The 121,896-nt window shown below is 36.8% G+C and overlaps 3 protein-coding genes across 16 annotated transcripts in view; 2 read left to right on the forward strand and 1 right to left on the reverse strand.

The window, feature by feature from the left end:
• The window catches only part of LOC149793895 (neogenin-like), a 253,342-nt gene extending 229,528 nt beyond the window's left edge, over positions 1 to 23,814 (forward strand). For 6 of the 10 annotated variants that reach the window (XM_089967829.1, XM_089967833.1, XM_089967831.1 and 3 more), the window contains 3 exons: positions 7,592 to 7,828; positions 12,517 to 12,665; positions 14,352 to 23,814. In XM_089967829.1, the coding sequence (XP_089823955.1) occupies positions 7,592 to 7,828; positions 12,517 to 12,665; positions 14,352 to 14,450 (485 nt within the window). In that variant the 3' untranslated portion in view covers positions 14,451 to 23,814. The remainder of the gene's footprint in view (positions 1 to 7,591; positions 7,829 to 12,516; positions 12,666 to 14,351) is intronic. The other 4 variants (XM_089967835.1, XM_089967838.1, XM_089967837.1 and 1 more) reach the window with 1 other exon arrangement.
• Positions 23,815 to 58,983: 35,169 nt separating this feature from the next.
• On the forward strand, positions 58,984 to 106,195 carry LOC149793896 (uncharacterized). Of its 5 annotated transcripts, XR_016422889.1 has the most exons (4): positions 58,984 to 59,597; positions 93,659 to 93,760; positions 104,574 to 104,775; positions 105,837 to 106,195. XR_016422889.1 is itself a non-coding variant. In XM_089967841.1 (3 exons), the coding sequence occupies exon 3, from the start codon at positions 66,186 to 66,188 to the stop codon at positions 69,789 to 69,791; it is 3,606 nt and encodes a 1,201-aa protein (XP_089823967.1). In that variant the 5' UTR covers positions 59,378 to 59,597; positions 63,578 to 63,798; positions 66,125 to 66,185; the 3' UTR covers positions 69,792 to 71,805. The 5 variants fall into 5 exon arrangements, 3 of the variants coding, with proteins under 3 accessions (XP_089823967.1, XP_089823966.1, XP_089823968.1); XR_016422888.1 differs by lacking the exon at positions 105,837 to 106,195 and having other exon boundaries at positions 104,574 to 105,130; XM_089967841.1 differs by lacking the exons at positions 93,659 to 93,760; positions 104,574 to 104,775; positions 105,837 to 106,195 and adding exons at positions 63,578 to 63,798; positions 66,125 to 71,805 and having other exon boundaries at positions 59,378 to 59,597.
• On the reverse strand, positions 73,185 to 121,586 carry LOC149793897 (mitochondrial coenzyme A transporter SLC25A42-like). The gene is made up of 8 exons (XM_089967843.1): positions 121,509 to 121,586; positions 118,030 to 118,233; positions 102,043 to 102,151; positions 101,428 to 101,614; positions 92,087 to 92,203; positions 86,105 to 86,256; positions 83,532 to 83,654; positions 73,185 to 81,215 (listed from the first exon to the last, which is right to left on the reverse strand). Exons 2-8 carry the CDS (start codon positions 118,192 to 118,194, stop codon positions 81,010 to 81,012), a joined length of 1,059 nt encoding a protein of 352 aa, XP_089823969.1. The 5' UTR covers positions 118,195 to 118,233; positions 121,509 to 121,586; the 3' UTR covers positions 73,185 to 81,009.
• Between the last annotated feature and the right edge of the window lie 310 nt (positions 121,587 to 121,896).

Raw genomic sequence — 121,896 nt, forward strand, 5'->3', positions numbered from 1 at the left:
CTACTGTTACAGAAACTTTCTGCATAGTTTGCACTTGGGGTAAGGAAGAACGCTATCGATTGTGGACTCCAGTTGTTGAGGTCACTCTAATTGAAAGAAAGAAAAACGGTTTCTGTACTGTAACTGCAGCTGTTCATTTGCTGTGGTCACCATTATTCGTGGATGATTTGCACTCAGTGTGAGGAAGAACCCAGTTGATCATGTAGTCGAAAACTCCATTCATCAACCAAACTCTGTTCAGGAAGAATGCTATTGATTTGTGGATCAAACTGTTGAAGGGCAAGAGAACTGAATGAAAGAGGAAAAATGGTTTCTGCACAGTAACATCAGTTCTGCATCCCAGACTTTTTTGGATGGCTTGCATTTAGGATAAGGAAGGCTCCTACTGATTTGGATCAAAAGGGCAAATGTCAAGGTCACTTTGAAATAAGATTTTGTTTTTTATTGCAAATATTGTGGTTATCAACATACAGGACTGTTAAACATTGGGCTGGCATATAATATGCCTTGATGATAATCTTCTGTTTTATTTTCATAAAAGAGTTCTGTGTTCATAACTTATTTAATTTTTTTAGTTATAATGGCCCTTGAATGCAACAATCAAACATATAGAAAGTATGGATTTTAATCAAACTTAGCATACAGGTATATCTTTTCAATAGCTGAGATGAATTCTGTGAATCATTTTTCTATGACATAGGTTCACTGTCGAAGCTCACAACTTATTTTTAGACAGTTTTTGCCTTTCAGCATGTTTACTCAAGCATAGGAAAAGTGTATTCTTTAAAAACTAATTGTTTCAATGTTAAATTAAAAAAAAATATCTTGGCTGATTTATGTATTCAACTTTTAAAATAGGAATTGTTGAAATAAGTCTCATGGTTAAAGCCTACAACTTCTTTTTGACAGCTCCTGTGAGAGTCACTTCCTGTTTTATTTTTAAGATGCTTTTGTTGTTTTCTTTTTTCTCTTTTTCTCTCACAGGATAACCCAATTTGTTATTATAGTGCCCCAAGAAACTAGTACAACAAATGACAAAATGTACAGTTTGCTGGTTAGACTTTACAATAGTGGTCTGAAACATATATCCCATAAGGAATCGGTTAAACACTGCCATTGTAAACTTCTCTTTATACATGAATTTTTGAAGAAATATTTCCCATTTAATAATATATTGCAATACTTGGATCTGTTCATTTTACAAAATTGTTTTACCCATTTTCTATTATCATTGACAAGGTTCAAATAGTGAAGTTGTCATTTTGCTCTACCAAGCATTTCAACATTAAATCAGAATGGTATATACATCTGTATACTGATTCAGCAACAAGCAATACAAGATTTTACCATTCTTTTTGTTCTCTTGCCAGCCTAACAAAATTGAAAGACAATTGGTGCCAAGCTTCTGTTAGTGGTGACATCAACATTGAGATTCTGTGTTAAAGTTTGTTGTTCCTGTTGTATTTTTGTAGTTTTTTGTTAACTTTATTCTCTTGTTCACCCAGTAAAGGCCTTTACAAATGCTGGGCCCAAGTTTGATCATTTTGGCGGGGTCCCTGCTCCTAACACATGGGGACTCCTGTGAGCATGACATTTGGAAATAAACTTTTAAACAAGTTTTATTTGATATTGAACTTTAAAAAAATTCTTCCATCGCTTTAAAATTACTTTCTATCTTTAGATATATTTTTCAAAATTAGTAACTCACAGAACCTCTGTGAGTGCAGGACTTGATAGGTCCACATCAACCCAATTGGCCTAAGGCTGGCCCTCTGTACACCCATGGTAGATGTAAGTCGTGGAACCATCCTTTGATCTCATTTACAACCAGGACATTTTGAATTAAAAACATTTGTGTACAAGTGTGATGTATGGAGAACAGGAAAGATGGAGGTAGCTCATTATATTATTTGCATATTTACAAATATCAATGAAAAAGTCTCCTGGTTATAGAGTGGAAGAGCTGAAGTGATGACCTGTCATCCGTATGGCACATATCCATTAGCACTAGTTAACGCTGCTCATACTGGGAGGATAGTTATGGAATGTGTCACATAGTTGTCTAATGGTCTGGGTGGTCCTAAATGAAAACGATGCCCTTCATACTTTCAGTATAGTCATCATTATTATTTTCAAAAAGTGTTCTTGTTTCTCCTCTTAAATGGACAATCGTATTGACATTGGGTTTTCACCGAAAGACTTATGATGTCCGGTTGGTCTTAAACAAAAATGGTCCCACTCAGACATCCAAAATGCTCACCATATTGAAACTCTTACAACAGCTCCTCCAAATGGATGGTTATATTGAGATGAGTTTTCACTAAAGGACTCCTTAAGATATCCAGGTCGTCATAACGAAAATGGTGCTATCATCTAATACGGCTGAGCAACAGCTAGTTGTATCAACATAGAAATTTGCTTGAAGACTTAAAGTGATCTGTAGTTGGTCCTGAATGAAAATGGTGCCAGTCAGATCTCCAACATTAAATTTCCTGAATGGAAGGTAGCAAGATGGGGTTTTCACTTAAAACACTGTAGCAGTTTGTATCTGGTTTTGAATGAAAGTGGTACTCACCTTATATTGGAGGTATTTATTATTATAGTGCCCCTAGACATGGCACAGTATTGTCCATCTATAAGATCTTTGTGATCACTTCTCTTGAATAAACGGTGGTCATTTGGGATTTTCACTAAAACACTTATTTAATATGTAATTGGTTCAGAATGAAAAGATGCATGGGTGACTGAGCGGTCTAAGGTATTCACCTTTACAGATCACTCACACATCTCACCTCTATCCACTTGAATTTTGAGTCTCAGCTCAACCAATGTGGATATGTGCTACCCAGTAGCTTCTTGTGGGTTGGTGGTTCTTTTGTGGGTTTTTTCACCAGCAAAATCTCCTGACAGGCACATATAGCCTATCATGCAATGAAATGTGAAGTTAAACCCACAAAACCAAACCAGAATCTGAAAGGAAATGGTGCAGATCTGAATACCAGCATACTTGCAGAAGTGAAGGAGTTTCGAAAATCAGGCCAAATTCACATAGCATCAAGTTAAAGGTCAAAAATTAACTTGTACAGGTGGATATTGACCAGACATCATATCTTTAAACCATTGATGATCAGTACTCTGATAAGGGTTTCATGGTTAGTGGACTGTACCTTTTTTTTTCTTGCTGTAATAGCTTGTGCATATGATAAATCCAATAAATATGAATGTTTTTTTTAATCAAACCTAGAATGACCACTCTGGTGGCCTACCAATAAGTGGTTAGAGTGCCTGACTCGGATGTGGGAGGTAGCAGGTTTGAACCCCAACTCAGTCATAGATACAAAGAGCTATTTATGGTTGGTTTGTTGCCTAATACTTGCCAAGATAAATTCATTTATTGAGCTAGAAACCTTATCTAAGCTAAATTATTTTCTTAAAGTCAGTAGTTGGGGTATGACATCACATACAGATGAAACTTCAATTTTTGTGGAATTCTTGTTAGAAAATACTGAATGTGGCTTGTTCAGTTCAAGTTTTCCAGAATTAATATTTTCAGAAACATTAGCATGGTTCAGATAAGTAGTTCCCCTTCTGCCGATATGGTAGCAATGATGAACACCATAAGATTTTTCCATTTACATCTCCCTTGATAAATGGATCCATTTTTAAAAACTAGAAAAGGGCAAAAAAGTGACCCCCTTCTTGTTGAACACAAATAAAATTGTGATTGAAGTTGGTACATGTAAATGAATTCCGGTTATATTGTTCATTTTATCATTCAAAACAGCTGTTAGTATGCGGAAATTTTAATCAACATCATGAATTTCTCGGCTTTAAATAAGAAGTTGTACACTTTCTAAATAATGTTCTCAGCACATTCATATCTATCAGATGATAAATCTATCAAAATGTTACCAATGCTTACTGGTGCCAATACTTTTAGAAATAAATACCCATTAAATAAATTTTTGATATGTGAAATTTGTTTTAGTTATATGTTTTAATTCAGTTTCAGTGTCACGATCATAAATTTCATATTCTCCCTTGTATTCAAGCATGAAAAATATCATCCACCATCACAGCTATATCTGCCAGCAATTCTGTGATTGATTCACAAAATAAATATCACCATCAGTTTAATTCATCCAGCCCCAGCACTGTTATCAGTATCACTGCTGCTATGCCCCAGAATCACTAAGCTGTGTCTAGCTGTTTGTGCCCCAGAGAGTTTTTTCCTGTTTGTAAAATTTTATAAACATCATGCACATGCATTTACTCTTACCTTAATTTCTCTTCTTATATCCAATAAAAACCCACAAAATTATCACCAATTATTCCAAATGAATTTGTCTACACAGTGATATAATTTTTTCCTATTTGTCCAGGACTTTCACAACCTATTTATACATTATTTACAAAGTTATGTGCAGTGTTTTTAGAAATATCATGTCATCAGCCCTTTTTAATCTGTGATATGGTTTGAAACATTTTACACACAAATTTACTTGGCATTGTTCACATACAGTTGTTGGTTCAGATCGAACTTTGTTCAGTGAACGCATTTTGCAGGTTTTTATCTGTGGTATGACCACTGACCAATGTTGACCTTGCTGAATCTGGGATTAAACTTCTACTTTTTCTTTTACCTACAGATTTTCCAAGTAGTTAATGTGCAAGAAAGATTCATTCTAAACTCCAACTGTGTTCTAGCTCTTTCCCTCTTGTTTTTGGTGGCAGTATTATGGTTCCACGATTCTTTCATCAGCAAATATGAATTTACTATTGAAATATTGAAAAGGAAAAAATCCCAGATACTTCCACCATTTCAAGGACTTTCTACCAGTGATGTAAGTTGCTTGCATTTGATCCGCATGGTCTACTCCATTCATGTACATGTTGTACAGTTTGACTGGGAGTGGACATGGAATATCCTTGATGGAACCATCTTTCTGCTTCCGGCTGACAGATGTGGCCTAACCATAAGAGTTGGTACACAGTATTGTGATCTTCTTGTAATTCTTATGTCTCCTTTCTGTTTGATTATGCTTTGGCCCTGCTCTTTCAGCTTTACTTTTTGTCATCCAGATGGAAAACCCTTTCGATTTGATCTAACTGTTCCACAGCCATACATAGCTTTTTTGTTGAAACTGAAGAAATATGCCTAGAGCTGTATAAAAAATAGCTGTCAATGTAGACATGGTGTTCAAGACGAAACAAAGGTTCCATCAAATAAAGAACAACCCTTTGTCTAAGGTTCAATTCTGGTATTGTTGTCAGTCCTTTCTGTATAAACCTGAAAGTCCCCAATCTATCCATTATGAGGATCCGCTTGCACCCATACTTCGATGCCTGTCTTGGTTGGTTTTAAAGGCACATACTGCTTAGAGCCCAGTCATCCTGAAAATGCAGTCATTGCTTCATTAATGGACACCCACAATATGGATTGTATTCTCTAGTGCATGTGTTGCGAATACACGCCAATATTGGTTGAATCTGGGCCAGTTTGTCGTGACCAGTTGTTCTTCAAGGTGGGTTATTGCTGGTGTCAGTCACATGAAAATATATTTATGTATATTTTCAAATCTTGCATGCCTAAATTTCAGGTCAATGCAGGAAGGATGGAAAAGTTTGTCCTTATACCAATACATATCTTGGGTTGGTGCTAGAAGGACTCCCATAACAACATGAGTTCCAATCAGAGCTTTTATCTCGTCTGGTGTTGTTAGATACCACATTTTGTTTGGTGATACCAAGATGCTTTTTTGGGCATATGCATTGGTTTTGTTTGCAATGTCAGAGTATAGTTCCTCTGGAAATAACAAATGAAAAAAGTCAGTTTCTCTTTTTTCCTTGTCTGTGTTCATTGTAGGTCCAGGATTTGGTCCACTAAAATCATCGATTTGGACAAGCCAGAGATGATTGCCCCAATCTGCTAGATCCACACGAACTCTATCATCATGACTATCAGCATCCTCTTCTTCTGACAGTTCAGTCTCAGCAACTTCTTTGTTCGAATCTAAATCTCGCAAAATTTCCAATTGTCGAACATATCTTTCCTCTGATTGCTCAATATTTTCTAGATCAAACCCAAGAAACTCCTCATTTTTGCTCTCATCGTCATCAAAAATCACTCTTATGTCCACCATCATTTACAATTGTTCATGAACAGAACACGTGTAGTGAAACTGCTCAGTAACCCTTGCCTTCTGAACAATTCAAATTTGCACAAATGAAAGTAAAATCATTTCTGATTGGTTTAATATTGGTCTAATTCTTGGAAAAAACCCATTTGTAACCAATCAGACGGGATCGGCCATTGATTGCAATAGACAAACCATGACTACAGGAGGGATCAGCCATTGAATGCAGAAACCAGATCATGCATACAGACGGGATCAGGGCCGACTGAGTTAATCAAAAGAAATCTTGTTTTGTTGTCAAAAATAACAAAAGCATTGACATAATAGATGAGAATGTTTTTGCATACGCGTGGTGGTTGTTGAAGACTCGTGGAGCACGTTTTTATACAAAAAAGTGAACAAGTTCATTAGCAAAAGCTCTTTATTGACATTTATTCCCAATTCAAATGTTAAACAAGTATTGAACCTTTAAACGGATCCATTACTCACACCCACCCACACCCACACACATACTCCCCTCCATCCCTGTTGTCTTGGTGTCTAGCAGGGATGGCATGCCCTTTATTTTTTTCTTAGTTTCTTGGGGAACTCGTTATCTAGCTTATAGTTCAGTCTTTGTTTTTCATCCTTACTGTGTGAGACGTGAGAATTGTCAAGGAAATGTCTTTTGAAAATGGGATTCAAATTCTTGTAACTTTTATGTGCTTCATACATAAGTGTTCCATATGGGAACCATATGTAAGAGGGCGTATAAATCTTTGTCTCCTACCTTGGGATCCCTTGTAGAGAGGTCACACATAAAACTGAAATTTCAAATGATAGCATGGTTATGTATAGTTGTCACTTTGGTGGCAGAGTTTGGATTTCAGTTTTGAACTATTGTTATCATAGTTAATATAGTTGTAGCAGGAACCCGTTTAATGTATATACCAAATTTTGTGCTGTGGTGTTTAGGTCACAGTTTGGCAGTTGGGAGGATGCATGGGGTAGAGTTGTAAAGGTGCATGTTGATAATGTTTCAAGTTTGGCATGGAGATTTGAGATGGTGAGCTATCAAGGTTACTGTTAATCAATATTTCAGCCAAAGAAAATAAACTTTTTTAATTGAGCCCCTTCTGCAAAACATGTTTACCTCTCTTTTTGTATCAAACTTGAGATGTATGATAACTGTTACTACTTTTTTAAGTTCCCAATCATTTTTTAAATAGTACAGGTCTTTTTTATAAAAACATAAAATCATTCCTTGTACCAAATGCAACCATCTAACTCACTAACCAATATACCATTCAAACTAACCACCACTTAGTTATAACTGAAGCATGTTCATATCACTTAGTATTACCTACCATAACCTTACCTGTTAAACTAAGCTTCTGCAGTCACTTGTCTTTACTTGGTTTACTAACCCACTAGCACAGCAGCATTTGACTTTTACCTGTTTTCTACACTTCCAGGTCTAAGACCACAAGAGATACCCCACAATCCTATGTTTACCCCTGAGAAAGTTGGCTTTAGGGATCGTGAGGCACAAAGCCCTCCCTATTCACCTGAAAAAGCCCAAGTTATGGGTATTGCCAGCCCTCTCATGTCATCTGATGCCTGCAATAGCTTAACTAGACGCAACCCACTGCGAAGCTTTTCTGTTCCGACACCCCCTTCATCCAGATGTCCAGATACCCCAAAACATATTGGTAATCATCTCATTTTAGTTTTTAGTGTGCTTGGTTTGGGAGTGGTAGTATTTAGATAATCTGGTGGTGGTGGAACTTTGCTCTTGCTGTGATGTCAACAGAATTAAACCAGTCTGTATTGTGGCCATTGTTATTGATAATGGATTGTGATTGTCATCAGAATTTGAGGGTTTTCATTTTCTTGTTTGCGCAGAAGGAGTCTAAAGTTTCACATTTTTTTAATGTAAAGGTATTATCAAAGACTAAATAAATTTTGTTCAGTCAGAAAAATGTACTTTTGTAAATGGAGGTAATAGATAATGATATAATTTTAAACAAATGAACTTCAAATAAATTGGTCTATATGATAAAAAAAAATGAAATTGCTGTTGCAAGAAGAAGCCTAGACATCCCATATTCTTTTAGTATCGTTATCTTTATAGTAGAAGCAGACTTGATACAGGAAAAAGATTTCCAAAAATGTCAAAACTGTTAAGACTAGGGAATGGATCATCATGTGTGGAGTTATGGTAGGAACTTTACATTCTCACACTCTTATTACATTCCACTTTATCACAATTGTAGCCTTGTATCATCCTGTCCGGTTCTACAAACATTGTTGATTAAATAAACATTTGCTGTTGTGATAATGTGTAGATTTTTAAGTTTTGCTTTTTTAAATAATGCTTGAGAATTATATACAGTGAGTGGCAGTTTACTGTGAAAGAGCACAACTGAACTCAATCATAATATCAAAACACAGGGGCAAGTATTGGAATGTCACCTCCGTTAAATATGAACTATCATATATTCTCGCTTATAAGTCGAGTCCAACTGCATAATGCACTGGCAGATCTGGGTCGGTCTAGTTTGTTATGAGTAATCTATGGAACAAACAACATGGACCCTGATCTGCAGGTGCTTTATGCTACGACAGATCAGGACCTTTGTTATTTGCAGTTTGACTCCACTTAAAAGCAAGTATATACAGTATGTAGCAACTTTGAAAATATACTCGTGACTGATTCCCGATATGTAGAAAGTCACTTTTGGCTTGCATTCCTATATATTTAGAAGAGTGGGAATAATTGTACTAAAGTCTTGTCCTTAATTTTGTCTTGTAAAATCAGAAACAGAAATTGTAGTTAGTCCTTTCAAAGACCAGCAGTCAGTTATTGTATAAAATGAACTACATCGGGTCTTCACTGAGTGTTTGAATCTCAGTCAACAGCCAGCATTTTGATATTTTGATTGTATAATGCATCTCTTGTTTGCAGTAAGTCACCATTTACAGTATGTATCTTTCTCACCAATTCCATACAAACTGTTTTACTTTTCTGTTTCGGTTCCTTCATTTGCATATTCATTGTGCTAGCTGTTGTTTCTGCTTATTGCTAGCTTCTTAGAATAAATAATTCTTTTCAGCTTTCTAATTTAGTAATTCTATTTATACACTAAATAAATGTCAGTTTAGTTTTATTGACCCCCCCCCAAAAAATATTGACATTTATAGATACAATAGTTAAGACAGTTTACATAAATAAGTGCTTAACTTGTTTAGTTTTACTTCTCCTTTCTTGTTCCAAAACTTCATTTATTTATATGGGTATTAATTTTTGTTGTTTTTCACAAAGTTACATTTTCATCAGTATTTAAATCCACAGAACGACCATTATCTGCTGGGTCTTAACTCCATGGTTTTGTAGTAATCATGGCATCCATGAAAAATTGTGAATTTGTGTTAAACCTGAATATTAATCCTTTCCTACAGAGAAAGTAATTACATGGTTACTTCCCTTTTTAGTGTGCTCATAAAACTTGCTGATCAACTTACAGTATGGAGGCATGTGTGGATCATATTTTTTCCTTTGAAAAAGGCAAAATGTAGGCTTTTTTTTCTGCCTAACATTTACAAATATTAAACAAAATTGCTTAATGAAAACCCAGTAAATAGCTAATTTTATCTTTGAAAACAGCATTTAGTGTGCAATAATTTGGAAACAACACTGAAACTGGATTAAAAGATAAAATTACTTATCAAAATTTCATTTGACAAGACTTACTTAAACAGATTTATTTCTTGCAGTATTGCCTCTAGTAGGCATTACTAGTATTTTAATTCATCAATATTTCATCATATATTATTTACAGTGGGATTTTATACAATGAAATTGAACACATTATGTGACTTACTAACAGTTGTGAATTTCATGATGTCGATTTAAAATTCCTGGCATAAACCACTGTTTTTTATTACAAAACTAGTGATATATCAAAGTTTCATTTACCATTGTTTGTCATGATTGTCAGTAAACAGGGGCTTATTTTGTTAGTATTTTTTTAATTTGAAAATATTGATCTACATCTATCGTGTTATTAGTAAATTCACAAATGATTAAAGGGGAGCAGTGTATAAAGAATTTGCTTGAAGACAAATTACAGGTGAGGTGATTATGAACTTCCTTAAATATAATTGACTTTTTGGGGCAGCTTTTGCATGGTTGGTGTTGCAGGGTACCTTCCAAATGATTCAGATCTTTTAATACAAAATTTGACCTTTTGAACAAGTCTGATTAAACTAATAAATTATATGGTGGATATGCATTGGGCATGCATAGTGGGTATGTTCTAATAAAATTTTCTTGGAGGTTTTTAGCAGCTACTTTCCTTTTGAAGGAATGTCAAGATTGAGAAATTTGTGCTCAGTAAAGGATATTGTTGTGGAGTTTTTACCAAAAAGAGAAACATGCAATATTTTAAGTATTTTTGCTAGTAATTTAAGTCACTGTATTTAAGCATCATTAATTTTTAGTGAATCTTTCATTTCTCCATGTTAACAATATCAAAATTAAGCAAATGCCTGATTTAAAAGATGTATAGATTTCATGTAATATATAATTTTTGTGGTGGTTTTACTCCACAAAAGCAAAAGCTTGGAAAAATATGGAAACAAATGAAAATTGGATGTGACATCTTTAGGCCAACATGGTGTGTTATTGATCCACACATAATACAATAACTATTCATAGTGAGCATAAAATTGTAGCAAAAATGAGTGTGCTTGCTAAAGTTTAATGCTTGCTGAAACTTACTTGCTCACTGAAATTGAATGCTTGGCTGAAATTTATTGCTTACTACAAATTTGATTCAGTTTTACAGCAAGCATGGCACATTCACTATTTTGTGATTGTTTCCATCATATCTCAGTTGTAAAGCAGAATGTTTTATAGAACTTTCAGTACTCTTTGTTCAGTCAAACAAAGGAAAGCAGATGGATAAGACTACATAAAAATGAATCGTGTCCTATCATTTCTATTGAAATATTTGATTTGATCTTTACTCATTAATGCAAATTTTGATGACAGCTATGGCATATTGTGTTGCTGTTGGTAACAAATGGTGGTGGCAGCAATAATCAGTGTTACAGTTCTGTATTTTTTCTTAAGTACATTGGTATCAATTTTCCAATAGAACTGTCCTTATTGTTTTGTTGACAAAGATGTTGATGAAAGGACTTTTTTGGGGCATTTAGCTCAATTTCTCTGACACTGTTGAATGTACATTCATGAAACGTATTGCACGTATTCATCATGGAGGGTACTGCTGAACACAGGCAAAAGAAGGTCACAGTGACTTTTCATGCTCCACTGATTATCTAAGTTTTTGTATTGGACGAGTTTCTCTGACACTGTTGAATGCAGTCTTGAAACTTGTGTGCATTGGCCTTGAATGATACTTGTCAATAATAGCAAACATAGAGACAGTGACCTACTTTTCTTGCTTAAGTGGCATTACAAGGTTTGTAGATTATTGTCACATTGAAGTAGATGAGACACAGAATCCCATATAATTCTTTTTGCAAGTCTGATACAGTTTGGGGATGCATCATAACAAGGTCACTGTGTCTGTTTTCACAGTGAATCTGTACCTCATGTCCAGTTATTTCAGTACAATCAGTTGTTCAAAATTTTTCTCTTTGCCCCTAGCTGTTGCTTATTCATATACATAAAATCTTGTATGATATGTTACACATTTTAGTAAATAATCTTCCCATGTTTTTAATCAGCTAACAGTAAGGTAAGTACATTGTACCAAATTTGAGGAAAGCTCAACAGTATTATTTGTCTTGGGTTAGTGCGTTGTTTTATTATACTTGGCAGATTTTAGACCAGTTTTGTGGAACTTGATCCACAGGCTGGCTTATATCATATGGGTCATTGTGGGTCTTTGTCACCATGTTTGCCTACATTATGTAAGTCATTGTGGGACTTGGTCCACAAGCATGCCTACATTATATAGGTCATTGTGGGACTTGGTTTACAGGTTGATCCACGTTAGGTAATGGTCATTTGGGACTTAGTCATTGTGTGAGCTAGTCTATATTATGCAAGTCATTGTGGAATTTCATTCACAAGTTTTTCTGTGTGTTGTAGGTCATTGTGGGACTGCATTTATTAACTGGCCTGCATTATTTAGGTCATTGATCTATATTATTAAATAATCTACTTTTGAGGATTTCTTTTTTTAATTGTAATTTAATTCAAGCCAAAGTATCTAAATTAATCTTCTAGCACCCTTGTGGTAAGCTGTGCATTATGAACTTTTTCTGAGGTCTTTAAATAAAGATTTTAAAATAAAATGTTTCTGTCTCTTTAGTTTTAATTTTTATTGTAAACATACCATAATGTTTTTGAATCTGCCCTTTATAGTGAAACCTCAGCAGAGTGCTAGTCCATACAAGAAGCCAACACCTCCTATATCTAGTGGACCAATCAAACCTCGTACTCCCATGTCAATCATTACCCATAAAGCCCCTGATGTAACACTTGATCCAGGGAAGGAGGTCCCAGATATTCAGGTAATTGCATTTGTAATATTTATTCCCACATATTTTTGAAAAAGAGCAGTGAGCATTTTTTGAAGCACTTCACCCATTGAATCTGTGTCTATCATTGGTCCATCCAACCGTAAGTCCACCAGTCCATATGTTATTGCATCTGTTAGACTGCATGGTGGAAATTCACAAAACTTAAGTTATATTTCTGCAATGGTGACCATTTATGAGAAGAATGTCATCCTTGGATTCCATATCAAGGTGTCTAAGAGGGGCTGAAAGGTCAAACATGCAAGACTTTCACTTTCAGATATTTTCTAACCAGACCTCTAATATGCTGTTATAGCAAGAATGAATTTTGACTGTGATCCCCAAGGTCACTATCTGGGTTGGGTACATAGGGGATGGTGACCAGGATGAGGAGTTTAAATGAGAGAAAAAAGTTTATGAGAAGTGAAAAACTTCATCAGGGGTGTACAGGAAACAACACCCTTTACATGAAGTATGGGGTGGAAAAAATCCAGAAGATGAAATGTTGTGGTTGTATAAATTTTGGGTTAGTCTTTCTTTGATGGGGGAATGTGAAATATGTTTGAAAACTGTTTATCATTTCCGATTTTTGTTTAAAATTCATATTGATGATTTATATCTCATCATATTTTATCATGATTCCATCCTACTGAAAGGAAGAATATGTATCATAAAATATTATCTAGTTAGGATGTTGATGTTGAACCATTCCAATATATTTATGTTTAATTGAATCAATATTTCCTGTCTACTTACCTGATTTAAAGAAATCAGGAGAAATCAGAAAAGAGAAGTATGGGAAAGCAAAACTTGCCAAGTGTTTGAATAATAAGGCAAGAATGAACAATTGAGAATTTATAATAATGCATAAACAGAATATCAGCAAGAAAAAGAGAACATCATGGCAGATTTTGTCTATTTATTGTTGTGTTGGCAAAGGCCTAAGAAGAATGTTATGTATTTTATAATATATTTTATAAACTGTTATGTTGCATATTAATAAGTTTTTCATTCGTTTCTAAAAGAAGTGGATGATATGAGCTCACTTTGTTTAATGTATCTCATTGTATATCAAAATCATATTTTATTTTATGCTCAACATACTTTTGTCTTGCATTTATATCAGAGAGTAAATGAAATATTTGACATGTCAATTGTCAATGGTTTCGTAACCATTCACTTACCCGTCTTATTTTGTTTATGTCACTTCCACTCCTCCATATAGTGTAATTATAGAACTGGGTCAGTTTGCTACAAACTACATTTTTATTTTTTATTTTGTTTAAATCATTTTGTGCTACTGGCATGTGATCACCACTCCTGATTGTAATTTGGCACAAAAGGAAAGAGACTGCACATTTATGGTTCTCTTTGATGGAGACAATGGTATTAATATGTTCCTGATGACAAATGTATACTTTTTTGTTTCTTTATAATAATATCTACATTATACAAAGACATTCAATATAAAATTATCTACATTACGCAAACCCATTCAATATAAAATTATCTACATTACGCAAACACATTAGATTTGATGCATTTTTGAACAGATATCACTATAAGATCAATGTTTTAAATAGAATGAAAATTGAAACAATTAAACGTCTTTGTAATGTATGTGGAGTCTACAAGCATAATGAGCAAATGTTGTTCATGTATTCTGCTGTTCTTTTCCAGAAATCACTCAGTACAGAAGAATTGACAGCTGAAATGGCAAATTTAGAAGGGCTTATGAAGGACTTAAATGCAATCACACAACAAAACTTTGAATGCTAGTGAAGCACATCTTGCTACCATCATTGAAATACTCCTGAAAAAGTTACACTGCACCCTTCTGGGGATTAGCTCTGCAATGGATGGGGTTCACAGAAAAAACATTGTACACGTTTTCAATGTAGTAAGGAATGGAGAGTTATTTAAAGACACAGAAAAAAAAACCATTGTCCATGTTTTCAATGTAGTAAGGAATGGAGAGTTATTTAAAGAAGATGGACCACTTACAGTAAAAAGCTCACTTCACTTTTTTAAAACAAGTTACTAAACTGGATCCCAGACCTTATTAACAAAATAAAAATATGGTGATGATATATAATTTGTTATGGAGACAGTGATTTAGCTGGGACATACAATTTCTTACAAGGAAAGGAAAGGAATCGGTATAGTAAATCTTGCATTATATCCGTGTCAAATTAAATTATATCCTTGGAGAAAGAATACAAGCTTTGGTGTGAATTCATGGTTGTGTCAGTTGTAAGCATTCTGATATGTAACGGATGAGCGAAACAAAGAGGAGTAAAAAAAACCCCGCCTAAATCTTTTGTTTGTGGAAAGAATAGATTCATATTTACGTTGAACAGTAAGCACTATAGCAGAATTGATTAACATGTTTTGTTTGGCTTGAAGATTATGTATGTAAATTCTTTTATTGCTTAAATGCCCAGCTCTTGGAATTACACAAAGAAATGGACAGAAATGAAAGGAATTTTATGTAATGTACAAAGGTTTGGTGCATGTTTATAGATATACAAATATCTTGGATTGGTGAGTATGTAAGTTTGCAAGGTCACATTTGAGTAAAGTTTTGTGAAATGATGCAGCAGAATTTGATGCCATAACTCCATTTTTCTTCTCAAAATACTGTCATTTGAATTTGTACTTGCAGTTATAACACATGAAACATGTCAACACTTGGTCAGACATGTAGAGTTGAATAAAGCCAATTTTCTATACATGTATTAAAATAAAGTTTTTAACTTTTGTCTCAGATACACCACTATTTCAGTCATACCCTTATTTATCTTTAAAAGAAATAGTTTATACTAAGGTATGAGGATCTGTCATTTTAAATTTTTAGTGCCGTATCTCGAATCTTTTCACAGAAAAAAGGGTTATTCTTTTCCTTTTTAAAATTCAAACTAATTTGCATGTAATTACATGATATTGTTTAAAGTAAGAAAGGAATTAGCTTGAATACCATTTCAAATTGATACAGAAAGAGCCATATTTTAACACTAATGTGAAGAAATCAAGAAGGACTCTGATTTTTGGAAAAGTGACCACTCGCTCCTATCAAAATTAGGTGAAGTGATGGGAGCAGAGAGAGGAGTTAGAAGTCAGATATTGTAATGACAAAATAAGTTAGCAAAAAAGCTAATGTTTTACTGACTCTGCAAGTTAAACGTTATTAAAATACACAAAATTGTAATTTGTGAAAATAAAATATTAGATAAAACCATTAATCTTAGCAAAGTTTTTGGCCTCAAATTTTCTATTACTGTACACCATTAGGTTTTGGTTTTTAAAAAGCTTGTTGGGTTCTGGTAATATCATCAAACCATGTTTGTTCAGCTGTATGCCTATAGACGTCAATTTTAAAACTAAAAACAACACATTATTCACGTTTTAGGCAGAATACTTATGTCCTGAATTGGGAAGGGGGGGGGGCAATTTGTAGCAAGGTAAAATCAGCTTCACTTTTCGCAGTAAAATTTTCATTGACGAGGGTGACCTGTTCACTCGAAATGCCTTCTGATATGATTACTGATACATGGTGTTATGTTCTGGTGAAGTTATTTCTAGTGATGGCAGGATGGCATGTAGGATAAGAATCTGTACATTCAAAAAGGAAGTGGAATTTTGCCTATATTAGTTCATTTACATACATGACATACATTGACTGCCAAAAATGTTCAAAGGGTGAACCTAAAAATGGGTGCTTGTTTTGTGGATTCAGACTTCATAATTTGTTAAATATTATGAAAAGTACTTATGAAAATATTTTAATATTTTCAGATAATACAATAAATGGTCATTATTACAAATAATTTATATTTTGATACTACTTGTACTAATATTTTAAATTCTTGGACATTTTGTAATTTCATTCATACATGTAGCAAATGTAAGCCATGATCTAGTTTCATTTGTAAATTTTCACCTTCACATAAAACTGAAATTACAAGTAATTTATTACCACATTAGTGGCAAGCAACACATCAGTAGCATTTACAGTTTGTTAAGTTGTGGTTCAAGGTGGTTTTCAGTTTTCCTAAATCCCTTATTTCTCTTCACAGTTCTCATGAATGACTATGAAGCTAACACCATTTCTATGTCTTGCTCACTTGCCCCTTTTACCTTGTGGGCAAGGTAAGTTTGTATAAAATTGCACTTAAGTTTTGATAACAGTTTATTCATTTGCTAATATTTCCAGTACCCCTTGATAGGATCTTATCGTACTTGTATTAATGATTATGAAGCTAAGATAATTTAGTCTATAGCATACTTTCTTATTGCAAGGAACTTGGGGTCAAGGTCAGTCAGAGAAAATTTGCATTACAGTTTGGTTAAATTTGATGGATTTGGACAAATCGGTATAAAACCAAGACAATTCATTCAGTGATGTGCTTGCTGAATCATTTCATATTGGAGTGAAGGTCACATGTTTTACACCAGTGCTTTGATTGTGTGTTTGATGTGCAGTCCTAGATTATTGTTGTCGTCTTCTTGGAGCTTCACATGCAGCTGAATGTCAGAATCTTTTCTCTTGTATAAATTTTAAACAGTGATAATGTAAGGATAAATGTTAGCTTTTACAGTAATGATCGTTAGAAATACAAGTTTTTATTTGCACCAAATGTAATGTTAAAATATCTGGACATGGAAGAATTTTTATAGTATTTCCACAGCTTTTGACTTGGAGGATATGACAGAATTACATCAGTAAATTTTGTCCAAGTCAGAGAGAGGACCATATGAGTGTCCAGATTTTACAGTATGTTTTTTGCTCAGTAACAGAATTGTTCTCTGGTGAAATGTTTATGCCATTGTCATTAACCTGTGTTGCATCACACACATATCAGCAAGTGTCTTGAATGCTGCATGTGCAGTTTCTTTGTATCATTTTGTAGAAGGTTATTTTGTGTATCAGTGTGCATTAAACTTTTTGACAGGTTCAAAGAAAAAGCAAAGATGGTATAAGAAAATGTTGAAAATGTTTCAAATATCTTGCATATATGCTTACGTCATAATGATTTTCAATGAATCTGATAATGAACAAGGTCCCTTTGTGCTACTGAGGTGAGTCAGATGGGCTGAGTTTGTTATGTCTCTGGAAGCCTCTTATATGATTTTGAGCACATTTGAAGTATGGGTTTATTTGATCCAAATGTTTGTGCATTCAGTAATGAGTGAGATCATTGCATAATAATGAGACAAAGTGATGACGATTCCGATCATCTAAGCTTGTTGCCACATGGGAGACCAAACTTATGATGCCATTTTGATCAAAATTGAAAAGTACATTTATATCATCAAGATGATGTACAAGTTCATTAACAAGCAAGAGACATGCATATTAATGATTGATGATGCATCAGATTAGCAGAGCTCGTTGGCCGTCTGGAGACCATATTTCTGATTCTATTTAGTCTAAATTAAAATAGGGCGTTGTATCATCAGGATCTTGGATGGCTTCAGTAACAAGTGAGAGCTGCACATAGTAATGATTTTATCTTGATTTGATTTCCTGAGCTTGATACCACTCATGGAGGCATATTGTGTTGTCCAGTTTTGATCCAATTTGAAATGTATGCTTCTATCACCAAGATCCTGAAGTGTAAGTAATGAGCAAAAAAATCATTGCATGTTTAGGAGGTGATCTTGCTTGTGATTGGCTTGGTGTATTGCCACTATGTAAATCTAAATTCTCGTCTGAAATTGATTAAAATTTGAATGTGGCCTTTTGTCATCAAAATCTTGGCCAGTTTTGAAAGTGCGTAGGATCGATGGATATTAATGAGGTGATCTTGCATCAGATTGGATGACCTTGTTAGCACTTGTCAAGCCATATTGTTGATCTGTTGGGTTCATCATTAAGATCTAGGTGACTCTGGTTTAGAGATGGTGCATATTTATTATGCCTTTATTTTTGGAAAGAATTTTTATCCAGGGTATAGTAGCATGGGCTAAGTCAGCATGTTACAAAGGGAGATAATTTATATAGAATGTGTTGTTACTGTACTTCAGAACTTGGTTTGATAAATTGGCAATTGTTATGTAAGCCAGGTGAACCCGATCGTGACAGTATTTTTCATTCTTTTGTTATCAACAAGGAATTAATCTCTTCTACATTCATCACAATGTCTTGTCTTTTTTTTAAGTATAAGGCTGAATTTTTATAGTAATCCTGGAGATACACTCCAAAATGGATGCTTCATAAAATACTGCAAAGCCCAGATCTTGTATAATTAGGTTCAGATATGGTTATGAGAAAAGAAAATATTTGCACATTAAGAGAGTGTTTATATATGAGAGAGAGAGAGAGAGAGAGAAAGAGAGATATGTCACAAACAAATGTAGCTTCATCAGTATTTATTCATTTAGACTGCTTACATGTAATTTTTTCTTTTTTAGGGCCCTGCTTTAAGATGTGGGAGCCCAATAATAATTTTTTCCATCTGTTTGTCAGTCCATCTCTTTGTCCTTTCACACTTCTTATTTGTAATATAACTCGTGTAACCATTTCACATAATTGGACGCCACATGGTTGTTGAAATGCCTGTTGCCATCATATATACTTGCTTGTAAGTCAAGTCCAACTGCATATTGCATAGACCCAGAACTGCAGCCACATAATGTGCTGGCAGATTTGAGTTGACATAGTTGGAAGTAATCAGAGGAATAAACAATATAGACTCTAATCTGGTGGCACTTCTTTATGCAGCAGCAGATGGGAATCTACATTGTTTGCACGTGTTATAAGTGAGTATATATAGTATATGTACATGTGTCTCTTCAAAGGTTTCTTCTATTCAGGTCCTGTTTTGATGTAGTGTTTGTATCTTTGCCATTAATATTTCAAATCCACGTCAACACATTTTGGTATCTAACATAACAAACATTCAACATCTGCTAATGCAATTTGGTGTGTACATTGCCTCATGGACCTTGATGTGTCTTTTATGTTTTTTCTTACACCATCTCAGTGTTTGACAAAGTTACAGTCAAGATCATACCTTCACACGGAATGCTGCATGTAACCTGTGTAAATTGGGAACCCTGTACACATAATTGGATGCCATTTTATTGGTTAATTGTCTGTTTATTGCATTTGGATATGCCTTGTAAAAGTTTTGTCTTTTCAGGTCAAATTTTGTTCTTTCTTCCATCAATGTTACATCTTCACTTCAGCAAGCCCTTGGAACTAGCATAGCTTGGAAATCATTCAACATATTTTTGATCTAAGTTTGGTTTGTACATTATCTCATAGCCTCAGATGTGCCATAATGGGTTGTGTCATGTCAACTTTGTTTTAAATACAGTTTTGGCCTATGACAGATAATGTCACAACTTAACATGGGATATTCTTGAAACCAGCATTGCTTAAGAACCAGTCGAAGTATTCTTATTCAATTTGGTAGGATCTTTGCATGTGCCTTTTTTAGGTTTAGTCTTGTTTACAAAAGTTATAGTCCTTGATTTCTTGTCCACGTGATTTGGTGGGGGTTTGCGAGACAACTTCACCAAAGTTTTTTTATTATTTCAACTAAATTTGGCATGTGGATTAAGACAAGTGAGTGAGCCTGACTTCCAGCATTCCACAATATCGTTTTTGAAGAAGTTAAGACCCCTTGTTGACCATCCACCTGACTTTGTTGGATTTAAACATAATTTGAAATGCAGCTTTATGCTGATGAGACCATGAATGAATTTCTGTGTTGAGAAGAGTGATGGCCCCTGATTGCAACTTCTCATAGCATTGCTTTCCATAGCACCTATTGCATTTCAAATGAACATGTCTTGAGCATTATATTGAAAAGATTTTGAACTAAATGGATTCATTCCATATCATCATTTACTTAGAACCACTGCCTTTTTGCAACAGAAATTGGTCCATTTAAGACCCTGCAGAACAGTTTGGGGCCGACCGCTATGTCACATATCTCTGCTAATGGACTTTAACTTTGCAAGTTAAATGTTTGCTAAGGTATAGAGAGTTTAATTTGATTGGTCAGATTTATCTTTTTGTTGTTTTTGACCAGGGTTGGTATTGTTCTTTTATCTAGAACACTATTTCCAATTTTTATCTATTTTGGAGTTCTTAATAAACGGTTACATCATGGTCCAATCTAGGATGTATGATTGCGAGAACTATGCAGTTTGTTAATGCTTATGCAAGAAGTTCAGCCGATTGTGCTAAAATTGAAAACAATGGTCATGAAACCTGCTTTTGTTTGCTTTATTAAATCCCCCATATTTGGAAAATCCCTCCTTTTAAATGGATGGAGGACTTTTCTTGAATATATCCTGTTTTTCTTTATAATTATATCTGATTTGACAAATGACTACTTTGATGACATAACTTTGCCATGACAGCGAAGTGAAGAAATGAATGGATCATTCTTTGTTTATCATCAAGTCAATGAAAATTTTCATCTGAGTCGAGCTAAAGTTAGAGGTACTATCTATATATTCCATTTGAGCATGGCATAGGCTGCATTTGTCTGCTTTCAATGACCTTTGCCATCCATTTGGTAACTCGGGGAATTTCAGCATTGGCAGAATTTTTAAAAGTCAAGACTGATCACAACTCTTGGCTACATACGCCTTTATTAAAAATTATCTGAAGAGTTCACATGTACATATACATTGGCTGTTGCTGCTGAATTACAGCTATATGGGGACATGCTAGTACTCTCAGCGTTGGGAGTAATCTTGACTGAAAAGAGGAGTACAGCCTAACGTATGCTGTATTTCACACGGATCAAACACAGACTATAGAATTTAGTCTCTGAAACAGACTATAGTATTCAGATGCTTTCTAATGTCTGTGGGAAGGTTGTGTTTTTCCTCTGTGCAGACTGGATGTGCTGGTCATAGTGTAAATTTATAGGAATATACAGGTTGGCTTTTTTCATATGGGCAAAAGATGTGAAAAAGTTTATAGAGTAATGGAATCATGTACATTGGCAGCTTGTTTGCATTTCATTTCAATTTGATAAAAATATACAAGTACTTATATAAAACTAGAACATTGTTTCTTTAAATGGAAGACTTTCAGTGTTGCTTTTGTGGAAATATTTTCAGGTGTTGTGCTTAAGTATGTTTGTACACATCAGATATATGTAGTATGTATGTTCCATTTGTACATATATTTATCAAGGTTTATTGGATGGTCATACACATGCATGTACAGTGTACATAAAACGCTAATAGGGATATCAATATTACATTGATTTTGCTTAGTTACCTCTTATGTTCTGAAGCTTGATTTTAATGTTTCTTCCAATACCTCCTATTTAGTGGGATGAAGAAAATGGCAAAATTGTATGGGTATCAACATTATTGTGAAAATAATAATTTGGAGGGACTAGTAATACATGTAGTACCATATATAATTGCCTGTAAGCAGAATCCAACTACAAACTGCTCAGACCCAGATCTGCTGGTGTATCATGCAGATAATACAACAGCAGATCAGGATCAGTGTTGTTAGCTGTCGAATTCAACTTGCAGTTTGGTATAGTAGTACAAATGCTTCACATGGTGCAGAGAGATTTGTTTTGTTGTCTTCAATGAACCACTGTATAAAGAAAAGAAAATGCATTGAACAGTATGAGAGTATTCTTTGACTACTAAATTAAATATCATATCATTAATATTATGACTTATTAATTTTTTTATTATTTTGTTTAACAATTTTCACTGTAAACTGGCACCAGATAAGGAAAAATAATAATTTTTATGTATATGAAGGCATTTTTTTAAAATTATACCCATACATTGAGCTGACTTGAAAAGTTTATTTTGTAAACAAAAATCTATTCAGGTTTTTAACCATTGTGAATATAGAATATTAAAGAAAAGTAAAAGTAATTACCGTATGTAGTCACCTATAGGTCAAGTCCAACTGCAAATTGCACAGCTTCGGATCAAACCAATCTAGAATATACTGACAGGTCTTTGTCTGTGCTGTTTGTTGTAGCAATATTAAGTACAACAAAAACAGAGACCCTGATCTTCCAGTGCATTATGCAGTGGTAGATCAGGATCTGTGATTATTGTAGCTGGACTCTACTTGTTAAGGAGTATTGATGGTAACCTAAGCAAAACTTGAACATTATCCATTATTGGTATACATCTTAAAGGTTATGGGGTAGTTTGAATTGTGTTAAGCTGATAATGGGCTGCTTTCTTCTTTTCTTTGTAAGAGAACAAAGATAGTATTCTTTGCTTAAAAGATTTCTAATTTTATAATTTTTTGTCTTAAATTTTTAAGATTTCATTTTACAAGAAATATTTTTTTAAAATCTAATTTTAGGTATTCACTAAAAGGAATGAACAGTCCATGATATTACATCTTTCTTGGTTGTGAGGCGTGAACAAATTATTCATATTATTATTTTATTTTGTTTTCTTTATCATTATTATGAATTGTAAAAGTAGATTTCTACTCTTTGCAGCAAAATACAGGTTTACTTTTAACTGGATATACCATTTATTCTTGCTTGTAAGTCAAGTCCAATTGTAGTCTGCACAGATCCAGATCCGCCTTCACGTAATGTGCTGGCAGATCTTCCAGGTCTGTGTTTGCTGTTGGAAGTGAGCTTATACAGTAAGCTTTTAAATCTTCATTACAAGTTTGCATGGTCAGAAAATCATAAATAATCCATTTGTTATATGTTGAACATCAGAACTATCTTTAATACATGTGAATCTTGCTGAATTAAAATCAAAATTGAGTCAATACCTCTTAGATATCATTTCTTGGATTATGCTGTTTTATATTATTTACCTATTAACTTCAATAACTATTTACATTTTATAACAGAAATGTCTGATATATAGAAACCTTCTCTCATATTATACATATCGTTTTTAGTTTCACAGCTTAAAAAAGGTTATCTTTTGCAGCACTTATATGGCAGGCGGTGACTTGTTTCGTTTAATATCTCCAGACAAACATAGTATTCATTTAAGGTTCATGTAGCTATAATATTGACTGTGCCCGGCATTTTGAAGTATGGAATTTTGTAACCGTTTCATGATTCACTATACATTACATTTGCGCATGATATTTTGTATAATTCATCATAAGAAAAGGACTTTCCATAAATTATGATAAATAAAGACTAATATTGGACCTTTTTTTAGTTTTGTCTCACCCATGTACACATAAGGAGATAGGTATCAGTTTTATGGTGGTGTTAGTCTTGTCAGCTTATTATTGTAAGATTCTGAATCAAAGGTTTGTATTATTATCTTTTTGAATGTTAGAGATTGGCAGAGTATGCTGAAGAATGTATAAGCTTTGTATTAAATCATTTCTTAAAAAATGGGGTGATATATAACAAAGCATGGTCACAAGAGAGAATTTGTATTCTCTTGAGTCCGTACTAATTTTAGACTTCCTTGCTCAGAATCTGAGAAGTAACTAATGGAGGCAGCATGTTTGCTGTGGGAGGCATCCAAAGATAATGTTCCAACTGAGAAGCTATTTTCACAGTTTATCATTTAAGAGCTCACTCGGTCCATCTTACCCAATGAATTGTACACAAGTTTTGAAAGCCACCAAATTTTGTCTTCCGCTCACCCCATCCCCCATTTTCATTGTTTATAAAATACCTTAAGATATGACTTAGCCAGTAGATTCATAAGCATTTTCTGTCTTTTTTTGTGCACAAAAAATCTTTATTATTCATATGACAGTTTGAGCTGTGTGATGCAGCTTTTTTGGATCTATGCATTTTTCCCAACAGCTGTAAAGCATGTATACGTTTATGGTATTTGCTACGTTTTAATTTTTTCTTAACCAATGACCATGCTTAAATTATAAATATAAATTAACTTTTTAACCTTAAATATGTATAGATGACAGGTGCAGACTAAATGCAATATCATATTCCTACAGAGAATGATTGTGCTATTTACAATTCACGTTCTCGGTTGCATACTACTGATTATGATATGGTTAATAAATATATCTTCAAGGGTTATGAGTTAGTACCTCAGGCATATTGACAAAGGTTTAAGAATTGCAGAAAATTAACTGAGCAGACCTATTTTGAATTCGCATGGTAAAGGCCAATTATTTGATAGGTGGTGTTTAGCCAAGAAAGTTGGTCAAGATAAAATCTCAGACAGCTCATATTAGTTGATGAGTTCGAGAATTATAATCAATAGTGACATTAAGACTGGCCTTGATAAGCACAAGGTCAGAACTTTAGAAAAAGCTGCTCATTCAGATGATGTGTATACCTTAGCTCATACATTTTCTTTTGGGGGCCCCGAGTGGTCTAAACCGCTCTCCGTTACGCATCACTGCCATCTCACCTCTGTCTGCGTGGGTTCGAGTCTCGGATTCAGCCAGTGTGGGTATGTGAGAAAGCTTGCCAGTAGCTTCACGTGCGTTGGTGGTTCTTTCTGGGGTTTTCCAGGGTTCTTCCTCTACCATTAATACTGGCCGTCATGTACAGCCTATCGTGTGCTGAAAAATGATGTTAAACCTACAACAGCAGGAACAACAATAAATTTTATTTCGTCACTAAGTCTTTCACTCTGCAATCTTGTGGTCAAAAACTATTTCAGTCTAATACAAGCACTTCCAGATCTCAGTCTGGCTCAAGTTTTAACAATCAAGTTTCTTATCAGACTTATCAGAAATCATTATCTCATCCTACATGCACTTTTTGCAAGACGAAAAGGCACATTAGGACTCCTACAAACTGAAAAAAAAATAAGCAACAAAATCAAGACATACCTGTTCAGAATGATGTTATTTCTAAGAGGTCAAGGTAAGTCGTGTAGTGAAAGCAATACATTTGTTGGGTCAATAAACCCATGATTTTATTTTGCAGAGTTATAAACTATTCATGTCAGTGGGTTCTATATCACTCGTACATGATTCTGCCAATCATATCCCTATTACAATTTTGAGGGACACAGGAACTTCTCAGTCTTTTATTATCGGGCACTTTGCCTTTCTTCGAGAAGTCTTCTAATGAAGGTTCTTATTCAGGGAGTAAAGTGCGGCTTTCTCAATGTTCTTCTCCACTGTGTAAATTTGTCATCAGACTTAGTCTTAGGACCTGTGACAATCGTACAGTGTCATTCATTACCTATCGAGGGTATTTATTTATTAGTAGGCAATGACCTAGCTGGATATAAGGTTGTGGTTAATCCACTTGTAACTGACAAGCCTTGTTTGGATCAGAAAGTCGATCCTATTTAAATGAAATCTCTGATTCATATTCACCGCATGCAGTTACTAGAGCTATGGCAAGTACAGCTCTTGAGAATGACGTTGATGAAGGTCACGGTCATGTAGTGATTTATTCTAATCAGGGCGACAAACGACAATCATTTATCATCGAACCGAAAATTATCCAGAGATCTCGTTTTGTTTCAGAGGGGTGTTAGCGAAACTGAAGCCACGTAAGTACCTGTTTGTTATTTTGTTCAAAATGTGGTTCTTGTTAGAAAATGGAGACCGCCTGAGGTAGCTATTGGTAACGAGTGGTCGGTGAGCTATTATATTGTTGTTCCAAAGTCGTATAGACAGGAAATTCTTAGTTTAGCCCACGAAACTCCTTTGGCTGGTCATCAGGGAATACTAGAACTGTAGTGACTTTGGTTTTAGCAATCTTAGGAATTCAGAAATTATTAATAATCTGGAACAGTAACTTTCACATCTGTCATCATCTACAATGACACCTGGAAAGATTACTTTGAGACGAGTCGGAAATTATTTGATAGCCTCAGTGATGTACATTTGGCAATTAATTTAACCAAACGTGAGTTTTTCCGCGCATGTGTTTTTTTTCTGGACATATGTCAGGACATGGATAAGTTAAACCGATGGATGTTGCTGTCAATGCTATTTCGGAATTCCCCGTGCCTAAAAGAAAAAGCAACTGGTGCGATTGTGGGTATGGCGAAAATTTTACTCCAATTTTCCATAATTGTTGAAGCCCTGGCAAATTTGTTACGCAAGAAAACCAAGTTTCAATGGTCTGAAAAATGGCAGAAGACTTTTGACAAGTTAAAGACCATACTCAGTTCTTTGAGCTCCAAATTTCAGTCAATCGTTTAAAATGTCGGCTGATGCAAGCGATATTTGGGTTGGTGCAATATTGATTAAAGAAGCCAAAAATGGCGTAGATCATCCAGTGTGCTACTTTTCTAAGACACTGAATAAGCATTACAGAAATTAAACCACAATCGAGAAGAAGAAGAAGAAAAAAAAACCCGTTTGTCTTTGATACTGGTTTTGCAACACTTTGAAGTGTATATATTAGTTCGACTCCTCCGATTATTTTATTTAGTGATCACATCTCCTTTACTTTCATTGGCAAGAAGAAATACAAATATCAAAGATTATTAAGGTAGAGTTTGATGTTGCAGGAATTAAATATTGACATCAGGCACGTCAAGGGAAAATGCAGTCTAAGAGCAGATGCACTTTCACGTGTATAGAAATATATTGTTTCATATGTACTTTGTGTCATTCATAAGATTCCATCTTATATAAATTGTATCACATGTATATTTAATTAATAGAAGAAAGAAAGATTTATTGCATTAATCGTTCGTATGTATGTATGTATGTATGTATGTATGTATGTATGTATGTATGTATGTATGTATGTACTTGAAGACAGGATTCCTAATAAACTGCTTAATTTTACTATTACAAAATGACCGCTCCGGTGGCCTAGTGGTTAGAGCGTCCGCCTCGGATGCAGGAGGTCGCGGGTTCGAACCCGAACTGAGTCATACCAAAGACTTATAATAATGGTACTAACAGCTCCATCGTTAGTGTTATGACTGATCGGCCTGGTGTCACGATAATGGGACTGGGTGGGGCATGATATTACATGTCTGCTAGACATCACTATAAACTGCCACACCGCAGACATCGTAGCGATATGACTGAACAATTGTTAAAGCTACGTTAAAAATCCAAATAACACACACAATCCAAAATGTTTGAAGAGTACAGGTGTGTCTAAATGGAAGATCATATTTATATAGAGACTGATACAATAACAACCATGTTGCACCTAAAATTACTGAATGCAGTTATTGTGAAAAGCAGCACTGAGGACTATAGCCCCATCTCAATAAATCTTTTAACATCTCACCTCATATCTCGATTAAACGTGATTATGCTAATGATACGACATTTAAACTTATGTATTTTCAAGAGGACCTGATGGAAGATTGCGATTTGATGCGCACATTTTGATATCTTGGAATTATTATTATTATTTATAGTTGTAGTAGTAGCAGTAGTAGTAGTAGTATTCAGCATTGATAACTGTTCTGTAAGAAATTAAATATTACCAACTGACCATTAAGAAATATATGCAATAAATCCCTATTTCGAAGAAGGCAATTTAAAAATGTGACAATCTAATGTGATCGGTATATACTGATCTTGTCCACACGTTCGGTGCTTCTTATCGGCAAAGGAATTTGTGTAAACACATGAAAGGTATTATGACAGCAATCTCAAATAAAACTATTCTCTGATACGTGTCTCTCTATAACAGTTCTTTTCATAAAATTGTTGGAATTTAGTGATAAGACTGGTATGTAAATATTTTAATTTAAACAATGTGAAACAGTCAGAGGCATTCATTCGATACACACACACACACACACACACACACATGCATGCATACACACACATGCATGCATACACACACATACATACATACATACATACATGCATACATACAAGCATGCATGCATGCATGCTTGTATACATACATACATACATACATACATACATACATGCACGCACGCAGGGGTGTATTAACCATTAAGCAGACTAAGCACGTGCTTAGGGCACCAGGGCCAAAGGGGACACCACAAAGTTGAAAAAAGGGTGAAAAAAAAAAACGAATGAAGATTTGTAAAAAAAAAGTTAATAAAACTAGTGCAAATTGATCATAATGTTCTGTTTCTTGATCATGATGCACCCTAGGGTTATCTTCCCAGGTGTACGTGGAAAGGAGGGGGGCACCAAGATTTGTCAGTGCTTAGGGCACCAGTGAGCCTTAATCCGCCCCTGCATACATACACACACACACATACAAGAGAGATAATATATATTTTATAGGTACTACAATCGTTGCATTTGTTTAAGTCTTAAGTAAAGGTCATCGACCTTTCATGCAACATTTAGTGTTGACACATGAAATTTTAAATTTCCATGTTTCAGCAAATGATGATTTATATTAAGCGATACATTCCGCAGTTGTTTTCTTTTTGCATAGAACTGTATTAAGTGTATAATTACAGATTTAAATTTGCCAGTCGGACAAAACGCTACTTATATACTTATATCCGTTGGCAGATATGCATTGGTCAGTAAATATTCATGTCAGCTAAAATCATGAATTCGCTCCGGAACAGGGTGTACAGCTGGCATGCAGTGGGTTTCACTCTCGCGATCAGCCTATGTGTATATGTGAGAAAGCTTGTCATTCGATTCCTGTAGGTCGGTGGTTTCTATCGGGGTTTTAGCAGGTTTTCCCTTCTGCCGTTATACTGATCGTGAGAAATGGCATTCAGCACACAACCTATTCATATTTTAAGATGCATCGGTAATAAAAATGCGCTCTGACCATTTAAGGTTCTCCAAGGGCAGCGGCGTAGCAAGAAATTCTGCACACACACACCCGCCCCTAATTATGGTGCCCCTTCTCAGTGGAAAAGGTTGTTCGGTCGGAATTAGGGACTTTGCATAAGCATTTACTACGCTACCGTCCAATGGTCTTTAAATAGGCGTGTATCAAAATGCGCTGGTTTTAGTAGCGGCAAATCTTCGTATAAACTGATACTCATCATTTACATAAACTGCACATATGAAGACTGTTTCTTACTCTGGACATTTTTCTACATCACTAGAATAACAAAATGGGCTACACAGTGTTTAGTGGTACGAGATTTTTTCACATGAATATTTAGGTTTTGCAGTCCTATCTGTTTTACATGTTCCCAGCCGGAGCCCCTCCCCCGATATATTCCTGTTATAGATTTTGGATAAACCTCTGTCTGCCCAATAACAACATATTTTGGACAGAGTGCACGAATGGAATCTTGTGTTCGTGACTGAGACTTTATGTATATGTTTCGTCTACAGTCAGCCTGTTGTTGATATTTAAATTATCTAATATAAATTGTTAACTGACATGACCATCAATAAACTGACAATGTTCAGTGCGAAACTAGTATCTAGCTAGCCTGAGCGCTTTCGAGTCTTTTTCAAAGGGAAATACAAAACATAGACAAGACAAACAAATAAAACAGAGAAACGGTTATGTTTGCGAAACTTTACATTGCTGTTTCTACAGAAATTCAACCGTTTAACTTTATTATTTTTCAACTAGTGTATTTCAGCTTGTTGCTGATACTGGAAAATATTTGTATTGACCTAGAAATTGACGAGACATAACGACATCTGTTATTGTAAGGACCACTTCGGTGGCCTATTGGTTAGAGCGTCCGCCTCGGATGCGGGAGGCCGTGGGTTCGATCACCGGCCGAGTCATACCAGAGACTTACACAAATGGAACTAACAGCTGCCTCGCTTGGCGCTCAGCATTAAGAGGTTAGTGTTAGGACTGGTCGGCCTGGTGTCAGGATAATGTGACTGGGTGGGACATCATGCTACATGTCTGCGGCATGATGCCCCAGTGATTGACATCACTATAACTGGCACACTGCAGACATCGTAGCGATATGACTGAAACATTATTAAAGCTACGTTAAAAATCAAAATCACATCACATCACGAGCAGCAGAGGGGGCGAATCCCACAACTTTTAGAAGCCTCCAAACGCCGAAATAAGCCCTTTATAAAAACGCGTTGACGCTTCATTGTAAACGCAATTGTCGCTGCGTTTTTGTTGTCGTCGTCGTCAGAAGGGGCACTGCCTACAACTTTTTAGAAGCCTCCAAACGCCGAAATAAAACCGCGAGGGCGCTTTGTTGTAAACATAATTGTCGCCGTTGTTGCTGCGTGCTGTTGTCGTCGCCCCCTCTGCTGCTCTCTATCTGAAAATCGTATCTAATCCGACTCAAGGATATAAATTAAAAATTACTTATACCAAATAATGGTACACTCAGAATCTTATACAGCCAGGCTGTCTAGGGAGCGAGAAGAAGCACTTAAAAATATATCCTGGTGAAGGAAAAGTTTAAAAAAGATGTGCAGTTACAACAACAAGCACAAGTTGAGTATGCAGCTGAAGCAAAGGAGTTATTTCAACCCGTCACTGCGGCCACTGAAAAGGTTTTAACTGCTATTAGGGACCCCGAAGAAAAAAGAAGTCTTGTTCAAGTATTGCGAGAAGAATCCGCGCTGCAACCTGCTAGACGAAAAATAATTGATCTCAAATCGAGATTTACTCCGGAGGATACAAAACAAATCGAGGAATTTAAATTAACAGATGCCCACAGTAGGTATAATTTTGGTAAATTTGCTGCCGAAAATTATCAGCGTAGAGATCAATATTTAAAACCCGAGTATGTCAAGGGTATAAAGAAAAGTACTTGGGGGGACTGGTTGTATAAAATAGCTACAAACGATTACACCATAGATAGAGAAGATATTGGCCACTCGCTTTTTTTGCTAATGGGGAACTAGACTATAATAGAGAACAACAAACAGCGCATCAGCAGCAACTGGCGGAAAAACAAGAACGGCAAAAAATAATACAAGAGCAAAAAGAACGAGAAAAACAAGAAAAACAAAAATTAGCACAAGAGAAAAAACAACAGGGAAAAAAACGTCAACCTCCCCACCCCACCCCCCACCCCCCCGCGACAAAAAGACCTTTCACTTCCTGCGCCGTTGCAACAACAGAAAACGAAACGAAAAAGACCTCCCAAGAAAGCACCAGAGGAAATAGTGGTACCACATGTAGATGTACCTAATCCATCTTCGCCGTCAGCAATTCCTGATTTGTCGCTGGCAGATTATAATTTGTTGCCTGCTCCACGACACTACTCTGAACGGGAAGCTACTTTATCTGATCCATATGATGTATTGTTTGGTCTGCCACCCCGGGTTCCGTCACCACCATCGTCATAAATTACACTACCGCCTGCTACCCTCCAGAAACAACTAAATTGGAAATCGGATCAACCGCCTACTGGCAGTGGTTTTGGAATTCCTTGCCCTGATAATATTTTCAGTTATGTGTCTCGGCCAGAAGTTCTTATCGGAGGAAGACGTGCCGGAAACAACTCGCCGGAAATAATTAATGAAGCCGCTGATATTTGCTGAAGTTTATTTCAAGGTGGTGTTATGGATGCTCACATATATCAAGAACTTGTCGATGAGCTTGTTGATAGTGATTAAAGCGATTAGATACATGACAGCAAATATAACATGGTCATATATAACAGACATACACCTGTGCAGGTCAGAGAAGTAAACTCGCGATTACCAATTTATAGAGCAACTTACGGAGACGGACTTGGCGATACCGCTCAGCGATTATTTGCAGGATTAGCACCAAAATTAGGCCCTCTTGCAAAACAACTATCGATGAAAGCCATTAATATTGTTGGTGAAAAAGCTCCTGGTACAATTGTTGGTGCTGCTGGCAAAGTACTCTCAGCAATCAAAGAAAGAATAGCGCGACTAATGAGACGCAAACCGGTGAAATTACCAACCACCGAAACCATGCCGGCGGAGGTTAGTAAAATAATAAATCATGCCGCAAATTAATATTACAGCAAATTTAATAGCAGGATCATCCATTTGAAATTACACGCAGTAGTATAAAATGTGCAAAACGATATCCGATACAACATTCAATATAGATGAGCCGGTCGAGCGAGACAGATCGGTGCGTGATTATCAGTTTTATTCCTACGATGCACGAGATCCAAATCAGCGAGGGCGTATTGAACTTCAAGTTCACGATACAAGTAGATATTTCTTGCCATCTGAGGCGTTTATTGAAGTAGAAGGTAACCTTACAAAGGCGGATGGTACTAACTACGGCGCTGATGATCGAGTTGGTTTTGTCAACAACGGAATCATGGCGTTGTTTGATAGCGCCGCATATATGGTTGATGGGAAAAATATCGAAATAATTCAGAACGATGTCGATGTTGCCACAACAATAATTGGTCTGGCGAGATATTCTGACAACTTTACAAGATCATCCGGTCCATCAATGATGTTTACAAAGGATATCACCGACCGTGCTGAACACATTCAGTATGTTATAGGAACACCAAAAAAAACCTCTGACGCTAACGCTATCGCAGATATGGGGCCGGTAGTTATGAATATTAACGCGACTTACAACCTGAGATTTGCAACACGCCGAACAGCGCTGTCAGGAGATACCAGAAATTTTTCATGCGCGATTCCACTCACTCACATCTTTGGATTTTGCAGAGATTTCCGAAAGGTCATCTTTGGAGCTAAACATACAGTTATGCTTCATAGAAAACCCCACCACAATGATGCGATCTGGCGAGGAGCTGGTGCTGCTAATGCTGGTATGGTAACAATAACGAAACTTTCACTGTGGATGGCAGTGCTAACTCCATCGGTCACAGAAGAGCCGCGATTGCTTTCTTTTATGAATCAAGGTGGTAAATCATTGCTATCATGGTTTGCAGTGACCACAGACACCGTCTCAAGTCGAGTCAGGGATGTGTTTACTTGGCATATAGCATCACAACAGGGAGTTTCTGCGCCACGACATATCTTTATTGCGCTGAAGGATGTTTCCCGGACAAATAATCAACTAAAATCTCATATGATATTTGACAAACTTGACGTTACTGAGGTTTCGCTGAGAATAAACGGTCAACAAGAACCATCCGAAGATATATCACTAAGTTATACAAATAACCATGTGGCGCGCGCATATCATCGCTGGCTGACATTCTCGGCGCGTAACCTAAATATAGATACTGGCACTCAAATATCACAGCTTGATTTTACAAATTTGTATCCGATTTATTACTTTTCTCTGGAGCATCTTGACTTATCCAAGCAGTCTGTTGTTGATATTCACTTCCGAGCTCGCGTCGGCGCGTTACCAGTCCCCGATCCTGCTCATGCAGCTGTTCACGGGGATTACAGAGCAATCGCGGTCATACTCTCCGACAAAGCAATGTTGCTTGAAGGTATTAGTGGCCGAATGAGATTCGTTGATGCACCAGTAGAAAACATGTAATATTTTCAAAAACATGTAAAAAGCAGCGTGTAGGACAATTAGATCGATCACGTTAATTATAAAAATGTCATACAGTCACGTTAATGTCACTCTGACTCCTGGTCAGGCCAAGAAATTACAATCGAAGAACGCGAGCACATGTGGGACAAAAATAACACTAAAACATGATCAAATCGCTAATGGTGGCCAAAACAAACTGTCATTAACTAAAACACAACTTAATCATTTCAATAAGGCGAAGCAAGCGAAAACTGGGACTCAGCTTGATTTCTCTCCTGCAGTTGTCAAAAATATGGTTAAAACTGGCGGTATATTTCCTCTTCTCGCGGAAATACCAGCGTTGATAGCTGCTGCCGCCCCAGCTGTTGCCAAAGCCGCCGCGCTAGGAGCTGTTGGAACCGCTGCTGGAATGGCACTGTAAAAGGCGACAGGGAAAGGATACAAAAAAAAGGGACGCGGGCTAAGACTTCCAGGAACTCCACCATCATGGTACCCAAAACGGTTCTGAAAGCCGCTGCTTTTCTACCGATGTCCAATTTTGATTTACTCGATGCTGTTAAACAATTAAATATAAAAAAATTCAGAGGCGTCTTTATGAGAGATCAACTACCACGACAACCGAATAATCCAGAAATTATTAATCTTGATAACAGCGATGGTCCAGGAACTCACTGGGTTGCTTACGCGATTGATCCACGTGGAATCATCTATTTTGATTCTTATGGGTTAGCACCGCCAGTTGAATTCCTCAAATATATAAAAGACATCCCCGCGTCAGGGACAAAAGTGTGGTACTCAACGCTACCAACACAAACACTGACCGATCCTCCGATATGTGGTCAACAAGTATTGAATGTTCTCGATGCGATATCAGTGTCAACCAAACCACCTCACAAAGTCGTGCACGAGTATACCACGGGTCGATTTAAACAGGTTCCTATTAAATAATGGTTGATATTTACGGAAGATCTCTTCTTAACAGAAAAGTGAAGTGCACCGACGTGGATTTATCAAAATATGCGACCAAAGACGAAATCGATAATCTTTTAAGTCTGACCGGGATAGACCCAGATGAGGTTCTTATTTTTCAGTACCGACATGGAAAACTAAAAACCAGTGATATCAAATGGCATGAAATAATTCGTAGGGTTATTGGAGGTACTCCGGGTAACATCCCTGTGTTCATTGATAGCGGAAAAATCAGAGATTCGCTGATATCAATTGCGGCGCTTCGAGATGATATGCAGAAAGTTGCAGTAAAAAAGACCGGTGATACAATGCAGGTGAACTTAGCATGAACGGTAACAAAATAACTGTGTTAAGAGATCCAACATCCCCGGAAGATTACGCGACAAAAAATTATGTTGACGCCATTGGCGGTAAACTATCCACGTTGTGGGGCGCGTATGACAAGCACATAGAAGCATTTACAAAACTTCGTAGAAACTTTCAAAAAACCGATGAGACCACGGATGAGTTCTTTGGAACTCCTCCCGTCATCGACATGAAGCTTTCTGATATCAAGACCAACATTGACACGATCAAACAAACACAGCAAGATATCGTAACGGGGATTCCTGAGATCGTTAACAAAACCAGTTTGATTAAAGTCCCCACTGGAGTTACTCCCGGGCATATTGCCAACATAGTATACACGATATCATCTGGATTTGCAACATGGTCGAAACAAAATAATACTATCAACTATACAGCAACAGTCACTGGAGTATACAGGCTGTCTGTGTTCAGTGCCGCTAAATTTAAAATCTTCACAACATATCCCTGGAGATATTCCACTGACAAGTATTCCGGGGTTGTGACTATCATATTAAACAAGGGAGCCGAAGAAACATTTATACTGGAATCCGCCGACAAGAAATTAATCGCAACATCTTACTGGTGGTGTTTGGAATTCGTAGCTGAAACGCCTCAATTGGTTACTGCGTAAAATAATAAAATGGCATTAATGAAGTCAACAATGGCAGCATCAACGACTACACTGGATGCGCAACAATACAGATATGATCAAGTACGCGAATGGCAATCAGAGTTAAAAAAAATACCATCAACGAATACACAGCAAAGGTAAAAAAATACAAACGCCGTGTAACCATGTTAGACACAATAGTGTATTCAGTGTCAGCTTTAGTTGCATCTACGGGAGTATTATTATCAGCGTTAACACCAGTGACAACTGCAATCGCGGTCACAATTACAGTTTCAACATCAACGACAATTGCAGGAGTTGCTAATATTATCGCGAAAAAAATATCCTCGTGTGCGCTAACAAAATTGCACGAGTATGAAAAGTTAAACAGCGCGGCCACGAGCACCTACTCGAAATTGTCGTCGTTGATATCATCCAGTCTTGACGATACAACAATATCAGATTCCGAATTCGCGCAAATGGCAAAGATGTATGAAGACTACACTCAAATTACAAAGTACTTCGATTTGAAACAACAAAAGATAAATAATGACGGAATTACTTAAACAGATAGTCGCAAATACAAGCCCAGCGCGAACTTCTTTAATAACAGTAACCTCAACTAAACCAGAATTCAATATTAATTTTCCAACTGCGATTCCAGTAAGCGAGATCGCGTTAGCACAATTACGAGTATATCACAGTTGGCCCAATATCAGATCAAAGTCGTTTGGTGGATTGCCAGCGAATAATTCGTTTGTGTTTGCATATAAAAATAAACCCGATTGCACGCCAGACTGGAACGTCATTGGGTTACCAACCGGGTCTTATCAAATCGAAGAAATCAATGAGGAATTACAACGTCGAATAAAAAATATTACAACAAAGGAATCGAAGATAACAATAACTGTTCATGAGTCAACGCTGTCTTCTGCCATCGAAATAAGCACCCCAGACTACGCCGTGGATATATACAATAGTTCAATCAGAACAGTGTTAGGATGGCCTGAAGTCGCTCCAGCGACACCACCAACACCACCAACGCCTAAAAAGTCTGATTATGTCACGGACGCGCAGTCATACCACGAAGTTGAACCATCATACAAAAATCTTTTACTTGGAATAAAAAATGAAACTTTGGGTAGTAATCTTGAATTCATTAATGGGGCTTTTATTTGGAATTTTCCCTTAAAACAAGAGATCATAAACCCAGAAGGACGTAGAACTGTAGCTTTCTATTTTTTCAAAGGGATATTCCCAAGTTCTTTACAGTCATTAATCAAGAACATAAAACACAACTAGAGCGACTACGGCAGCGCTTCCAAGAACATCTTTTTGATATAACAAGTTCACGCAGCGAAATCATTACACGGATTGAAATATTAAATCAGCTTGTATCCGACATGAAATATATTAACCAGCGAGCAATTCAGACAATAATTAACGATAAAACCGGTTCTAAACAACAATTTCTAACCGATCACTCGCTGATGGAAGCCACATTGCCGAATTATAAATTTCCCGGATATAACGTGCCCAAGCTGAAGAAATCCGTCAATAATCTAATCAATGAGTCCTTTGATGACATACTTGCACAACACAGACGAACACTACCGGAGCCAACTAAATTAGTCCATGGTGTTTAAACTTTACTCATTTGACGTTTTGCTATCAAGATGAAACGATCCAATTCATTTGAGAATAAAGAAGAAGAAAGTAAGAGGCAGAAACGTGATCTATCGCCTCGTACCAGGGCTGAAGTTTTGGCACAAATTCATGCCAGTGATTTTGAAGAGGACATGAGTGAACCAGAATCCAAACCCTCTAAACAAAGTTCATCACCCTTAGTCAACCCTGAAAAATACTATTCCATTCGAGAGACGGAAAAGCGTCCCTCTAGAAAATTTAGAACCACGGCTTACAAATACACGGTGAAGTTTAAAGATTTCAAGTCCGAAGTACCGTTGGAGAAAGCAGAAGGGTTCATCACCGAAATGTGGGATTCTTTGCTCACCACACTCAAGCGACAATGTCAACCCAAAGAAGACGATCGCTTGAGACTTTCCATACAACACGACGGCTTGAAATCCCCGGTTTGGATCGAGTTTAGCAGCCCTGCAGAATTAACCGCTTCCAAAGTCATGGACAAGATTCAACACGTACAACAATCCAATGACCAGTTTGACATCACCGATGGAAAAGCCACACTGGACATGACCCACGTCTCTCCTCCTCAAGGGACTGGACACAGTAAGGTGTTATTGGTAGACAACCTTCGCAACACCAAAACAAGTCTAGTCCGAATTCACAACCCTCAAGACCAGATGTGTTTAGCCAGGGCTATCGTGGTGGGACGAACCTATGCCAACAAGAACGACACGGTAGAATGGAAAAGAGCCTGGAAAACTATTCGACAATCGGACCGAGCCAAACAACGAAGTGAAGCAGAACTCCTGTTACAACAAGCCGGCTTGCCCAAAGACACACCCTGTGGCATTCCTGAGATGCAAACATTGCAAGATATTTTAGCTCCACGCTACACCTTGAAAGTGCACCCTCAAGAAATGCGTGGGCCTCTGTTGTTTCGAGGGAAAGACTTTAAGGATGGAAAATACATTCATGTCTATCATCACGATGACCATTTCAATACCATTACCACTATCACCGAATTCCTGGGATACAGATGTTACTGTGAGAAATGTGACTATGGCTATAACAATAGAGAGCAACACAAGCATTGTGGATCGAAATGCTCAGGATGTTTGGCCTCTCCACCCTGTCTGAACGAAGGGCAAGAACCAGTGCATTGTTCAACTTGTCAGCGCACGTTTGTCAGCCCTATCTGTTACCAACAACATTTGAAGACGCAAGGTTCACAGCAGAAATGTGCTTGTCAACTCCTGGGATTGTGCCCTACGTGTTGCCAAGGCATACGTACCAATAATGCCAAGGTACACGTATGTTCAGGAAAGAACAAATGTCACATTTGTCACCACATCGTGGACTTGGAAAATCATTGCTACGTGCACAAAAACCAGCCCCAACCAAAGAAAGAGGACGGTCACAAGAAGAAAGGCAATTTCATCTTTTTCGATTTCGAATGCATGCAAGAGACCGGTATTCACATTCCTAATTTCTGCGTGGCTGATCGAGCGTGCGAAAAGTGCATTCAAGAACCTATCTTGAGTTATTGCCCTCAGTGCAGTAAGGTTCCTGGAGGACGTGAAAAAATATTTCGAGGGCCGAACACGCTAGCCGATTTCGCTCAAAGGGTCTTAGACCCCATCGACAAGAAGTGGAGCCAAGAGGACATCGAACGTTACGGAGATTGTCATCGTCATGCCACAGTGATGGCTCACAATTTCTCCGGATACGATGGACAGTTTCTTCTCAGATACTATACGGAACATGGCACCGAACGTCCTAAAGTGACTTTGAACGGAGCCAAAATCATTTTCATGCAAGTGGGACAAGTACAGTTTAAAGATTCGATGAGCTATTTGGCCATGCCTTTGAGTCGAATGCCTAAAACGTTTGGAATGACAGAAATGGCTAAAGGGTACTTTCCACACTTTTCCAATACGGAAGCCAATCAACACGCCGTTCTACCCCATTTACCTGAGGCTCACTATTACGACCCCGACAACATGCGTACCGCACAACGAGAAACTTTCTACACTTGGTACCAGGCTCACGCCTCGGACCCTTTCGACTTTCAGGAAGAAATGCTAAAATATTGTCGTTCCGATGTGGACATTTTACGGCGTTGCTGTGGAAAATTTCAAGAACTGTTCATGGAACACGGAGGGATCGATCCTTTGAAAGAAGCTTGCACCATTGCCAAAGCGTGTTCCTTAGTGTACCGCCGACGATTCATGCCTGAAAACACCGTGGCTGTCATCAGTCCTCAAACGACCAACTATGTCAAACGTCAATACTCGGTCAAAGCCCTACGCTGGTTACATTACTTGTGCGACAAGGAAGACAAGTGGATTCAGCATGCCCGCAAAGGAGGGGGCGAAAAGACCAACGGAACGCATTCGGTGGATGGATGGGACTTAGAAAACCCCAAGATCGTGTACGAGTTTAACGGTTGCTTATTTCACGGATGTCCCGTCTGTTACCCTGACCGTGACACTAAAAATCAGTTTTTACAACGAACCATGGAAGACTTGTACCAGGTCACTTGTCAGCGACGCCTAAAGTTAGAACAGGAAGGATACCAAGTGGTGGAAATGTGGGAACACGAATACGATCACCGTTTGAAAACCGATCCCGAGTTTAAACGCCTCGTGGAAAGTTACCAGTTCATGGACCCTCTGAACCCGAGGGATAGTTTGTACGGAGGAAGGACCAATGCCACCTGTTTGCTGTACCAAGCCGACGAAGAGAAAGGAGAAGAAATCAAATACTTGTACGTGTGTTCGCTGTATCCCTACGTGTGCAAATATTGTCGCTTTCCTGCAGGTCACCCACAATTGTTCACCGAACACATCGACCTGACAAACATTCGACAATACGAAGGCTAGATCAAGTGCAAAGTTTTGCCTCCCACGAACCTATACCATCCCGTCTTACCTCACCATTGCCAAGGCAAACTGATGTTTCCTTTGAGCCGTACTTGTGAGGAAACGTGCAACCAAGATCAACCTTGTCATCACACCCAGGAAGAACGGGCCTTGACGGGGACGTGGGTCAGCGTAGAATTGTTCAAAGCTTTGGACATGGGATACCAACTTTTAGAAGTGTACGAAATTTGCCACTTTTCCAAGACACAACAATACCACAAGGGTGACCCCACGCAGAAAGGCATTTTGGCTGACTACGTGGATGCCTTTTTGAAACTGAAGCAAGAAGCCAGTGTCTATCCTTCCTGGTGCAACACTCCCGAAGACCAAATACATTTCAAAGAGAAATACTGGGCACAAGGAGGCATCACTTTAGATCACATCGAGAAAAACGAAGGCAGGCGATCGTTTGCCAAAGTGATGTTAAATTGCTTGTAGGGCAAAATGGCACAACGACCGTGTTTACCCAAGACGGAATATTTGACAGAACCTTCCCGCTACTTCCAGATGATTCACGACAAAACCAAATTCATCAAACACGTGGACGTCGTTCGCGAAAAGTTGATCTTAGTGAATTACGAAGAAGATCTGGACTTTGTACAAGACGACCCTTTTGGAAATGTCATCATTGCGGCTTACATGACAGCTCATGCTCGCTTAAAATTGTACGAAGCTTTAGAACTGTTAGGGGAATGCGTCCTGTACTTTGACACGGACAGTTGCATTTACATCGATCACCCGAGTCAACAGCACCCTGACATCGAAGGAGACCGTTTAGAAGCCTGGACAGACGAGCATCCCGACGACAAGATTTTAAGTTTCGTCAGTGGCGGTCCAAAAAATTACGGCTATGAATACCGGGACAAACAAGGAGAAGTGCACACGACGTGTAAAGTGAAAGGATTGACTCTGAATTATCGTACCAGTCGAGTGGTGAACTTTGGGGTATTGAAAGAAGCCTTGCAGTGTAGAGAAGATGAACACTTTAAAGTGATCACCTATCAACCGAACAAGATTGTACGTTTACCCACTCACCACATCGTCAGTCGACCCTTGGAAAAAGTCTATCAAATCGTGTACCAGAAGCGAGTGCGACTTCCCAATCATTTTACCTTGCCGTATGGACATGTCGGTATAAAACATTGGCTGTAAGAGGATAGCCACCAGAAGGATGACTTCACCACAGCAAGAATCCAGTGAGAACTCCAAGTTCAAACCCTACCATTTTCCGGTCTTAATACCTGACTATTGTGATTGTGCCCGTCGATTGGACACGTTTCAAGCATGGCCTACGGATAGGGAAGGATTACCTTCTTCGCATGTTTTAGCTAGAACAAGATTTGTCTACTTGGGACCTAAGTCTGGATTGGGATACGAAGTACAGTGTTTCGCTTGCGGACTGAAGTTACTAATGGATCTATGTATCTATAAAGATTCAGCTATTCTGGAACATACTCGATGGTCTCCGCACTGCCCTTACCTTTCTATGGCCTTTTCATCCATGACATTACGGTACAATGATGACGGCACCTTAGAGACGGTACCTTCCAAAACAAGACATAAAAAAGGAACGATGTACAAGTTTGAGACAGCATTGCGACTAGTATAAAAAAGGGCTATGGTCAAGATCGATAGTTCATTGTGACTACCAAGACCAAGCGAACAAGATGAATACAGAGAAACACAAAACAAGTTCAGACAGGCACAATTCAAGTTTGGGGGCTCTGAAGTGGAATGCAATAGTGAACCTTGCGATGATAACGATGCTGCACGTTGTGACCTTAGCGATGCCGTAAAGCATCATGGGAACTTTGTTCTCACTATCCCTATCATGGAAAGTGATGCTGTGCATATCAAACCTGGGGGATGCGAAAGCGATGCCGCTCGTCCTCTTGGATACTTTACTAGGTTTCGTTTTAAAGGTGAATGTCCACCTTCACGTCTAACTCCCTACGGATGTCATCCAGCCCTGAGCAAACTCCTGTCCATGTCACCCTACCCTCATCGAAACGAACCTGTGAAAGACGAATATTCGTTCCCTGTACGTTTGTCGGAATACTGCGACTTTGAAAATCGTCTTCAATCGTTCAAAGGAAAATGGCCTAAGTATCTGGGAGGACCGACCCCCGAAGAATTAGCCAGAGCCGGATTTTTCTACTTGGGCGAAGGGGATAAAGTCAAGTGCTTCAGTTGCGGTGTGTCACTTCACCACTGGGAACCGCAAGATTCGGCCTACGTAGAGCATGCTCGATGGTCACCGAATTGTCATTACTTACCCTTAATGGGACCGAGACATTGAAGTAACTTACCATGTCGTTGACGAAGAAGAAACCAGATTGGCTAGGAATCAAATGTTGGACATCACCGAGACCAGTATTTAAACTTCATTTCAAAAACGATATTGAATCATTACCTAAAGAACTGCAAGAGAAGATTTACAAGGAAGTTTGGCAGGGGTTTGCCAGAGTGAAATCTCAATGGGTGACAGTAGAACCTTTGTGCCGAGAAATTCACAACAGGAAAGTGAAAAAAATCAACCAGTGTGTTAGATTTCTCTGGGTCAAGTGTGCATTCGTCCTATTATATTACTCTAGACCGTTTACATCAAAAGAGTTCAGTGACATTCTTGGACGTTACCCTGAATGGCAGTGGTCAGAAATTATTCACTATGTGGATTACTTTTGCTGTAGGAGAAGATTGTGAATTGTACGGACTGACCTATTCATGGATACTTTACAAGAGAACATTCGTGCTTTGCCTGTGGAGTTGAGAGAACGCATTTACCGAGAGCTGGTCAAAATACAAGTCAAACGTAAAGAACAGCTGCATCCGTTACGTCACCAGATCTGTAACCACTGGTACCTGAATGGTATAAGAGGACTGATTCGTCAGAAATTGTTTCAGTGGTCAGACCTTGTTCAACACTTTCAGTTAGTGAATGAACTAAATGTTCGTAATTTTGGTTACTTCGAGATTCACCTAGAGCAACGTATTGAGGAAGACGAGTTAAAGGATTACCAACATATTTTACGTGGAATCTGCTTAGCGGAAGACGAAACATCTAGACAAACTCTGAAGTTTAGGTTACAGTTAGGAGCACTTAGATTCCCTGCTGGAGAACAAAGATGTCTAGTTAGAAAGTACCTTTATTGCTTCCGAAACAAAGAGACTATAAAATCAGGAATCCATGCCACGGCTTATGTCACAAGTGATTGAACAGATTCCGTGGAAGGAACTCAATGACCATATTCAAACCGTGGATCATTACCATCAATTATTACAAGAACTGTATCCATTCAATTTGGGACGACGCATAGTGTGTGTCTTAGTGGCTTGTTTTCTGGGATTTCGTTTACCAGCCGATTATTTGTGGGCTCTTTACGATCAGTACTTACCACCCCAATGGCCTTAAATGGTCACGAAAGACTCCTTTTGCTTAAAGCCTTGCGTTTTCATCTGGATACTTCTCGACCTCAACAGCAAAAAAAGATTCGTCAACTTTTAGCTACCGAAGAGGTGTATGACGATGTGTGTGTAGCTTGTGACTTACACCCCCACTGGACAGATGTTCGTGACTGGAAAAAGGGGGGTCTTGAGGCTTGGACCCAAGAAGTAGCCCAGTATGCACAAGAGTTGTTCAAGGAAAAAAGTTACTTTTCAGCCTGTGTTAGTGACAGTGCCAGAAGAGCCCGTCACCGAGAACAACCACTGGTTTCAGGACAGGACTGTCAAGGATGTTCCTGAAAGGTCATTCCGGGAGGACACTTGTGTGACAATACCTCATGTAGAGACTGTAAGAAGATTACACACTGTCCCTAGGACATCTTGGTTACCCAAAACATGTTGTACAGAGACTTGTTTATATTCCACTTTGATTGTTTTGATGTGTTTTTTATTCCTGTACATAACTATTAGGCTTTTATGTATTTTTGTCTTTCGTGTTGTTCATATTTGAAACATTCAATAAACGTGTCCTGAAAAAAGTATATAAACTCTTGTCTTGTCTGTTTTCGTGTCACAAGTGACATTCCTAACACTATGGCTACCTCTGCTGTCTCTGCTCCCTCTTCCTTCACTGTCAAAGTCATCGACGAACACTTAGATCGTGCCAGTTGGGAGGCTTTGTATCTTCGCCATCCCTTTAATATGCTCATTGCTGGACCTAGCGGTTCAGGCAAAACCGAATTCGTCAAACGTTTGATCGAACATAAACATCATATGATCGATCATCCACCTCAAGGCATCGTGTGGTGTCACAAAGAGTGGCAATCGGCGTACAGCCTCTTGCGAGACATTCAAGGCGATTCCATCGTGTTTGTGGAAGGCATTCCCAAAGAAGACGACGGCATCATCTCTGACTCCCGTCCAACCCATTTGGTCATTTTCGACGACATGTTAGGAGAAGACGAAGAAGAAATTAAACTGTGGTTCACGCGCAAAGGACATCATCGTAATGCCAGTGTCGTTTACATCACTCAAAATTTGTTTCAACAAAGTAAAGCCCATCACACCATCAGTCTCAATGCACATTACGTGGTCTTGTTTAAAAGCCCTCGAGATAAATCGCAAGTGCAAGTCTTAGCCAAACAGTTAGGAACGCCTTGGCTGACTCAGGCGTACGACGATGCCACTCAAACGCCACACGCCTATTTACTCGTCGATTTGAAACCTACGACCCCCGATGATTTGCGATTTCGTACCCACTTGTTTCACCACTGGTGCCAAGACGGAGGGTCTGTCCTGTACACGTCTCCGTCCTCGACTTAACTTCACTCCACAAAAAAATCTATAAAAACCTCAGACACTTTTCGTCTGTCTCACACACAGTTTGAACATGACGTCCCTTCAGTCGCATCTTCCCGTCAAATTAATTCGTGCCTTGTATGGCATCAGTCGAGAAAAAAATCCACAAATACGGGCTCGTGTCTTAGAAGCTAGTCTCAAAGAAGTCTTACGATGGTTCACGGTGACAGCACGTCAATTACTACAAGGGATCATTCAGATTCCTCATCAAACCAAACGCTTTTTTGATCGAAACAAAGTCGCTTTGACCCAACTGGCCGATCCTCGCATCGACACTCAAACCAAAAAACAAATCATTTTGAAACCTGGAGGGAGCGGTACTCTAGGAGGGGTCATCATTCGCTCTCTCTTAATCCTAATGCCCCCAAAGTTCTCCCCAAGAAAAAAGTCAAACGAAGCTCCAAGAAGAAGAAAAAGACCAGGTCCCCAAGGAGACCTGTGTCTCCAAAAACTTCTCCAGTGGCGGGACCCTCCTCTTACCAGTCACCACCCCGGGAAAAAAAAGAAGCCCCCAGAAAAAGAAACAGAGAAAAAGTCCCCAGAAAAAGAAAAGTCCACAGAAGAAAACTAGTCGTACGAGAGGCACTTCGGCCAGGACGCAACCTTACACTCGCAAACCACGACTAGCAACGGCATTAACCGCGTCTCCGGTAGCCTCAGGTTGATTCACTTCTACGTTGATGTCACCAAGAACTGAAGAGTACTTGGAGACGTTGATCACACCAAGAACATCTCCGTTGATAACCCCAAGAACTTTCCCAGTGGCAGATCCCTCCAATTTAGCGGCAGTGGCCGCTGCCCACAAAGTACCTGCTCCCAAAATCAAAGTCCAAGAAAGATCGGGTATGTTACAAAGTTTACTGGATTTGTCCAAGCAAGAACTGGCTCGATTTAGTCCGTTGCGTACCCTTGCACGACGTGTCATGCCTGTCCTGAAGTTGACACGACGTAAAGACAATCAGTGGCGACGCGTTTCAGTATAAAAAGGTGTGTGTGTGACCAAGTCGGGGTATCAGTGTGTTTTGGTGCTCCTGAAGACTCAAAGATGTCACCCTCCAGAAAACATCCCTCTTCTAAAACCCAAGGAAAGAAAAGGAAAGGACTGCCACCAAGCTTAGTCAAACATGGGGACATGTTATCTGTCCTGTCCAAAGCTTCTCCACCCCTACGAAAAAAACTCATTCAATCAGCCTCCAAAGAGGTCATCGATACCGTGTGCGAATGTTGTTTGAACGTCTTGAAAGGTACGATCCTTTTGTCCAAACACCAGAAACAATGCTTAGGCAAACATCGTCACGTTCTTCGCCAAATGGTTCAAAAGAAAATTCCCATTCGTCAAAAGAAGAAGATGTTGGTCCAACGTGGAGGAATTTTACCCCTCTTGCTAGGCCCATTGCTGAAAGGAGTCTTGGGAACCATGTTGGGAGGACTGGTGGGAGCAAGATAAAAAGGCCCTCTGAAGTCCCAAGATCTCAGAATCGACCCCTGACATCCCATGGAAGGACGAAAACTAGCTTTAGTGCCTTACAAACGATGGATGGAATACCATCGTTGGCAAGAACAACGCACCCCGCATTTACCTCTCAATCCCCATTTGAGCGAAATGTCCCAGTTACAACACGAATTGCAGTCCTTGATGGATCGCCAAGATTTGTCCGAAACAGAAAAATCGCAAAAGTACGGTCAACTCTTGCAACGACTGCAACTCTTTCACCAGAAAGCCTCAGACGAAACAGTTCTTCCCACTCTGAAAGATTTTAAGACCTTGATGAAAAGTCCAGCACCATCACCAGTAACACTACCAGTGACCAAGACAGAAAAAGGAGAAGAAGAAGAAGGGTTTCAAACTCCTCCAGAAAAAGTACGCAAGTTAACAACACCACCTATCTCCAGAATTCAATGGATTAAAAAGATGATGACCACTCCTTGTTCATCACAAGAGAAAAAGAAAGTGAAGACAGAAGTGAAGACAGAAGTGAAACAAGAACCGATATCCCCTGTTCAGACATCCTCCTCTGCGACACGTATTGCCGGTCGCACACGCAAAGCATTACAATCCAAGAAAGTACCCCAAGAGAAAAAGAGTAGCATCTTCCAAGAGTGGGTGCCTTATTAACATACAAACACACAAAAAAAATGGAAAAAGTGTTAGCCAGCATTTACTACGATCCCTCGCATCCTGCAGGTTACGCAGGAGTTCAAAAATTATATCGTGTTGCCAAAACGCGACTGAAAAGTCTCCGTTTACCTCAAGTGCAACGATGGTTACAAGAACAAGCTACTTACACTTTACACAAACCCATTCGACGAAAGTTTTCCAGAAGTCGCACCCGAGTGGAAGGCATCGATCATCAATGGCAAGCCAATTTAGCCGATGTCTCTCATTTGGCCAGCTACAATCGCGGCTTCAAATATTTGTTTTGTGTCATCGACGTCTTTTCCAAATTTGCCTGGGTCGTGCCCTTGACTTCCAAATCGAGCAGTGAGTTAGTGCGAGCCCTGCAACGAGTGTTGAAACAAAGCGGTCGTCACCCTCTTCGATGGCAAACGGACAAAGGCACCGAATTTCTGAACCAAGCTTTCCAAAAAGAATTAAAGAAACGTGACATTCATTTTTTTACCACCGAGAATCCTGAAACCAAAGCCAGCATCGTGGAACGTTTTCAACGCACTTTGAAAGAACGCATGTGGAAATATTTTACGCATCACCATACTCTGAAGTGCATCGACATCTTACCGCACCTGGTGCAAGCGTACAACCAATCTTACCATCGAAGCATCGGACGTGCCTCGCAAGAAGTGACTCCCGAGAACGAAGTGTTGGTGTTTGAGCGCCTGTTTGTTACGTCCCGGACGAGGGCTGTCCCCAAGAAAAGTGGAGTGTTGACCGTAGGAGATTGGGTACGCATTGGCAAAACCAAACGCACTTCCGACAAAGGTTACTTACCTAACTGGACGACCGAATTGTTTCGTGTCACTGGACGAGTGCATGGCCGTCATCCTGCCGTCTATAAATTGGAAGACATGAAAGGAGAAGTGCTCAAAGGAACGTTTTACTTACCCGAGTTACAACGTGTCACCAAAAAAGAAGACGACGTGTACGACATCGAAAGCATTCTCGAACGCAGAACCCGTAAAGTGGGTAAACGACGTGTCAAAGAAGTCAAAGTACGTTGGAAAGGATATCCACCCAGTTTTGATTCTTGGATCGACGCTTCGCAAGTCATCGACTATAAAAAGAAGTGACCATCATGCCCTTTCACACAGACGCAGCTACGCCGACCACTCCTTCACCTAGTTCTTCTCTGCAAGATTTACGAAAACAACCTTTGTGGGTGTGGTGTGGAGAACGTGTGCCTAAAACGCAAATCGTCTTTTTCTGCCAAATCTTCGTGGTGTATTGTGTCATCGGGGCAGCCATCGCCAATTTAAGTTTGCAACAAGGAGACAAACAATTGTGGACCATTTTATTGAGCAGCTGCATCGGTTACTTGCTTCCCAATCCCTCCCTGAAATTCTCTTTCAACGGGAACAACGGGAACCTTGTGTCCAGTGCCAGTGTCAGTCACCACTCCAATAACAACAACAACAACCCTATTTTGAGCGGAGACACGCCTCTGACGTCCAGTAACCCCTCGGACAGCCACAGAACTCAGGAATTATGAGTCACCAAAACCAATTTTACTTAACCTTACCCAATGACAGTTCCATGGAGGTGTTTCCCAAGAACACGCTGTGCTGTTACACGGCCAAATTACCTCAAACCATCCCATTAGATCACGAAGCCCATTGGGAAGTGGCTTTAGTAGAAATCATTCACCCGACCCAAGTCCTCAATGTCCTTCCCAATCAAAATTCTTTTGATGTGGAAGTTTATGACGAGCAAATGCAACAGTACTTGGATACCCATGGCAAATATAACATCAAAACCCCTGGCACACAAAATCAAAAGTACACTACCCATCACTTGTTCGTTCCCCCAGGCTATTATTTTAGTGGTCAACATTTGGTGAGGACCATAGCCTCCAGGTTTAATGTCGTGTTTCTGAAAGCTTTGGAAAGTGTCCAAAAACGTGTCACCATGGAATACCACAAAGCAGCTCGTCGCTTCTTGATGAAATTTGACGGGAATAAAATCATGTCCATTTTATTTTGTCCTGAATTGTTTTACATGTTGGGCGGAGACATGGACATGAGAATGGTCATGCTCAAGAAAAACGAATTACCAATCATTTACGACGACGAGGCTTTTAGCAAGTTATTTCGTACCCCGGTAGAACTGAACCAAGGACTGAATTTGATGTTTGTGTACTCCGATGTGGTGGAGTACAACGTGGTGGGACACATCTCTGTGCCGTTACTGCGTGTCATTCCGTTCAAAGTGGATTCTGCCTCGGTCACTGACGAGGAAGGTGGAAACACTTACCACGTTCACCGCGAATTTGTACATCTTCACTATTTGCCTGTCAGCAAGTCGTATTTAGACACGGTGAATATTACTATAAAAGGAGATCTGGGACAAAATATTCCATTCACCAAAGGAAAAGTCACGGTGAAACTCCATTTTCGAAAACGGTTCTCTCACGACTCGTAAGTCATGTATCCAGTGTACCGAGGGGTTGCTCGACAGCGAGGACACGGTTTAGGAGATATGTTAAAATCGGCCTTTCGTTCGGTGGCCCCGGTGTTGAAACCGATGGTGACACGCGGATTGCACGCCTTGAAAGATGCAGCACTGACACAAGGCAAAGAATTTCTCCAAAATGTCATCATCGACAAACAAAATCCTAAAGAAGCCTTCATGACGGCAGGCAAAAATGTCTTCCTGCAAACGGGCAAAGACATTTTGGGCCGACGAGAAACACCTATAAATGCCCTGCACGCTACCGAGTCAGGCATTCAGCAAGGACAAGGCAGAAAGAGACGACGAAGAAAACACCCTTTCACCAGACTTCACACGTCTAAAGCTAGAAAGGCAAAGAAAAGAAGAACCGTCCGAGACTTAAACGTTTTCGAGTATTGAGACACAGAGAAAAATGATGCACCTAGAGTCTTGCGCTTTTTCCAAGTCGGAACTGGATCTGTTTGCCATGCCCCCCACCATGATGACCATGCAAGAATCCCAAGTGGGTGGAATTTCACCCCGTCTCCTCTTTGACGGATTCCACTCCCATCGAGTTTGAAATCAAAGGTCAGCCCGAAGATTACATCGATCTGAATAGCAGTTACCTGTATTTGAAAGTCAAAGTGATCAAAACGGACAACACCAATCCAGGAGGCGATGCTAGAGTAGCTCCTGTCAACAATTTCATGCATTCCTTGTTCAGCGAAGTGGACTTGTACTTGAATAACAAACTGGTCAGCAGCAGCATGGATACTTACCCGTATCGTGCATACCTGGAAAATCTCTTGACGTACGGAAAAGAAGCCAAGAATACTCATCTGGATGCTTGCGTGGTATGGAAACCTGACACGGCAGGTGTAGCCACGTTTAGCGACACAGTCCTGACACAAGATGACAATCTTCGCAATGTGGGGTTTAACGACCGTCGTAAGAAAATTCTGCAAGGGCGAAGTTTAGAACTGATGGATCGTTTGCATTTGGACATGTGGTTACAAGAAAAGTATTTGCTGAACGGGGTGGATATCCGTCTGAGACTGAATCGTAGCAGTGCCGCTTTCCATTTGATGGCCCATGCCAATTAATACAAAACTATCATTCAAGAAGCCCGACTTTACGTGCGTCGTGTGGAAGTGTTACCTAAAGTGGGAAACGACGTCAGTCAGACGTTGAGCAGAACGACCGCCAGGTATCCGATACGACGCGTAGAAGTGAAAACGTTCACCATTCCCGCTGGACAGCGATCTATGATCGAAGATCATCTGTTCCAAGGACAGTTACCCAAGCGTTTGATTGTTGGTATCGTCAGGAATTCAGCCTTCAACGGAACCCACGTTCAAAATCCTTTTGAGTTTCAACCTTACAATGTGTCCAAGATCGAAGTTAGTCGTTACGGCAAGACCTTGTGTACCCGACCCTTTAAGCCCAACTTTGGTGTCGCGAAGAATTATTTGAGATCGTACTTGTCCCTGTACGAAGCCACGGGACAGTTAGGAACCAACACCAGTCACGGTATTTCGTACGACGATTATGCAGGAGGCTATGCTTTGTGGGGTTTTGATTTCACTCCAGACCAAGTCAGCGACGAGGGACATTTCCACCCTATAAAATCGGGTCAGATTCGTGTGGAACTTCAGTTTGCAAATCCACCTCCAGATCACACAGTGATCGTCCTCCTGTATGCAGAATTTGACAATACCATAGAAATCAACAGTTTGAGAGACGTCATTCTAGACTATTAGAAGCCATGGAAGACTGTTATCCTTCTTTATCTAGTGGAGAAACTTTGGAGATGGAATGTGAGGAGACCGGAGAAGAGAAGAAAAATCCCAAGACGAAGAACTTATCATGATGAAGTCAAGATGGCCAGAACAAGAAGCCCATTTAGTTTCCTGTTTTGCTACATTCCTGGCAGATATAATGAAAGAATTGATCAAGGAAGAGTGCTATGGATGTCACAACGATCATCCCAGTCAAATTCAACACGACAAAATGTCTGATGTTGAGTCAAGAAGAAAAATTGGACGAATATCTGGACAAAGCTTGGGATCACATCGAGATAGAATTCGTGTTGAACGAGTGGTATAAAGGCTTGGATAAACATTCTTCTCCTCCATTAACGTCTCTGGAGTGCCGTCGCATCGAATCTCTCTTGGACCAGAGTAAGAAGTCGGAGCTAAATGCCTTTTACTTGTCAGACATTTTCAAGCAAAAGGTCAGGATCGAATTGATCACTTATCATTACCTGTGAAGAAAAAACCCCACACAAAACATGGATACCTGGGAACTTTATTACCTTTTGAACCACATTTCGTACACGGCTTCTTGGAATCCTGTCGTCTGTGCTAAAGATGAACTCCCTCATCGCAAACCTCAAGACCATCAAGCTTATGTGATCAACACGGACGACAGTCATCTCCCAGGAACCCACTGGGTAGCTGTCTACTTTCCTCAAGAAGGATGTGTGGAATATTTCGATTCGTATGGATTGCCTCCTTTGGAAGACGATATCATAGACTTTATGAGAAGAAATGCTCAGACCACCTGATTCAATAATGTGAAATTACAAGGCACAGATTCCTTGGTGTGTGGACAATATTGTGTGTATTTTCTGCATCATCGCAGCCTGGGTTATTCCTTAGAACATTTAGTGACTCATTTTGATCCTCGTTCTTTCTTCTAGAAACGATGTGAAAGTAGATCGATGGTTTTGTGACCATTATGCTTATCTTTTGTCTCAAGCTAGGAAACGTAGTGTCCATCAATGGCCTAATGACTTCCAACAGTGGAAATCACAATTTCATTCACAACGTTATCACCCCTGTCCAAAATAATGTGTGAGTTGCAAAAAAAAAATGTTTGTCATTTGAAAGAAAATGTTTGATGTTATATTGTTAAATTATTATTAAAAATGTTATAGTTGTTTGTTAGTGTTAAGTGATTTTAAATACAAAATGTTGTGTTTCGAAAAAAAAATACCTTTGTCTTTTGTTTGGCTATATGAATTTTGATTCATGCTCTTTGACTTCTTACTATCCCTCTCATGACACTCATTGAACGTTGCGGCTCGAAAACCGTGTAGGGATGTTTTCCTTCACGTCCGCGCTTTGACTTTAAAGCCGGGAGTAGCCTTCAGTCTAACCATCCATTGTCGACTCATCCTCCTACGAAGATGTGCTCCAAACTAGCTAAGCTAAACGAAGCCTACGTGAATTTGCATAGGGTCAGACACAGTCTGATACCGAAGCCAGAAGAGATAGAGAATGTGAGAATCTTAAAAGTCACTGAAGACCTGATAGAAGAGCTCTTCAGAGAAGAAGTGAACAGGGAGAAAGAAGAATGGACAGAGAAGTACAGACTTCAGAAACAGCAGAGAGCAGCAACAGCAACAACAGCAGCAACCTGAACCTGACAGAGGCTTTGTCGATTGTCGTATCGACACCAAAGAGTTCTTCTTCTCTTTCCGAAGAAGCAGACCTATCGTCAGAAAGTCTATCGTCAGAGGACATCGCATTCTTAGAAACTAAACGATCGCCCTAGCTTCAACTTCGCACACAAAAAAAAAACAGCCCTTTTCAGGGCTACCCCAATCTCTAGAAAATAAATAACAATCAATTTGCCAATGTATGTATGTAGAGTAGTGTGAATATAAACACTGACTCTTTTGTGGTGTGAGTGTATGTGTTGGTGTGGATAGTAGATAATGATCGTGTTTTTTTGCTGTTTGAGGTGCGTGGAGAGTAGATTTAGGGTTTGATTGGATTTCTTTGCGTATGTGGATAGTATATTGAAGTGATTAATGAAAATTTTTAAATTAGTAATGGATAGTAAAAAAGTGAGTGAGTGTTTCTTTTAGGTCCGCGCGTTGTTTGGTCATGATCTAGGTAATATAACTTTTGTTTTAGGGGATGTTTTCCTTCACGTCCGCGCATTCACTATAAATTGAAAATCGCTAGGCAGTCTAGCTACCCTTGTTGATTGATCAACACCAGAATGAACACCAGACTAGCTAAACTTCTAGAACTCCAGATGCACCTGGAATATGCCAGGCGCATACTAAATGAACTGGCCGCGGAGGCCATCGTCGAAGAGGGAAGGATGAAAGAGGAGGAAAGAAGAAAAAAAGAAGAGGAGGAAAGGGAGAGAGGAAATTTCAGAATCCCGGAGACAGAAGATTGGGATTCTGAAGCCACTTATCCTGCCTCTGCACTCCCAACAAAAAAAGTAATAGGAGACTGGGGAAGAAGATGTGTGTGTGGTGCCAGGCCTGGAAGGTGCCATCATTAACCAGGTGTGACTGGAGTTACAAACAAACAGCCCTTTTCAGGGCTACCCAAACCTTTAGAAAAGAAATAGTAATCAATTTGCCAATGTGTGTATGTAGAGTAGTGTGAATATAAACACTGACTCTTTCTTTCCTTGTGTGTGTGTGTGTGTGTGTGTGTGTGTGTGTGTGTGTGTTTGTAAGCGCTCACGTACGTTTGTGTGGATAGTAGATTATTGGGTTTCATTATAATGCTTTGCGTGTGTGGATAGTAGATTTGGGGTTTGTTAATTGCTGCTTCACTTATGTGGATAGTAGATAATATGAAATGAGAAAAGTAGGGGATGTTTTCCATCACGTCCGCACGTTTTAAGTGATGATCTAGGTAATATAACTTTTGGTCCTAACCGTCTTCTTGTCTCTAAAACAACATCTGGCTGAACTTTTAAATCAAGCTTCCACAGCTATTTCTACTAACATACTCAGCCAAATCCAGGCAATGTTGGCAGACGACCCTGAAGAATTTGAAACTTCCACGCTGGCAGCGGCCCTGTAAGTATCATCATCCAGCGGCGATGAAGCTGATGAACCTGCACCACCTAAACAGAGTGGAAAAAAGGAAGGCTCTGTCTACCGGAATATGGGACTGGGAAAGGCAATTGATGATATCAAAAAAGCGGGCCACTTCGTCAATGCCACAAGACCAGGTGTCCTAATGTGACGTCATCGCTGCCGACCAATCGTAGCGGGAGTCACATACTGCTTGGTTTGACACCTGGGGCATTTCAATCCAACTAACAAACACGAGTGTGTGGTGTGACTATTCCCACTCATGTTTATTAGCCTTTCAGTCAGGTTGTTAAGGACTAGTTAGTCCTACACCTGAGTGGCTAAATTAAAAAGTACTCTTTGAGTACATAAAAGCCTGGGGGATGAGGCTCCTTTTCCTTCCCCCAGGAGTAATTAAAAATCACGTAGTGCGTGAATAAACAAGTGGCACATGTTCAAAAGAACGAAAACCACTATAATCCAACTAACTAACTAACTAACTTTTGGGCTTTAGGGGGATGTTTTCCATCACGTCCGCGCTCTTCGTATAAGAACCCACACTATTCGTCGTTCAAACCATTCTACAGAGAATAAAAAAGAAGATGGCTTCAAACCAACTTGACAAAATGAAAACATTGCAAGACGTCCTGGACAATTTGGGTATGATGGAGCAAATGTTAGTTAGGCTAAACGAGGATCATCTATTCTTATAGTCCCCATCGAGTGACGATGGAGATCAACAATTTAAGAAAAGTAAAGGACATGATCAGTGCTCTGATGAAAGAAATAAAGGAGGAGAAGGAGGATGAAGAGGAAAGGATAAGGATGAGAGAATGGAACGAAAAAATTGAAAAAGAAGAAGAAAATGAGAAGAGGAAGAAAGAAGAGGAGGAGAAGCAGAAAGAAGAGAAAAAGAAGAAAAAGGAGGAAGAAAAGAAGAGAAAAAGTGTAGGACAGAAAATAAGAAGCTGGTGGAGAAATAGAAGAAATTAGAAGAAGAAGAAAACCAAAGGCCCTTTTCAGGGCCACCCACATCTCTCGAAACGAGATAGACTTTCAATTGCCTAGCCCCATTTTTTTATTTTATATACGTGTGTGTGTGTGTGTGTGTGTGTGTGTGTTCTATCCCTCTCCCCTGTTCCATTTCCAAAGACCCATCAGGTCGGGACCATATTAAAATAGGGTCCCGACCCTGTTCCATTTTCCCTTGTCGCTCAACAGTCCCAAGATTTTTTTTTCCATGTTAAATTCCCCTTGAGGCTAGAGTGGCCCAAGACTTTTCCCCATGTTAAATTCCCCTTGAGGCTAGAGTGGCCCAAGACTTTTTCCCCATGTTAAATTCCCCTTGAGGCTAGAGTGGTCAAGGGGTTTCCGTAATGTTAAATTTCCCGTTGAGGCTAGAGTGGCCCCGTGGTGTTTTTAATGCTAATTTCCCTTGAGGCTAGGGTGGCCCACTTCACTACTTATGTTTTGTTTTCTACAGTACGACACGGGTCTGCTTAGTGAAATGGTAAACTTTTAAGCCAGGTGAGTGATGTCAGACTCACATGAGACTCTTGAATTAAACCGTGTTCTTTGTACAGTTCGCACATGACAGTAAACGGTAGGTACATTTTAGATTCGGACAGACTGACGACAAGAACTGTAGTGTGTTCAATGATAAGGTATCGGCATATAATTACATATTTCATGAGCTCAATCATAACGCTCAGCGTAATATAGAAACGGTTATAAAGCGTATATAATTTTTTTGTCTGCCGAGATGACCATTGCCATTACACAACATATATACATGCGTATGTACACTTATACATAAATACGTGCCCATTTATTTGCAAGTATATTGACTTCTACGGCGAGAGAGAGAGAGAGAGAGAGAGAGAGTTGTTGTTGTGGGGTGTAACGCCATTTTTCAGCACGATAGGCTATACATGGCGGCCAGTATTAATGGTGGAGGAAGAACCCGGAAAATCCCGGAAAGAACCACCGACCCACGAGAAGCTACTGGCAAGCTTTCTCACATGCCCACATTGGCTGAATCTTAGACTCGAACCGCCGCAGACAGAGGTGAGATGGCAGTGATCCGTAACGAAGAGCGCTTTAGACCACTCGGGGCCCAGAGAGAGAGAGAGAGAGAGAGAGAGAGAGAGAGAGAAGAGAGAGAGAGAGAGAGATTTTACTCGGTGAAAGAGTCTGATAATACTTATTGAGTCGCAGATTTGTATACGAAATATGTGGTCTGGTGAGAATATAGAGAATAATAAAAAAAATATCGATCATGATTAGTCGTCTTGGCATTTTCGAGTTACGATCTGAACACTCGCTAGCATATGGAAACAGATCACAATTAGTACTTCCAGTTCAAATGTAGTTCTAGTCTATTTTTAGAACACTTTCCTGTCTCATTTTGGTAGTGATATAAGAGTTATATTTATGCATTTTTGGTAGGGATTTAAAGGTAATTGTTTATCACTGAGAATATGAGCTCAGGGTGTGATTTTCCGTGTGTATTTCGGCTACAGTGAACAGTGAGTAATAAGGTCTTAGTGATGATCCGGAAGTGAAATTTGTGTTCTGTTTACATGCTGCTCTGTTGACAGTCCAGCCTCTCAAAAAAATGCAGGTCAACCTTTGACAAGAACTTCACAGTGAATTCATCTTTGAAAGTATTTTATATTAATATAAGATTTGCATTGATTGTCACATAGTGGAAAGGCCAGTATTGAGAAACAAATGTAGAGACAATATGGTAAAATTAATTGTGTTCTATGTCCATATGGTATGACGGTACCAACTGTTCAAGCCCATGTGGGCGGAGCTCAAGGTGTAGGAACATTGTATTCAGAAATAAACACTACATGTGATTGGTGCATCATGTACGAGTTGAACTTTCTGTAGACAAAAACAGTTCATCCTCTTGGTAACATGTGAGATTATGATAATTCATATCTAGATCATATTTTGTATTTTTTATGATTTTTTTTAAAGGTTGTACACATGGCTGAATATGTCTGTTGTGACTAGCTAACTCTTACCCTTGTCTAGTTACAGCAGAGTTATCTCTCTTAAATGCAATGGAGTACCTGGTTTTGTCCTTGTCAAATTGACAATCTAACATTGATCTCTATGACAGTGCATCACATGCATGCTGAGGTAGGACAGAAAGTATATTTATTTCATAAAACATTAGCTTTGAGGTCAATGGAAAAGACAATTGGTACCGTGATACATCGTAGCAAGCACTAATGTAAATCTGGTGTACACCCAGTCTTGTTTCCAGATTATAGGCACACGTGATGTATAGGTATTGACCAACAAGGCTTTCGTGTCATTCTGAACATTCATCTTCACAAGGCGAACAACAATGACCTGTCGATTTGACCTTTCATTAACATAGGTAATAGAGAACATTAACATAGGTAATAGAGAATGAACTACTGGAGAAAAAGGTGTTTAATGAAACATGACTGCTGAATATTAATGATATACTTATTTCAAATCATGCACTGCACTACAATGCGTACAGTTATAGCGGATTGCCCAGTTGAATGCACCACAGAGATAAATTGGTAAGGCCCTTCGTTCTTGTCGGCTGATACAAATGGCGAGGTCAAGGTCCTGGTAAATGAGTCAATTCTTTGTGTATCCAGGTGTGTAGTTTGGCGGTGTGATCAGAAAATCTTGTACCTTAAACTTGTTCCTGAGGTGTGTTAATTTATCTTTGTTATGATTAAATAAAACGGATATGTTGTGAACTTGGCGGAGCCAAGGGCGCTGAAAACTAGACTTTGAAAAGAATTAAATTTATCTGCATTTAGCCGATTGGCCATCGGCAAGGATATACATTTAGATTTGACACAACAGTTGATAGTGGTATAAACGTGAATCACTTCCCAAATATTATTTAGAAATACATACATACAATCATACATACATACATACATACAAACATACATACGAATGCACGCGCGCGCACACACACATACTCACACAAAAGAATATTGGGTGTGCATGGGCAGCCCCCCCACCCTTCCCTTCTTAATCCGGCCTGATCATAGGAACAATATAGATGAAATATGATAGGCTAGACATTCTTTCTGTTCACAATCACAGGGGCTTGTATTGTTGCTTACAATATACCTGTCATACATGTACTGTATAATATTACAGGTATTATTAAATAGTACACGACATTATGAAAGGTAAATTGTAAGCGGCAATTCAAATCCCTGTATTAGCAAGCGCCAAAACAAACACCTGCCGTGTATATGATTGTGTTGACGTGTAAAATGCTGTTTTTGTGGGTTTAACGTCATTTTTCAGCATAAGAGAGGCTGCTATACATGGCGGCTAGTATAATGAGTGGAGGAAGAACCCGGGAAAACCACAGGAAGAATCGCCGATCCGTGAAAAGCTACTGGCAAGCTTGCTCATATACCCACCTCAGCCGAGTCCGAGACTCGAACCCACGCAGACAGAGGTGAAATGGCAATGATCCAGAACGGTGAGCGCTTTAGGCCACTCGGAGTCCCACGTGTAACATGCATGGTCGCACTAATTTGTTGTCTTTTCACGACCAGTCAGATATGCATAAAACGTATAAAAAAACAAAATAAAAAAAATAAAAAAAAAATAAAACCACCTCTGACTCATACCTTGCCAGCAAGTAAAAGCCAAATATACCCATATATACAAAATAGAATTTTCAATGCGAGTGTGTGACCTAGAAATGAAATCGAGGTGCAATGACGTTGTAATATTCATGACAGTGACATTACGCCTGGCACTGATGCTCACTGAATCATGACAGAAGACATTTCTTTATGTCCTGCTTGATGGTATTTATACTGCTACAATTTTGACCCAGACGGCATAGCCGTAGACGGTTTCAGGTACGACGTGCTCTTAAGAAAAAACAAAATTCGGTGAATGACGTAGTTCTGAAGGGCTGAGAAGATTGCAATGGCTGTACAGAGGTAAGTTAGGATAATGGAGATAAGGTGCCAGAACACTTGATGGTTTAACGTGTACATCGAAAAGGAACGAATTTACCTATTTATTCGCATATTCACGAAGTTTAATTGCGAGCGATCATATGGCCCTATGTAATTAAGTCACAGGTGGGCAGGTTGAACGGGGAAGACCTGGAATCATAGACGTCCGCAATAATTTTTTTTTTTTTAAAGTAGCTTTTTACCAATGTTTTATAGTCATATCGCTACGATGTCTGCAGTGTGACATTTTAAAGTGATGCAAAGCACTGTGACATCATGCCGCAGACATAACATTTTTTTTTGGGGGGGGGGGTAACAAAACGTGATTCACGGGGGGCAAAACTTGACGGTCATGTTAATTTTCTTGTATAGGCTACATCAGTTTTACAGCACATGCAAATTCCGCAAAAGCCACCCCCACCCCCCGACGTTTCTGGTCCCATCCAGTGACATTATCCTGACACAAGGCCGACCAGGCCTAACACTAACCTCTTAATGTTGAGCGCCTAGCGAGGCAGTTGTTAGTGCCAATTTTAAGTCTTTGGTGCGACTCGACTGGAGTTCGAACCCGCGATCTCCTGCATCCGAGGCGGACGCTCCAACCATTAATTTGAAATCCGATAGGGCCTGTACATGGGATGGGAAAGTCACATATCTAGCTCTGCCCAATCCATTCCACCCCGCACAATCAGGCCTCGAACAGTTATTGCTCTGATGTGTCTAGCCTGCTAACTGATCAGTGGCTATCTTAATAGTGTCGTCAGAAATGTTTTCGATATTAAATGGGATGCCATTTTATGAAAGTGTTGTATTGCATAAGATTGCCTGATCTACAAGACTGTCAACATTAACATGATTATTATTATTATTATTATTAGTAGTAGTAGTAGGGAGCCATGTTTTCTATTCAGTTGCGTACTAACGGTGGTGGGGAGATGACCAGGTTTTACTAAAATTCTCAAATTTCTCCTCATATTGAGATGTTATATTATAAGCTTATTTCACTTTTGGACAAGGGGGCCCAGAGTGGTCTAAAGCGCTCTAGGTTACGGTTCGAGTCTCGGATTCAGCCAATGTGGGTATGTGAGAAAGCTTGCTAGTAGCTTCTTGTGAGTCGGTGGTTCTTTCCGGGGGGTTTCCCGGGTTCTTCCTCCACCATTAATACTGGCCGCCATGTATAGCCTATCGTATGCTGAAAAAATGGCCTTAACCTCCACAACAACAACAACAACACTTTGGACAATATCAGTATTATTGTCAGTGGAAGAGATCAATACATATGAGATGTTACCATTTTGGAGTGGCCCCGAGTGGTCTAAAGCGCTCACCGTTTCGGATCTCTGCCATCTAAGCTCTGTCTGCGTGGGTTCGAGTCCAAGGCTCGGCTAGCGTGGATACGTGGGAAAGCCTGCCAGTAGCTTCTCGTGGGTCGGTGGTTCTTCCCTGGGTTTTCCAGGGTTCTTCCTCCACCAGTTATACTGGCCGCCATGTATAGCCATCATGTGCTGAAAAATGGCGTTAAACCCTAGAACAACAACAACCACTTTGGATCCTATATTCATGAACCAATTTTAATCCAACATGGAACATAGGTTTAAATCATCAAGCTCTTATATGAGCTTAATGTCATAGGAGATCCAGGCATATTGATGAGCTTGATATCATATAAGATCCAGGCATATTAATGAGCTTGATATCATAGGAGATCCACGCATATCAGTGAGTTCGTTATCGTAGGATATCCGCGCATGACAATGATTTTGGATTTCATAGGATATTTACGCATATCAGTAAGGTGATCTTGCAGCTAATTAGCCGAGTTAATTACTACTCTGGAGGCCATATTTCTGATTAGATTTTGATTAAACTTGGAATGTAGGGCTGTATGATTAAGATCTCTGACAAGTTTTATAACGAGCGAGGTCTAACGCATATTAAGAACGTGATCTTGAATTTTATTGATACAATTTGCTACCATTCTAGAGACTACTTTTGATCCGATTTTGAGTAAAATTGGTAAATACAATGAAATGTAGTCATTCTCCCCAACTGAACTCTGACCCCCCCCCCCCCCCGACTCAAGGCCAAAGCCAACTTTGATCTTAAACATATCAAATTACAACAGTCTTATCAATTTTTACAGGTAGTTTTGTAAACATGTCAGCCATTGTAAACATTTCTTAATCGGACAGTTTAAATTGATGTCTTGGTGGACGTATTGGATTGTTTTATCGCTGCTCCTTCCGAATGGGTAGACGTATCGATTTTCACCAATACTTCTTACAATATCTAATTGGTCGAAATAAAAACTGCACTCCTCTGACATCTACTATTACCGCCGCCTTGAAATGTTACCATCGCTACTTCTCATGAGCATATTTTTTTTATACACGTACGATTTCCACCAAAGGTCTCCCTACGATGTCTAAAATGTATGAGGATTTTACATACGCTACATTTAACATCTTTACGTTCAATGTCTTATTTTTTAATACGATTGAGATGTTTTATACTCTTCAGTGTTTGTGCAATTTAGTTTTATATTTTTCTATCTTAACCTTTTGTTGGCAATTTATAGACACGTTTGTGCTGAGGTGCCGTAAAACTCTACATACAGACAAAAACTGCGAGTAGCTTCCCTTGGGTCAGTAGATTTTACATTTTTTTCCCCCTCCACCAGTTATATTGACAGCCGTGTTTAGGCCAATCATGTGCTAAACATTGGAATTAAACTCAAAATAACATAAATGCATACATGCATGTATGCATCCATCCATCCATATTGTAAGGATGCACATTTGTGAAGATCTACGAAGAGCACATTAACTTGGACCAGAGAACAATTATATTTATGGGAACAGGTGCTTGTTAAACCGCTATAATGCAGTGATTTCTAATGTCTGTATCGGGAGAGGAAGTGATCATAATTAAGCCTTCGTTTATTAGACGATTAGAAAAGGGAAGATTTACTTCGATTTTATATCGCAACTGTCAGAGCTGAGTTTTTACAAAATTAGTTGTTTGGAAATCTATAAGTCAAGCTGACCACAATTTTTGCGCCTGGTTATAAAAGGCGGTAGATATATTTAATCATGATTGGCTGTGCTAAATAAGGGGCTTGGTTCCCGCACGAAATTTGTTAGGTTGAAATTGCCATCATCCAAAAATCTAATCAGTCTGCATTTTTCCTGCAAGAGTGAAAATATAAGGTACTCCGAGATTGAATTTAGAAGAAATTCTCTCGTAAAAACATTTGTCAAAGGGACCGGATGTCTATAAAGTCAACGGACACAATTCTGTCGGTAGACGCGAACAAAACTTGAAAGCACAAGGTATTTGCGTAAGTCTCATTTAATTCGATACAAATGTAATGATTTGCTTGAATATATTTGCTTATATTTGCATGAATTTATTTGTTTAAATCCGTGGATCAAGTCTCTTGATACGAGTGTAACTGTGAGTTCATCTATCTGAATTCGTACAATGGTCTTCTTTATATAAGTCTGACGAATTGTTTGAATTTGTCGTCTTGATTGTTACAGAACTCTAAGAATTTCATGCATTACTTTAGTTGATATGAGTTACAAGAATCCGTGTTAATTCACCGATCTTAGATGATTTCATGTATGCTAAAGACTCGAATGTGTGTATTCGCTGAACATAATGTATTTAAGGCATGGAATGAATTTAATTCATTCATTTCTGTAATTGAGAAGAGAACGGAACTGTTATGCCTCGTGTGATGTTAATGCCAGTCAGTGATTAAATAGCTGTTAGGAAACATATTAATCTTATGAAACTAGGTTTGTTTATGGTCTGCCATGTTTAGCTTGACCAGATAAGCTTTGGTATCTGTTTGAATTTCGATAGAACGATATCTGACATAACGAGAGGAGAATAATGAGCTGTTCCCAGTAGGACAACTGACAGAAGATTTAGGTTATATCTGTTTATTTTGAAAGGGGAAATAGCTCAACCGACGTATCCAATGAAGTATCCATGGACGTATCCACGTACCTGCTGATCCAAGTATCAACGTATCTACGTACTTACGTATCCACCTGCCCATACAAAATTTGAGGACCGAAAAAAGGTGAGGCAGTAGGAGGTCAGAGAAGGAAAAAAAGAGAAAGGACAGAGGAGAATTGTCACAGTGAAGTTGGAGTGGACTGGAAATCAGCAGGTTATGAATTTGTACAAGGCAATGACTTCGATTGTTCACTCGATTCTATGATGAACCAATTCTATCATTTAAAACAGATCGGCTATTTATATAAATATATTTGTTTGAAATTCGGCGAAAGATTTATTCCAAAAAGAAGTGTATCTTCGTAATGTAGTGTATTATCACAGTTGTTTATGTAATTGATTAAATTGTTTTGTTTTTGTCCATGTACGGAGGCTCGTGTCATTCTGTTCTATACATCTATTCAGAACTCTTTTTATTCCATCTGTGTTTCACACTTTATATTAATATTTACTCGATCCGGGCAATAAATACCGAGGTAACGAGAACCGAATAAAGCGGATACCTTGTAAGAAGAATATGATGCGCCAATCAAAACCACCCACACACCGCTACACATATTTAGTTGGGCCTAAATGAAAACAATGCGTATCTGACATTCCATAGCCACAAGACCAGTCAGCTTTAAAGACTTGTTATCACTACTTCTCAAAGAGGTGGTCATATTGACAGTCGGGATTCTTCACTAAAAACATCGTATGATGTCTAGTTCGTCCTGGGCCCCTGGGTGGCCGAGTAGTTTACAGATCACTGACACATCTCACCAAGAGCAAGGTTTTTATTTAAGCAAGCTTGCCAGTAACTTCCCGCTGGTATGTGGTTCTTCCCAGGTTGTTCATTCATCCACTATTCTGGCCGCTATATATAACATGTCACGTGCTAAAATTCGTGCTTACCCCCCCCCCCCCCCCAACAACAAGTCGAGAAGGACCTAAATAAAATCAAGTTGCATCTGTTTCTCTTTTTATAAGACTGTTCATAGGGGCGCTTTCATTCACAACTTCGAATTAAATTATACGGATTATATCGCGAAAGTATAATAACTGCCATTCAGATTATATCGGCTTTATAGGAAACGAATACTGGCCGAGATTTTACAAATGATCAGACTGTTTACTCAGTCGTATCCTCTCTGTCAATTCAATCGTAGAAATAGCAGAGGTGATCCCAATAGATTGGATTTCTCTTGTTGTGTGGAGAAATTTCCGGCGAACAGAATGTATGATTTTTCTGTAAATAACGGCACCGACTTAACATCAGGCATAATTTTTGTCTCGGACAAATAGTACAGGTAGTTCTAATCAGGCGCTTTAAGTGTAATCAGCGCCAAATGTGAGGCCACTAAATTATGATAAGGTATTGAAATAACGGTAACCTGTAACTGGTTCTGGTTAGTCCTACATGTAAGACATAGCACATATTGATTTTGTTGAGGTGCTATAAATATAAATATCAGCGTAGGGTCTTACAGGTAGGACTAGGTTCTGGTTAGCTATTAGCTAAACTTAGAGTACGCCCTCCCCCCCCCAAAAAAATATTAAAAAAATAAATTCGAACTAAAGTTATTTGTAAAAAATCAGAAATTACAAAATATAATCATTTACTCAGATATTCAGAATGCTAATTTATTCGGTCAAAAACCGGCTAATTTTATTGTAACCGCTTATTGTAATTTTATTGTAATCGATACATTTTATAGGATGATATATAAAGAAATTTGGCTTTGCCAGGTACAAAAATAAACATACGAGGAAAGTAGAATGTATTGTCCATGTATGTACACCAGGTATAACAATTGATAAGTAGTCATCGTTAATTATATTCCATTATAGCGAGGTACATCAAAAAAAAAAAAATGAATGCTTGCCATATTACATTAACCACAGCTGGAAAAAAATGTAAACTAACATATCTGGAATAAATGAGAGAAAGAAAAAAGTGTGAATGATAAGTATTAAGGATCGTGCGCTCACAATAGCAATATTATGAAAATACATTATCAAGTATTAAATATTGCATTACCTGCCTAACATCAAATTAAAAATACAGGTAGAATTACCGAATTCAGTACGTGCGCATGCGCGTGATATAATGTCAGCACAATTCTGGCTGTACAGTGCTGATTAAAAGTAATCTTCCATTGTTACCTTGCAGTCAAAAGCAGACGTAACACTTGATGCAGCATATGACCAAATTTTGTGAATGCAGCAACTCGTGTAGTTTTCGGTGGATTGCTGTGAAATTAAGTACGTATTATGGTCATCGTCAGAGGGTGGCTACGTATTTTATTTATACCTTTTTTCAGATGTGTTACACCTTTTTTGACCATAGACTCTTCTCCGTCAAGTGTTCATATCCTATCAGCTGCGAGGGTTTGGTGTATGGTGTGGGGAGGCTCATATATAAAAAATCACTATATGACACAAAATATTTCATTAAATTAAACCTAAATTTTGACATCAGTCACATCTTTTCTTTGCAGGTAATATTTTGATGAAAGTCAAACTATTCACGAAAATCAACCACTTAGTACAGGAAAAAGAATGAAGAAACAGACGATTATTCTATATGGTATTCTTCTTCTAATGTACTCAACAGAGACCTGTGTGGGTGAAAGGGTATTTCGTGTGCCTCTCGGCGATAACACCTTTCAGACATTCTCCTATGAAAGCGAACCATATTCCGAGTGTATCTATAATAAACCTGCAGATACGCTTTATTGCATGGATACAGGTTATAGATACTCCCAAGTAACTTCGGTTTGGACCAAAAATGCTTCCAGTATTTTATACGTCAGTGTAAACTGCCTTTCACAGTCAAGTTTCCAATACATGAAATACACTTGCTTCTGCAAGACTGCCTCCACATCAGCAAATCGTCAGCGTTCAAGGGTCGAAGACGAATATACGTTTTGCCACTTGAATTATATCGACAGAGAAGTGTTCGTACCCCTATCAGCTGTGGAAGTCATTGACTTGTCGAACAACAAGATTGTCTCAATACAGGCCAATTCTTTCGTACTCCTGGATAGTCTGACATACATCGACTTAAGTCGAAATCAGTTGACATCTTTTCTTCGTGGCACGTTTTGCGACGTGCTCAATCTAAGGTACCTGTTTCTTAGAAACTTGCTGCTGACATCATTTCCGAGTGATGCACTTTCTTGTGGTACAAGAGGAACCAACATCACCGTTCTAGACCTGAGCCAGTGTCTAATTAGTGACATACAAGATGGTTCACTGTTGAGTCTAAACGAACTAAAGATTCTGAACATGTCGAGAAATATGCTAACCAATGTTACGAAATCGCAATTCCAAGGTGCTCAAAACCTAAGGCAACTGGATCTTTCCTACAACCAACTGGAATATGTTTTTGAAGACTTTTGCGAAATCTTTCCTAGAATAATCCTGATATCCTTAAAGGGAAACAGATTTAAAGTTTTTGACGTCATGCAGATCTCAAATTGCCAGTCCATTACGGAAATAGATTTATCATCCAATCAGCTGCTCACAGTAAGTAGTACCATCGCTCTGCTGAGAAGTCTAAGAATACTTAACTTGGCAAGTAATAACTTGGGCAGTCTCACACTAGGTTCTCCAGTTAATTCATCCATTGAAAATTTAAACCTGTCAGACAACAAAATATACTTTTTAAGTCCAGACAGTTTACAGGGCATGGTGGAACTGAAATATCTGAATATGTCTTACAATTCTTTAGATGTTCACGAAAATTTCCACGACGTATTTAGTCATACAAGAAGCTTGGAGAGTCTGGATTTGAGTTTCAACAACCTGACTTCTCTTCCTGCTGAAAGTTTCGTTTTTATGCAAAATTTAACCCGTCTGAATATCTCACATAACCAGATTTCAAATTTAAGTGAGCCTAGTTTTAAAGGCTTGTCTTCTTTGTTGTACTTGGATCTCACTGGCAATAGTCTCACATTTTTGCCGTCAGAAAGCTTCGGTGATTTGAATTCTTTGGAACACATGGATCTTTCTAATAATATGATAGAATCAACCGAGGGCATTGGATACTGGCCACCACTAGTTTCATTGAAGATGAACAATAACAGACTGAAGGCATTGCCAATACAATTAAATGGAAGCCGCGTTAATGAGCTGTACTTTCAGTATAATAATATTACAAAATTAAAACAGACAGACTTTGACTGTATGAAAAACTTGCTGCATTTGGATATTAGCAACAATAACTTACTATCCATCGAGAATGGAACATTTCTGTCCTGTGTAAGCCTTAGGATTTTGACTTTGCACAGAAACAGAATAACAACCCCACTGACAGGAAGTACCTTTAGAGGGTTAAATAATCTGGTATATTTAGATATGGCAGAAAATGAGATACCTGCTGTATCCGACATTATTACGGAGGATTCTCTTAGAAATGTGGAAAAAATAGATTTATCTCATAATGCTTTGGAAAGAATAGATAACCCCTTAAAGTTTGGCATGGTAAACAGTTCTCTTAAGGAACTCTTTCTTCAGGACTGTCGTATATCTGAAATAAGCCAGACAGCCTTTGCTGGTTTAAAGAATCTTCAGACGGTAAATCTTGAGCGAAACAAAATTAAAGTGTTTCAACCATTTGTGACTGACATCGATGTAACTTTCCTTTTGTTTGAAAATCCTTTACAGTGTTCATGTGAAATGTCATGGATAGCCGATAGTTACACAAAGGTTTCAGGACGTAATGTTTCAACCCAGCGATTTCGAGTTCAAGACTGCGAAGTCTTAATTCATAACTTCACGGCACAACCTCACTATCTCGAAAAGAGGATGTTTCTGTGTGCCGTAAAAGAAAATTGTGACAACAACTGCACATGCTTCAAAAGCGACAAAAATGGTCATATCGACATTGCCATCTGCCGAGGTGATTTAGTCTCGACACCAGAAATGATACCAGACACTGCAAAACAGATATACTTAGATGGAAATAGTTTTGAAAGGGAGGATTCCTTAAATACGATTTTTGAATTGGAGGACAGTGAAGCAGAAGAACTATATTTAAATAACAGTAAAATTAGAATACTCAATACGAATTTGTTCCTTGGCTTCTTCAAACTGCGGATTATGGATCTAGAGAATAACATGTTACAAACATTGCCAGCCACGTTATTTAATTATCAGACAGAATTAAGAGAATTGTACCTTGGAAACAATCAGATTGGGAACATACCAGTTAATTTATTCAAAACCCTGTTACACATGGAAGTGCTGGACTTAAGAAGTAACAGGCTTGTCTACATCGATGCGACGGTTGTTTCTCAGCTTTCATCCATTTCAACTTGGAAATATCTATACTTTTCCGAAAACCAGTGGAAATGCGATTGCTGGAATGCGGATTTAAAAAAATTTGTGATGCAGCTTCAGAATAAAGTTGTTGATCGGAGAAGAATGATTTGCAATAGTGGAAAGGTATTTGGAACAGTATTACCAGAAGAGTTCCAATGTCAAGCTTCTGATGGACCCAATGTTGCAAAAATAGCCATTGCTGTTGTTGTATCATTAGTGGCTTTTGCCTTTATCAACACAGCTGTAATATATTACCACAGAGAGGTTTCTGCCATATTGTACAAATTTTCAGGCATACGAAGTTGCCAGAGAGCGTTTGAATCTGATAAGCCATATGATTCTCTGATTGTTTACGATGCCCAGGATCAACAGTGTTTGCAATACACAGAAGAATACCTTCTGCCCAAACTGAAGTCTGGAAAATGGCCATATAGTATAGCAGTTACAAGTACACATCAGGCCTCTCATTTAGACGATACAAGAAAAGCAATGGAAGAAAGCAAAAGTTCTTTGTTCATTATCAGCAATGGATTTTTGAACAACACCTTTTGCAACACGATATTTGACATGGCTGTTGACTATTCCAGAGTTAACAAAAAACACAAACTAATTTTACTCGTGTTTGGTAATCTAGATCTGTCAATGTTAAATCAAAAACTTCAGAAACTGTTCAAAAAGGGGGATTATATAACAGCTCGATCACATGTTGCCTGGATTAGACTGGTTTATGAACTACCAGAACCAAGTAAATGTAATAATACAGCAAGGGATACAGACCAAGTTTCTGAATCTGATGTAATCATTTTCAGTAACTTATCTGAAGAATTAGACCATACATGAATCACATATAAAAAACAGTACTATTCAATGAATTTAAATTTTAATTATTTAGTGATATTTTCCCTAGGACATGGATAAATTATAAGACACAGAAAGATATTTGACATTTGAGGTACTTTTCTAGAGTGCACACCCAAACTATGTTTGGCAGTCTATCACTGATGTTTTGCAATAATGAAGAAACATCAACTATTTTACTCAGTTCAAGTTGTGGGATTAGCAAGGGCTGCAGAGCAGCCATTTTGTTTCAAAGTAATATGCATTCCTAAATTCGAAAAAAATGAGTGAAAGTGAACATTTTAAAGAATGCATAATGCTTGATTGTTATTGTTTTAAAACTTTACATTAAAGGAGACATTAGAAGTTGGACACTTCAGTGGTATTTTACATGGAAATATTTTGTGTAAATATTTTTTAAATGAATAGTGTAGAAAAAATGGAAATTTGTCAGAAACTGAACACACTTCTTAAATCTGGACACATATTACAAAGTATTTATTTCTGAATGGAAAAAGGATATGAAAAATTATTTCAAAGCATCCATCCAAAAACAATTACAAAATCAAAAGTTGATTCAAGGCCTGTGATGCAAGTATTGAGGCTGCATAGCTAAAACAATTTAAGAATAACTTGGGAGTCCTTTGTAAATAAAGTGAAACACACGAGTTATCACAACCCACAAAAAAATGGGACTGTTATATTGTGTAATTCAGCTACAGAGAATAAACATTACTGCTTGAGTGTCATACAACCAGTACCAACAATGGAATTATTTCACTGGACCAGATTCAAAATCACTAGTGCAAATTGGTCAGTAATACACTGTGTACTGTACCGAGATTACTTTTAATTACTGTGTTGTGTGTATGAAAAGAAAGCATGCTAATACAATGTTTCAGTTATACTTATTGGATAAAATGTGTTCACTTCATTTTTATACATTGAATTTTATAATATGTACATAAAGAACCTGCAGAGTATGTTGGCTATTGTATTCAAACTTATATCATTACTAATAATATGCAGCCTGAATCTGAATTGTGCAGAAGCAAGGACAAGAAGTGAATTTCTTTTATGTGCCCTGTGTCCAGTGTAATCCGATTCATGCAGAAGCAATGACAAGAAGTGTATTTCTTATCTGTACCCTGTGTACAGTGTAACAAATATCAGAAATCATTCATATATTAATAAGCCTGTAAATTTGTATGTGCTGAAAGCAACCGTTTGTACATATTTTACATATTTTGCATACTGTACGAGGATGTTGGTTGCTGCAGTTGTAATCAGTACAAGTGTGCAAATGATAATATAATCCTAATATGCAGAGTAGTTACCAAGAATTATTTGTTTCTTTTGTAATTATCTCCAATTTTCTTTAAAAAGCAAAAGGGATACTGTGACTCTCTCCATATGCCTATCCATCAGCTTGCTTATTTGTTGCATCGTTTCCTCAACTGCTTGGTGGAAATTTATTCAGTGATATTGCCCATCTGGCTGTTGTATTTTGGTTCCCCAGCAGATCATGGTTTTGGAATGTGAATTGACAAGGGGATGAGTGGGTTGGTGGAATATGCAGCAAAAAGCATGGAGATCTGCGATGATGAGCAATTATAGCTGATAGCCCCCCCCCAACAAGGAATAGTCTTTAGAATGCTATCAATTTTTAAACTGAATTCTGAAAGCGACTTTACTGGAGGAGGGATGTATTTGAGTTAGTTTTGTACATGTTTGTTTGTGCTTGATTCTTTCTTGTGTTTAAAATCAGTTAAAGGTGCCTGCTGGGAGGGGGGCAGTAGGGATAGGCAGAAAATATAGCCATAAATTAGTTTTGAGCCACTGTCCGTAAAAAATATACTATATATCAGCTACAGATAATGTCAGTGATGCAAATGATGACTTATAAAGACGAAAACAAAAATAAAAATACGTAACTTAGTACAGAGACAGGCAAATGCATATGGTTTCTATAGTAACTGTTGCTATCTAATTATCAAATAAATACTAAGTACTGTTATCTAATTGTCAATGATATACTAATTACTGTTAATTGCATGAAGAGCATTAGCAAGCTAGCATGTCTCTGTATAATGATGTGCACTAGTGTTTGCATTGTTGGCAGTATATACCAGTATACTGATAAAAGTTCAAGAGTCTCAAGTAGGTCTATCTGAATTCAGTATCAGCTAGCCTTATTTATGTGTGTGTGTGTGATGTTACCAGTTACAAGAATTGGCACCATCTCAAGTAAGTTTATCTGAATTCAGTATCATGATCATCTACCCTTGTACAGCTGTGTGTGTGTGTGTGTGTGTGTGCTTTTGTGATGTTACCACCTCCAAGAATTGGCACCATCTCAAGTAAGTTTATCTGAATTCAGTATCATGATCATCTAGCTTTATTTATGTGTGTGTGTGATGTTACCAGTTACAAGAATTGGCACCATCTCAAGTAAGTTTATCGGAATTCAGTATCATGATCATCTACCCTCATACAGCTCTGTGTGTGTGCTTTTGTGATGTTACCACCTCCAAGAATTGGCAATGTATGCAATCGCCCCTCATAACAACTGTCTGTCCATCCATTTTATAATTATCCTTTCCAACTTGTACCCCATCCCACTCATGCTTTTCTTTAGTAGAATTTTCATAAATTCTGCATAAAACCACAGGTATTGATGGCTTTTGGGATTAGATCAATAAACGGCCTTTTAATAAATCTGACATTTAAACCTTGTCTTTAAGACTTTGCATATCTATGCTATTTTGCACTTGATCTTTAGCAGGTTTGCTTTTATTTAAAAAAATAAAACAACTGGTCACATTCATGAAAGACTATTCAATTTACAAAATGACCTTAATGGTTCACAGTTGCAATGGCTTTGACTGAGTCCGTGATACCACTAAATATTAGCTGATCATCAATATGATATGCTACAGAAAGGAACATTACGTTACATCTAAGAATGTGATACCTATCACATTTTCACTACTTAAAAATGGCATCACTGACAATTTTTCAGCCATATCGTTATGATGTCAGCAGTATGTCAGTTAATAGTGATGTTTAGCACTGAGACATCATGCCACAACCACGTAGCATCATGTCCCACCCAGTCACATTATCCTGACACTAGGCCAACCAATCCTAACACTAATCTCTTAATGCTGAGCACCAAGCAAGGCAGCTGCTAGTACCATTTTTATGTCTTTGGTATGACTTGGCTGGGATTCGAACCTGTGATCTCCCGCATCTGGGGCAACTGGAGACGTATCAATATGCTAGGATGGGCAGATATCAAGAAACCATTTTTGACACATCTCATTGTTTACAGAAATTCTAAGAGCAATTAGTACAAATGCATAATCATCAAATACAAAAACAGCAAACTCATCATTAAATGGTTTCAGACAATGTATTTCTAATTCTTACATCATATATGTGCATTGATTGAAGAATATACAAAACATAATTCTTGTTTAATATATAACAAAAAATATTATTTCCTCTAATATGTAACATTTCAATAAATGCTCACTGAAATGCATCTATACATGCACCATCATGCAAAAGAAGTCACCCACCTCTAATTTAACATGCAAAGTTTGTGTACAACGAATTAAATTGTAACTAAATTGTCAGTGAGCTCTTGTTATTCTCCATAAATAAACTTACTGGACAGGTTCATCCCAGAACCTCAGCATTACCATACATGTAAGCAATCGGAGAATGACCTGTAAGAATACTTAGAATATTTCTTACGTACATTTTACATTTTTTTTCTCTAAGACTAAGTTTACAAACTCAACTTATTAAGACTGACAGTTTTGTTTTTGTAAAACACATATCCAAGTGCTCCCTCCTCCTTATCTCCAACCAGATATTTGAGACTCCTATGAGATCTTTGAGTTTTCAAGCTGACTATGGTCTAAGACCCTTTCGTGGAAAGGATGGATCCTTAGGCAAGTGTCACTTGCATTTTTCAATTTGTCTTTTCGTGCCCAATAAGAACATATATGATCAAGGGGTGGAGTTCTCAATAGTATCAAAAGTTGTGACCCAGCATTTAAGTCCCAGCAGGTGGGGGTTAAGAATGGGACACAGAGTCAATGTCAGTTGCATGTATAAATTTGCTTTTTCATGTCCAGGTGTATATACATATGGATGGACAAGCTGTATCACAATATCACTATGCTTTTTAAAAACAGCAAAGTTGCAAGTTGTTCAAGCTGTATAAACAGAACATGGGTAACGAAAATGTTCTGCCTGCATGTATAGTATTGGACCAGGTATCATGGCAGGTCAGGGTGCATACATTAAGTAAAATATTTGTTACCATAATTATTACAATGTTCATATATTATCAATAAACCATGGCACAACTAATATAATTGAAATTTATGGCAGAACAGAAAATACAGCAGAGTGGGTAATGAGTGAAACAAAGTTAAAAAGAGACCAAAGAGTGGAAAAGATAAAGAAATGTGATTAACAAATTTTAGCAGAGTCTGACTGAAAGAACAGCTTCAAAGATGTACAAGACTTATTTCTTCTATACAGTTTATCCAGAGAATTGAAATACTTGGTACAGTAAAAGAACCAATCCAGAGAATTGAAATACTTGGTACAGTAAAAGAACCAGTCACACCTGTGACATTGTTTGGATCACGTAATTTTTCATTCTTTAATACACTTGGGATTTTTCATGCACCAAAAATAATACAATGTTAAATAGGAAAGAACATGCACATTAATTGGGTGAAATGTCTTGCTTCTTGTGAGCACATCACATAGACACGTTTCCATACAATTCATATTTACCTCCCCTGAAGAAAAAATGTTGGCTATATTTTGGAGCAGTAATGATTAGAATGATTGTTGATGATGATAGTAATTTTGGACAGTGTTACATGGTGCAGCATAATGTATATTTCCATTGAATAATTCTGACTTAATAATTAGTGTAAGAGTGCTTGGTCATCAGCATGTGTAAATTGTTACATAAATGGCAGATAATGGTTTGAAGGGAGGTAAATGTTAATGGATAAAAAGTCATGTGAAAACTTTAAAAACATTAACATACTTTGATTACAAGTCTAGTTGTACATTGCTTTTGATGATAAAGCCACATAAAATCAATAATTCCACCACATAATACAAATAATGTTAAATCTGTTCTGCTGAAAATGAAAATAAAACACTAGATTTCCATCTATTCCTGTGTATTAATGATCTTGACATGTCATCGTGATTCTATTTATTCAGTTATTTACAAACTTTTATATAATCCTTACTTTCTTTTACAAATCGTTTGCATTATTTCCAAAATTTGGCATTTCATTTGCAAGAAAGAAAAAAATCTACCTACAAATCTATCATGACAATATCGGCCATTTATGTTCATAGATTCCATGAATGGTTGCAGTTTTTAAAAATATGAGGTGAATGAAGCACTAACTATTACCCTATGTGTTTTAATATTATCAACTTTCATGCAGAGTGGTAAGCATGCCAGATTTGCAATCAGTCAGTAGTTTGTCAGAATCCTGCCTTCATAAGTCTAGGCTAGATATAGCTGGTTTAAAACTATGATCTTTAATACTGGATGTAGGATGCCATGGTCACTCAGCGATATGCATGCCAAATTTACAATCAGTGGGTAGTGTGTCTCAATCCTGCAACAACAACCTATGTTGTCTACTTCTGGGCAAGACATTTTATTCCAATGTCCTTGACACTAGTCACTTATATGCTGATGAATAAGGTAAACACGATCAATCAATGATTTAATCCTGGATGGACAAAAGCAAATTCAGGTTCTAAACAATATTACTATTGTACCTTGATATGAGCAGTTTGTTCAAAGAAAACAAAAATAAATTGCAATCAAATATACTTGAGTTTACAATATCACATTGCTACAAGAGGTCATATTTTAATGTTGTACATTAGAAACGATCATTTAAAACTTTAACTTATTATAGACGTGATAATATAATGAAGAAAAAATTGGTGCATACACCTAAGTTACATACACAATGCAAATACACTCCAATTCTTCTACACACGAGTATACCATTTCATCGAGTCTCATTCTGAATAAAGCATACACCAATGAATTAGAAGAAACATGATACACACAGGATCTCAAATGGGTAATGATTTAATATTTAATTTATTAAACGAGTTTAATAATGTCTAGCTTTTGCAAGCCTTGGTGAGCAAAAGCTGGATATTATTCAACAAGTTTCATAAATTCAATATTAAATCATTACCCATTAGATTCTTTTTATCACATAGCTTGTATTTCAGTGGAAATTATTTAGATAGAAAGAAGAATGAAGGATTTCAAATCATTCTGACAGACGCTGCACATTGCTATGCATAAAAATAATCCAAAAGTTGAACTAGTAAAAGTAGACTATACTTTTTTACAAACTATAAATCGAAGAACAAGCATCCATCTGAATAAACAGAACATTTTACCAATACAAAATTATTTTTTCAACATAGAATGTCCAATATGTGTGATGTCGCATTGTTTGATATGGTACACAGTACTGAAAGCCTAAAGTACACGATCCATGTTTACCAAAAAATATTTTTAAAAATGTCACTTTACAACTAAACATTTTTGCATTTTCATAGATTGTAAGTGAGCAGCTTCAAATGGAATATATTACAGTTTTAACTTCTGCATTTATGTTTAGATTTAAAAAAAATAAGCCAAGTTAAGAATATTGCAAACATTACCTGTTACATTTATACAGTGTATGCATCGAAGTTCACAGTCTTAATGATCATCCAGAAATATATAAAATATTCTTTGGAATGCTATGTCTCGTACACTTATTTCTATATTAAGTCAGCCATGGATAAAAAAGTCAACGAATTATTCCGAGCATAATATTAGTCCTTGACTGCACTTTTTAAGTGCCAGTGCCATGATTGTGCAGGCAAAAGTGTTGCTTAATTAAAGATAAATAAACCTGTTGCTGTGGGTTTAAGACCATTTTCAGGAAACAATAATCTGTACATGGCACCCAGTATAACTGGTGGAAGAAAAACCAGGAAAACCCTGGTAGGAACCACCAACTCATGAGCAGCTACTGGCAAGCTTTCTCACATTCCCACATCAGCCAAGCTTGAGACTTAAAGTCAAAACTTTACATTTAATCACTGTCACTGGAGCATGCAAAGATATTCACTATAAGCCGGTTGTATTCCTTTTTATGATGCACAGACCTGTTTTATGCTGCGTCTTCAAAGAAAGGGAGATAAATACAAAAATATCAGTGTTAATACATTTGTCTCAGCAATACTCAGTGGGGAGTTGATGGGGAAGTACTTTTAGTAATACCAACGTCCAAACCATGTGAAAACTAAAACACCACAAGAAGTTCTTTATGTTGCATATTTTAACTTTCCGAGTTATTTTGCACTAGCTATGCAATATACTGTAAATTACTTAACAAAGTGTTATTTTTTCACAGAAATCAAGTCAATGAAATCAGATTTTTAAAAGCAATTACCAAATAACTTTAATGCTCAGATTTCTGGGTCAGTCATTTCAAATTTAAAACTAGTTTCTTTTTTATGTTGAGGATTTTTATAAATTAAATATCTGGTTAATTTATTATAAACATTGTTTTTGAATTACAGACATAGAATACATGATGCATGTATATGGTTCAAAGATTAAAAAGACTGAATTTATTCAAAATGATTTTCAGTGAGTTACAATGAAGTTTTAAAGGCTCATTCATGAACAATACCAAATATCATATCCCTCAGTATAGAAACTATGGTTCTACTTCAATGTTATAATCACAATTTCTGAACTTATAAAAACTTGAGAAAATTTGCATACATTGGTATAGAAAATGACAAATTAAAGAAGAAATAATAAAAACTGTAATGTAAATGAGCAGACAAAGAAAGAAACAAAAGCTGTTGTGCAACAGGAAAACTGAACTACTCAATTAACAACGGGCTGACAACAGATGCCATATCATCATATTTTGTTATGAATCTCACCACAACTAATAACTGAGAATTAAACTGCCCACAACGATAATAATAATAATAATAATAATAATAACGACTTTTTTAAAAGAGGGTCACACAATTAGGTAATAACTAATCTACCTTGAGGCCCTCATACAAAGCAATTTATTTATTTTAGCTGCATCTCTGAAGCCACTGGATATATTTGGTTTGGAAGAAAATAGAGTGGGTATTTCTAATCTCAATTGACATACTATTCTGGAGCAAAGCTCCAGAGTATTGGAAATGTTTTTTTTTTAAAAATAATTCCTTATTCGGCTTGGGAATTTTATACTGTTTAGTAAATATGGATTGCAGGTGGGGAGTATTTCCAAGTAGCATATACTGGAATAGTAACTGTAAATATTCAGGAGCACTATTATTGGATATCCTGTACATTAATTTTGCTTTTCTCAAATGGATTCAGTCTTTAATAGGTAATATTTTTAACTTACCAGCTAAATTTTCCTTGCTTTCTTTCCGGATTGATATAGCCCAAATGCTCTTTTTTGAAGATCTGCCAGCTTAACTATGTTTATGTCATCTAAATTACCCCATATTGTATTACAGTAGTCTAAATAGGGTTGTATTGTTATAAAACAGTTTTCTGTGCCTTTCAGGGAGAAAATGTCTTATCCTACTGAAAAGCCATAAATTTGAATTGACTTTTTTTTACTGATATGTTTGATATGTTCAGTCCATGATAGGTTATTATCTACCAAAACACCAAGTAGTCTATCATGACAGACCATTTGCAAATTTTTATCCTTCCACGTCGTAGTTCATCACTATCAAGATTTGGTTTTTTTGCCATGTTGAGATAAGTAATATGTTAGTTTTACCAGTATTTATGACCATGCCATTGCATGTGCACCAGTTGTCCAGTTTGTTTAGGGCATCCTGTAAAGAAATTTTCTGGGCAAGACATTTTACTCCCATGTCCATGTTTTGTGTATTGGATGTCTGACAATGTTGTGTCATCTGCACAGAGATCTGTAGATGATATTGAGTCCCTTACTAAAAGTGGTAGGCCATTAATAAATAAAATAAATAGTAATGGACCTAGAATTGAACCCTGTGGTACTCCAGATCTAATTGTTCCAGGTTCAGACAGAACATTATTATACAAACATGTGTTCTCTCATTTAAGTATGAAGCAAACCATCTAACTGCTTTCACCACATTGGTAAATGTTTAGTTTCTTCAAATGATTTCATGATCCACCATGTCAAAAGCTTTCCTGAAATCTACAAATACAGATCCTTTTATTCTACCCTAATCAAGTGCTTGAAGCCATTTATCATAGTAATGCCAGGCAACCCTTTTCTCCAATGTGAAAACCTGGATGGATGACCTAAAAACATTTTTTTATTAAAAAGTGATAATGTTAAAATGTATCACCAAACTTTTTCCCAGCAATTAACCTTTGATTGGTAAATTACCCCTCTCCATTTTATTCTGCAATTTAGTGTTGAGTAATTTCTATTGGTAATAATCCATATTAATCCATGTGTGTTATCTACTCATTATCTGAGTTATTACAGTCGATAATCCCCTTTCGAGAGAATCCTTAAAGAAACAAGAGTAGTGAATACTCATCTTTTGTCAAAATACTAATTTACTGTTGCAGTATTTTAAATAACTGACGAAATACATTAAAGGCTTATAACCTAGTAGTAAACATTTGTATTGGTCAATGGAAGAAATTGGTACTCATTGTGTAGTGTGTGACAGCTGTTTCCATTGGCTAATTTTAACTATAGGCATATGACAAGTATAAAGAATTAAAGTATTTACAATTATTTTTATATACTATACTGGTTTGTAGGGTGATGATAAACAAAAATCCCAGATATAAAGTTGACATTTACCTGACAGTTCAGAGACGGGAATATTAGAATCTAATAATGTGAACCATAAAAACTCAGAAAAACATAAAATATAGATAAATTTCTGCTCAGTGCTGACCAACAATTAGAAAGCTCATGGAAAATAAAATGACACCCAAATCTGGTTACCTAGGAATACCATTATAGGTTTCTGATTTATCGGAGCACAAATACAATGAAAAGAAAAGAAAACTGAACAATTATTTTTTATTTGCTAATCTCAAATTGATTAGATAAGTGTGTAGCTCACAAAAAAAGTTAATTCAAGAGTTTTGATTATAGGATTCTTGAGGCAATTGCAGTAATTTGCTTGGCAACTATAAAATCTACTGGGCAACCAATTTTTCCTGATGCCCAGGGACAATCATTGAATTATAGTTTAAGATAATAACTTTCATACAAAAGTTAACTAAAACCAGTCAAATAATGAATCTGAGATCACAATGGCTTAATTTTGGTTTAATGGGAAACCATTCTGTTTAAATTTAGATTAGCCTACATCCAACAGTAAACCAGCAATTCAAACATTAATATAGGCTATTTGATATAACAGTGTAGCAATTATATAGATACATCCATTAACCAAGTTTCATGACATTCCCATGAATAGCGCCAAAAAAATAAAATTATCCTAAGTAATTAAAACATTAAAAAATAGGTGACAGAGGCCTTCTTTTAACTGGATCAGAAGTTTCTCATACCAATGCATGCTCCCAATAGTAAGGTATTGTGATTACTTTTATCTGTGAAATTGCACTACATTTTAAGATTACTTCCTAACAATCTTGCTACGGAACATCAATTAAACAGTATGTCTGTATATTATTTCCTTTAGTAATAATGTAACCCATTCTGAATCTTTATTTAAGGTTGCTTAATGAAGATAGTAAAATGGAAGTACATTACTAGTAACACTCCGCTATTAAGATAAAATAGATAGAAAATCAAAGGATATAATCCCCCCCCCCAATTTTTTTTTACCAAGTGGAATGAAGAAAATAACATTTGGATTACTGAATAAGTTCTGCCCATTTTTCAAATACTTGAGCTAATTAGAGATGTATGTTGCTGGAGTAAGACACATAAGGAGCAGTAAAATCTAAGGAGAGAAATATTTTATGTATAAGAAGATAATGTTCAGCTTCTGATAATGGCTACCACTCTATGCAAATCCACTGTAAATCATTACCTTGAAATGACCAGAACAAAAGCACCATTAATCCAGCAATAACTGACTGGCTCTCATGAAAACAGCTTTATCAAATTGTCATAAAATATGAAGAAGTCTAAGAGACTTCATGGAAGACAGGCATTTTTCTCAGCCATCTCTGTGTTATATCAAAAGTAGTAAAACTAACTCCAACTGCAATAGGTCCCTTAATCCAGTTCATACTGAGACCTTTATACATTCCTCCCCTGAATCCTTCTTCCCGTATCACTTCAGTTGCTGTAGAAATTATTCCAGTGTATTCCTTTGAGTGACCTGTAACACCTGTAACATAAAGACACCTTTCAATATTCTTTGCTGATTTTTTTTCTTCATATAAATGCCTAGATACGTTCTTCTCCAACACCCAAAGAAAATATAAAAAATTAAAAACGAAACAAAAATGTTATAAAATTAGAATTATTATCTGAAAGTATAATTAATTTTGATTTATTTTACCACTGATACATCATAGGATAATGCTTTCCAAAAATCTATGATAAAATATTTGACAAATATACTGCATTACTAATTTGGACTGTTCAATGAATATTTTAATGTCATATTTCTTTTATTAGTCCTAATCCAACACTTTTTTTATAACGTATACTTATAAATGCCAATAAGTGTTCTATGGGACAAAGGGTTTCTAACATCTGAGTGGTGTTGTGATTATGTAGCTTGCAGAAGCATCGTAAGTCATAGCATAACATCAATAAACCTTAGACATTGCTATAGTAATGCTTGGTATAAACTTTAGAAATCTATATTAATTCTGGGTATAAACTTTAGACATCTACATAGGTGTGTTTGTGCATGTGTGATTAGGGTTTTTAACGTAGCTTTAACACTTTTTCAGTCATATCACTTTGATGTCTGTAGTGTGGCAGTTTATAGTGATGTCTAGCTCTGGGGCATCATGCTGCAGAAATGTAGCATGATGTCCAACCCAGTCACATCATCCTGACACCAGTCTGACCAGTCCTAACATTAACCTCTTAATGCCGAGAGCCTAGGGAGGCAGCTGTTAGTACCATTTTGTAAGTCTTTGGTATGACTCAGCTGGAGTTCAAACCCACAACCTCCCACTTCAGAGACGGATGCTCTAACCACTAGGCCACCAGAATGGAGCCATCTATATAGGTATGCTGGGTATAAACTCTTAACATGTTTATAGTAATGCTGGATATGAACTTTAGACATGTCTGTAGTAATGTTGGGTATGAACTTCAGGTGTCTATAGCAATGTTTGGTATAAACTTTAGACACAAGTCTACAGTAACGCTGGGTATAAATTTTAGACATATCTATTAATGCTGGGTATAAACTTCAGACATGTCTATAGCAATGTTGGGAATAAACTTTAAGCATAAGTTAACAGTAATACTGTGGATAAACTTTAGTCATCTATAGCAATGCTGGGTATAAACTGTAGACATACATAGTAATTCTGGGTATAAATTTTAGACAAACGTCTATCGTAATGCTGGGTGTAAACTTCAGACACAAATCTACAGTAATGATGGGTACAGACTTCAGACATGTCCGTAGCGTAGTATTACTAGGTATAAACTTAGGCATTTACCTGAAGTAATAGAGTCTAGTCTATAATACAAGACACAAGTCTATAATTACAAGACACAAGTCTATAATAATGCTGAGCCTAAACTCTAGATACAAGTCTATAGTAATGTTGGGTATAAACATTTAACAAATGTATAGTAATGCTGCCTCCCAAGTTTCAACTGAAAACAGCATCTGATGTGAAATATATTCATCTTTGAAAAACTTGAATGCCACCACTGTTGTTACCAAGAGTACCATACAACTTTTGCATATGTCTTGCTATCTGTAGTATTCTTAGGCATTCTTGTCCATGCTCTTTTTCTTCAATCAAACTTTTTCCCTCCCCATTCTGAATGTAATGTTCCCTGACTGTAGCTGCCATATGCCAATTATTTGTATTGGCACAAACAATATATGGTTGTACTTGGTCACTGATATAAGGCACTGATGAAATAGTATATGGTTACATTTAAAATGAATTTACCACTACAGTGCAATTATTTTACTGTACTTATCTATAACAGACTGACTGCTCTGGTGACCTAGTGGTTAGAGTGTCTGCCTTGGATGTAGGTTTGAACTCCATCTGAGTCATATCAAAGACTTATAAAAATTTTACTAACAGCTGTCTTGCTAGGTGCTCAGCATTAAGATGTTAGTGTTAGGACTGGTCGGCCTGGTGTCAGGATAATGTGTTTGGGTGGGACATAATGTTACATGTCTGAAGCAAGATGCCCCAGTGCTAGACATCACTATAAACTGCTACACTGCAGACATCATAACAATAAGACTGAAGAATTGTTAAAGCTACGTTAAAAATCCAAATCACACACACACACACTAAAACAAAACTCTGTAAACTTCTCAGTCTTGCATTGTATTTTTATGAATAAAGATCACAATCACCATTGTATGATTGTAACATATAAGCAAAATAATGTACATACTGGGAACTCAATTATGACCCATTACTGTAGGTAATGAAAGAATGATGGTAAGCTTTTGATAGAGAATGAAAAGATCATAAGAATTTACCAGCAGTCTGCATTCTTCTGCGTACAATATCCAATGGATACGATGCTGACTGCCCAAAAAGGCCAGCTAATGCACCAAAACACAACCTTTCTATGGGACTAGGTTCCTTTCCTTTTGCGTATTCTAAAAGAAAAAATATACAAATGATAAACTTAGGATTGTTTCAGACTTACATGTACAAAGGGGTCTAATTGCTCTTGAAGGTAAATTCCTTTACATATTTCCTTCATTTTTCTAACTTTTGCATCAAATCTATCTAGTTCATTAATTATCAGTTCAGATACACAAAACAGTCTTATGTTATTCACTAATTTGGATACAACATAACTTGGACACAACATATACAAAATTCAGCATAGGATGTGACATTTTCTGGAAACAATTGTTTGGCAATGAAATAGTTGTGATTTTTAGTGTAAATGATCTTTCTGGAAATGGCCAAACCACATGTCTGCACTGTCATCCTATACCTATACAAAAATCTTGCAAAAGAACTTAATAAATGCGTTATGTTTTGTCTTTCTGTTTTCTACTGAACATAAGTAATGTTCTTCACTGCTAAGCAATTCTGAGAAAAAAAACATATAAGAGATTTTCTCAGGAAGGACAACAGGATACAATAATGGCTGGTTAGCTCAGTTACTGTAGTAAAACTTCACAAAGATACAATAATGGCTGATTAGCTCAGTTACTGTAGTAAAACCTCACAATGATAACACCAACCACTCAATCTAAATTGGACCCTTATAACAGTATTGATTATGTTCACCAGCCATATTCAATTAAATAAAGTGTTCCCCATCTTTTTTGTGTGCAACAAAATAGGTATTTAAAAACAATTTTTATGAACTGAAAACATCATGGATTGTTTTATCTTCTTTTTTTCAAAGAAAAAGATGAATTTATCAAAACACTAAGTTTCATTAAAAAATAGATTTGTATCTTTTGAATTTTAAGTCAGATTGGTAGATGTCATACAACTAAAACCATAAATTTAACATTTTTAAAAGCACTGTATTTCAGTTATCTGGTTGTAGTGATATGGATAAAACCATGAGTCCTTGATTCTTGCACATTTTTGTCACTTTTAATGTCAGATGGTAGCAATCACGAATATGTACAGATGTAACTTGGTAAGTGAGTAATCACAGATTCTTGAAAAATGGGTATATTACACATCCTTGATAAAAATGGGTCTATCACACAACCTTGATAAATGGGTATATTACACATCCTTAATAAATGGGTCTATCACACAGCCTTGATAAATGGGTATATTACACATCCTAAAGAACAAAAAAGAATGAATATAATTCAATGCTTTGATTTTATTGCTTTGATCCCTCTGCAAGCACAGGGATGTAGAAAAGACACATTTTACATACTGCTTGTTGTAAAAAACCCATAAAGGGAGGCAACCTTTGATGCATATGTGCCTAATGATGATATTCATGATGAGGTCTTGAACTTTTTAAAGGTCTTAGGTTTATGAAGAACAGCTGACTTTGTATTTTATGGATTTTACCCATGTTTGCTCTCATATTTTTTTTTATGCCTTTTCATGGATCCCTAAACATACTTGGCACTATATAGCAAGGATTGCACTGATGGTCATGCCCTTAAACACAATCCACCCAAACATCCATCCATTCACCAATACAACTTATAGTTACATGGATAATGACAACTATATAGCCAGGACTGTACTGACATGCCATTACACCCAATCCACCCAAACATCCATCCAATGACAAAAACGATTTATAGTAACTTTGATAATGACAACTATATAGCCAGGATTGTACTACTGTGCCATTAAACCCTATACATACATCCACTCATCTATCCATAGAATTTATAGTTGCTTTGATACTGACAACTATATACCCAGGATTGTCCATCTGTCAATCCATCCATACTTTAATACTGAAAACACTGACGTATCAGATTATTATCCTTGAATTTGTACAGACAGTACACGAAGACTCAGGAATGATATTTGCCATGCCCGACCAGACCAATCAACAAACAAAGTGCAGCCAAAACCATAATCATTACTGGCCTAGTGATATTTCATATAAATTGTTAAAATGTTTTCTTTGAAAAAGAGAACATAAATTCAAGGTCCATTTTCCCTGCATCATTTATGCCAGGATAGTTAAAGTTGTTCCCTAAGGATTTAATGGCCATTTTTTTTACTCTTGCCCAAAAAATAGTATGTACATACCACTGTGCAGTGTTAATACTGAGGTGTTGCAGGTAAAATACACAAGGTACTGGCAATTCATAATATAAGCTGTCTAAATAGAGTAAAATTGAGTCTGGTGTTAGTTGGTGTAGGTAATGTAACCAGTGGCTGAATTACATGTGTCTGGCTAAACCCCATATACTCATCATTACATCACATGAACATGCATGTAGCATGCTCCAACACAGATTGTTCATGTGTCGAAATTCAGGAATATTTTGCAAATATTAATAACTTCTAAATTTTCATTTTCAAAAGGAACAGGAAAAAGAGAGAATTTCTTTATTATTATCCTAGATAAGGTTAAACAAAGATACATCCTTACCCGCATGTAACTTCTTTAATGTTTCATACGTGAAGAAACTAATGCCTGAGTATGGTATTGCACCTAGAACTGTTGGTGTGAATCCTCGATAGAGAACTCGGAACCCTTCTTCTCGATAAATTTTCATAAATACTTCAGGTAAATTATGATATCTGAAAGAGAAAAAAAAAATGGAAATCTCCTTACTCTAACCAGGTTAATCCAACTTTCAGATCGTTCAAACCGTGCCCTACTCTAACCATTAATCCTACTTTTCAGGAAGTTCAAGAGATGTTTTCCTGCAACCATGCCAATCTAACTTTCAGGCACATGTAGCTCAAGTTAAGCCTTAAACTAACCATGCTAATCCAACTTGCAGGCACATGTAGTTCAAGCCAAGCGGCCTTAATCTAACCATGTTAATCCAACTTTCAGGTACATGTAGCTCAAGTTAAGTCTTAATCTAAACCACATTAATCCAACTTTAAGGTAAATGTAGCTCAAGTTAAGCCTTAATCTAACCATGTTAATCCAACTTTCAGGTACATGTAGCTCAAGTTGAGCCTTAATCTAACCATGTTAATCCAACTTTAGGTACATGTAGCTCAAGTTAAGCCTTAATCTAAACCACATTAATCCAACTTTCAGGTTCATGTAGCTCAAGTTAAGCCTTAATCTTACCATGTTAATCCAACTTTCAGGTACATGTAGCTCAAGTTAAGCCTTAATCTAACTATGTTAATCCAACTTTCAGGTACATGTAGCTCAAGTTAAGCCTTAATCTAACCACGTTAATCCAACTTTCAGGTACATGTAGCTCAAGTTAAGCCTTAATCTTACCATGTTAATCCAACTTTCAGGTACATGTAGCTCAAGTTAAGCCTTAATCTTACCATGTTAATCCAACTTTCAGGTACATGTAGCTCAAGTTAAGCCTTAATCTAACCACGTTAATCCAACTTTCAGGTACATGTAGCTCAAGCTAAGCCATGTGCATATTGTGCATCCAAGAGCAAATTGTGTAGACCCATATTTACTGTTGCACTGAGGTTCTGCACCAGTTGCTGACAGCACACAATCATCAACTGTTCTAAATTCTATGCAGTATTTTTGCTAGTTGCAGTCACAAAATGTATCTTGCATTTCATGTTAATATTTATATCTCTGCATGGTCAAAATATGCTCCAAAAAATGAAGACTAACTAATGATCATGTTCAGAGCAGCAAAAGGTGTGTTTGTGTGTGATTTTTGTGTGTGATTTGTGTGTGTGATTTGTGTGCGTGTGTGTTTGATTTGGATTTAAATATAACTTGAATTTGTTTTATTCATAGCGCTCATAGCACTATGATGTCTTCAGCATGACAGTTTATAGTGATGTCTAGCACAGGGGCATCATGCCTGCAGACATGCAACATTATGTCCCACCTAGTCATTATCCTGAGGACAGACTGACCAGTCCTAATACTAACCTCTTAATGCTGAGGGCCATGCAAGGCAGCAAGCAGCAATAGATAAAAATCTACCGTATGTCCTTGCCAGCTTGTAGTCAATGTCAAGAATGTTATTACAAAAATAAGGAATACATATTTTTTAGATCACAACTTATCAGTTAGATTTTAATCATGATATCTGTACATTTCTGGGATTCAATGACTTTAGGACCTAACATAGCCTTAGACAGTTTGTGATCTTACAGACTTGAAACAATCAGCTTGTCAAAGACTGTTTTGATGCATGCTGCTGATTTTAATGTGGGCAGGTGTTAGTTGTAAATGATGTAAGTTTTGAGATTTCTCTGACAAGTGTTTGGAAAAAAAAGGCACCTGCCTTTAACAATTAACCAACTGGAAGATTTCATCCAATGAATGATCAATATACCAACATTGTAGCACACACAACAAGTATTTAAGAGCTATTGTTTTACATGATAATTACAGGAGACTGATCCATGCTCATTGCATGGCAAACTATAAAAAGGATAAAAATAAGTATTCTCAATCTCAAAAGTTGGCTTGTCAAATATTCTTATGCATGTTGCCAATTTCAAAGGGATTAATCGATAATTGTTAAGTAAATGGATGAAAGAGTGTTCACAAATCCGTCAGTTGCAAGTTTAAATAAGTCATTACAAGTAGTCAATCTTTCATTATTATAGATGCAGTATAATATGCAGGCAAAATGGAAACCTAATGATGTTTCTTGTCTAATGAACCTGCTTAAAAGAAAAAAAAACCAGTATGAAGCTAAAAAACATGCATGAACATTCCTATCATTTTGGATTAATGAGTATTCCTGGCTAGAATATTGTTACTGGTTTCTTATTTTTCAGTTGAATGTCTTTTATCTAAACATCTCTCACTCCCTCTCTCAACCGGTGCTTCTCTTCTAACTTTTACAAGCAGCAACATATCTCTACTCAATGAGAGAAGTTTGAAATCTTTGAATGCAAAGTAACAACAGTATTTGGCATGAGTAACGGCTGTCTAATATATACACACGCTGTTAAATCTGGAAGAGATTTAGATGAACTAGAGCGATTTGTGATAGGTGCATCACACAATCTTCACTACAATGCTCCTTAGGGTTTCAAAGTGAGTAAGTAAGGATATGGTGATTCAGGAGCAATCACTCTTCCAAATAAAAATATGCAATGCTTGAAATCTAACTCTAAATTGTTCTTGTTACAAGCAATACCCATGTAAAGATATTAAGTTTATTGTCAAGGACCATAACTCTGTCCAAACTGGAATTCATGACACTAAGCCCACAAATGACACACACAGACCTACAAGACAATCTTTGTACAATATGTAATAGAATACACCTCTCCCTCGATAACTCATGCCTGGATAGGTTGCAAATCCACTACAAGGTCAGGCATGGAGCCCATTTGTTTTTCTTGTAAAAAATACTGGCCCCTGTTTGTTGTATGTGAAGAAACTTGTGAAGAAAATTGGTCAATGAAATCCTGACATTCCAAGTCAAGATACAAATTAACTGTCAATGGCTGAAATGTTGGTTTACTTTGGTTTAGCTTGGTGTTTTATGACATTGCAACATGAAAACATTGTTTCAGTTATCAAAGACCTGTGCACCTGTCATTTTTCTGGTAATTTTGTTTGGTTTTGTCATTTATATACAGTCTGCAGAAAAACTGTCTCATTTCTATTGATTTGGTGCAACTTTTGTCATTTATTTTCCAATAGATTGTCATTGACAGAAGTCATGCAGATCTACTAGAAAAAAGTGAATCGAGATGGGCAAGTTACAACGCTGTGTATATCATGCTGAGGAAAGTAAAATGCCTTGCCAAGTGATGCACCATATTAATTGATCTAGGCTGACCCAATGGTGTAATCAAACCAACACCCTTATGGTTGCTAGTCCAATACCATAACCACCAGTCACAGCTACTCCTCAGATAAAAACAGAATGTAATCAACAATTATAAAGCTTGCCTTCACAATGTCTTCTGAGTATCCAGTAGCCATTATAAAACATTCACTATAATGCTGAAAATAAATTCAAACAAATCTTGACAACAAAACCATGAGTCAACAGTTCAACACACAAACTTAACCAAAGCAATCAGAGATTCAATATATAATATATAGTGATTTACTTCTGCTGTAAGGGTGCTAACAAAGACGAATATAAACAGCTTCACAATTTTAGCATAAGCAGAGTCTCAGAAATGAAAACCAAGTTCAGTAATTAAAACAAGCAATTTAAGTGGAAAATAAGGGTCATAGTGATCTAGTTTTGTGTTGAGGAAGTGCTCATCAAGTTTAATAATTACATACAAGGTATGCATATAGCATGAAAAAATCCTATGTGGTAATGAGATCAACACAAAACTTAATATAAGCCAATGTGAAATTTTGGTCCTTTACTTTTTTGTTTTGTATGGGTATGGTGCTAATAGAGTATGATGTATACAATCATCCAGTTTAATGATTCTAACATGAATAGTTATAAAGTTTAACCTAAAGTCACTAAAATATGAAATATTGGTCACTGTGACTTACTTCTATTATGAGAGTGTAGTAGGATGCATGCAAAAAGACATGTAATGTACTGAATGCAAAGACCAAACATGCGACCAGTCAAATGAGATATCTAGGTCAATATGACCTTCTGGTTATAAGGATGTGATCCTATAAGATATAATGTACCATCATCAAGTTTGATGGTTCTTTCATGAACAGTGCTGGAGAAATAACTTATAACAATTTAACTCAAGTTGAAATATGGGTCACACTGACCTACTTTTGTGATGAAGGCTCATACCTTCACCAATTTTAATGATTCTAGGTAAAACAGTATGGTTATAGGGTGCAAACAAACTTATGTTGTCATATGCTAAACTGAAAAATGTAACCTAAACCAATAAGATGCAAAATATAGGTCACAGTGGCTTTCTGTTGTTTTATGGGTGTGGTACAAATATAGATGCACAAAATAATCTAGACTGATGATTCTGGCATCAACAGAAGTTACAAACAAAATTTAACCAAAGTTGGTGAAGCACTAAACTTTGGACACAGTGACTGCACTTATGTATAAGCTTTAATGTGAGAACATCAATGCCAATAGTAAAATAGCTCTATGCTGCTTCAAAGAGATATGCTAATAATTAAATAAATTTAGAAGAAAAATAGTTGACCTTAAAAAAAGCTCTCTATTGCATGTACACAATTCACTGTATCAAATTAATTCACTGATTAAACTTGTACGATGCAGTTATTACTCCATGTTGATTTGTTCTGTTTACTTAGACAAAATGTTCAGAATAATAAACGAAATCCATATTTACAAAGTCAATCTCCAATGTCCTGTACACGATAATCACATCATGTAGATATCTACCTCTGGTGTTATCATTTTAAATTATCAGTACTTTGTTACACTATCTTTATCCTAATAGTAAGATGTGTGTGTGTGTGTGTGTGTGTGTGTGTGTGTGTGTTTGAGATCCCAATTTTTAATGTAACTTTAACAATTTTTCAGTCATATTGCTATGATGTCTGCAATGTGACAGCTTATACTGATGTCTAGCACTGGGGCACCATGCTGCAGATATGTAGCATGATGTTCCACCCAGCCACATTATTCTGACACCAGGCCAACCAGTCCTAACATTAACCTCTTAATGCTGAGCGCCTAACAAGGCAGCTGTTAGTTCCATTTTTAAGTCTTTTGTATGACTTACATGGGGTTTGAAACCACAACTTCTTGCATCCAAGGCAGATGCTCTAACCACTAGGCCACCTAATAGATATACAAGTTTTGACTCTGACATGACTTACCTTGTCATAGCAAGCATCAGGATGCCTATTCTGCTGACCTTCTTCAGGCAATAAGCTCTTTTTAAAAGTTTGTTTTATTTTGTTCCAGTGGTGGATAAATGAATAGAGTTAAGTCTTTATAGAAAATTTCAGTTCAAATATTATCACCTTGAATTCTTAACTTGGTAAATTTTCCATGAAAAACTGTCATGTTCATCAGTCACCTCTCATGAAGATATTTGTTTGCATGTGGTGTATGGTACAATTAATCATCATTTATCATGCTGTTAAACAGAAACCAGAGGCATACGGAGGTGTAATTAGTGTGGCTAAACGATTACTCGCTGTCAGTCAAATGCTTACAGATGCATCTTTTGTATCCTAGTGAGTTATCAATAATTCCTTGCACCATGAACCCAAAATGAAGCCTAGAGAGCAGCTTATAAAGCATTATAATCACTGAGATAGTTTTGTCTAATATTTTTTACTTGTCTTTTCACAAATAAATTATTCTGCATCTGTCTGAGAGAAAACTACTTCATTTTTGCCAATAAACACATTGAATCAATAGACAAAAGACTGTCAAATTCAGGATAGTGTTCAGTTTCAATTAACTCTAAAATTAGGCTCATCTGAACAACATGTAATTTAGAGTAATTTTAAGTTTATTCAGATCTAACATCATCCGTGTGAGAATTTATGGCCGATTCTCACCTTTCCTTAGCTGTGACAGCCATTCTAGCCCGCACCATGTCCAAAGGATATGTTGCAGCCACTGAGGTAACACCTGCCAGAGAACCAGCCAGGAATCTCAAGTGAGGAGGAAGATGCCTGGAAACAAATTTAAATAATACAAAAACACTGTTAATATTATCCCTGTAATTGGCTAAACATCTATTAAAGATAATGACATAATTTGACAATAAGATCCTAACCTTCAATACCCTCAAGTCATTTACTAAAACTTGTAGAATAACAGTACGTACGGATACCAATGTCCCATGGTTGAAAAAAATATCAAAATTAACCTGCTTATTAGTCAAGTCTAACTGCAAACAACAAAGATCATGATCTGCTAGATCATAATGCACCTGCATATCAGGGTCTATACTGATTTTGTTTCACTGATTATTCCTAACAACTGCACAGACTCTGATCTTCCAGTGCATGATGCAATGGCAGATCTGGGTCTATGCAGTTTGCAGTTGGACTCCTCTTCTAAACAAGTATATAGAATATTTACTGGAGGGTAAACACCTTGCTATGCACCTCTGTGGTCCTACATTTGTTACCTGGTGTCAGGAAATCCATGCAGACCATCTCAAGCTTACACGTTAGCTTCTGAGGATATGCTGTCCTATTACTACAACTAGTAAAACTGACAAATCATTAATAGTTTGTCGCTGAGATTGCCAATATGTTGGACACAATATAGAAAGGATCTTCATGTTGACAAAAGTCTGCTGGTCTTAGCTCAGCATACTGTTTGTAGATCTCTCTCTTTGTTGTTTTTGTTTTCATACATCTTAGGATTAATATCCCCAATATCCTTGACATTGTCTCCTGTTCTTGTTTTTGTCTGCCTTTCACTGAGTTCATGACACTCGAGGCCATTCACATCTTTCTTTAGTGTAACATACCCCCCTTTCAGATTGTAATGTTCAGTCACTCCCCTCAAACCAAAATGCACAATGTGTTAGCAGTGGGTTCAGGTGTTTCCATCCCCATTAGTTTTTTGCTATGCAAGGCATTTATTTCTTCATCTGTGATTGGTTGACTCTTTAAATCTTTTTGCTTAGCCCGAAGAGCTTCCCTTGTTAATGCAAAATTTATGTCTCTTCCTCTCATGATTGTACTTGCATATTTCTTGACTTTAAAGTGGTCATCAATGGAGCTGATGATGCTTTTTAAGCTGTTCGGTTCAAACTCAGATCCATCTTTTCTCCTAACACTGAGTATAAAACCAGCCAGGTGCTGATCCAATTCAGATGTGTGTATCTTGTGTAAATTTCTGAATTTATTTTTTTTACTGCAAGAATTCTGTCACTAGCCTTACATCAAAAAGTGTCTTTTTAAAAAGTGTTTGCATTCTGCTTACTTTGTTAAAATTTCAGTACTATATCATCTGGCTCATGGTGTACTGTCTTCCCTAACACAATGCTCATTTTCATTTACAAATGTCTCAGCCATGTCTCTATCAAACTCTCCAATTAATTCAGTTTAGTAAATTAAATGTTGTTTCATCATCTTGCTCCTTATCTGATATCATTGTTTTCTTTTTTCCAGAGTTAGTTTTTGCCAGAGGGAGAGACTGGAAACATCAGTGTTGACAGAGATGACAGCAGACAAAATAGGTTGGCGCTCAATAATATTTATTTCCTGGACTGAGTATGTTTTAGTTTTTTGTATAAAAATATTAGTTTCTATAAAAATATTTTACATGAAAATCATTTTCATTTTCTCCCTTTAAAATGTAATATTCCAAGAAAATCATATCCATGTTTAGAGATTATAATACTACAGGTACATGATCATTATGCGGGGAAATCACAATTTGATATACCAATACTTTTGGTATATCAAGTTGCTTTATACCAATACTTCAATGGCTATGTTATTTTTAATGTATGTGGTGTATGTATATATATATATATATATATATATATATATATATATATATATATATATATATATATATATATGAAGCTGATGATGAACTTATCACTACAGAATGATCTTTTCCTGATTGAGAATGTTTATACCATGCATTTCTTTTAGATTTACCCATTTTTGATCATAATATGTCAGGAGTCTGAATCTGATTTCCTAGATTCAGCTCTGCCCAGCAAACCCTCCCCTACAACCTAACCATGTGCTCTGGCTCATTTTAGCAATAAAAGTACAACAAGGTCATATGTTTACCTAAATGCAAGTGAGATGAGACTAGTATCTCCTTAGATATAAGGACAAGGTCTTAATCCCACCATGTATCAGTTACTGCTAGAGCAGTCTAAGGAGGGCTCTGATGGAGGGGACCTGTATTCATAACCATCACAGCAAGTTTATGCTGAACAAAACAGCACCCCAGGTGAGTGGAAACTTCGGTGTCCCAATCATGAAAAATTACCACAAACTTGATTAAAATCCCTGCCTATATTATGATCAGGTAAGTATTATTTTTGAAGAAGCAGTTGGTTTCTTCCTCAAATACACTACCCAACCATAACATATTAAGATAATGATTGTTGTTGTTGTTGTGGGGTTTAATGCCATTTTTCATCACATGATAAGCTATGCATGGCAGCCAGTATGGTGGAGGAAGAACCCGGGAAAACCCTGGGAAGAACCACCGACCCACAAGAAGCTACTGGCAAGCTTTCTCACATACCCACATCAGCCGAATCCTAGACTCAAACCCATGCAAACAGAGGTGAGATGGCAGTGATCTGTAACGGACAGCGCTTTAGACCACTCGGCCACTCGGGGCCCCCTATTAAGAGAATGAAGGTAAGAAGTAGAGAGAGCTATACCCCCATACTTGATAGCTGGCCATGACTCTGGTTATATGAGAAGCAGTTTAGAATTTTGTGAGATATGTGAAATTGAAAGAACATATCAATGAAGTGACACATTCTTGAGAAACAAAGCAGTGTGACCAGCATCCCTACAAAGCTAATGAGGAACCTGGAATGAAAGCGTTTTGTACTGCTGATATAGATTCTACCTTGTGAAATTGGCTATTATGAGATGGAAGGTCTATCATATAGAAACTGGATAATATTCTATCAGACCTCCATCCCATAGCTTTAACAGTGCCAGCCAGGGAGCAGTTTTGACAATATGCATAGGAAATTCATGTGGTCTGTGTTAATATCTTAATGCTTAGATAACCGAAACAATACAGATGAAAGGGCCTGAGGGTCACTATCGTCTATTCCATCTCCGAGGACAAAGAACAGCTCCACTTGCTGATGAGTTCAATACATTTCTGGTACAACATTACAGTTCATTCTGAAGACACTCTTGGGAAGAGGAGTCCAGAAGAGAATTTCAAAATAAAAGACTGATTTCCATTGGGCAGAAGATTGTTCCTGGCAATAAAACCAGGAGCTGCCATGAGAGAAACTGAACCATTGTTGTAGAACTGCAAGCAGTTCAGGTCGACCAAATGGTAAGAATTTCAATGATCCTGCCTGCTAAGGCTAGGTTTAACAGAGAGTGGGTCTTATATGAGAAGTTAGTCTGTGGGACATTTGATAGTAGTTCAAAGGATGAAATGTTCAAACATGTCACAACCCAAAGCAGGTTCCATTACAGACAATAAGCTAAGACCTTTCGTCAGGACAAATCAAAACTGGCTATAAAGTCAGAAATAATTTTTTCTAGTCTATACCATCAATTCCATAATTGCAAATTGTGTTGAAAACCATGGATTGGTAACTAATGATAGTCATGGGGCTAACTTCTCAAAAAGCCAAAGACTGAAGTGATGATATCAAGGCATTTTAACAAGTGTTGTTTATCTGGTTGCACCATTGGAAGAAGACTCAATTCCCCTCAAATTTTCTGGGTGGATGGCCTTCTTGCCTGAAAAATTCTGTCCACCACCTGTTTACAAAAATGTTTCTTACTGATGGTTAGTTTGATATATAAGCCAGGCAGACAAGTTCAGTATTTTTGAGTTCAAATGGAAAATCTTTAAGTGTAATGATGAGATGGCAAACTTTTCCATGAGATCTAGGCTATTCAGTGGATGAATGATCCACGATTTTAACCACCTGAAGAGAAAATCAGAATTATTCTGCATTTGGATTCTCTCATCCTCTGAATGACCTTGGAAATCAGTGAGGTGAGGAAATAGGTGTATTCACTGTGACCATTCTGAATTAGTGGATAGGAGTCAACTGATCACACTCTTCAATCTGGGATTGTAGAGATGAAGACTGGGAGTATATCATCCCACATTATTGGAAACTGGTCCACTATTAGTTACCACAGATGGCTGCAAATTTAACTTAAGATCAAAGGGTGAGTAGACCATTTTGATTAAAATCCACTAGAACAATGAGTGTGCCTGGGATGTAGCAGACTTGAATGTGAATTTATCAATGATAACACTACCTGAGAAATTTACAACAAGGTATATATCTCTGGATATGGTTCCCCCCTTGCCTTCTGAGATGACTGACAACAGTATATACATAATTATGACTCAGAATGCCTTTTCTAAGAAGCATCTGCTGCCACATTCACTTGCTATAACTTTCATCTCCAGGAGGCTGATGTACATAGACTGCTCCTAAAGGTACCAGACCCTTCTCACATAGATGGAGAGGAACAGGAGATGTGAATCTCAGGCAGTTGTTCTGATGTCCATGCAAATTGTTATTTACTTGAGGCTGATTCGAAAATGGAATGTCTGCCATGAGAGGTCCACTCATCTACAGAAAGAGCTCCTGATGTAATCTAAAACTCTGAACTGTTACATTTTCAGCTGTCACTGAGGTAGGAGAATTATTTGTTGGGGTATCATAAGTGATGTCCCATTGTAATAATATCAGTGGCTGCACTGAAAAGACCTAAGAGATGAGGATGATTTGGGATGTTATTCAACTATCAAAGAAACAGAAGACAACATAAGGATGATTTTCAAGCCATGATCTCAAGAGAAACAAGCTTAAAAGATAAAGTTTTCAAGATCAGATTTGGTCTTGTTTCTTTGGATACCATGGCAAAGCAAGACAAAGTCAAGGGATTGCATGTCATTCTTCAAAATGTTGCTAATTGTACAATTTTGGAATAGGCTCTCAGATTAATTCAATGCCAGGGATATGGTGCTGGTCCTGGAGAGTGATATGACTATGCTCATGACCTTGATAAACATTCATGGACTAAAGTCCAGAACAAAATTGAAAGCCCTGAACTAGTAAACAATTGAAATGAAAGTGAACCTCATGAATTTCTTGGTAGACCTGTCAGTGAAACTTTAAACTGCATATAAAGTGTTTGCTGTCTAACAGTGTTGAGGGCCACGATCAGGGTATATATCCTGCACTTGGGAACCCATATGCATTGTGAGCTACATTCTGGTGCATTTGTGATTCAAATGATTTCTGCCATTTTTGATAGGAGAGAGTCAACAATTAAATAATGAAGTCTTTCTCCCACAGGTTTTTGGGAAAGGGTGGCATGAGCACGTTGTTCTTAACTACAGGAAGGTGGTTGACAAAGAGGGAAATCAGGCCCATGCCAAATTGTAAGATTTTGAGAGGGTTTTCCCATTTAAGAGTGATTCAGCTGGGTCCTTCCCATTTCTCTGGTCCCTTTTTGGGCAATGAAGACCGCCTGTTTCCTGATCTCCTACTTGTGGCGATGGAATAAGAAATTTTATGACAAAGAATGGGACCTGTGGGATGTCTTGTGGTGATCTTTGAGCACCATGGATGCAGAGAGGATGGCATCTTTCTCTGTAAGCTGAAGATTAACAGAAGCAACTATTCAAGTGGAAGACTGTTGAACTGCCCAACTGAGTACACATGCATAAAACAAACTCTGACAGGTCTCTACTGGTGTGAAGTCTCAACGGAGGGATATAAGCTATGCTCAGATAGCTGAAAGACAGATACAGAGACCAGGCTTAGTATGGAAGCAATGGCTTTGAGGTGTTTCTGATCCATGTGTATGAAAGATGACTTTGATATCCCTGAATCTGATTTATCTCTTTAAATAGCTGGGACCATGGCATGGAAAACAGGCATGCAAGTTTTGTAAAAACCAGGGCAAAAGAAGATGGGAGTTGTTGTTCAAAGAAAAGTCTGTTGATTCAAGGGTCTTATTGTTGCTTTTGAAAAAAGCAGTACAAGATCTGTGTTTCAACCAGACTGTGGCTACTGTTTTTTTTAGGCAGGTTAACATTCTTTGTTAGGATATCAAAAGATACAGGAATTCTGTAACCACTGATGGTGCAGGAAAAGGGTACTCCAGGTGCAATAGTCAGATGACTTTCTCTGAGATATGGAAGGAGCAGTCTCCCAAGAACATCATCAGATCACGTAGATAGGTTTCTGTCTATCTGGCAGAATAACTTGCCATAACCTGTACTGTGTCATAATGGTTCCTGGACCAATAATGGCATAGTCAAGTGACAGGTGGAGTTGCCTTCAGACTTCCAGTAACTGATTTCAAGGTATCAACTGTGCTATGCACCTATGACTAAACCAGTACTGTAATTGGTGAGGCTTGACACTGGCTGCTGTCATCTTCATGGGTTCAGAACTAGGTAGGTTGGGAAGATTACAGTGGTCCTAAATTAAGACTATGATGGAACTAAAGTGGATTGGTTAACAAGAAGTCTCAAAGCCAGCTATCTAGGGATAGATTAACATGCTGAATGGGGTTCTTCAGGGCTAATCCACATGGGCCACTATCATAGCTGCCAACCTTCCAGGCTCACAATTAGTGAAAATAGGTATAAAAAGTCGTGAATTTGGACATGAATTAGTGAAAAATACTATGACAATAGCTCCATCCACTCTGACCATCAATATTACACTATATCAAGATCACATTATAAAACTAAAACACTACATATATGCAGAACTATTTATTCATGAAGACATGATACTGTGGCAGACTTGAACTTCCTCAACTGCTTGATTGTAAATTTGTTTTCTAAACAGTTCAGACTCCTTGCCTGCTGGTTGATCTTGGTGACTAAAATTGCTGACAAATGTTCTGCAGCTAAGGAGGCCCTAAAGTCTGTCTTAATTTTCCTCACTAGAGAAAATACTCTTTCGCTGTCACTGTTGCTGTGAGGAATGCACAGGAGCTCCAGCACTTTTGGTTCTTCCAAAGGAAAATGTGGAAGCGATTTTTGAGTCCGGGAACATTTGTTGGAACAAATGTTTAGCATGGTCTCCAGCTGATAAAGGTAGATTGTGTTCGACAAGAAAACTCACAAATAATGCTTCTGCATTGGTAGCTTACATGTCTTCCGCTGATGGCTTAAAGTATTCCAGAGCTGAAATCTGCAAATTCTTAATTTTCCCAACTTCTACATGTTTTTTGCAACAGATGTGCTTCCTCACATCATCTCTGCGATGGCACACTGAGTGCAAAAAGCATGATAAATATCAATGTTTAATGGCAGAATGCATGGCCAATTTTTTATATATTCCAAATTAAACTTCACTTTTTGAGGAATACATTTCTTTTTCCTTGGTGGTGAAGACATTTTCAAGATCTTACATGCGATGCTGAACAGTAACTCAAATCAGTGTTGGTGATGCATGTGCAGAAGAAAATTCCAGTTAGGCCCCCGTTTCTCTCAAAAGCATTTGTAAAACTACTCTTATACATGTAGATTAAAATAGGCTAAAATGCTTTCTACCAGGCTAACTGTACTAATCGGCTGTAGATCTACTAATATCACGACCAGCAGTACCGGGCCGTTTTGGCAACTGCGAATATCACGTCTAGCGCTTAATGGGAAATCAGTTATTTTATTAAAGATTTAAAATAATTGAGAATTGGAGAATTCATGAATTTTTGGCTTGCACCATGAATCGTGAATCGCTGAGAAAGTTGTGAAATTCACACCAAATTCATGAGGGTTGGCAACTATGCACTGTGCCACTTACTACTGACCCAAAAGTCTGTCCAGTGCTGGTATGACTGGAAGAGAGTGGTGGCAAAGTAACTGATGATGATGATGCTTAAGTTATGTGGGTGTTAGGTTCTGATTTTTTCATCTGCAATTTCTTAGCCTCCAATGACTGAGATATCAACTTTGTTACTGAGGCAGAGTCAGCAGCAAGGTTGATAGAGTACATATCCCTTAATTACTTCTATCTTCCTAGCTGACAACAAGTCTTCAATTTAAAATGTTGCTCTCTCAAAAGAGAACAGATTTTGCAGATTTTACAAGTTGGTCTGATTTGTTCCCCATTCTTGTACAGTTGAGTGCTTAGCTTCTGACAGCTTAAACCTCAGAGAAATACATATCTAATTCTGCCCATTGTTACATGATACTACAGAGAATAAAACAATCTCAAAATCAGTCTAACATCTCACTAAGGTTTCAGTAATATGGACACAGAGATTTTTTTAAAAGAATTGTAGAAATGATTTTATTACTGAGAAATAAAAATTTACATACAATAAGATCAAGTACTGAGATGCAGTGTAAGCACTACTGACATTGCAGAATAGGGAATTAAGGTGGTACTATGATTAGCTATCATATCAAAAACAGAACAGAGAAGTGAAATACTGTCCACAATCAGGATTGAGCAAAATTCAACGAGATAATAATGGACTGTAATTCTGTGATAAGAAAACTCCTTGAATCGCTCAAACGTATGAAAGGGAATGCAATTTGAAGAAATCTGTGAGACATAGCAACTGGAGATTGATGGGATTTCATGTTTAAACTGCTATCCAAGGAGAGACAACTCTAGCATGATCTGTGTCCCAAAAAGTGAAATAAATTGTTGTAAGTTCATTACCAAAACAAGCCAGAAGACATTGCTAACATCTCTCACTTGGGAGGATGGATTTGTAAAGTAATGGGAGGTCTCTTATTATAACTGGGCAATGTATTTAGTGAAGAAAATAATCAATACTGGAAGACGTTCCTAAAATGGGACTGAAATTCTAACTGTTTTATAGATATGGCACATATAATGATGTTTACTTTGTATATGAGTGGCCAAATTGAGACTAAAATATGCTGCCAGTCTGCAGAGGAAGCCTGATTACAGAGTAGCCCAAGTAGCTGAGTGGTCTAAAGCACTCACACTTATGGATCACTGTCATCCCATCTGTCTGCACGGGTTCGAGTCTCGGGCTTGGCAAATGTGAGAAAGTTTGCCAGTAGCTTATCGTGGGACAGTGGTTATTTCTGGGGTTTTCCCAGGTTCTTCCTCCACCATTTATACTGGCCACTATGTATGATCTTCTGCTGAAAAATGGCTTTAAACCCTACAACAACAACAACAGAGTAGCCCCTTGGGAGGTTACTGTATACATATTTGCCTTTTCTCAAAATGGCTTACTTTTTCCTCTTATCTTTCAGAAGAATTCGTTTATATTGCTCATGAGCAGCATACTGTATGGCAGCATATGGGATAATTCTAGCCATGGTTGCAGAGTTTCCTCTCCACAATGCTATGACCCCCTCCTTTTTCACAGTTTGGACTAAAAATGCTACAACTTCTTTTGCAGAAAAATGCATATTGGAAGCTGAAAAACAAAGATTAAACATAATATATATATATATATATATATATATATATATATATATATATATATATATTTTTAAATCAGCATCAAACAAATAACAATACAAATAAATATATTAAATAAAAAAAAGTCTCAAGACAAAATTTCCTTAGCAAAATAATGAAGTGGAAGCTATATCTCACATGTTTAGCTGAAGCATGACCTAAAATCCAAATGTAGTCATTGCAGTGGTGGAAAAGTCTTCTAAAAATATATAAAATGTCAAACCTCTGGAGGGATTTCCATATAAAAAACCTATGCATTGGAGGGAGTCTATTTGCTTCGTCATGAATAGCTGAGATAATAAATAAAAAATCTTTAAAATAAAATCAAAAGTCTTTAAATACAAATCGAAGCTAAGCAAATATTTCAACATTCTTAAGACTTACTCTGAAAATTGATTTTTGTCCTATCCAGCGGTGCAATGGTGGTTTTGGCTAAAGCCCCTGCAACCGCTCCAGCTATGAGGGAAGTAACAATCTTTTTATGATTTGGAACCTGCAAACACAGAAAAATATGTAAATAATATTGATATAATTGTCTGCCATAACAATAATAACAGGTATACTGATTTAAGTTTCATATTGTCATTTCTTATCTTCAGTGCTACATCTTTGGGGGAATAAATTATACATTACCATTACCCCCAAAAGCCAACTACAGTTAAGTTGTTTTCCCCACTCAGATAGGTTTAATTTAAACTGTTCAATAACACAAGCTTTCTATATACCCCCAACTTCTAAAACAACAACAAACAAGGTCCATGCAGACCAGAGATTGCTCACCTGGTTGGCATCTGCCTAATAGTCAGCAAGAACAGTTAGCCAAGAAATCTGAGTAAGTACGATGCTTTGTGATGAAGTTTCTTCCAGTTCTGTGGTTATTAAAACAACTGTTTCAAGATTTCTATATTTTTTGTGTTTTTTCTACATCTGATAAAACACTTTTACACCAGAATGAATTCTGTCGAATTTAGTCAAATTCTGTTTAGCATTTTAAGTTTTTCTATTTTTAGTAAAACTGGACATATCTGAAGGCTGATTGGCAATACTTGCGCAATATTTAAAGCTCTTAATGCCAGGATTTTTTTCTTCAAACTGGGTCAAATTCTACTTGGCTGTTTTGAAAAGAAGCAATACAATATTTTCTACTCTTAGTAATGGTGGACAAAACTGATATTGGATCAGCATCACTTACACAAACTGTAATGTCCTTTATACCACGATGCTTTCAATTAAAATAAATTTGGTTCCTCTGTTAACTGCTCTTTGAGAAGTTGTTTAAAAGTTTTTCTATTTTTAGTAATAGTGTTCATATGTGGAAGTAGATCAGTATCATTTTATACATTGGGAGTCACACATTTTATAACAGTTAGCTTGCCCAGGCAAGCTGCTGGAAAATTAAACTAGCTCTTTAGAAATCTGAGCTTGCCCCAAACATAATATCCAAACATGAGCAAATAATAAGATAAAATAAGGGATATTTTAAGGAAATATTATTCATTTTAATCATTGGAGACCAGTGCATTTTGTTTTCAAACATGCCAAACAAAAAATCATGAGTTACATTAACAATTACCACCTACTAGCCTTGAAATTGGCATCATGCATAAAAAACACTCATTGAAAAGCTGACTGTTTAGAGTCAACAACTGCTAGAGCCTAGGTCAGGACCATAACATTGGTGAATCCCACATACATATAAATATTGTGATTAAAATGTAACTGGTAAGTAAAATTAAAAATATTTATTTCTTATATATTTTCAAAAGTAAACATTCAGATTAACACATCTATGCAAGAAAATGCGAGACTGACACTAACATTGACTGCAACATGGAAATGACATCAGATTGATGAAAGAAGCTCTGGGCAAATAGGTAAAAGAATAAAGAAGTATATATAAACACTAAATAAAAGTGCTGATAAAAGTATTGAGGTGAGATCACATGGTATTAACCTTGTAGAATGTAAAGCATTATGAATGCAACACAATCAGTTTCTCCATCTCTCTCTCAATTTTTTAAAACTTGCCCATGGGCAAGTGCCGTGGAAGTTTAAGCTTACCTGAGCTGAATTTGAGCTTGTCCTGGGGGTTGGGCAAGTGGATTTGTAAATCCATGATACTGTTGTCCTGCAGGCCCACGGATGTATAATGGCCCAAAGTTGTAAGAGGTGATTAAAGAAGAGAACCACAGTGGTGCAGTGGTTAAAATACTGAAGTTGTGACCAAATAGGTACAAGTTCAAAACCTACCTTCAGATCAGAATGGGTCATCTACATAATGTGTCATTGGGCAAGGCACATTACAAGGGTTGGCTACCAAAATGCATTCTTGGGCAAGGCATTTTACTCTTAATTGCATTGCCAATAAATAACCTACTTGTGTTGATGTGCTGTAAACAACTAACAAACTCAAAATTTATCATTTGTAAAAAATCTGAAATTTCTTCATACAAGGAATATTTGAAGCTTTGTCAAAAGTCGTCAGTTTTGAAATGTCGTTTAAAGGCTTTACTTTTTAGTAGCAGTAATGATATTTGATGACAGATCACCATCATTTGTGAATCTTTTAAGCTATCTATGCAACATGTAGGGTGTTTTTTATACAATTTTGTTAAATTGTTTTGAAGAGGGGCTCAAGGGAGATTAGTTGAATTTAACTTATTGAGTTACCCTCTTTATATAACGACATTTTTATTATTATTACTATTATTATTATTATTATTATGATTATTATTATTATTATGACAATGTAATGGATTTTGCATTTTTCGCAATGGATGCTACATTTTATAAGCAGATCAGCACCAGGTATATAAAGTTTTAAGTCCTTTATGCCAGGATGCTTTCTGTCAAATTTTTAAAAAATTCTGTTGAGCAAGTTTTGACAAGTTATTTGAAATTTTTGTCTTTTTCAGAAATTGTGGCCATCTTAGATGACAGATTGTCATCATTTGAACAAATCTGAAAGTACTTCATGCAAGAATAGTCCCTATAAAATCATTTAGTCAAGTAGTTTTGAGAAGATCTATACAACAATTGTGATGGACAGGATTGACAATTAATGACAAATGGCTGATAAAGGATCATACCATGACCATACTTTCACTTTACAGCCAGGTGAGATAAAAAGAAATGACACTGGTCATTGTTGCTATGTGTAATTCTAGTGTATGATTAAAAAAAACATGTAAAAACATATATCTTTAAAACTTTAAAAGCCATAAAATTATTGAGAATATTTTCTTTTTCCAGCATAAATCTGAATTTTTGTTATTTCTTACAAATCAGGATTTTCTGAAATTCTAACATCTGTTAGCTCAATCACTACCAGTATGATGTACTTCTGCACCAAACAAATTTTCCTGTAAACTAAAAAGCAAGCATACTAGACAAAAACTTTCTGGACTTTACCGCTGACCTACTATTAAGTTATTTGTGCACTGATACATTGATTCGCTCAATTTTGTTTCAAATAATTCAGAACCTTGTTTGCAATAAGTCATCTGTGATTCTTTTTAATGTCATTGCTTGTGTCAATGCCTGTGCATGACCCTAATGAACACATCCGACACTGCTAGCTGCTATTGAATGGCCATATCTGTTTTTTTCCCTGCATTTATAGCATTCAGGTTGCATCTCCGTTACTGAACTCCGTTTCTGAGTACAGTACTAAATGTGCTAAGTCGATAAAATGTCTTAAAAATATTTTCATAACATTCAATTGCTTTAAAAAATGCTGTTTTTGTTTTTGTTTATGTACTAAATGTTTTCAATTGCAGTAGAATATTTAAAACTTAGCTGCCTTTTGTTAAATCTTGATATTTTTCTTGCTTATATGCACACTTCCCCATATGAATACATTAATTACTACTGGAATAATTGCTTCAATATCCATATTTTCACAATATATCATACTTTTGATTCATGCATCCCCAACATTAAGCAGGGTATACCTGTACTTATTTTAAGCTGATGCAGATATGACTTCATTTGTTACAGTATGTTCTTCCAGTTCAGAGGTCTAAAACAAAATTCACCACAACAGCCACCTGAGGACTATTACATTGGTTAGAGGGCTGCATCATTGAAACCTTTTCATTTGCATTATTAATTAGTTTACAAAGTCCTAGTGTCAATAAAATCAATCTCTTTCTCTCTCTCCCTCTCTCTCTTGATAGGTGAAGATGATTCAAGTGGAAAAAAAGATTGAGAAGAATTGCTACAATGGAATGAATTGTGTATGTTGCCCACAGCATGAGCTTAAAACTCTAATTATGTTTTCACAGACAATATATGAATTTACATGACATGACTAAGAAATAACTCCTATGACCATTAACTAACTCTACACAGCAGACCATGAACATAAGTTGATCATAATAATCTATTTTTACTCAATTGTTGAAATACTTTGAAACCATAAAAGCAAAAGAAAAAAAGAACATGCAAGCTTATCTTTTACAACTGAATGAATGCCCCAATGTCTAATATTTTCTAAATTTAAGTTCTAACAGACATTAAAATAACATGCCCCAACAATATGTCAGTGTGTCAACTACAGTGCTCTAAGATGAGACCTTTCAACAAAATATGTGAAGCCTAATTTCTAATTATAAAGAATAAAGGTATGTACAACAGTAAGTAACCTTTATTCTCCTCCTTTGACATATGTTTAACAATTTCATGAAATAAAACATTACCACTAGACTTGACCAGAAATGCCAATCAATTAGGTATTACAGTATCTACCCTTTCACGTATAAGACGACATATAAACTCGAAAAAGTGCATGACCGCATATAAGCTGACCTACAACTCCGACACATCTCAAGATGCACGAGGTAAGTTCTAAATGCATTTATTTTAACAAACTTAAATTTAAAAAAAATATACAAAAACGAACAATATGGTTTGATGCTAATACCGTAAAAGCTAAGTTTCACACCTGGAGGAATAAAAAACCTCCTGATTTTTGGGGTCGCTCCATGCCTATCTCTCGATTTTATAATATCTTTCGATTTTTGCAGAGAACTCCCGATTATTACATTATGTCTTCGATTTTCATTTCTTCGAAACAAGAAAAGTCCTACATGTTCTGTTGTGTCACCTGTGAATTATTGTTATGATGAAAAAATTACTTTATTATACATTATAAATAGAATGTTAAGTTTAAACAGTCATGTACATTATTTTTTTTACCTCTACAATAAAAAAAAAAAAAAATCAGAACAAAAAAGCAAACCACAACAATAAAATCACCCACAATTAATTTCAATCCCAAGAATGGTCACTACGAACTCCATATGCTATAGCGCCATTCCCATGAAAGAAACTTAGAGTGAGCACCTGACATTTTTATATAGTATATACCAATGTTAATTACCATCATTAAATGAAAAGAAGGAATGAAAATACATACCATTCAGCAACTGTGTCCTCAAAAAACTAATTCAGAATACATTTGTAATAAACAGTACTAAATGCTTTACGAGTTGACTATAAGGGAATAATGTTGGATATATAAGAGAGGGGAAAATACCTGTACGGTACCATAAGGATAGCTATTTTGGTACCTTTAGCTTAACAAAACTGGGAATACTTTACTTGCCAATCAATTGCTGGTGGTTGCATAAATCACAATAGTCTTGAATGTGGTTTCTTTGAATTTGAATTATGATGGAGGGATAAGGATTAAATTTTAATCAGTCACGCTGGCTTTCTTGCTTGTTTATTTAAGACTAATCTTTAGCTATTGTGCAGTTTGACCAGCTAACCAGAATATGACATCAGGGCACATTTTGGGAGAAATTAATAAATCAAAATCTGCATATAATATGTTTGGGAATAAGTTAGGATGTAAGTGATGCCATGCATGATTTGCACTAAGTAAGTACTGTACATTATAGTTCAGCATGGTCTCCATGGTAAACTCAACTGGCCCTCGAATTATTTACCTTTACTTAACTTTGAGTTGGAGAAATCAGAAAATATGCACATGCAAAATAATAACAAAAATAAATCATAGTACTGTATAACAGTTTAATAATTGTTGTGTCACCAAAAAGTACTTTTTTTTACATGCATATGTCTTAGGACAAGTAAATAATTATTGTTTTATGTCCCAAGATTTGCAGCCATTACAGTAGTCAATAAAAAGACATAAAAACTGTCAAGTTTAGACACTGGCCTGCGGATAAACTGACCCCCCTTTTTCCAGGCATTTATTTATTCCTAAATTATTCGGCTTATACGCAAGTATATGTATATATCTCTGAAGCACTAAGTTTTCTTAGAATCAAATAATAAATAATTTTTGAAACAGTTAAGTGAAATAAAATACTCTTGCTGAAAGAAATTCTAGTGTATTTTTCTGAAAGAAGTTTTCATTTTATTAAATACAACAGTTTGAATAGAAGGATGATAGTAAAACTGAAGCAGCAGCTAATCTGGAACCAAAAGTGACGTGTCATGATGTGTGGTTTATTGGATAATTATGTAATTGATATTTTATTACTTTTAATTATTGTTTATACACCCTTTTCAGGCAACCATACAAATTCCAGCATCACCTTATATATATATATATATATATATATATATATATATATATATATATATATATATATATATATATATATAGAGAGAGAGAGAGAGAGAGAGAGAGAGAGAGAGAGAGAGAAAGAGAGAGAGACAGAATACAAATCATATGGCGAATAACAATCCTTTCAAGTGCACTGGACAGCATGGGATCACATGTATCAGGGACTGATTAAGATAAATGCAATAAACTGACAATGAAGAGTGCGAAACTAGCATCTAGTAGCCTGAGCGCGTTCGACTCTTCAATGAGTCTTTATGCAACAGCTACAGTAATATGCAAGTGAAACTTAATTCACCCTTGAACTTGAGTCAATATGTAAACAAATAACAGTGTATCCTTGGGCTATCACTGAGTGACAGTTAAAAAAGGCATGCAGTTTAATAGATAATACTGCAAATGAAAATTTTGTGATGTAATATCCAAAGCTAAAAAATAATAATAACACTCTAGGGGTTAGCCAATACTTTTTTAATTATTCATTTTGATTGACAGAATGTGCACAATTTTCCAAGTACTGCCATAAATAAAACATTTAGTTCACTGCAAATATTTGAAAAATAAAAACACTTGTGAATTACTGTATATACTTGTATGTCCTTCACCCTCTAAATTTGGGGTACATAACATTTTTGAGGGACAAAGGTAAATAACTGTACATAATGCACTAACAGTGCTATAAAAATGAGACAATGTTATTTGCTTTGACAGTTTTGCCACCATAACTTTGTGGTCTGCACTTTTTTAATTTCTCCCATAACTTGGCTGGTCATTGGGATGCCACTGATAGCTTTGCAATAATCTCTCTCCAGTTTGCCCTGTTCTCAACTGCTTTTTGGGACTTTGCAAAGTTCACACCTGTTCACTCTTTGATCTGATCTTCCCATCTCTTATACTGTATGCCTCATTTTTTCTTTCCTCCCATTGGGGGCCCCGAGTGGCCAAGTGGTCTAAAGCGCTCTCCGTTATGGATCACTGTCATCTCACCTCTGTCTGTGTGGGTTCGATTCTCAGATTCGGCCAATGTGGGTATGTGAGAAAGCTTGCCAGTAGCTTCTTGTGGGTTGGTGGTTCTTTCCGGGGTTTTCCCGGGTTCTTCCTCCACCATTAATACTGGCCACCATGCATAGCCTATCATGTGCTGAAAAATGGCGTTAAACCATATAACAACAACAACTCTCCTCCCACTTTGCCCTTTGGGAATGTCTTTGACAGGCCCAATGAGCATGAAATGTATCCATACCATCTTAGTCCGTGTTTCTTTGCAGTGGTGAGCAGATCTTCATATGGTACAATTGCACATTGGATTCTAATTCACACCTTCTCATTGGAGATGTGATCTAAGCATGAAATTTTCAGGATCCTTTGTTAACATCTCATCTCTAAGGCATGGATTCTTCTCTCTAGTTCTGCCATCAGGGTCAATGTCCCAAATGCATATATAAATACTGACATGACAAAAGAAGTGCCTATGCTTCATCTTGGACCCAAGTGTGATGTTGCTGTCATTGCAAATAGGTTACAGCCTAGTCAGTGCAGTTGTTTGCACAATCCTGGAAAGAACCTCCAGTTTTTGAACCTTCATCAGAGGTTATAGCACCTAGGTACTTGAAGCTCATCATTGTGTACAGCTTCTGTCCCATTCACTAGTTATTTCCTTATGGATGTATCTCAGGTTGTTTGTCATTAGCTTAGTCTTTTCATCTCTGACCTTCATCCCATACCTCAGTGATGCTTGGTTGAGATGGTTCACTGAAGTTTCCAGTTCTTGTTCATCTTCTGCACTGCCATCTATATCATCAGCAAAGGATAGGTTGGTGATTGTTCTGCTTCCAACACTGACGCTGTCCTCATGGTATTCCAAGGCGTCAGACATGATCAATTACAGGTACATGTTGAAGAAATTTGGTGAGCAAACCTTAAGCAACACTCCAAGTTATATTTCAGCTTGACCTTCAAATAAATGCACTTAATATTAAAATTTTCCATTTAAACCCAATAAAATACATACTTTATGGGATATGGGGTGGGGTGGCCTCTTCTGAGTTGAAATTTGGCCAAATTCCAAATGCCAAATATTGTCCATTTTACCAAACTTGAGCATAAAATTTTCCCAAACTGGACTTACAAATTCAAAAGTTTTCAATTTGACCATTTTATGTGTAAAATTTCCAATTTCATGGACTACATAACAGGAAAATCATACAATGTATTATGTCATAGACAACAAGCTGATAGCATGAGTTCAGAAATTCTAATGGCTCTTTCTGGAAAAAATTTTCCTCCAAAGATTTTTTAAATGATGAAATTACTGATATGCTCTGTGGCATAAATTGCCTGAAAATATGATGCTTCATATTCAGCTCTGGATCTAATGCTGCTTATGTTTTAGTAATATCCTCTCATTCTTCACTAGTTTTCTCTCAAATTAATAATTTTCTTACTCTGTTTTTGTTTTACTTCAGAAAACAGTACTCTACATCTTCTAACAGCAAAAGTACCACTCCACTGTTTAAATTAACCATTAATTGACAAAACTGCCAACTAACTATTTCAGAATTACATCATATCTAATTTACAAGCATTTCCAGTCAAATCTGATGATAAAAAATTATTTCATTGCAGGGTGCAACATTTCACTATTCCACCCATCCACAGCTATTGGGAGGAATAGTGGAAGTTTGCTCTGAGACAGTCCTTTTGACTAGTACAAACAATCAAAATGTAGAAGACCCCCCCCCCATAAAATTGAACACAACCCAGTCTGTCCAGTTAAATCAATAAACTGTACACAAATAAACAATTCTTTACAAAATTCTAACACACAAAACATGATATAGAAACTATGTTCATGGTCATTATTTGGATTTTTTGCATAAATGTGATGGTCAAACATCTTAATGACCAGGACCAGTTTACATTAGATCTGATAGACTATTGAGTATGGCAACACTCTATAGATATTATGAACGTCTGAGAGTGTGATAGGTGTAAAACGCATTTGGATTTGCAACATGCATAGTGGATAGAAGTTTGAAATATCTATACATTACTTTCATGTAATGTGGCTGAAAATTTCATAGGATATTTGTACCATGTACATGATCCAAGCACATAGCTAACCTAAATGACTGCTTCCATGTCACCAAAAAATCAGTCTGAGTCTAAAGTGCTATATCTTTAGCAATTATTAATATAGGGAAAACAAATTTTGCCCGACCAGAAAATATTAGCTTGTGAAAGTGCAATGAATGAATTACAAACAATATACAATGTATCAGGAACTTACTGGCACTTTTTTAAACAATTTATCTTTGATGTCTAGGACGCGAAAATGACTGAGCAAAGCTAGCAGTTCTTTGATAAGTGCACATCTGAATAAAGCCAATCTGCATAGTCTAACCCAAATTACAACTGTCAATCACACACCAAAATTAATGGAATTAAAGTATTTTTAACACAAACACAAGGTCATGGAAAATTTATTTTTGTTTAAAAGTCTAGCTCCAGGTATAATACAAAATGGTACAGTGCAACTTAAAACGAATACAAAAATTTGTGCAATTATGTTTATTCAATTCATATCACCATGTATGATGCTCACAACAAACGGGTACATTAAAATTGATTTTATGCATGAAAATAAGCTAATTACGCTTATTTTGCTCTTGCTTACACACTATGTCTTGTGGCAATATTGTGTGTGCATTGACCTTAAATTTGGGAAAAATACAAATACAAATCTCAGAACAAAGGAGTAAAGTCAACTTCAAAGTAAAAACTGTTGCATTAAGTGAAAGAAATATATACTGAAAACGATTCTTTTCATTCATCAAATATTAGTGTTTGAACAACAAACAAAAATGAAGCTACATATCTGCAGCATGATGCGCAAGTGCTACATCACTATAAACTGCCACACTGCAGACATCATAGAGATATGACTGAAAATTTGTTAAAGTTACATTAAAAATCCAAATCACACACAAACATTTTACCCTTTGACCTTTAACCTCCATGAACCTCATCTGTTTCATCCCTTTTCAAACTCTAATTTTATTAGTGAATAATTCTGGCTAGTTTCATATTCCTTTCTTTCAGCATAACATTGGTTGCTATGTTGACAAAATGTGATGTGCATTTTTAATATAGCTCACTTCTTATCAGGGGGAGACTGGGATTGTGTGTGACTTTGCTACTATTGAATATTGTTCTGTGGAGAAATAAATGAGAACTATTCAAATGGAACATTCTGATGCTTGCTACTTAAATGTTTCATCCAAAATTAAATCATACAGTAATAACACACATGTGGTCTTTATCTTTAGGGGTGGAGCTCTACAATATATTATTTACTTCTGAGAGAGTGACAGTTGTAAGGTGAAATGGTTCACATTTACAACTTGCACGGTGGAAAGTATGTTTATGTTACTTTCATGTATTATAGCTGAAACTTCTTTGGATACTACACTTGTGAAAACTGTACATGATCTAAGCATACAGCTTACCAAAATGTGCTCGAAAAATCGACCTCAATTATTCTAAAGTACTCTTACCTTACGAGTTTTAAAAATTGGTAAATAAATTTTGCCAGACTAGACAATACCAACATCTGAAAGTGCAATGAATGAATAACAAAATACCTCTGACATCAGGAAGTGAAAATGACCAAGTGGAGCAAGCATTTTTTTAAATATTGGTGCATATTTGAACTAAGGCAAAGCTGTATACTCCAAATTGCGCCCATAAATCATATACCAAAATAAAAGGAATTTAAACTTCTTTTAATAATACTTAAGATATACAAGTTATTCTTTTTATTTGTCAGTGTAACCAGTGAGAATAACCTTGGATATTATCTTTCTTTAAAAATCGAAACCTATGCAAAATATGAAACGGTAGAGCGCCAACTATTATATATAGCTGCCTTCACAAAATTAGATGTTATGCATGATGTTACTTCAATGAAGAAGTATCTAATGTAATCTAATTTAACATAGTGTTGTTCCGATTATCAGTTACAATCAATCATTAGTTGGTTGAGCAAACCAATAAGATAATCGATTGTGAAACTCCATGATCAATGGTATGTAAAGGGAGACTACTTTTCTGTTACATGTAAAACGCAAAGGTTAGTAAAACTCCTGTTTAAATGATAAGGTAAATAGGGCTTCCAATCCATTAAAGTTGATCTGAATTACTTATTCCTTTCACAACTTACAAATATAAAACCATACCATATTCCATCAGCACAAACTTTCATAATTAGGAACATATGACCATGATTACATGATTAAGCTGTTAAATTGTTGAGTTAAAAAATTTAAAAACATTTTGATGATTTGCTTCAGTTTAAATGTAAAATCCTTTGTAGTATATTTAAATAATGACAAACAACAAAACCATGTCTTCCTGTACTTTAAATTACAGATACATCATATATGAATGAAAGGACTTGTTGGGATTGCAACAGTATTTCAGTTACATAAGACTGATCAGCCATAAAAAGAACAAAGATAACACAATAGAAAAAAAATGTAACATTTTTATCAGGTTAAAGTATTCATGTCGTTAAAAGAGATTACTCCTGCACATTATTTACATCTTGAACTCGTTGATCAAAGATACAATTGTATAATAAACAAAAATTAAAATCTGCTCTTAGTAACTGATTATTAGTTGGTTAAGTGGAACCAATTATAGATTATGAAATTCTGACAGATTTTCATCGCTACTGACCTAATCTAATCTACAGGTTAATACTGTTTTAAAGTTTGCTGTAAAACTTGATTCATCAAAAGAAGTTAGCATAAAATATACATGTATTCCTTGCACTACATTACCCCAAGGTATAATCAAATTGCATGCTTCAGTAAACACAAAAAATCAATTGAAAGATATAATGACATTTTGGAGACCCTGACATAGCTTTTAGATTGATATAACAGCTATCTAATCAAAATATGAAACACCTATATGCAAGTTTTTCTAAATAATCTGCAGAAATATGGTCAAGTTAGGTATTCTACCATCTGTTGCAAACTGTGCCAAGTGTTTCTGCGAAATGAGATATATTAACTTTTTTCTTCTTCTCTCAACAGTTTTACTGTATACATAAAATCTTGCACACAGAGAACTACTTCATTAAATTTAATGCATCTTTTAAATTCATAAATACATTAATGTAATATTAATAGCAATAGTGTCCTTTAACACAGTGTCCAATAAAGCTGACTCATACTGCAAATTTAAATTACTTGTTAAAACATTGATGAGAAAAGCTTTGATCAGATATCACTTTTTATAGCATTTAAATGTCTCTGATGCCAGAAATGACACAAGTGGCCTTCTACAACCTCTTCTGATATGATACGACTTCTGTCAATCACATAAAAGCCTGTAACACACACAGTTTACATACATATCCTTTTTACAGGAGCATCTAGGACATAATCTTTTGGGGTCTTGACCTTCTTGGGTGCATAATCAATAACTGAATGAAAGCATGAAAAAAGTATCACTGGGCTCAAAATCTGGATTACTGTGATGCCTAGGGACTTTCTAAATGTAGATTGGACCACTTCAAAGTGTTATCTGTCTAGCTTGTAAAACATAATTTGCCTGAATGAAACCTTGTGTGTGCTGCCAAAATGCAGTCATTTTGAGGTTTTTGACAGACACCGGTAAATAATCAATATTCAGCCTCCTGCTGGGGCTCAGTTTGAACATCTGTTGAGCTTATGATGATTATCTGCCTGATTGTATATGAAGCTATTAACATTGTCTACAAAGCAAAGCACATGACCGATGCATGGGGAAATGTACTATTTATTTTCTCTATATTTCGTTGGGTATATATAATTAGCACTCACATATCCAGGGTGAATCATAATGAGCTGTTCCTAGCTCAGGCTAATTTTGTAATGCACCACTGGTTATATATATAGAATCAATCTTGGAATTTGGACCAAGACAAGGAAATCCCAGTCAAGGGGTTATATTATTTGTCTCCCCATGAGGCTTGCATGAGTGGAGAGTCATATAATGTAACCCAGCGAATGGGATTTCCTTGTCTCAGTCCAAACCCAACGCAGATTATTTTTCTCACCCAATATTTTCCTTTAAAGTAAAAAGAATTCTTCATTAGTGTTCACGTCCAATGTTTACATGCGTCGCATGAATATAAATATGTTAATGAGGTCCATGGTGTGACCGTTGCGTCCGAAGTACACAGCTTATATGTGTGAGCAAAGAAAAATAACAACATAAAACGTCGCATAGTAATGAGGTATTACCTTTATCATATTTAATATATGGATGTTATATGAAACTGACAATAAACAAATAATATTTATTAAAAGAAACTTTTATTTTCATCAGTTCCAATTTTGAAAAGTTACATTGTAAATGATAAAACGATACTGGCTACTCAGCTCTACTGTAGTTATACTTAGTACAAGCTGTAATGAAGAGCAATATCTTGCTTTAGATTATTCATGGGTAATTAGAGATCTGTGTCACCGTCATATATAACTATTCTTTTCTGTGGAGGTGAAACTGTTTGTGACATACTTGTGTTGTCCTTAATACTGATTGTAAAATTACCCCGGTGTATAAACAGATCCTCCAAAAACGGACTCTAGTGGATAACCACGTGCTAAACTTTCAAGCTCACAGATTCTTTGAAGATTTATTTTTCTGTCCTGAAAATATGGCAAGTGCTACAGTGAAATTTGCTTATGGATTAATGTGTTGACGGCTAAATGATTCCTTCTGGCTGGTAAGTGCATTATTTGTCATTAAATATTGTAGGTATATTTTTGATTCAACCAGGGCACAATGGGGATGCTTAACAAAATTAGAATAAAGCATGTTTTATATAAAACTTTTCTGGCAGTTACTAATTATTCTATTATTGTTAAGAGAGTTGGGAGGCTATTTAGTGATTAGGTCTATAGTCTAATATGCATGAATCAGTGTTTTCTGTTATATTTCATTTCACACAGCATCGAGAATTTTATCCTATCTGTAGCACAGTCAATTTTCAGGTCAGTGTCATTAAATGTAGCTAGCAGTATATAATTTGTTTCACACTAAGTAAATTAAACTAGATGGGTAGCTTTAGCTACATTTAATGACGCTGACCTGAAAATGTACTGAGCTAGGCCTGCATATAGCATAAAATTGACCATGCTGTGTGGAATGAACTAGCATAATACCAAAAAAGCTTGACATTGTATGTGTTTGTGTCTTTTTCTCTCTCGAAATGTTTCTTTTTATGGTGTGTTCTCAAAGATGGATTTACCTTAAGTTACTATGTTTTTATTATATATTTGTTGCTGTTGTTGTTGTTTGATTTTAGTACAACTACGTCAGGCACAGCAGAAAACAAGGGTTTCTTTTTTAAAAAGTAGTTCTGAGCACGTGGACACCTTGACTGAGACGACTAGACTGAGAAAACAAAAGGTTAGCAAAACAGCTAGATTTCTCTGTCGCATGGGTGAGAAATATTGAGTAGTAACTATGCAGGTGTTTAAAAATTGTGCTAAGCTTGATGATTAGTGACTAATAAAAGTAAAAAATTAAATGTTTTTTACCCTAAAGGAACTGAGATAATTACAATCTATTTTGTTTGAAGAGTTGGTAGCTGCTGATTCTACTGATATACAAAGTTAGTGTTTATTTGTAATTATGTTACATTCAAAGTATTATATGAACAAATTTTATGAAACCTGAAGCTACTTGTTTTAATTGACATATTTAAAAAGACTAATACCTCACCGATTTCATTTCTGTCTCCAAGTATGATAGATAAAACATGGAGATTTTTGCAGCAGTCAAAACAAGAAACTACTCCAACATGTCCATTGTCCCCACATACCTATCTCTACAGACTGTGATGAAATATACAGAATGTACATCAACCGGAAATCAGAACTGAAAACACACCATCAGGTATTACAAGATCAACAGTGTATGCTACAGTTATTCTGAATTTCACAAGAAATTGTGAGATTGTTGTAAATCATTTAAGATGTGTGTCCTTCTACAAGCAGAATGAAGGTTCAGTCACATGAACAAATTCACAAGTATCAGAAACCGACCATTTAATTTTTTGGGGTGGATGTAGTTTAAATAAAAGTATGTCCCTGTTGAGGCAGGGTAAGTGATATTTTAAAAGTCAGTTGCCCTGGGTCTTTGAAATTTATCTTACTACCACTACAGTATATGACAAGATTTATCTGCTTTATCATTATTTAATCAAATCAATAAAGGCTTTGAAAGCATACAGACTAAAATGCCTCCACACCAAATTTTAAAATCATAAATATGTGGTTTGCTGCAAAACAAGCTTAGGCATAACCTTTAATGAGGTAATCATCAGGAACATTTTAATGGATGATATGAAGATGTTGTCAATGCACCATACATCTGAAGATACTAGATGTCTGGGAAGGAAGGGTTATACTACCACAACCTACTGAGGGCTGGTGATGTATGAACCATCACTAGGCTCTTTTTTTTGGTATGTAAATGAACTGTACATGCACTGATCCCTGCATCAGGTCCTCAGACATGTCCGACAATGAACATAATGATTAGATGTTGTTGCTGATAACTTTATATTTTTAATTAGGACCTGGGCTACACATATTTTGCTTGAGAAAAATAACTTCAAGGAAAAATCAAGATTTTGAGTCATTTTCATGACAATTCTTGATTCTGAGTAAGAACACCATACTATTTTTCCAGAACACTAGATCACAACTAACCTTCTCATTGATATGGTGTGTTTCATGATGATAGTGTTCATCATTGTGATTTTTGCTGTTTATTCCACTTTGCTCCTGGCTCCCTCTTGTGGCCATAGATGGAAGCAGCTTTATCTCAGGTGTCTTCAGCAACTCCACTGCACTTTCTTTTACCCTTGCACCCATACCATTTACATCTTCATCACCGTAGCTTCATACAGTGACCTGAAAAAAAGGGGATTTTATTGGAGTGCTCAAAAGTAATGAAGCAATGCATATGTGAACCTATCAGCTGGAAGCATTATCCACCTCAAATTAGGGCTATCTCCAATCACTCACTGAAATCTACACACTCAAAATTATTATTAAACAAAATTCTGGAAGAGAAATTTTCAGTTTTTTTTCTCACACTTTGCTTCCAATGCAGAATACTGATGGTACAGATTGTATGACTTTAAACTGGCTTACATGACACTATAACTGCTGACTTGACATAAAATTACCTAAAATTAATCACTGATCATTCTTTGTCATCAGTAGTATTTCAGAAACACATTAATGGACAGTTGGATTCTGAAAAGAGCTTTAGCAGCATGACACAATAACCATTAGGCCCAAAATAAAAATATGTGTTTTCTATTGCAGAGATTTCAAAATTAGGGTAGGTAAGTATTTTTTTTAATTAAAAAAATCATTTTACATGTATTTAATGATTAGTATAGACAATGTACTAAGCACTTCAGTGAAAAAAAGGATTGTTGTAATGAGATGCTTTGCATATTTTAATATAAAAGCAGCAGATTTGTTCATTAATTGTTCAGCAGTTGTCCTTTCTGTCCATTTGCAAGCTAGATATTGGATTGATGCACATCTGATGAGCTCAATTAGTATTTTGTATGTTTCTTTCCTCAGGATGCATACTGTTTTATTAAAAATTGTTTCATAAATGTTACATTCCATCAACACAAGCTTGGTTACTTTCTACAATTTAACTGTAGGGGTGTATAGTTTTACCACTACATGTATACTGGTACACTGTGGCAGAGATGATGCAAATATGCGTACAATAATACACTGCTAATAAACCAATTTTGTGGTATTTCTGTACGTAGTAAACAAACTAACATTTATGCTTCAGCTGTGATTTACTTCACTGTAATCTGTTATGTCTTTTAATGTCTATTTTTCTAAAAGCCCAAAAGCTTTCTGAAAGATGCATCTGCCACGTAAATGTTTTGAAAAAAACAATAGCTTGTACAGGACGAATTCTTAAAACAAGTCAGTCTAGTCTATGTCCTTTAGATACTTTTAAGTTTTATGAAATTGTTCAATTGTTAATATTTTAAACATTGTTCACATATCCCCAATATTTTGCAATGCATATCACAATATACTGGCATGTATCACAAGGCAAAATTCTGACAACTCCACACTTGATTCTATGTGCAATTTTGCTCTAACTTCTGTTAGCACTTGCAAGTACAAACTCTTACTCTAAGGATTACAGGTTGTTGAGTCTTTGCCTGCTCCAAATACAGATATTTTTACTTTCAAATGAACTCAGCAGACACAGTGGACCTGTAAGAAAGGTAAGGATGCCTTGATATGGTATGGCAGAACTTCTCGATTTTTTTCTATGTTTTAATTGTACAGCTTTCTTTTGCAGGTTTTGGGATATTATTCACAATTTTCAAATGTCCTTGGCCATATCTAAGAGTCCAATAATTGTGTGAATACAATAATTGTGTGAATATTAATGGACAGTGTACCTCTCTAGTTTGCTAAGGGAATATTTTGAGAGGGTCAGTAAAGGACTGTACCAAGTAAGATAATAAAACAAATGTCAGGCCAAGAAGTCACATGGATATAAGATACTGTATCTAATTTCATCTGTTTATAATAACAAATGTAACAAGGACAGTTCCATTTTAATTTTGCTTCAAATATATAAGTATTAAGTATACCAGAAAAGAAAGTTTCTGTATGTGATCTTACCCTCATTTAACCAGAGTTTATACCCTTCATTTATCTGAATTCAAACCATGGTTAGACTTCTTTAATGCTGAATTGTCTATGTGGACAATTTGTGCAGTACTGTGTAACATCTTCAAAATTTTACAGTAGCCAAAAATTACATTAGTAAACACTATTTATTGGTAATAGCAACCCATCTGCTCGTCTTGAAATTAACAGCAGCCTGTTAGCCCAAAACTAGTAAGTTTCCTACTGGCCTAACAGTTTTCATAATTATAATAAAGTAATGTTTTGGTAGTTGTCCATCTCAAGGTTAGTAAAATTTTGGTAGTTGTCAATCAGTATCTGTGGAAAGATACTAGTGAGATTACAGCATGACTAGAAAATTTCTCAATCAACTATTCCTTCTGGTTTCAAAGAAATTCATGTGACATTTTAGGCCTACTGCCAAATTTGTTCTACAATGGATACTAATGAAAAAAGCAGAAGCCAAAATATATTTCATATATTTCACCCAAGTGGTCTAAAGTGCTCTTCGTTACAGATCACTGCCATCTCACCTCTGTGTGGGTTCGAGTAATGGATTCGGCTAAAGTGGATATGTGAGAAAGCATGCCAGTAGCTTCTCGTGGGTTGGTGGTTTTTTCCGGGGTTTTCCCGGGTTCTTCCTCCACCATTAATACTGGCCACCATGTATAGCCTATCATGTGCTGAAAAATGCCATTAAACCCTACAACAACAACAGCAGAGAAGTGTAAATAATTATATTAGTTCTTAATAAAAATAATGCTTTTAATTTTTGCACAAAAGTGAATGAGATGCTTTGAAAATAGTTAAAAGATTAAATTAGCAATGCAAGATAAGTTTTACTTTTTAGTGTTCTCCCCATATCCTTTCTTGGGAGAACACTGTGTATATCATTTAATTTGTATAGTGCGGCTGCAGAAGTACGCCATTATCTTACGTAAAATGTGGGGTTTGTTTCCTAAATGCAGATTTGAACTGCTCAACGTACCTGGGAGTTAATGATAAATATATTATAAACAAGTGTAAATGTAATATTTACATTTATCACGAAACTTAAAAAAAATATTCAACACGGCCCGAAACAGCATGTAACACAATCGGAATCGGCCTGCTTACGAGAAGAATGTGCGAGATGTGGCAACTGGGTGAAACTTAGTTCTCGGTAGATTACTGACCTTCAATTACGACATAAGTTAGTCTCTCCTCACACATCGACTCTGTCAGGCTTTAATATATCAAAATAATTCCTTCATTAATTACAATCACTTGCTCGAGATTACCTTGTTCTCATTACTGAACTTAAAGTTAGATTACTTCCCATATATCTTAAGTTAACAAGTAAAATGAGGCAAACAACATAAACATTGCGATTGCATAACCAAATGATTCAATCAACACATTATAACGACGAATATCTAGTATTAGAGTATAACAGACCTAAAGTAGTCAATAGTTTATGTCAATTTTATTAAGTGTCGTAATACAAAAATAATACTTACCAACTTGCATCAATATATATCTTTAGTTCTATCGGTTGAACCGACATGCAACTAACGGGAACTAACTTGTCGTCTGACAGATATTATCGCCCCTTGCCATTCGGAATATCATTCTTAAAACCGTCATTTGGAACGACACCCCCCCCCCCCAATCGAATTCTAGAAAAATGGCAAAAATAAACATCCCATATCATATAACCATTTATATATATGCCCTCAAGCCCGCGGTTGTTATTTCGGTGTAATAGCGTCAAAAACGTCAGAATGAACACATTACATATCGTAACTAACAAAAAACGCAAGCAGTATTTTGAGGCAATTTAAACATAATGATAACTACTATTTTTTTTCAATTACACATTTGCATGAATACAATAAAATTAAACGT

Source organism: Sinohyriopsis cumingii, chromosome 8, assembly GCF_028554795.1.
Source record: "Sinohyriopsis cumingii isolate HCF-2022 chromosome 8, ASM2855479v2, whole genome shotgun sequence".
In the NCBI taxonomy this organism is placed as follows: Eukaryota; Metazoa; Mollusca; class Bivalvia; order Unionida; family Unionidae; genus Sinohyriopsis; species Sinohyriopsis cumingii.

What these genes read in the sequence shown, in the direction of transcription:
- LOC149793896 (XM_089967841.1), top strand. Translation starts at nt 66,186, where the DNA reads ATGAAGAAACAGACGATTATTCTATATGGTATTCTTCTTCTAATGTAC.
- LOC149793897 (XM_089967843.1), bottom strand. Translation starts at nt 118,194, where the DNA reads ATGGGTGCAAGGGTAAAAGAAAGTGCAGTGGAGTTGCTGAAGACACCT. An exon ending in GCTGTCACAGCTAAGGAAAG is followed by an intron (nt 86,257 to 92,086) that starts GTGAGAATCGGC and finishes TTTCTCTTTCAG; the next exon opens with ATATCATAATTTACCTGAAG. An exon ending in CAGAAGAATGCAGACTGCTG is followed by an intron (nt 81,216 to 83,531) that starts GTAAATTCTTAT and finishes TTTATGTTACAG; the next exon opens with GTGTTACAGGTCACTCAAAG.